Raw genomic sequence first — 144,179 nt, 5'->3', positions numbered from 1 at the left:
CTTAAACAGCTGAAGAGAAGGGGATAAACCTCAACTGAGCATCCAAGTATTAACATCCTGACGGTAAGGGCCTTACCCAACCCTAGTCACATGTAAACACCATTTTAAAGTATGGCTTGATGAGCTAAAAGATGAAGAGGAGTACCCATTCAGAAGCACATCATATTGGAAACAATGCAGTTCAGTACTAACACTCCAATATGCACCAGCTTTATTCCCAGTTCGTGATCCAGCAAGAGACAAACGTACTGGAGCTGATTTACATGTCTTGTTCTTCTCTGCTGGATTGGGGCATAAGCACTGAGCCCTATCTTTCTTCTTACCTTTATTCAAACGGGTCAAGGCTTCTTCAATGGAAAGTCGGTCATCTTCTGTCTCTTCTGGTTTGTTTACTACCAGTAGCCAGCAAAGCTTGTTCTGGCACCTTAGAATTCTCGTGTCTCTTCATTTTTTTCTTATTCCAGGAAAGAAACACAAGACAAGGTCAGCTTTTTCCCCCTTTTCTTTTGCTAGTATTTTCCTGTCCTCCGATAATCAAGTTTGGTGCAGAAAAGGAATGGAGAGCTTTGTTGTTGTTGTTTAGTCGTGTCCGACTCTTCGTGACCCCCTGGACCAGAGCACGCCAGGCCCTCCTGTCTTCCACTGCCTCCCGCAGTTTGGTCAAACTCATGTTAGTAGCTTCGAGAACACTGTCCTACCATCTCGTCCTCTGTCATCCCCTTCTCCTAGTGCCCTCCATCTTTCCCAGCATCAGGGTCTTTTATAATTCCTCATAGTAATCCCATCTGATCACTACATCTCTGGATATTTGCACTCCTACATAGGCTGAGCCTGTGACCTGGCTCAGGAACTAAGTCTTTGTCATTACAAAAGACTGGCCAGGCTCCCCAGGGAACCCAATCAAGTGAGCACTAGCAGGTAACCTGCCAGACAGGAGGTAAACAACGCACTCAGATGTCTGTTGTAGATCGCCCTTTCTGTGATGTAGGTACGATGTATCTGGGGGGTGGTCTTGAGCTACAGCCCTTTCTGTGATGTAGGTATGATGTTTCTGGGGGTGGTCTTGGACTCCAAGGCGGGCAATTTAAAATGTCTCTATAAGGGCAGGCACATCTTTGTTGTGGGTCCTCTTCCTCCTCCTGCCTGTGGGGGGAGCACCCTGTTGCAACAGTTCAATAAAGATCACGCTTACTAGCTGCTTTGCTTCTCAATCTTCTCTGCTTGGCCTCTGTTATTTTCTCCGACCGATGGAGAACCTACAAAGGACTCTAGAAGGGCTCTTGTGTTCCCCATAAGGGAATAAGGGCAGATTTTTGTTTATTACAATATGCAGGAGTGGGCTGCAGAAGACGGAGTTTGGACTCATTAGGTCCCCCTAGCATCAACTCCTTGGGTGGGCCACCCTGCGCCCGCCTCGGCATCGCGCCTCGCTATTCTGCAACTCGAGATAACACTGAACTGCTCTGCAGGGTTGTTTTTTATATATATAATTGTCAGAGCTGCCCAAGGTCCCAGCTCACAAAGGACCAACGCTGCTTCGTTGTTAGGTACAAAGTCTTTATTGAAGTTCAGTTTCACTTCCAGAGCCGCAGCGTGCAGCTCTACGTCTCAACTGTTAGACCGCCGATGCTCCGTCTGAGTCTCCTCCCCCCTGACACCAATTTAAGATTCTAGCCTTACTCCACCTCTTCCTCAGTTCCTTCCGCCTCTGATTCCGCCTGGCCGTTGGGGTCTCGCCCTTTCTAGCCTCTTCTGACGCTGAGTCCCCTGAGCCTTCCCCCTCCCTCCGGCGGGCTTTAGGAGCTGGTTCCCCATCCGGGTCTCCTGCTGTTCCCCGCGCCTGTACATTTGAACTCGGCGCGCGCGCCCAGCCGGTAACTTTTCTCCTGACCGTTTCACTGCTGCTGCTGTCACTAGTTCCCCCTCTGGGGGGGCTAGCTGCAACTGACCTCCCCTCCGTTGGAGGCGTGGTCAGCCCTGACTCACTCTCTCTCCCCGCTGGAGGAGACGCTGGCCCTGACACATGTGACTCTTCCCCCCCCCACTACGCTCTGGTGGGGAAACTGGTACCAATCCCCCACTGCTGCTTTGGGGTTCCCCTCTGTCTCCTTGTTTCTGGTGCGTCCCCCCTGGGACCCCCCTTGCCCTGACCGTCGGCGCCCCCTTCTGGGAATCTTCTGATTCGCTGGAGAAATCCACCTCCGTCATGTCGAACTGGCACTTCTCTAGTTTGGCGTAAAGTCTGTGCTCCCGTAGCCTCTGCAGGACCTCCTTGACGCCCCCCTCGTGAGCCTCCTGCGATTCCGAAAAGATCAGGATGTCGTCCAGGAAGCAGACGCACTTCTTGTAGAGGAGTCCCGCTAACACGTGATGCATGAAAGCTTGGAATGTATGGGAGCCATTTTGTAGACCAAACGGCATTACGCGATATTCATAGGTGCCTAAAGGTGTAAACATGGCCGTCTTCCACTCATCGCCCTCCCGCATGCGTATAAGGTTGTACGCCCCTCGTAGATCCAACTTGGTGAAGAGTCGTCCCTTCCTCAACGTCGCGAGCAGGTCGTCGATCTTGGGCATGGGGAATGCTGTGGGCTTCGTCCTGGAATTGATGATCCTATAATCAACTACAAGCCTGCGTTGGGGCGTGTCTTTCTTCTTCACGAAAAACACGGGACTGCCCCCCACTGCTCTTGGATGAATCCCCGCTTCAAGTTGTGATCTATGAACTCCCTGAGTTCTTGCAGTTCGTCCTCAGACATGGAATACAGTTTTCCAGTCGGCAGCGTCGCTCCCGGCAGGAGGTCAATCTTGCAGTCGTAGGGCCTGTGAGGCGGCAGCTTATCCGCTTCCCTCTCGCAGAAGACCTCCAAAAACTCCTTGTACTTGTTGGGTACCGCTTGCACCATGCCTAGGTGTAGCTGCGGTTCATCCTCTTGCCCCTCCTCTTCCTGGCCAGTCCGGATGCAGTGTTCTGCGCAGTAGGAAGAGCAGAAGGTTAATTGCCGCTGGTACCATGCTAATGCCGGGCTGTGCCTATCCAGCCAACTCATGCCCAACACTATGGGCGTGTCCGACAGGTGGGTGACGTTGAAGCTGATGACTTCGCGGTGGTTTCCAATTTGCATTACCATAGGCGGTGTTTGCTGTATCACCTCTCCCCCCAGTATCTTCCTGCCGTCAACCGTGACCACGTTTAGGGGCATCGTGGCTGGCAGGAGTGCTATGCGATGTTGCTTGATGAAGTCCACTCCTACAAAGTCTGCGTTGCTCCCAGAGTCGATGGTGATTGGGACTTCCAGGGTGAGCCCATTGGGCAGCTGGAGTGATGCGGTGAGTTGCACCACTGGTTTGGGTGGGAGGGGATCTGTGGGCTGTAAAATCTCTGGGGACTGCTTCACTGACTCACCTGGCTGGGCCCCAGTGGTTCTGTTTCCAACCAGGCTTCTTCTTCCCCCTGCAGTTGTTCTTGCTGCTGAAATGCTCCCTTTACTGTTGCTGAGGCTGCAGTGTGCTTCCGGATCCTCTGGGGACACTCTTTGGCCATGCGCTGTGCACTGTCGCAGATGTAACACTTCCTGCTCCCTCTAGGAGTCTTCGCCTTGACTGCTCCCGGTGTTTGGGCTCTGTTTGCTGTCTGAGCCCTAGCACCACCTATCTCCATCGGCTCTTCTCCCCTCCCCAGTGGAGGCGTGGATAAAGCCCGCCCTGTCTCTTTGGGTAGGAAGGGAGTTGTTCTGGCTGGAGTGTTCGCCCTGCGCCCCTCCTCTCTGCTCCAAGGGCGGTCTTCCAGGCACACTCCTATCGCAAGTGCTCTTTGAACGACCTCTGTAGTGCTTTTAGGTCTTTCTCCTCTTGCCAGCTCATCTTTCACGGCCCCATTCAGTCCCTCCCAGAACAGATCTCTGACGGCAATGGAGTCTTTCTCCCACCCGAGCACATTTACTAATGCAAAAAAGCGTGAGTGATATTGCCTCACCGTGGCTTTCCCTTGCTGCAGCCCATGCATTTCCCTCCTGGCCACATCCACATCTACCGTTGATTTAAAACAAGCGTCCATAGCTTTGATAAATGCGTCGGCATCTTGGAGGACTGGATCATTTTCGCGCCACAAATTCCGCAGCCACGCTTTAGCTTCCCCATGCAGATGAGTAATTATGAATCCCACTTTCTCTTCCTCATCTCTAAAGTCTTTTCGAAGCAAATTGAGCACGTAAACTATGTCGGCTCTGAAGTTAGGGTACTGCTGCAGGTTCCCGTCGAAGTGGGCTACTATGCTGCCCCCCCTCTTCCCGAGGCCAACTCCCTCCGGCTTGGGTCCTGGCAGCCCCCCCTTGTCCAAACGTTCCCACCTGGTCTGCAGATCCCGGCAGAGCGCTACTGCTTCGTCTTCTCTTTTTCTGGATGCCTCTACTTCTGCATACAGCCTCGTGACTGCGCTTTGCAGTTCTTTCACCTGGTCCTCTGTAGTCATCTTTGCTAATCTTCGTGAGCTCGCAAAACGCCAAGTCTTGCCCCTCGCTGCACCAACTCACGCTGCGAGGGTTAATTCAGTGTGGAGACGGAGCATACTGTTAGAGCTGCCCAAGGCCCCCTTCTGGGAATCTTCTGATTCGCTGGAGAAGCTCATGGAATCTCTCGGGCCACTGTCATACTCCCCTACGCTGCCCTCGGATTCTTCCCCTTCGCTCTCCATTTCCTCTCTCCCCAGTGCTCCTGCTCCTGAGTCCCTGACAATAATATTTTTATTCATTTTCAAATACAAGTTTCTATAACCCATATCAGAATTTATCACATAACCTTCTTTTTTTTAACTTCCCCCAGCTTCTCTGCCAATCTTCCATTTTGTTTATTTATTCACACATTTTCTAATTTTAATATTGCCTTTGAAATATAACCTCCCCAATCTTATTCCCTTTTTGACAATATTCCTCATATTTTCACAGAACATCTTGAAAACCTACAAGCGTTTTCTGTTCATCACATATACTTTTCAGATAATCTGTAAATTTTCCCCAGTCCTCGGTGAACTTCTGGTCTCGCAAATATCGAATCTTCCCCGTTAGTTTATCCAGTTCTGCAAAGTCCGTCAATTTCAATCTCCATTCTTCGACCGTCGGTAATTCTTCCTGTTTCCATTTTTGGGCCATGAGTATTCTCGCCACTGTTACTGCGTATTGGAAAAGTTTACAATCTTTTTTACATATTTCATTTCCTACAATTCCTAAAAGTAAGGCCTCCGGTTTCTTAACAAATGTATATTTCAACATCTTTTTCAATTCATTATAAATCATTTCCCAGAAGCCTTTCACCTTTTTACATTCCCACCACATATGGTAAAATGTCCCTTCTTTTTCTTTACACTTCCAACACTTATTACACGTTTTGTACATTTTTGCAAGTTTTACTGGTGTGATATACCATCTATATACCATTTTCATAACGTTTTCCTTTAACGCAGTACATGCCGTAAATCTTAATCTTTCATTCCATAATTTTGTCCAGTCATCAAATTGTATATTATATCCAAAATCTCTGGCCCAATGTACCATCACCGATTTAACTTCTTCGTCTTTTGTATACCATTCCAGCAGCATTTTATACATTTTTGATAAGATTTTATAATCATTACTTAGTATTTCTGCTTGGAATTTTGAATCTTTTTCCACATACCCACACTCTTTAATATCCTTTTTAAACATTTCATTAACCTGATAATAATGCAACCAATCATATACATACTCTTTTACCTCTTCATATGGTTTTATTTTCCATTTCCCTGCTTCTTTAATTATCAACTCTCCATATGTTATCCATCTCCCTCTCATATTGATCTTTTTAACACTCATCACCTCTAATGGAGATAGCCAGTGAGGAAGTTTTGGTTCTAATAGGTTTTTATACCTATCCCATATTTCTATAAGAGATCTACGGAAAATGTGGTTTTCAAAACCTTTATGTATTTTCTTCTTTTCACACCATAAGTATGCGTGCCAACCAAATCTGTTGTCAAAACCTTCCAAATCTAACAACTCTCCATTTTCTAATTTTATCCACTCTTTTAACCCAACAGAGGCATGATGCTTCATAATATAGTTTCAAATCTGGCAGAGCGAAGCCCCCTCTTTCTTTCGCATCCGTTAATAACTTAAATTGAATTCTTGGCTTCTTACCCTGCCAGATATACCTTGAGATTACTCTTTGCCATTCTTTAAGTATTTTTTTTTTTTAATAAAATTTTTATTGGTTTTTTAACACTTAATAATAGACAATACAAAACAATACAAAAACAAACAAACATATAAACACGTATAATTTCTTCACATTTTTTCTTAAACCTTCTTTCATCGACTTCCTCATACCTCCCCTTTCTGCATCCCTGTTTTAAAGTTTTCCAGCAAGCCCCAATGTCAACTTATAACACTTTTTTCCCTTTGAATCCTTTTTCTCATATCCAATTATTTTTCCCCGCAATTCTGTTTTACCTGACCCAAAACATTTTAGCACTCATTAATTTTGCAACAGTTCTTGAGATAAACTTTAAATTTCTTCCAATCTTCTTCCACCGTCTCTCTCCCTTGGTCACGGATTCTGCCAGTCATCTCCGCCAGTCCCATGTAGTCAATCACCTTGGTCTGCCATTCTTCCAGTGTGGGTAGTTCTTGTGTCTTCCAGTACTTTGCTAGAAGTACTCTTGCTGCTGTTGTAGCATACATAAAAAACATCCTATGTTTCCTTGATACCAATTGGCCCACCATGCCCAGGAGAAAGGCTTCCGGTTTCTTCACAAATGTGCATTTAAGCACCTTCTTCATTTCATTATAAATCATTTCCCAGAAGACCTTAATCCTTGGGCACGTCCACCAAAGGTGGTAAAAGGTACCTTCAGTTTCCTTACATTTCCAACATTTATTATTGGGCGTGTGGTAAATTTTTGCAAGCTTGACTGGAGTCATGTACCACCTATAGATCATTTTCATAATGTTTTCTCTTAAGGCATTACATGCCGTAAACTTTATACCGGTGGTCCATAGCTGTTCCCAGTCAGCAAACATAATGTCATGACCGATATCTTGTGCCCATTTAATCATAGCTGATTTAACCGTCTCATCCTGTGTATTCCATTTCAACAGCAAGTTATACATTCTTGACAAATTTTTAGTACTGGGTTCCAAAAGCTCTGTTTCTAATTTTGACCTCTCCACCTGGAAGCCAATTTTCCTGTCCTGTTTAAAAACTTCATTTATCTGATAGTAATGTAACCAATCTCTTACTTTTGACTTCAGTTTCTCGTAACTCTGCAATTTCACTTTTCCCTCCTCATATTCTATAATTTCCCAATATTTTGGCCATTTTGATTCCATATTAAGTTTTTTCACTTCCTTAGCTTCCATTGGTGACAACCACCTAGGGGTTTTGTTTTCTAACAAATCTTTATACCGGGTCCACACATTATATAATGCTTTCCTAACAATATGGTTTTTAAAACCTTGATGAGCTTTAACCTTGTCATACCATATATACGCATGCCAGCCGAATCTATTATTGAACCCTTCCAGATCCAAAATGTCTGTATTTTCAAGAAGCAGCCAGTTTTTCAGCCAGCAGAAAGCCGCTGATTCATAATAAAGCTTTAAGTCCGGCAGGGCAAACCCCCCTCTTTCTTTTGCATCTGTTAATATCTTAAATTTTATTCTGGGCTTTTTGCCCTGCCAGACAAATTTAGATATATCTTTCTGCCACCTCTTGAAACATTCCATTTTGTCCAAAATCTGCAATGTTTGAAACAAAAACAGCATTCTCGGCAAGACGTTCATCTTGATAACTGCAATTCTGCCCAACAAGGAAAGTCTCAAATTTGACCACGTTTATAGATCTTTCTTAACTTCTGACCAACATTTCTCATAATTGTCTTTAACTAAGTTCACATTCTTAGATGTCAAATTAATCCCTAGGTATTTCACCTTCTTTGCTACTGTCAGACCAGTTTCACTCTGGAACTTCTCTCTTTCAACAGCTGTTAAATTTTTATCCAGTACTTTCGTTTTCTGTTTGTTCAGCTTAAAACCTGCTACTTGACCAAATATTTGTATTAATTCTAAGACTCTTTTCGTACTAGTGTCTGGCTCTTGCAAGGTTAAAACTAGGTCATCTGCAAATGCTCTCAGTTTATACTGTTTAGCTCCGACCTGAATCCCTTTAACCAGCTGATCCTCTCTAATCATGTTTAATAAGACCTCCAGGACCGATATAAAAAGTAGTGGGGATATTGGGCATCCCTGTCGTGTCCCTTTCTCAATAGCAAGCTCTTCTGTAACCACATTATTTACAATCAATTTTGCTTTTTGTTCAGAATAAATTGCACTTATACCATTTTCAAAACCTTGGCCTACCCCCATCCCTTGAAGATTCTTTCTCATAAACTTCCAAGAAATGTTGTCAAAGGCCTTCTCCGCGTCCACAAATATTAAAACTGCCTTAGTGTTAATATTAACTTCCAATAACTCCATAATGTCTATTATGTTTCTCACATTGTCTGACAAATGTCTTCCTGGAAGAAAGCCCGCTTGGTCCTTATGAATCTCCCCCACCAAAACTCTTTTCAGTCTTTTTGCCAAAATGTCTGCAAAAATTTTGTAATCCACATTGAGTAGTGATATAGGGCGGTAGTTCTTAACCTGGTTTTTTTCAGTCTCTGTCTTTGGTATAAGTGTAATGTAAGCTTCTTTCCACGATTCAGGTGCCTTCTTCCCCTCTAAAATTTCGTTACAGACCTCCTTCAACGGTTGCATAAGCCATTCTTTCAAAGCTTTGTAATATCTGGAGGTCAGTCCATCAGGTCCTGGAGATTTTCCCAATTGCATATTTTGAATGGCTCCCTCAATTTCTTGGTCAGTTATCTTCTGGTTCAAAATCACTCTACTTTGTTCAGAAATTTTTTGTAATCCATATTTTTTAAGAAATTCTTCTATTTCTTTTTCATTCACCGGCCCTTGTGCATAAAGTCTCTTGAAATAACTCTGAAAACAGTTTCTAATCTCATTTGGTTTATAAATGTTCTTTCCCTCCACTTCTAAATTGGTAACCGTATTCTGTTTTTGTCTCTTCTTCAATTGCCATGCCAGAAATTTCCCACATTTATCTGCCGATTCAAATGTCCTTTGTCTCATTTGTTTTATTTTCCATTCTATCTCTTGGTTCATCAATTCCATATATTGTCTCTGGTAAAACTTAATTTCTCTCAAAATTTCATGTGACTTTGGTTTAGATCTCAGTCTTTTTTCTCCTTCTTTTATCTTTTCCAAAATCTTATCCTTTTGCTCATTCTGTCTCTTCCTTTTTATGGCATTCTGTTGTATTAAAAAACCTCGCATGACGGCTTTACTTGCGTCCCAAATTACTCTTTTTTCCACTTCTGTTCTCAGGTTTATCTCAAAGTAATCCTTTATTGCTTTCTGGGCCTTTTTGTACACCTCTTCATCTCTAAACAGGGAGTCATTCATCCTCCATCTAAAGGAACCAGCTGTTGTTGGGTTCATCTCCATCTTTACGGCGTTATGGTCGGAACAAGTCTTTGGGCAGATTTCCACTTTTTTAATCTTTGGTGCCATCCCACTAGATATCCATATTTGGTCGATTCTAGTCCAAGTCATTTTTGCCTCAGAGAAAAAAGTTCCCTCTCTCTCAAGAGGGTTTCTTGTTCTCCAAATGTCAATCAGGTTCATGTTGTCAGTCATTTCAAAAAAGGTCTTAGGTAGTCTCCCATCCTTGGAGACCACCTGTCTTTGTGCTTTATCCATATTTGTAGAGACCACTCCATTCATGTCTCCCATTAAAATTACATTATAGTCTAGATAGTCCATTAGTGTCTCGTGCAATTTCTTAAAGAATTCTGACTTCCCTTCATTCGGTGCATAAACTCCTATTACCAATAATTTTTCTCCTTGAACTTGAATTTCAATTGCCAAATATCTTCCTTGTTCATCTTTAAATTTTAGTTTAGGTGCCAATCTTTCCTTTGCATAAATTACCACTCCTCTTTTCTTCACTTTGTCAGATGAAATAAATTCTTGTCCTAATCTTTTATTAATGAGTAGTTTTCGATGTATTCTGGTCACATGAGTTTCTTGTAAGCAAATCAAGTCTAATTGTTCTTTTTTCAAAATATGAAACACCTCCCTCCTTTTTCTAGGATGGTTCAGTCCATTACAATTCCAGCTTAAAATTTGCAGAGACATCTTGTTTTTTTTTACTTAGATACTCCTCCAACTGCTCCAAGTAAACCTTCTTCTGTTAATGTTTTAGCTCCAAAAGATATGTTTGAAATATCCGGTATTTTTGCTGAGTCTGTAGTTTCCACCGTTTCCTTCTGAAGGTCCTCCTCGTTCCTTGCCAAAAATTGTTCTTTATCTAGCACTGTTTTTATCTTGATTTTCTTTCCTTTGTAATTGAAGGACAGGCCTTGCGGGAACTCCCATCTGAATGGTATGTTGTTCTTTCTCAGTAAAGTGACCAAATCCTTATAGTAGGTCCTGACTTCCAAGATATATTTAGGAATATCTTTAAAGATCTGAACACGAAAATCTCCAATCTCAAGAGCTCTTTGAAAATGTAAATTTAGTATCTTGTCCCTCTCCTCCTGAGATCTCAAAGTTATTAAACAATCTCTAGGGCTCTTTCTGTTTTGTTTCCTGCCCAGTCTGAAAGCAGTTGTTATCTTAAATTCCTCTTCTTTCAAGCTGTCCTGCCAAAATTCCAGAAATTCTTTTGTAAGATATTCTGTCAGATTGTCCTTTTCATTTTCTGGAATCAATCTTAATCTTAGATTTCTGTTTTTCCTCTGTAATTCCAATAAAGACAGGGCAGCATCATGTTCTTCTAGCTTTTTACAGACTGGCACCAACTTTTCCTGTGTATTTTCTGCAGAAACTTTCGCTTCTTCTGCAGAGGTTTTCGCTTCCTCTGCAATCTTTCTGGTTGCCTCACTTTCTTGAACTAATTTATTTATTGTCTCTGTATTTTTATCTATTTTTGTTGACAGTTCATTCAGCTGTTTAGAATTTTCAGTGCTCTGCTTCGTAAGCGCTTCCAGAGATTCGTTTATTCCAACTAATGCATTGGCCACAGCTGCAGCATCCATGGGAGAAGTCATAACAGGTGCAACTGGATTTGTTACTGAGGCCCTTCTCTTTTGTTCCACTTTTCCTTTAGCTCTCGTTACTCTTGCTTCTATTGGGCCACTCATGTCCCAAGGTCATTCCCACGGGAATAGCTTTCAAATGGGAAATTCCACAGGCCTGTTTCTCACAGTAAAAATTGCAACAATTGTAACAATTTTTCTGCGGCCTCTAGAGGGAGCCGCTCAAAGTTCCAAGTACCAAAAACAAAAAGTTCCCTTCAAAAGAAAGACAATAGTAACAGACTATTCCAATATTCTCCAAATATACTCAGATGTATCTTTCCAGAGTGCCCATTTGTATCCAATAAAGTGTTTACTTGTTGCAAAAGGTGTAAAAAGCCAACTTTGTTACCAGTCTCTAAATGACAGCTCTCTGTCCCGGTGACTCACTTTCCAGGCAGTCCTCCCCAAGGGTTCAGAACGGCAGAAGTCTCCCCTTCTATGCTTCTTCCGTGCAGGTATAACAGTTCACAATTTTTCCCCCCCCTGCCCCTGCCTGCTGCGGGGGGGAATTAAGTCCAATGTCTGAGTCCGTTAAGTTTAAAGCTGCTTCCTGTCAAATTGCAGCTTCCTATTTCATTGCTTTGTTTACATGCAGTCCGAGGAAGGCAGACTTCCTTATTTTTTGCCTTCTCCGTTTTCAGCCAAATTCTTGAAATTTCTTTTAATAATATCTTTCCGTCTTACTCACGGGTAATCCAATTCAGTCCAAATGTCAGGAAGGAATCGGCGCTCTCCGCTAATGGCGACGCGGCTTCGCTCCACGGGCTGGGTAGCGAATCTCAGCTCCGCGCTCGCCCGATGCCGCTCCGGAGCCTTTAAAAAGGCTCCTTTGCGGTAAAGAGGGGCGCTTAAGGTGCCCACCGAGTCTCCGTGTTCCCAGGCTTTTGCGCCTGTGATTTTAGGGGTCCCCGCTTCGCCGTAGCGGTCAGACCCGAACTCGTGGAGCAGTCTCCCTGAGCGGAGCTCAGCGGGAGACCGCCATTAAGCGCTGGCGCCAACCGGAAGTCCCTGCCATTCTTTAAGTATTGATGCCCCCTTGATTATAGGAATTGTCTGAAACAAAAATAACATCTTTGGCAGCACACTCATCTTTATCGTTGAAATTCTCCCCCAAAATGATATCTTCATCCTTCCCCACACCTCCAGATCTCTTTTTATTCCATTCCACACTGGTATATAATTATTCTGAAACAGATCAATACTCTTGGGGGTTAACCATATTCCCAAATATTTGATTTTCTTTACCACTTCTATCTCTATTTGTTGTTGCATTGTTTCTATCATCTCTTGATTCATATTTTTTGCGATTATTTTAGTCTTTTTCTTATTCAGTATAAACCCTGCCACTTGACTGAACTGCTCTATCTCTTCCAATATTTTTTTTTTTTACACTTTTCAATGGTTCTTCCACTGTTAGTACCAGATCATCGGCAAAAGCTTTAACCTTATATTCATTTTGACCTACTGTCACCCCTTTTATTTCTCCATTTTTCCTTATTGATTTCAGAAAGACCTCCAGTACCAAGATGAATAACAATGGGGAAAGAGGACATCCCTGCCTTGTACCCTTGGTTATTCTTATGTCTTCTGTAGTAATATTATTTACTATCAGCTTTGCTCTCTGTTCTGTATATATAGCCTTTATTCCATTAAAAAATTCTTTTCCCACATCCATCAATTCCAAATTTTTTAACATAAATTGCCATGATATATTATTGAAGGCCTTTTCTGCGTCCACAAATATTAACATAGCTTGTTTCTCATTCCTGGCAGTCAAATATTCTAAAATATCAATTATATTTCTTATATTGTCTTTCATCTGCCTGCCCGGAAGAAAACCCGCTTGATCTTTGTGTATAATTTCTTGTAATACCTTTTTCATCCTCATTGCCAATATACTTGCAAAGATTTTATAGTCTGTATTCAACAATGAAATAGGCCTATAATTTTTAACTTGTGTTAAATCGGAATCTTGTTTTGGAATAAATGTGATAAAGGCTTCTTTCCAGGTTTCCGGGATTTCTCTTTCTTTCATAATGTTATTCATAACTTCTTTCATTGGTACAAGTAGGATGTGTTTCATTTCTTTATACTAACTTGCCGTAAATCCATCTGGTCCTGGAGCTTTCCCTTTTTTCAATTCTTTTATTGCCTCTTTTATCTCTTCAGTTTCTATTGGGGCGTTCAGTCTGTCTTTTTTTTCTGTCGAGATCTTCTGCACCTCTTTTTCTTTTAAAAATCTTTCTATTTTCCTCATATTATTCTTTTCTCTACTTTTGTATAGATGTCTGTAAAAGTCCAAGAATCCCTTTCTAATCCCTTTCGGATCATCTATTTCTGTACCTTCAATGATGATTTTATTAACAGTATTCTGTTCCTTCCTTTTCTTAATCTGCCACGCCAGCCATTTTCCTGATTTATTAGTGAATTCAAAGTTCCTTTGTCTCATTTTTTTTATATTCCATTCCACTTCTTTATTTATTATCATTGCAAATTGTTTTTGCAAAACCTTTATACCCTGTCTTATTTTCAAATTGTTAGGTTTTTTTATTAATTTTTGTTCATTGTCCATTACAGTGGTGCCTCACAAGACGAAATTAATCCGTTCCGCGAGTCTCTTCGTCTTGCGGTTTTTTCGTCTTGCGAAGCACAGCTATTAGCGGCTTAGCGGCTTAGTGGCTATTAGCGGCTTAGCGCCTTAGTGGCTATTAACGGCTTAGCGGCTTAGCGGCTTTAAGAAAAAGGAAACAAACTCGCAAGAACTCGCAAGACGTTTCGTCTTGCGAAGCAAGCCCATAGGGAAAATCGTCTAGCGAAGCGACGCAAAAACCGAAAAACCCTTTCGTCTTGCGCGTTTTTCGTTTTGCGAGGCATTTGTCTTGTGGGGCACCACTGTATTTGCTTTAAAATTTCCTTTTTTCCTTTCTCTCTGCTTTTATTTTTCAATGAATTCTGCTGGATAAAAAATCCTCTCATCACAGCTTTGCTGGCATCCCATACTGTCTTCATTTTTGTGCCCTTGTTACAATAATTTACAAAATAATCTGTCAAATACTTTTGTGCCCTATTAATGATTTTTTGATCATCTAGAAGGTAATCATTAATTCTCCATCTGAAGGTTCTTTCCTCATATCCTTTTATTTCAAATTTTATTGCACTGTGATCCAAAATTACTCTTGGTTGAATTTCATTATCCAGTATTCTCGGAGTTAATTCATTGGATACCCATACTTGATCTATTCTTGACATTGATTGATTTGGCTCAGGATGAAATGTGAACTCCTTTCCCAACGGGTGTCTAAGTCTCCATATGTCTATTAAATTACAATTCTTTGTCATCGAAAAAAAAAGTCTTAGGTAATTTTCCATCCTTACTCTGTTGCTCTCAGTCTGTCCATTTCCATTGACAACACTCCATTCATATCTCTCATTATTACTATCTTTTGGTCCATATATTCAAACAATTTTTCTTCTAAATTTTTGTAAAAATCAGTCTTATTATGTGTTCCCCATAAGGGAATAAGGGCAGATTTTTGTTTATTACAATATGCAGGAGTGGGCTGCAAAAGACGGAGTTTGGCCTCATTAGGTCCCCCTACCATGAACTCCTTGGGTGGGCCACCCTGCGTCCGCCTCGGCATCGCGCCTCGCTATTCTGCTACTCGAGATAACACTGAACTGCTCTGCAGGGTTGTTGTAAGGATTGCAAGTCAAGGCATCCAAAGTGCCTTTGAACATTGAAAAGCCCCTAGTCAATGCTTTGAACTACTGTCGCTTTAAAAAGGAAACTCTGATTAGTAAAAGTTTGGGGAATTAAAAATTGGTTTGTTCTGGGGGCGCTGAAGCTGTGTTCTGGCTTGAAAACCCAGTGAGACCACTGGGCCATCTACTTCTGTATGGTCTGCCACAGCCAGCAGCTGCTCTCCAGGATTTCAGAGCTCTCTTTCCCATGAATGGGTTGAAACTGCCGCTTTTTGCATCATGTGCCTCTCCCAGTGGGCCACCCCGAGCCATTTCCTGTATAGCGTTCTACATCCCATGTAGTCCTGCTTCTTCCAGCTCAGTTCAGTTCATTCTGCAACTGTGCAAGTTAGGCCGCAACTGCTTTATGCATTCAAAGCACCATCATGCCCCTTGACATGCTAACAGTTGCATCTTTGTAGTCAATCCCTTCAGCACCTTGGACAGCAGTCTCTCAAGGCTCAGCCACAGGTACCTGGTGCCCCATGCTTCCTAGGCCCAGGTCCGTGCTTTAAAGGCACTGTGTCCGAGTGTTTTGTTGTCCCAGGGCTGTCTAATTCTTTTTTTTTATTTTAATTTATTTATTCAAAGTTATAACAAAACATATTTTCCAAAAACATATCCTTATTTCCCCACCCCCTGTTTTTCCTCCCTCCCCCTCCCCCCCACAAAACCCATCCTCCCACCCCACCCCCCGACTTCCCTCAGTTCCAGTCTTTGGTTTCTCCAATAACGCTATTTTCTGCATGTTACAGAATTGTGTAGATCTTCAAACTGTTTAGCGAATTATTATCAGTAAAAAAAAATGTGAATGTTTATTCAAAACCTGCCAAGGAGTCCAGTTCGCTTTGTTGCGTCTTCAAATACTTTGTAAAAGGTTCCCATTCATCCTTAAAGTCACAGTTCTCCTTGTCCCGTAACCTATATGTCAGTTTTGCCAGTTCTGCATAATCCATCAACTTTTCTTGCCGTGATTCTTTAGTTGGGGTTTCTTCAGTCTTCCATCCTTGTGCTACCAGAACTCTCGCGGCCGTTGTCGCATACATGAAAATGTTTTTCAACTTTTTTGGCAGATCTTTCCCTACAATCCTCAACAAAAAAGCCTCAGGTTTTTTAACAAATGTTAAATGGAACATTTTCTTCAATTCATTGTATATCATTTCCCAAAATTTTTAATTACTTTACAATCCCACCACATATGATAAAATGTTCCCTCCTTTTCCTTACACTTCCAACATATATTTGAACTAGTTTTGTACATTTCCCCTAACTGCACTGGTGTTGTGTACCATCTGTACATCATCTTCATGTAATTCTCCTTCAGTAGGGAACAATCTGTAAATTTTAAGTCAGTTTTCCATAATTTAACCCAATCTTCCATCATAATGTTGTGACCTACATCTTGTGCCCATTTAATCATAACTGATTTTACCTCTTCATCTTTCGTCTCCCATTCTAATAATATGCTATATGCGGCCTTCAGTAGTTTCACTTTCCCTTCAATCACTTCCGTTTGAAACCTAGATCTAGTATAACTAAATCCTTTCTTAATGTCTTCTTTATATGTTTCATGTAGTTGTCGATAATGCAACCAACTCTGAAAGTGGTCTTTGATCTCATCATAATCTCTTAATTTCCATTTCCCCTCATGTTCCTTTAATAAATCAACATATGTGAGCCATTTTCCTTTCTTTCCAAGTGGTTTGAGCAGTAATGCTTCATGTGGTGAAAGCCACCACAGAGTCTTTTGTTCCAATAAGTCTTTATATCTCTCCCATACTCTCATTAATGATTTCCTGATTATATGGTTGTAAAAGCTTCTATGAATCTTCCCTTTCCCGTACCATAAGTATGCGTGCCAGCCAAATCTGTTGTCATGTCCTTCTAGTTCTAATGCCTCTTGCTTGTCCAATCTCATCCAGTCCCTGATCCATACCAAACAAGCAGATTCGTAATACAATTTAAGGTCTGGGAGGGCAAACCCGCCTCTATCTTTTACATCTGTAAGTATTTTATGTTTTATCCTTGGCCTTTTGCCCCCCCCAGATAAATCTTAAAATCTCTTTCTGCCATTTTTTAAAGCATTCTTCTTTCAGGATGACTGGTATAGATTGAAAAAGAAATAACATTTTTGGCAACACATTCATTTTAATCGCTGATATTTTTCCTAACATTGAGAGATTCATTCTGCTCCATATTTCTAAATTTCTTTTTACCTCAAGCCAGATTTTTTCATAGTTATTTTTAAATAGGTTTATATTTCTTGATGTTAACCAAATCCCTAAATATTTAACCTTTCTATGGACTTCAATCTCAATGTTTTGTTCTAATTCGGTTCTTTCTTCTTCCTTCATGTTTTTAACTAATAATTTAGTTTTATTCCTATTTAGCTTAAATCCTGCCACTTCCCCAAAATTCTGAATTTTGTCTATTACTTTAGGGAGTGAAGTTTTAGGTTCTTCCACTGTTATCACTAGGTCATCTGCATACGCTTTTAACTTGAATTCACTTTTCCCAGTTTTTACACCTGTAATCTCTTTATTTGCTCTTATATTTTTGGCAAGTACTTCCAAGACCAGAATAAACAATAATGGTGATAATGGGCATCCTTCTCTTGTTCCTTTTTGGATCTTACAGTCATCCGTAATCACCTGATTTATAATTAGTTTAGCTTTTTGTTCTGAGTAGATTGCTGCTATTGCTTTTAAAAACTTAGGACCACTTCCGATTTGTTCTAACAGCTTTGTCATGAACTTCCAAGATACATTAGCAAAGGCTTTTTCAGCATCTATAAACATCATTGCCACTTTCTTTTCATTTTTAGCCTCCAAATATTCTATTATATTCAGAATATTCCTTATATTCTCCTTCATTTGTCTTCCTGGTAGGAACCCGACTTGATCTTGATGTATATATTCATTTAATATTTTTTTAAGTCTGTTAGCTAAGATATTTGCAAACAATTTGTAGTTATTATTTAACAAGGAAATAGGCCTATAGTTTTTAATTCGCAGCACATCTGCATCTTGTTTTGGAATTACTGTTATATAGGCCTGTTTCCATGTTTCTGGGATTTCGCCTGTGTTCAGTATTTCATTCATGACATCTTTCAATGGGTTCACTAATTGTTCATTTAATATCTTGTAATATTTTGCTGTAAAGCCATCTGGGCCTGGGGAATTGCCATTTTTAGAGCTTTTTATTGCGTCAAGTATTTCTTGCATTGTTATCTGGGAATTAAGGGTGTTCCTTTGTTCTTCTTTTAAATATGGCATATTGCTATTTCTGATGTACTCTTCTATCTTAAATGTTTTTTTTCTTTCCCTTGTCTATACAACTCAGAAAAATATTTAACAAACCCTTCTCGTATTTCCTTCAGCTTGTCTGTAATTCTGCCATTTATGTTAATTTTATTTATGGAGTTCCTTTGTTCACTTTTATTCAACTGCCAGGCTAACAACTCCCCCGGCTTATTTGCATGCTCAAAATATTTTTGTTTTATTCTTTTTATTTTCCAGCTGATTTCCTCGTTTATAATCATTGAGTATTGGGTTTGTAATGTTTTGATTGCCTGTTTTACTGCCTCTTTATTTGCTTTGTTTGGCAACTGTTTCTCCTTTTTCCTAATTTCCTCTAATATTTCTATTTTCTTTTTCTCTCTCAATTTCCTTTTAAATGAATTTTGTTGTATAAAGAGTCCTCTCATTACAGCCTTGCTTGCATCCCAGACCATCTGTAACTTTGTTAGCCCTTGACTGTTTATTTCAAAATAATCCATCAAGGTCTTTTTTGCTTTTTCCACAAATTTGTGATCGTCTAATAAATCATCATTTAGTCTCCATCTAAAAGAGATTTGGTTTTCTTTTTGTAATTCCATAGTCAGGGAGTTATGGTCTGAAAAGGTTCTGGGATTGATTTCAATTCTTTTGACTCTTGTTTCCAATTCTTTGGAGATCCATATGGAGTCTATTCTCGAACTGTTGTCATGTACATAGCTGTAAAAAGTATACTCTCTATCAAACATATGTCTCACTCTCCCGATATCTATCAGCTTTAGATTTTGAGTCATGTCAGCTGCTCTCCAGGATTTCAGAGCTCTGTTTCCCATGAATGGGTTGAAACTGCCGCTTTTTGCATCGTGTGCTTCTCCCAGTGGGCCACCCCGAGCCATTTCCTGTATAGCGTTCTACATCCCATGTAGTCCTGCTTCTTCTAGCTCAATTCAGTTCATTCTGCAACTGTGCAAGTTAGGCCGCAACTGCTTTATGCATTCAAAGCACCATCATGCCCCTTGACATGCTAACAGTTGCATCTTTGTATTCAGTCCCTTCAGCACCTTGGACAGCAGTCTCTCAAGGCTCAGCCACAGTTACCTTGTGCCCCATGCTTCCTAGGCACAGGTCCGTGCTTTAAAGGCACTGTGTCCGAGTGTTTTGTTGTCCCAGGGCTGTCTAATTGTGACTCATGTTCAGCATCCCTTTCCAGGGCAGCTTTATTTATTTCATGTCTTTAAGGAGTCCTCTGTGCGGGGCAAAGGCTTGTTGCTGGGACAATAGGAGGCTGCCTTATACTGAGTCCCACTATGGCTCTATCTAGCTCAGTCTTGTCCACAATGGATGGCAAAAACTCTCCAGGGTTTCAGAAAGAGGACATTCTAGCTGGAGATACAACACATTGAACCGGAGAGCTTCTGCATGTAAGCAGCTGCTCTACCACTAAGCTATGGCCCTTCTCCCATTGCTTCTGCCCTGAATGAACTGCAAGCCTGTCCTCCAGTCCTCCCAAAACTCTCTTTTGTGGCTACACGCTGCAGGAGGTCATTGGTTGCAGAAGTTGAGCTGTCTGCACAAGTGACTGAATCCATGAGAAGGCTGATCTGTAATGAAATGCTGACTTTCAGGCATCTCTTGAAGACCTTTTTTATGCCAACAGCTCTGTGCTATCATTTAAACATTTCTTGAGCACCCAGACATTTGAATTCTTTGGACTGATTTTAATGTCCACCCTCCACCCGCTTTTGTACATTGCTGTCTTTTATGACATGCCCTAGCTTCTGAGAAGCCTTTCGCTCAAACCAGTTAGACATGACATGAATTAGTCGTTTTATCCACCCGGCATGTATGGAACAGACCCTGACGAATCAAATGACAAGGCATAATTAATCCCTCAGCTGAACTGAACAGGGAGCAGCAGCTGGGGTAGAACATGCAAACAAGAAATTATTAGTTCAAGGTACAGAAGCCGCAGAACACCCCAGCCACATGGAGTTAAGAATAGCAATTCCAGATTAAAGGGCTTGCATCTGAGACATTTGTTCCTTCCTTTTTTCCAAGACAGGTGATGTTCCTACGAATACATGGGAAATTTTGAAAGGACCGTGGGCATTTCCCCTCCGCAGCTGAAGATCCAGAGCTATCTGAAGAGGGGGAAATACCAGGTCTTGCTCAGCTGGAGATGTCTTATTTCCTTTGAAGATATAAGCTGATTAGAATTTTAGGCTGCCGGGGCTGGGGCAAAATCTGAGGATGGGAAAAATGATATCACTGGCAGTCACATGGGAGGCTGCTGAAAATGCACATGGAGAAACAATGGGTCCTTGAACTGAGGGGACTGTTTGACCTGCAGGAGGAAGCCAGTTGTTGAAATGGAACATGGATCTGAGAAGGAGCTTAGAGGGAGATTTCAACATCCAGCTGGAGCCATCAATGGCAGTTCATCACTAGTTTGGAGTTGGGGACTCTTTTTCAGTCTTAAGGGCCATATTCTCCTCTGGGAAGCCTTCCAGGGGCCATGTACCTGTGGTGGGAGGGGCCACAGGTGAAAGTGGGTGGAGTGATGAATGTAAACTTCCTAAGGGAGGCTGGTTTCTACACACATTCAACTCTCCACTCTCTGTCCTTCATGACTCAAGGTTGCGAGGGGAGGGGTAGTACCTCTGGTGGGGGGCACGTTGTGCTCCCTCTGGGGTAGTTTGTCCACCTTTGGTCACTACAGCTCTCACCTGTGGCTCTTAGAAACTGTCAGCCTGAAGCAGCAGCCACACCCCAGGAATGGCTTCAACTGGCGGGCTAACCAGGTGAGGGGAGTTGATGGGTCTCAAATCCTCAGTGAGTTAGGGGCTATGGAGAGAGTCGGAACTTACAGGGTTAAGAAGTTCTGTGTGACGTCTCACATTCAGAAGCGTGTTTAGAACACTGACTGAAGTGGGAGTGTCTGACTACGCTGACACACAGTGTGAGTCTAGCCAGATCCGGGAGAGGATCAAGATGGGAGCCGTGTCTCCGGGAAAGATATGATTTGTTGTTTTTGTACGAGATTAAAGCCACTTGTAAGATAAGGAAAGACACCGAGCGTCTGACTGATTTATTGAGCACACAAGGCTATCATCGCTCTGCTTCAGTCGCTGTGCTAAGCTCTGCTAACTGCAGCTGGGGGCCCGGAGCAGAGACACGCGCGGCGGAAGCGTGTGGGCTCCGTGGGCAAGCGAAGCTGCCAATCAATTTCTCCAAAGGTTATGGCAAAGGTTATGGGGGTCAGCTGACGTTGTGAAGCAAGCCAAGTCCGTGCCGGTGTGTGTGTGATCTCCTGCCAGGGAGGGCAGTGGAGAAAAGCTGAAAGCCGAGACGCTGAGAAAAGCTGAAGCCAGCTGGAGCTGGGAGCTGTGCCTAGATCGTGAGGCAAGGAGCTCGCTGGAGGAGCTGTGCTGTACCGGGTGCTGGAGAAGCTACTACTGTTCGTAAGTAAGCTGGGCCCCGGGGGAGAAGATGGCAGACAGCCATGAGTCGTGTGCAGTCCCTTTTGAAGAGGTGGACGGGAAGGAGCCCTGGGTCGAGTGGCAGGCACTGAAGATAGTGGGAGCCAGACCAGAGGGGGCTAGAAGCCAGCCTGAGGGACGCCCAGAAGTGGGGGCCAGATGCTGCACAGAAGCTGAGAGTCCAGCAGGGGCTGAGGAATGCCCAGAGTGCCCAGGAAGCTGCTGCAATGCTTCGACACGCCAGAGAGATGGGCCGTGTGCTGGGAAGCTGCTGAAAGCTGGGAAGAGGAAAGCAGTGGCTAGCTGTTCCTCTGGAAGCTGTGCACCCAGGAGTGTTGGGGGTGCAGGCCAGAAAGGCCAGTCTAAGGGTCTTGAGTGCCAGGCTGTTTGGCAGGAGCTGGAGAAGGTTTGCAGAGAAACCACTGAGCTGGAAGCCAAAAGCCACGTCCCCAGATGCAAAGCCTCAAGGAGTGCTGCTGGCAAGAGTGGGGGGGCACAGAAGTCCAAAGGCCACTTTGTAAAGTTTTCCACTCGTCGCTGTTTTGTTTGCGGTTCCCCTGAACACCTGCGCCGCTGCTGTCCACAGAGAGAGAAAGGGCCGGAAAGTCCCAAGGACATTTCCCATGGGAACCAGCCCGGCAGAAGAGGCCAGCGTGGGAAGACGCAGGGACGGCCGGAAGGGGAAGGAGGTGCTTATCAGCTGTTTGCTTCAATGGCTGTTTTGAAAGACACCTGCAAAGGCCCCAAAGAGGGGGGCAGAAGGAACTCTGTTGCTAAGGCAACGAAGGACAGTGTGTTACGTTGGGTCATTGACTCTGCGGCTAACAGACATCTCGTGCCTGAGACACCTGGTGTCCAGATAAAGAACTGCAGAGCTGTTTCAGCTGGGAAATCAGTGTGTTTTGCTGATGGGTCACAGAGGCTTGTAACAAAAGCTGGGGATGTTTATGTTTCTTTCTTGCAGGCGCAGCTGGAAGGCTACGTGGCGCCGGGACTGAAACATTGTCTTTTATCTGTACCGTGTCTTTTACAGGAGGGGTATATGGTTTGTTTTGAGAACAATGTCTGTACAATTTCCAGAGGGGGGAAGCAACTGGTACGTGTTGAGAAAAATCAGAACAACCTCTTTGTTCTAGAAACACCTCTGGAGGAAAAGGGAGTGGGGAATGCTGGGAAAGCTGGGAAAGCAAACATTCACACTCATGTTTCATGTGCATGCGTGTGGCACAAGAGGATTGCACATGGGTCTTGTGATGACTTGCAGATGTTATCAGAATGCACCAAAGGGTGCAAGGTAAGAGAATGTGGTGAAACCCTAAATTGCAGGGCTTGCAGGAAAGCCAAGAACAAGGGATACAGCTATTCCAGGGTGGAGAGAGTAACCACAAAGCCTTTTGAGCTTGTGCACGCAGACCTGTTTGGGCCTATGCCTAAGCCAAGTCTGGGCGGAGCCAGGTTTTTGCTGATTTTGGCAGATGATTTCAGTCAGAACTCCTGGGCTTTTTCGCTGAGAACGCAGGAGGAAGCAACGCAACTGATCAGGGATTGGGTTGCGGAGGTGGAACAGAGGTTCTCCACCAAGGTGCAGGGATTCAAGTGTGACCGGGGTTCAGAGGTCACTGGGTCTGCTCTAAAGAGTTTCTTTCGCCAGAGGGGGATACGTCACAAGGTGACTTCGCCTCAGGAGAGTGGCGTGGCAGAGCTGAGGAATAAAGCTCTGGTCCAAGCTACAGAGATCCTATTGTGTGACTCTGGGTTGCCTCACAGTTTCTGGGGGGAGGCAGTAAAAACGGCCAATTTCACGATGAACAGGTGCTACAATTCAGTGGTAGGCGACACCCCGTATTTCTTGCTCAACGGACAGAAGCCGCAAGTGCATTTCTTCCGTTCGTTTGGTTGCAGAGCCATGGTGCCTGTACCAAAGTGGTTGCAGCAAGAGGGTGGTCCAAGGTACCAGGAAATGATCTTCTGTGGGTATGAGCCTGCGACAAAGGGGTGGAGATTTGCATACCCAGAAGGTGATCAGACCAAGCTTCTCGTCAGTAAACATGCTGAGTTCAATGAGCAACAGGGAAGTAGGTCAAGGCGCAAAGTCAGCCATGACATTGTCTCAGATTGTCTGTCTGAATCTGAGGAGGAGGGAGAGCCAGGAAATGGTGACCTGATTGACGATCAGGATCAGCACCAGGGGGAGGCGTCTCCACAGGTTGTGAAAGGAGTGTCCAAGAGTGAGCCCTCATCTCCTGTTAGAGTAATGGAGAAAGCTCACAGACGGGTCAAGTCAGAGGGGGAGTCGTCTGATGAAGAAGACGCACTTGCTGGCCCCAGTGGGTCAGAAGAAGAACCCCAGTTTGTGCCCAGGCGGTCTTCACGGGCAACAAAGGGAATTCCACCTGAGAGGTTTCGAGTCACAAATGCGTGGGTCGGTCTCGCACAGTGCGAACCAGAGATTTGTGAGGAGACTCAACAGGCAGGTGGGAAGGTGTGGGACACACAGAGGTCTGTAAAGGTGTGTTCACAAGTCCTCTCAGAATGTGATACGAGAGGGGGTATGGAGAGAGTCAGAACTTACAGGGTTAAGAAGTTCTGTGTGACGTCTCACATTCAGAAGCGTGTTTAGAACACTGACTGAAGTGGGAGTGTCTGACTACGCTGACACACAGTGTGAGTCTAGCCAGATCCGGGAGAGGATCAAGATGGGAGCCGTGTCTCCGGGAAAGATATGATTTGTTGTTTTTGTACGAGATTAAAGCCACTTGTAAGATAAGGAAAGACACCGAGCGTCTGACTGATTTATTGAGCACACAAGGCTATCATCGCTCTGCTTCAGTCGCTGTGCTAAGCTCTGCTAACTGCAGCTGGGGGCCCGGGGCAGAGACACGCGCGGCGGAAGCGTGTGGGCTCCGTGGGCAAGCGAAGCTGCCAATCAATTTCTCCAAATTCCCCTGCATGCAAAGCTAGTGTCAGGTACTGGCTAGAGGAGGAGGAATGGCAGGAGGCTACAGCCAGGGAACCCCCCAGGGAAGCATCAAAGTGGGAAGGCCCCAAGCCAGGAGACTGCTGGTGGGATGCAGGAGACAGGTCAGAAGAAGAAGAAGAAGGGGGAGCAGATGGCTTGGAGGCTAAACAAGCAACAGGTTTAAGGGAGACTGAGGCAGCTGAGGAGGAGCAGGAGAAGGAGGTGGAGGCTGAGGCTGCAACAGATCCCCAGGCACCTGCCATGTCCACTGTTCCCTTCTCCCCTCCTCCTCTGTCCCCAGGAACAAGGGAGGCATTACATGGAGCAGAACAAAAGGCACAGAGAGCCCCTCCATGACTGTTGGAAAGTCAGCCGACTGAGGAGGAGCCTTAGGATAGGGATGCCATATTTCTAAAAGTAGAAACCAAGACACCCCGAAAGCTGTGGAGCTATTTTTAGGAAGACCCCCAAATTGTTGAGCTTCTTAAAGGAAGACCCAGAAGCTGTTGATGTCTGATAGCCCTACCTTAGGAGGAGGCTAAGATCCTCCGTTCTGGCAACTGGGGCTAGTCCTGCCTGTGGAGTTTCTCTGTCGGGTTTTGTCTCTCTGAAGAAAGAGTCCACCTTACTGCTCATCTCTGAGTTTTGATGCTGAACTGCAGCTGAATCAGCCCTGACAGCCAGGCTCCGGACAATTGAGCAGATGAGACCACTAGGGGGTCCAACAGTCAAGAAGGTGGTTTCTGCCCGTGCTGTAGAGGGAAGTGACGAGCAGTGGGGCTCATCCACCTGGGAAGGTAGCTCATTTAAGAGAAGGAAGTCCCTGATCCTAAACCTGATTGATCCATTTAGCCCAGTATTGCCCACTTCCAGCCTGAGTGGCAGAAGCTCTCCAAGGTCTTGGGCAGAGAGAGGCTCCTACCTACATTGAGCTTCTAACTGCAGGTGCTAGGGACTGCACCTGGGACCTTCTGCATGCAATGCAGGTGCTGACACACTGAGGCTATGGCGCCTCCACAAAACCTTCAGGTATGGGCAGGAGGCACTACTCGGCATCCTTATATTCCACCCTTCCTCCCAGAGGAGTCCAGGGCAGCAAAGACACAACAGTTAAACAACCAAAACATCCAAAAACAGTTCCTACACAGAAGCAGACTAAGAAAAATCTCTCCTTAGAAGGCTTCTTGAAAGAGGAAGAGGAAGTAGGCATTGAAAAGATAGCAGAGAAGGGACCCCCGATAAGATGGTACCTGCAGGAAAATGTCACTACTCCTCTTTTGTCTCTTCCTACTGAAGGATCCCGGTGAACAAGCAAAAAGCCCTTCGAAAAACACACACACACACACACAAGAGGACAAGACAAGACAGGGCTGTGCACCACAAACCATCCCAAAATAAGCCTCCATTCTGCGGGATGTAAAACACAGGAGCAGTCAGTGACAACATTCCTAGAGTGTACATGTTAGAACATGGGGAGGGATGTCTGTCCAGCAAGCAGGTAAACTTCCTGGGACGGACTTCCTCTGCATGTGACCAGAGGTGGGTGTGGCCTCACCTGTGCAGGTAAATGATAAAAGCACAGGGCAGGCAGCCATCTCTCTCTCTTGCCTCTTGCCTCTCTCATCTTCATCTTTCGAAGAAGCAGGATGCCCTCTTGGCTCTCAGCCAAGAGAGGAGGAAAGGACTATCTTCGTATAAGATAGATTCTAAATGTATTTTACCTTTTTAAGCCTGTCTGCCTTCTGGGATCATATTGTGAACAGAACGTGAGTAAACTCTTTTATACTTTTATAAAGACTGTGTCGTGTCTTGTATTTTAAGAGGGATCAAAAGGGGGAAATTACCAGAGTAATTATTATAGAGGTTCTAGCGAACCTGTGCAGACGTTACCGTTGTGAACTTAAAAGGGGGAATGTTATAAACTCTGCTGATATTTTGGGAACTTGTTAGCACAAGTTGGATTAGGATAGAATCTCACAATATATCCTCTCCTGCACCCCAGAACATTCCCACACATTCCCCATCAATCAATATTGGGCTAAAAGCTATAGAACACAAAGCTACATGCACCTAAAAACTGGTTTTGAAATAGCCTTGGTCTTGCCCAGTCCCTCAGCCTTGTGAGCATTCCACTTTCTCTACACTATGCGTGTACCCCTGACCGTGTCCTCCCTTACTCATTTCCCCCCTAAACTAGAAAGCCCCAAATGTTTTAGCTTCTCATCTGGGAGTTGCTCCAGCCCCTTGATAATTTTGGTTGCCCTCTGCTGAACATTCCTGCCCCCGCCCCCCAAGCTCTGCCTTCAACTGCAAACGTGGCAGACAATGCCTTCCCTGCAGTTGCACTGCCAAAAAAGTTCAGTTTTACTTTTAAGGACAGGAAATTCTCCTGCAGGCCATATGTGCTAAAGAGAGGGTGCAGATATAACTCTCCTTGTTTTGGACCACCCAATTTGCATAACAATAAGACAAGATTAAAAGTGTTGAGTTTTCCCCACCCCATGGAAAAGGAGCAAATGAAAAATCCTCTCCTGAGCTGTGGCTGCTACTTCCTGAGCATGAGAGATGAAAAGGGCCTGTATGGATTTGGCAAAGTCAGCATTCACAGTTCGAGAATCACACTTGGCTCATGACCAAGGGTGTCCAAAAATAGCAAAAGCCAAACCTTTGGCTCAGAGTTGAAATGCTGACGTTCCTCTTCTCTATGGCCTGCTGGTCAGCGGATGCCTTGACCAAGACCTGGTTGTCTAACTTTAGACCTTTCGCCTACACCTGCTGTTCTGGGCTATGAAACAACAGCAGCAATTCAGCCCTTGGCTCACTGCAAATCATGTGTGCAAACACAGAACCTGGCTTGGGGCTGCTTTGCCTCTGACTTACTTTGCAACATCCTCTCCCTCCAGAGGAATCTTGCTTTGAACAAAAGTAACCCACAGTGGAACGGGACGCGGGTGGCGCTGTGGGTAAAACCTCAGCGCCTAGGACTTGCCGATCGCATGGTCGGCGGTTCAAATCCCCGCAGCGGGGTGAGCTCCCGTCGTTCGGTCCCAGCTCCTGCCCACCTAGCAGTTCGAAAGCACCCTTAAGTGCAAGTAGATAAATAGGTACCGTTTTATAGCGGGAAGGTAAACGGCATTCCGTGTGCTGCTCTGGTGCCGGCTCGCCAGAGCAGCTTCGTCACGCTGGCCACGTGACCCGGAAGTGTCTGCGGACAGCGCTGGCTCCCAGCCTCTAGAGTGAGATGAGCGCACAACCCTAGAGTCTGTCAAGACTGGCCCGTACGGGCAGGGGTACCTTTACCTTTATCTTTTTAACCCACAGTGGAGGATCAACTTCACTTTATAAGCCCTGCCCCCCCCCCACTCCACCCCACATACGGGGAAAATAATACTGTTATAACTGACCTCTCCTGAGGATCCCTTGCTGTTATTCTGTGAGGTCCAAAGCTTTTCGTGACTCCACCAAGCCCCAAACAATGTGGTCCTTAAAAATATATATGCCTGCACCCGCTTTTACACTTCAGTGGCACTTACTTTGACATGTTGACCATGAATCAGTGTGGCCCTCAGCCTGAAATGGGATCAGCTATCGCTGGTCTGCCCCTTAACTCAGAAGTTGCTGGATCCACATTTCAAAGCCTGCCTTAAGACAGTAAAGCATATTTTTCTACAGCTGAGGTGGGGAATCTGTGTCCCTCCAGATTTTGCTGGTCTCCAATGCCCATCACCATCATGACCAATGGTCTGGGGTTATAGGATCTGGAGTCCAGAAACACCTGGAGGGCCTGAGCTTGAAATTAGGAGTGTCAGTTTTTCACTCTGGGCCTGTGACATTCTGAACAAAGGGACAGTCTCTGCAAGAGCGCTCCAATGCTGAAATGAAAAATATGGCATGTCAAACAATGGCTTGGGATCACACATCCGCTCTGGAAGTCCTAAGGCCAGATGTGTGGGAGCTGTTTGGGCTTACTCACTGATCAGAGAAAGGAGTTCTGGGCACATCATTTTTTTTTTTAAAAAACATTCCCTTCTTTTCCTTTTTAAATTTATGCGAGTGGGTTCTGAAACAAAACATTGCAGCTTGGCGAGTACTTATTCCCAAGGCAAGCCTAAGACATTTTGCTGCCTGAGGGAAAGGACAAAATGCACTGAGGTCAGCTGGGTTGTTAAAAAGGTAGCGGGCAAGGCACGTGACAGCTCTCTTCTCCCACAGAAGCCGCCTAGTCAGGAGGAAGAGCTGAGGGGAATACTTTGCTGATAAATCTCATGGTAGTAATGTGCCTAGATAATTAACATTTTCTGTACAAGTATGAAATTGGTATTGTTTAAACAGTTGAACAAAAATATATATTTCCTAATAACACCAACTCTGATTTGGACCTATTTATAGTATATCCTGAGATTTTACCAAGACATCTATATTTTGCATTATTCTCCAGACATGCCTGGAGTTGTTCAGTGACCATCCGTTCAATCACCTTGCCCAGGAATGGTAAGTTTGAGACTGGACAATAATTGGACATAATGGCCAGGTCCAAATATGTCTTTTTAATAAGCAGTTGAACAATCACTTCTTCAGGTGGTAGGTTTCACTCGTTCAAGTCTGTCCACATCCTCAGAGGCAACAGGTTGTAATGGATCGCATCCAACTTGACTAGACCCAGTGGCGTAGTGGGCTGCGGGGGCACAGGGGCAGTCGCCCCAGGCACAAAATTGTTAGTGCTGCCTCAATACAGCTGCACGCTTCCATCACTGGGGTCCGATGACAACGGCTTGTCCATGCAATCAGGTAAGTGACCTCTCCAGACAATGGGATGGCTCTTCTTTTCTTATCTCTGTGGCTGTGATCCCCTGGGTGATGTGGATGCCATTAGGCAGTCGAATGCGCATGCATACTCCGTCTGTTTCCCTCCCTCCTACCCCCTCCTCCACGTGGCCCCGGGAACTGGCAAGCCATACTATGTCTCTGACTAGGCAGAGCTCTGGCACCCTCCTCCCTTGGTGGAGTCTACCTCTTTTTATCTGCAGAAAAACTCATGACAGGAGTCATTACAGGAGATCTTGGACTCTGTATCAGACCCTGATGGCAAAGGTGGTTCTGTTAGACTGTGAACCACCTGAAAGAGTCTCCTGGTACTGTTTTCACCAACAGATCCAGCAACAATGGTCCTCCTCACCGTCGCTATCGCCACTTGGTAGGCTCGACGTTGAGCTCTAACCCGTGTGTGGTCTCATTTGAAGTGGGTTTTTCACCACCAGCACTTTAGCTGTCTCAGGAATTGTTTCATCACCCTCAGCCCCAGGGGTAGAACCACAGGGTCATCCAAGTGCCATGCCATTGGAGAGGGTGCTTTTTAAGGTTTGTGGAGCAGCACCCTCTTATTCCCCACCACCAAATGTGCTTTCCATGTGTTTGGCCGCCGTCTATCGGGTCTCCCCAGATGAATTTGCTATTAGAAGGAGGCATGTGAAGCCATCATCCTGGAAAGAGATTCTGGAGAGAAGCACTCGACCCAATTTTAGCCTTTGGTTCTGTGAGAGGCGCCCAGTGCTTGGTCTTACTAGCTGCAGCTCAACTTTAACTATGTTTACAGCAGAGGAGCAAGTCCTGGAGGGCTGGCTTCCTATTCTGCCTCTATGGGTGAGTTGGCATTGATGAGGAAAATTCCGGGGTGTGAGGCTACTCAACAGCCCAGCTCGTCGGGCAGAGCCCGCGGGTACTTGCGGTCAGAAATGAAGGAGATTCCAGCCACAAATTGGAGCAAAACAGCGGTCAGGAGACCAAGATCTTCTTTTGTTGCGCAACAGGTTCCCACAGGAGTAAGAACCCCGAACATGGGGTGACATTGACTTTTAAAACTTCCCACGGTCACCCAGAATACATTGCATACAGACCCAATCGCCTTCTCAATCGCTGGTCCAGGAATCAGCGTGTTTTAACATGAGTAGAATGTATCCTCTTACTCAAAATGCATCTCTGGGTTATTTGTGGGGCATAGGAATCTGGGCTGGGACAAACTTCCTCTACATGTGACTAAAGGTGGGTGTGGCCTCACCTGTGCAGGTAACAACAAAAGCACAGGGCAGGGCAGCCATCTCTCTCTCTTTCACCACATGCATCGAAGAAGCAACATCTGCTTAGCCAAAGATGCCCTCTTGGCCTCCAGCCAAGAGAGGACAAAGGTACTGTCTTCTTATGGAATAGTTTTCAAGTGTATGTTACTTTTCTAAGCTAAGTCTGCCTTCTGGGATCCGATTGTGAACAGAATGTGAGTAAACTCTTTTTATACTTTTATGGAAGACTGTGTCGTGTCTTATCTTTTATGAGGGAATAAGGGGAAAATACCAGAACAGTTATTATAGAGGCTTTAGCGAGCCTGAGCAAACGCATCCGCTGCCAATTTTAGAAGAGGGGAATGTTACTCTGCTAAATTGTGGAACTTGTTAAGACAAGTTGGATAAGGATATAATCAGACAATATATCCTCTCCTGCATCCTGAACATTCCCACAGGTCTGAGGGACGGTGGACAGGCCATAGGCAAACATGTCCAGACTTCTCACTCAGTACAAGCTTAACACAGGCAAACATGTGAAGGCACCTCTTAAGTAAAGCTGAAGGTAAAGGGAGCCCTGACCATTAGGTCCAGTCGTGACCGACTCGGGGTTGCAGCGCTCATCTCACCTTATTGGCCGCCGAGGGAGCCGCCATAAAGCTTCCGGGTCATGTGGCCAGCATGACTAAGCCGCTTCTGGCGAACCAGAGCTGCGCACGGAAACGCCGTTTACCTTCCCGCCGGAGCGGCACCTATTGATCTACTTGCACTTGGACGTGCTTTCGAACTGCTAGGTTGGCAGGAGCTGGGACCGAGCAACAGGAGCTCAGCCCGTCGCGGGGATTCGAACCGCCGACCTTCCGATCTGCAAGCCCTAGGCTCTGTGGTTTAGACCACAGCGCCACCCGCGCCCCTCCTGCACATCCATACCCTGGTGCAAGTCTGGTGATGGGCTCTTGGTTTCTTTGGCCAACTAACTGCTCAGTAATTGTCACCTTTGGGCACTTCCCTGGGTGTACACGTGTCCTCACACTTGAGGGATTATGGCGGGAGATAGAGGGGGAAAGAGTCCTTTCCTTAAGGGCAAGAATGGCGTTGGAATGGAGGAAATTGATGCAGGGGGTGGATTTTCTGAAGTGAGGGGCTTTTCCTAAGCCGGCAGTCCATAAGGGAAGTGGCTTGACAGATTTCTTGCAACAAAGGATCACTTTTGGCAATAGAAACCAGTTAATGGGCTTTTGATGGACTGAGTCCATTGTTCTCTCAGCAGGCGGCCACTCAGGAGCTCAGTCACGCTGGCAAAGCTCCACTGCTCCGCAGAACGGAAACAGGCAGCGGCACAAGAAAGATTCTGTCCACTAGAGGCCGCTATCCGCTATTGGCTAGCTGTCCAAATCCGATGCTTTTGATTGGGCTATACGCAGCAGTATGTAAATACAGAGTTCATGCCCAAGTCCCCGTTCATATTGATACGGTTTCATACCAGAAAGAGGGAAGCAGGGTCTTTTCTTCATAAAAAAAGATGTGGTGCTTGGTGCGACAGGGGAAGGAAAGGGCTTTCTCGAGCTCATTGTCTCGCGCCCTAGGTATGTGGAGGGGTTTCTGGGGAAGGCGAGATCCCTAGCGAATTTCCCCCTCGGAAATTCCGTATAGCATATTCTTAAAAAAGGGGGGGAAAGGAAAAAGGAGGGGGGGGGAGAGAAAAGACTGAAAGGGAAGAAAGGTTTCCTCTGTTCCCCTCCACTCTTCCAAAAGAATTCCGAGCTGAGGTGCAGAGCTCTTTCCTCCCTTGTGACCTCCCCACCCTCCTCCTCCTCCCTTCCACATAACTGGCTGTGTCACCTTGCCTGCCAATCATACCTCCCTTTGAACTGAAGCAGAGTTCCATCCCTGTTTGTGCCAGTTCTGGAGTCTAAAAGCCGAGGACCTAAATCAGCCAAAGGAAAATGACACCCTTCCTACCCACGCAAAAATGCAACTTTCATTGGTCTGTTTGCTACTGGACGTGGTCGCCAAGCTTGGCAAAAGGGGTTTGTTTTTTTTATTTTGGTTTAAGAAGCGAAGCAATAGTTCATTTGCTTGCGAGTGTGGGAGTCTGCAATCCTTGGTGTTCCAGGGCTTTTTGCAAGTTGGAGTTGCCTCCAGTCCACCCCGGATGTAAGAACAGTCCTTCTGGATTAGACCAATGGATGATCTAGTCCAGCACCTTGTTCCCCATAGTTGCCCAGCAGAGGCTCACAACAAGCCCATAAGCAGGACCTGAGTGCAATGGCCCTCTCCCACTCATATTCCCAAGCAGGGCCGGACCTCTGATGAGCCAGAGTGAGGCAGCTGCCTCAGGCGGCCGATGCTGAGGTGAGGGGATTGAGCTGGGAGTGGCCTGTGGCCTGTCCTGTACCCCTACGTTAGCTGACTGCTCTCAAGTGCAGGGAAAGCTCCTGTCCTTTCCAAAGTACTTGGAAGAAGATTCAACAGTCAATCCAATTGGCTTCGGTACCGGAAAGATTTTGGGGTGTTTTACTGTTTTGGATGTTTCAATTTGCTGGGAGCGCCCAGAATGGCTGGGGCAACCCAGTCCGATGGACAGCATAGAAATCTCAACGTTGAATTTGTCTGATTTCCTTTCAGAGCCATTCAAGTTGGTACTTTTCAGCACCTATGGGTGTAGTGGCATCTGGACCATGGACCTCTCAGCTGGTGACTTGTGGGAGTCAGTCTGCAGCTCACCACACCTCAGCCAGTGGGATGTATCACCAGAGATTACAGAACCCCAGCCGAGTCTTCAGAGATGTCCTGCTCTCAGCAGAACAGCTTCTTCCAGAGCAGTGGCGGAGCAGGGTGGGGGCGGTCCGCACTGGGTGTCATCCTGCGGGGGGGGGACATTCACTGGTGGCTTGGGAAGCTGGGGGTCGTGGGTGGGCGCTCCCAGCTGGAGGAGGCAGGCAGGGGAGAGGACGGGAAGGAGGCAGGTGAGCAAAGAACGGAGGGGGGCAGGAAGGGGAGAGGAAGGAAGCGGGATCGGTGGGTGCGCCTTTCATTCTACCTGGAAGACCAGCGCCTACAGCTGGACTATCAAGTGGATTGAAAGGGTCACTTTGGGGGCAGCGCTGCAAATGCAGAAGGGATCTTGGCCGGTTTCTAAAAAGGGAAAGTGAGTTTCCCTCTGACGAACACTTTCTGCCTCCCCTCTGCAAAGCTCCACATGTTTTCGCCCCACCCTGTCCTCAGCCAACCCCCCACTTAGAAGCCACTCTTGGGTTATTGACTTCTGTGTGCTTGTGTATCTGTGTCTCCCGTGTGGGGTTCCTCTCTGCGTAAAGTCTTCAAGCTGTGCCTGTGTGCACCTGACAAATCTGCCCCATTGCCTTTCCCTCGTCAAAATTTATCTTTCCCCCCACCTCCAGTCTCCATTGTTGTGTGTCCTGGCTGAGAGAAAAAACAGAAGGCGGGGGGCCATCGGTCAGGGATAGTCTACTTGAGATTCCTGCATTGTCCCAGGGGGTTGGCTTGATGACCCTCAGGGGTCCCTTCCAGCTCCACTCTTCTCTGGTGCAGGCTTGTGCAGAGTTCTAGGTACAAGTTGGGTGCAAGGGGTGCAGCCCATCTTATGCACCGCCGGCTCGGGAAGAAGTCCCACTGATCATGATGAGACTCGCAGGCGAGTAGATTGCTGCTGTGCAGGCCTGCTGTTGAAATCAATGTTTTCCTTTTCAGAGCATGGTGAATTCCCCATGACTAAAACCTCCCCTTCCGTAGTTTCTGCCAGGAGTGTGGGATGTAAACACAGGAGCAGTCAATGGGGAGGGATGTCTGTCTAGCAAGCAGGTAAACTTCCTGGGGACGGACTTCCTCCGCATGTGACCAGAGGTGGGTGTGGCCTCACCTGTGCAGGTAAATGATAAAAGCACAGGGCAGGCAGCCATATCTCTCTCTCTGCCATCTTCCTTCGATGAGGAAACATCTAAGGATGCTCTCTTGGCTCCCAGCCAAGAGAGGAGGTAAGAACTATCTTCGTATAAGATAGATTCTAAGTGTATGTAACTTTTTAAAGTCTGTCTGCCTTCTGGGATCATATTGTGAACAGAACGTGAGTAAACTCTTTTATACTTTTATAAAGACTGTGTCGTGTCTTGTATTTTAAGAGGGAACAAAGGGGAAATTACCAGAGTAATTATTATAGAGGTTCTAGCGAACCTGTGCAAGCGTTACCTTTGCGAACTTAAAGTGGAATGTCTATAAACTCTGCTGATATTTTGGGAACTTGTTAGCAGAAATTGGATTAGGATATAATCTCACAATATATCCTCTCCTGCACCCCTGAACATTCCCACAAAGGGTTAGTGGCCCCAGTATTGCATATTTCTGCGTATTTTTGAAGGATTGCGTTGGATTGTGATTTTGAGTTGAGTAATATTTTTCTGAGTTAACTTCCTGGTAAGCACATGGTCCTTTGTTCCATAGTGCAGTGGGGATTAAGCAACCCCCCCCCCCTTCCCTCAGAGTTCACAGTGACCCAAGGCAGTGAAGAATTGTTTTGTATTTTGAGATTTTTGAGATTTTGATTTTGAAATTTTGAAGAATTTTCAAATTTTGGATTTTAAGATGGTTAGAGCAGCTTTTGATAGTGATGCAAAGCTAGGAATGCCTGTGCTGAATGAACACAATTTCATACACTGGAAGCAGCGCTTGATAGCATGTTTAGATTATAAGCACATTTTGGAAGCTTTAGACCCTCAACCTACAGGATTGTCTGAGGGAGATTTAGCCAAGATAAGTGCTTGGAAACGCATGAACAGCGAAGCTAGACACATAATTTTGAGTGGACTTCGTGATGAGCAGCTATCATTAATAAATAGTACAGAGGATGCGTCTCAAATCTTAAAAGATATTGAGCGCGTGTATGGAGAATCTAGCATAAACTGCTTCAGAAACTTGGTGTGTAAATTAACCAGAGTGAGGATGAATTCAAAAGAGGAATTCACAGAGCACATCAACAAGTTTACTGAGATTATTCAAAGAATTGATCTGACTCCCAAAGCTTTTGATGAAGATACAAAGATAGCATTTTTGTTATCATCGATTGGACCACGCTTTAGCGCTTTTATAAGTTTGATGGACCATAGACAAGGTCTGACTTTTAAAGACTTGATTGGTTATTTAAAAGAAGAATGCAGAGATAGAGCTGAATCTCCAGTGAGAAATGCTAGAAGCATGGACAGCAGTTATGCATCTAGGCAATGTACAAAGTCCAAAGAGATGCCTAAGAAAGTGATTTGTTTCAATTGTAACAAAGAAGGACATATTGCAAAGAATTGCAGGGCTCCTAAAGCAAAGTAACCCCACCCCTTTCAGCCAAAAGGGGAAAAGAAGGGGAAATGTGAATGCACATGGCTACTGCAAGAAAGGAATTTAACTGTCCAAAATCGTGAGAATAGACGTAATAAATGGATAATTGATTCAGGAGCGAGCTCGCATTTTTCATATAAAAAGGACTATTTTAATGAGATAAATGATGAAGAAGGATCTGAAATTGAAATTGCAGATGGCAACATTGTTAAAGCAAAAGGTGCAGGTTCCATGAGTCTGAAATGCAATATAAACAATGAATGCATTGAGAACACAATCTCTAGAGTTTTGTATGTTCCAGAGCTGAGCTGCAATTTAATCAGCGTGTCCACTTTGGACAAGAAAGGTTTCCAGATCACATTTGGAAATGGAGAATGCAAGGTGACTAAAAATGGCAAAGTGGTTGCTCAAGCAAAGCTAATCAATGGTGTATATGAGCTTGATCTTTCAGAGAACCAGTCTGCAAAAGTGGCACATTCCAGCCAGAAGGATGAAGCAGATCTGGACCTATGGCACAGAAGGCTTGGACATAGGGATACCAACGTCATTCTGGATCTACAGAAAAGAGAACTTGTAAGAGGTTTGCAGGTAAAGCAGAGCAACAAAGCTCCAGCAAAGTGCATAAGCTGTATTACTGAGAAGGCTGTAAAACCTTCATTTCCACATTGTGCAGAACAAAGAAGCAACAAAGTGCTTGACATAGTGCACACTGACATATGTGGACCCATGAATGTTCCCTTACTGGGAAAGAATGGATATATTTTAATATTTCTGGATGACTTTTCGAGATTTTGTGTTGTATATTTCCTCAAAGAGAAGAGTGAGACAGTGGACAAGCTCCAGGAATACATTGCCATGGTCAAGAATAAATTCCAGAGAGCTCCAGCTGTGTTAATGAGCGGCAATGGAGGTGAGTACTGCTCAAATGAAATGCAGGCTCTCCTGGCCAAGGAAGGAATTGCACACGTAACCACAATTCATAGAATCATAGAGTTGGAAGAGACCACAAGGGCCATCGAGTCCAACCCCCTGCCAAGCAGGAAACACCATCAGAGCACTCCTGACATATGGTTGTCAAGCCTCTGCTTAAAGACCTCCAAAGAAGGAGACTCCACCACACTCCTTGGCAGCAAATTCCACTGTCAAACAGCTCTTACTGTCAAGAAGTTCTTCCTTATGTTTAGGTGGAATCTTCTTTCTTGTAGTTTGGAACCATTGCTCCGTGTCCGCTTCTCTGGAGCAGCAGAAAACAACCTTTCTCCCTCCTCTATGTGACATCCTTTTATATCTTTGAACATGGCTATCATATCACCCCTTAACCTCCTCTTCTCCAGGCTAAACATGCCCAGCTCCCTTAGCCGTTCCTCATAAGGCATTGTTTCCAGGCCTTTGACCATTTTGGTTGCCCTCCTCTGGACACGTTCCAGTTTGTCAGTGTCCTTCTTGAACTGTGGTGCCCAGAACTGGACACAGTACTCCAGGTGAGGTCTGACCAGAGCAGAATACAGTGGCACTATTACTTCCCTTGATCTAGATGCTATACTCCTATTGATGCAGCCCAGAATTGCATTGGCTTTTTTAGCTGCCGCGTCACACTGTTGGCTCATGTCAAGTTTGTGGTCAACCAAGACTCCTAGATCCTTTTCACATGTACTGCTCTCAAGCCAGGTGTCACCCATCTTGTATTTGTGCCTCTCATTTTTTTTTGCCCAAGTGCAATACTTTACATTTCTCCCTGTTAAAATTCATCTTGTTTGTTTTGGCCCAGTTCTCTAATCTGTCAAGGTCGTTTTGAAGTGTGATCCTGTCCTCTGGGGTGTTAGCCACCCCTCCCAGTTTGGTGTCTTACACACCACAGCAGAATGCCATAGCTGAGAGAAAATTTAGGTCCATTATGGATATGACAAGGTGCATGCTAAAGGATGCATGTTTGCCACAGAAGCTGTGGGCCGAAGGAGTATACACGTCGGTCTATTTGCAGAATAGACTGCCAACTAAAGGTGCAGAGCGCACACCATTTGAACTTTGGCATGGGAAAGCTCCCAATCTGTCGCACATACGTGTGTTTGGAAGTCCGTGTTACTTCCACGTGCCCAAGGAACACAGACACAAGCTTGACTCCAGGGCAAAAGCAGGTATCCTTGTGGGATACGCCTCTGGAGGCAAAGGATACAGAATTATGGACTTACAAACTGGTAAGACAAATGCATACCATGCGGTTTATTTTGATGAATATGGAAAAGTAGACATTAAGAACACTGTTGTGGATTCTTCCGAGGAGTCAGAAAGGACTCAAGAATTTGTATATTTCCCTTTTGAGACCCCACAAAGTAATAATCTGCCTTCGAGTGTTACAGCGCCCCCTACAGGCAACGCACCAGAAGACGCAGAGGACCAGAACCCTGGCGGCACCAGAGACGAAGAGGAGGACTCAGATGGGGACATGCCTGCGTTGGAGGAGGATGAGGAAGCTGATGCGGTCGCAGAACCAGAGGTCAGGCGCTCGTCCAGAACCAACAGAGGTGTCCTACCATTACGGCTGTCCTACTTTGCAGGGTCGGCAAAGAAGAGATACAGGAGATACACTTGGGAAGAGATACAGGAGATGCCAGCTGCAGAAGCCAGTCTCTGGAGGAAGGCCGCGCAGGAGGAGATGGATGCACTGCATCAGAACAAGACCTGGACACTCACTGAGCTGCCTCCCGGTAAGAAGGCCATTGGCAGTAAATGGGTTTTCAAGGTTAAGAAGGGGTCAGAAGGAGAAGTGCAGCGCTACAAAGCTAGACTTGTAGCACAGGGATTTTCACAGCGTTTTGGTGAAGACTATGATGAAGTTTTTGCACCAACCGTGAGGTACAGCAGCGCAAGAATGCTTTTGAGCATTGCAGCCTCCAAGAAAATGAGGGTGAAACACATTGACATTGCTACCGCTTTTCTACATGGGCAGATTTCTGAGGAAATTTATATGAAACAGCCCAAAGGTTTTGTAAAACCACATGAGGCACATTTAGTGTGCAAACTCCAGAAAGGACTTTACGGACTCAAACAGGCTGCTAGAGCCTGGAACCAGAAGTTGCATAAAATGCTGACGCAACTTGGGTACAAGCAAGGCGACGCTGACAAGTGCTTGTACAGTAAGTCAAATAATGGACAATTCTCATATATCTTAGCTTTTGTCGATGACCTGATTATTGCCACAGCAAGTGAAAAAGACTATACACAGATAGTAAAACTCCTTAGCAAAGAGGTGGAGGTCAAGGAGCTAGGAGATGTCCAGTACTACCTCGGGATCCAGGTGGAAAGAGAAGAGGATGGCTCATTTCTTCTCAGCCAAAGACAGAAGATCCACGAGCTAGTTGAGCACATGCAGATGCAAGACGCACATCCAGTTGCTACACCGATGGCTACTGACTTCCTGAAGAATCAGCAGGATTCGAAGCAGTTGCCAGACAACAATGACTACAGGTCGGCGATTGGTAAACTTTTGTATTTAGTTACCACATGTAGACCTGACTTAGCTAATGCTGTGGGGATTCTTAGCAGAAAGGTGAATTCTCCCACTGAGCATGATTGGGCAGGTGTAAAGAGGGTGGTGCGATATTTGAAGGGTACCATGAATTGTAAATTAAGGTTACCATCCGTCAGAGACCCTAAGTTGGTTGGGTATACTGATGCGGATTGGGCTGGGGATAATGCTGACTATAAATCAACAAGTGGTCATGTTTTCATGTTTGGGGATGGACCTGTTGCATGGGGCAGTTATAAACAGAGCTGTGTAGCATTATCTTCCACAGAATCAGAATACGTTGCAGCAACAGAAGCCTGCAGAGAGATCGCCTGGCTTGATCAACTCATAAAGGACTTTGGGTTGGTGAGAAAAGGGCCTGTCAGCTTGCTAGAGGACAATCAAAGTTGCCTGAAGCTGACGCAGAGTGAGAAGTTCCTAGCCAGAACAAAACACATTGGGGTTAAATACCACTACATACGCCAGATGATCCAGGATGGACTTGTGGAACTATCCTACTGCAGCACCCAAGAGATGACTGCTGACATCCTGACGAAACCCCTACCAAGAGAGAGTTTGCAGAGTCTACGTGTCAAGCTGGGACGCTGGGTGGTTGAATAAAGTTGTTTATGTTTTGTATGTGTTGTATTGCCTGAGAAGGGGTATGTGGGATGTAAACACAGGAGCAGTCAATGACAACATTCCTAGAATGTACATGTTAGAACATGGGGAGGGATGTCTGTCCAGCAAGCAGGTAAACTTCCTGGGGACGGACTTCCTCCGCATGTGACCAGAGGTGGGTGTGGCCTCACCTGTGCAGGTAAATGATAAAAGCACAGGGCAGGCAGCCATATCTCTCTCTCTGCCATCTTCCTTCGATGAGGAAACATCTAAGGATGCTCTCTTGGCTCCCAGCCAAGAGAGGAGATAAGAACTATCTTCGTATAAGATAGATTCTAAGTGTATGTAACTTTTTTAAGTCTGTCTGCCTTCTGGGATCATATTGTGAACAGAACGTGAGTAAACTCTTTTATACTTTTATAAAGACTGTGTCGTGTCTTGTATTTTAAGAGAGAACAAAGGGGAAATTACCAGAGTAATTATTATATATATATATTTTTAAAATAATATTTATTAAAGTTTCAAAGAAGTTACAAAAATGAAAAGAAGAAAAAAAAAGAAAACAAAAAATACAAAATACAGAAAAATAAAAACAATTAAAAACAAATCACTCTTCCCATGCCTTATCTTTCATTTGCTTGTTTCCCTGACCTCCTGACGCCTCCCTTTTTTGTATTCTAGTTCAATAGTTGTTTCAGCAAGTCCTTACCATTTTTGCTTTTATCTTGATATTTTATCTTGATATATTGTAACTTTACATTTTTACCTGTTAACAATCCATTTTTACATACCACTTTATAACATTATTGCTAAAACCACATAACTTCATTCCAGCATCCTTCTAACATTCCTTAATTTTACAGTGTTTCTTTAGATAATCTTTAAATTTCTTCCAATCTTCTTCTACCGACTCTTCTCCCTGGTCTCGGATTCTGCCAGTCATTTCCGCCAGTTCCATGTAGTCCATCAACTTCATCTGCCATTCTTCCCGGGTGGGTAAATCTTGTGTCTTCCAATACTTTGCGATGAGTATTCTTGCTGCTGATGTTGCATACATAAAGAAAGTTCTATCCTTCTTTGGCACCAGTTGGCCGACCATGCCCAGGAGAAAGGCCTCTGGTTTCTTCAGGAAGGTATATTTAAATACCTTTTTCATTTCATTATAGATCATCTCCCAGAAAGCCTTAATCCTTAGGCACGTCCACCAAAGGTGAAAGAATGTACCTTCATTTTCTTTACATTTCCAACATTTATTATCGGGCAAATGATAGATTTGTGCAAACTTGACTGGTGTCATGTACCACCTGTATATCATAACATTATGTTGGCTGACTGGGAACAGTTATGGACCACAGGTATGAAATTTATGGCATGTAATGCCTTAAGAGAGAATACCAGAGTAATTATTATAGAGGTTCTAGCGAACCTGTGCAAGCGTTACCGTTGCGAACTGAAAGTGGAATGTCTATAAACTCTGCTGATATTTTGGGAACTTGTTAGCACAAGTTGGATTAGGATATAATCTCACAATATATCCTCTCCTGCACCCCTGAACATTCCCACAAGGAGTTCAGCCTACACTCGAGTAGCACCCTGGCAGAGACACGTGCCCGACTGGCATGTTCCCTCCCTCCTGGTCGATCGTTTGGGAGCTTCATAAGCTTTCTTCAGCCCGAACATCACAGCGACCGATGCCAAGCGACACCGGCACACTTAGGGATCCGCAGAGTTTGTGCATCATGCGTGACAGACCTCAGCAACTCAGCATTTTGGCTAATCGACTTTATTTACATATCAACACACACACGGAGCACTGCAACATGGCTCCCTCTCTCTCGAGCATCAGACAGCAAAGAGAAAAAGAACAAAGGACAATAGTCCCACTTCACGGAACACAGGAACACAAACATCCTGTCGCCGTCACTTCCCACTCTGTAGAGTCAAAACATAGACAACAATCCCATGACTGCAATCATGGAGCTGGAATTCTAACAGTTTCAAGCGCTACCACAGGTTCCGCAGAATATCTGTACTGCATGGTTTAGTGTGGCAGCACCTGCCCTTTGGAACTCCCCGCCTCTTGCAACAAAGCACGTGCCTTTGCTAGACACTTTTCAGGCACCTGCTAAAAGCATTCTTGTTTAGGCAAGCATACCTAGGAGCTTAGGAAGTTGAAGAAATTTTCATCTCTTTTAATATTTTAGCTTTTGTATGTTTTAAAGTAGGATTGTTGATTTTTCTTGATTTTACTGCTGTGGTGGTTTTTTGGTTTTTTGTTTTGGTAAACTACTTTGCAGGCTTTTTAAAATAAATTTTATTAAATAAAGAAGCAATACATAGAACTCAGAATAGAAATATATAGGAAAATATATACCCCCCCCATTTTCTTTATTTTTCCTTCTCCTCCTCCTGCTGCTGCTCCTCCTCCTCGTGTTCCTCACCTGAAGGAAAAGGCAAAGAACCACCATTAAAATTGGTGCCTGGTATGTGCAACCATATGCTGTATTTTTATTCTTTTTGGCAAGAAAATGGGCACACAAGGAGGCAGCAAACCTTTGTGCCCTTCCGAGGCACATGCGCAGTCTGCTACTGGCCTCTGGTCTCCTGCGCATGGGGTGGGGGTGGGGGGGAGGCCACCCCTTCCACGCAGCGAAGGCGACCTTGGCATGGGTACCAGCTGCCCACAAAGGCGCACTGAACTGGGCTCCAGACTGTGGTGGGACTCACCTAAGCCCCAGCCAACATGGCCAGCGCTCATCAGGGATGATGGGACTTGAAACCCATTGGGAGGGAGGGCCATGTGAAGACAGGATTCTCAAAAATACCTCTGGCTTGCGGCTGCTGGAGTGTTGCTGGCAACGCCTGGAGTTTCTCTTCAAGCTCCCAGAGCTTCAAACGGAATACTTCAGCTTCCTTAAATACTGTTTCAGCTGCATGCCACACCTCAGCCAAAAGAGCTGCTTTAACTCAGAAAAAGAAGGGAGCATCTGTGCATGTCATTCCGGTCAAGTTGCACCAAAGTGGGACTTGTTCATCTGAGCTCCCCAAGCTGGTTTTTCTAATTGTTTGACTGGGGTTGTTTGTTGGTTTTTCTTTAATTTGGAGCAAGGCCTCTTTATGTGCCCTTTCAATCCCCAAGAGCCAGCACTGTAAATCAGTTTTAAGGGAGTCTTAGAAGCACAGCTGCCGCCACCCCCCACCCCCCACACCTCAACATCACCAGCAGTTACACATACAGGCTTTTAAAACTTATTTAATATCTTTTTTAAAAAGTTAACCTTGTAATTCCTAAATCATTTTAAACACTTTGAAATACTTCCTAAAATTCTGCTTTTTAACATTTAGGTAAATGATGTAATAAAGGAACCCAAATGGCCAGATATTTCCCTGTTTCAGTTTTATCCCATAATGTATCCATTTTGCTACATGCCAACAATACGGTGTTGTTAGCACAAACATTCTGAGCGTCTGCACATGCGCGAGCAGTGAAACCTGGAAGTAACCCGTTCCGTTACTTCTGGGTCGCCGCGGGACGCAACCTGAAAAGACGTAACCTGAACCAAGCGGAAGAAGAGGTATGACTGTATTTGAGGATTTGCTTCTCTGATAGGAGTACCGGGTCTCATCAGATGACAGCCTCGGCCTTGAAGGCATCAAGATCTGCACAAGCAATTCTTAGCTTTACCAGAACTGAAAGCGGCAATGGGATTGCCCCTGCTCTGAGAAGATATACAGTGGTACCTCGGAAGTCAAACGGAATCCATGCCAGAAGTCCGTTTGACTTCCAAAACATTCGGAAACCAAGGCGCGGCTTCCGATTGGCTGCAGGAGCTTCCTGCACTCGATCCAAAGCCGCGGAAGCCCCGTCGGACATTTGGGCTCCAAAGAACATTCACAAACCGGAACACTCACTTCCGGGTTTGTGGCGTTCGGGAGCCAAAACATTCGAGTCGCAAGGCGTTTGGGATCCAAGGTACGACTGTATTGGTAAGGGGTCCCCACAGGTAACATGGGGGGGGGAGAATGATGGGGGGATCGGGAGAGACAGGGAAGCCCGGAGGGAACGCCCCACCTAGCCCAGCTCCCACCCCAAGCCAATATCACCAGTGGCTGGAGCAAAAGAGCAGAGGAACCATGCACCGGGGACCGGCTGGGGGCTAGAAGAACGCGGCGTGGACCCTCCCCTGCCAGTGCAGGGGGGCACAGCAAAAACCATGCTTTATCTTATTTAGTTTATTTTCAGTCCATTTCTTATCCGTATTTTAAAACCCTAGGAACCCAGGTAGGCGGCCTGAACCACTGGAGCTCATTTCCTGGAACTGCCACCTCAGCCCTGAACTAGGGACCCAACACCAAGCCCTGGGGGTCCCACGGGAGAATTCAAACTGCCCCTTTTTCTTGTTCCCTTCTCTCTCTCTCTCTCTCTCTCTCTCTCTCTCTCTCTCTCTCTCCCTCTCTCCTCCTTCTTCTTTAGTTATACAAACAACCCTCCCTTTTTTATTAATACATTATTACTCATTATTCATCCATTTCTATTCACTTCTTACTCATTTACTCATTTTCATTATTATTACTTTCTCTTTTTTTTAAAAAAAAGTTTTTTTTTTAAAATTTCTCATTAAAGAATTCTCTCTATATATCTACTTTTCCATCCCCACTCCCCCCTTTTTCTATTTACTTATTAAAATGGTTTTTTTCTTTTCCTTCTCTTTTCTGAACAAACAATTTTCAGTAGGATTTTTTATGTTTTCTTTTTCTTTCTTTCTTCTTTTTCTCTCTATCTCTTTTCTCTCTTTCTTATCTTTTCTTTTCCATCTTGTCTTTTGTCTCACACTATAACTTGAACCACCACAGCGACTTTTGATTTTTAAATAGAATTCCATTAGCCTTTACATTTTTAACTTTTGACTCTTATCTGCAAACCCGCAGCCCCACCTCCCCACCTTAACACTGGGAGGGCCATGTCCCCGGAATTTGTGAAGACAGGATTCTCAAAAATACCTCTGGCTTGCGGCTCCTGGAGTGTTGCTGGCAACAGCTGGAGTTTTTCTTCAAGCTCCTGGACCTTCATACGCAATGCTTCATCATCCTTAAGTACTGCTTCCGCCCCCATCTTAGGGCTATTGGGCGCCTTCTTCAGTATTTCAACATCCTGGAGAGGACAGACACTTCCTGCTAGACATTTACTCCAGACATTTACAGAAGGCACAGAGGCACTGGTTGAAGAAGTTGGGAATGAGCAGACAGTGCTATTGCTGAGAAGGAGCTCCACCCCAGGGTGCTAAAGAGCTCTTTCCCTAGCCTGCAGGTGCCAGAAGGCCAAGCACTCGTGTTGCAGTGGTGGTACTTCAGAGGAGAATGAGAAAAGGCTGCTCTGGATTCTGGGTATATAAATGGCCTTGCCTGAAGCTGTGGATTGTGCTCTGCATTAGCAGAGAGGCTCTACTTAGTTGCAAATGAAGCACATTTCAGTCATTATAGAAACCGGTGTTTCCATGCATGCTTGTTCAGGAACTATGTGAACTAGACAGCCGCTGTTTTAAACTAACCCTTTTTCTGGCAGGTTAAATGATTAAAGTTGACTTGATTCACTTCATCCGCCAACTACCCTTCTAAGCAACCAGAGCAATTGCAAATAAAAGGCTCTCCAACTGCTCGCTATCCCTATCTGCAAGCAAGCTCTCCCACAAAATGGGGGGGGGGACAGGGGATCCCCGCTGCTGTGCTTTGCCTCAACGCCCCAAAGACAAGCCGTCCAGCTGGAGAAAAGGGGGGAGGGGTGTACGCCACAGGAACGGCCAAGAAAGTTGTTTTTTGCTCAGCAATGAGACGTTAAAGCAGACATACCTTCGTCTGGGTCTCTTCTCTCTCGAGTCGGGCTCTCCCTCTACTCAGCGGCGGCGGCTGCAGCAAGGTCGGGGCACCCCCCCAGCCAGCGGATTGGCTGGCTGGAACTGGCTGGAATGTCCCCGGATTTAATTAATGTCCCCGGATGTAGTCGGGACCTCCGATGCTGCTTGCTGCCATGGCGTCAGCCATTTTGCAGCGCAGGAAGTCCCCAGGCGTAAATCCGGGGACATTCCGGGGACAAATTTCTGCCGGGGACAGATTGCTGAATCCGGGGACTCTCCCTGGCAACTGGGGATGCCTGGTAAGCCTCCTTCTGGCCTTACCTGAGCAGCAAGTGCAGCTTGTCCTGGATCACCGTGGATCCCTTCAGCTGCCATCAAGCTCCCAGGTGTGGATCTGTTGTCCTGACCTGATTTTTAAATAGAATTCCATTAGCCTTTACATTTTTAACTTTTAACTCTTTATCTGCAAACCCGCAACCCCACCTCCCCACCTTAACACTGGGAGGGCCATGTCCCCGGAATTTGTGAAGACAGGATTCTCAAAAATACCTCTGGCTTGCGGCTCCTGGAGTGTTGCTGGCAACGCCTGGAGTTTCTCTTCAAGCTCCCAGAGCTTCACAAGGAATCTTTGAGTTTCCTTAAATACTGTTTCAGCTCCTTGCCACACCCCAGCCAAAAGAGCTGCTATCACTGAGAAAAAGAAGGGAGCATCTGTGCATGTCATTCCGGTCAAGTTGCACCAAAGTGGGACTTGTTCATCTGAGCTCCCCAAGCTGGTTTTTCTAATTGTTTGACTGGGGTTGTTTGTTGGTTTTTCTTTAATTTGGAGCAAGGCCTCTTTATGTGCCCTTTCAATCCCCAAGAGCCAGCACTGTAAATCAGTTTTAAGGGAGTCTTAGAAGCACAGCTGCCGCCACCCCCCACCCCCCAACATCACCAGCAGTTACACATACAGGCTTTTAAAACTTATTTAATATCTTTTTTAAAAAGTTAACCTTGTAATTCCTAAATCATTTTAAACACTTTGAAATACTTCCTAAAATTCTGCTTTTTAACATTTATGTAAATGATGTAATAAAGGAACCCAAATGGCCAGATATTTCCCTCTTTCAGTTTTATCCCGTAATGTGTCCATTTTGCTACATGCCAACGATACGGTGTTGTTAGCACAAACGCAAGTGGGTATGAGGCGATTACTAAAGAACTTTGGGGGACTGTGTCGTAACAAAGATTTGAATACAAATTATTCCAAGACAAAAGCCGTAGTATTGGGGGCACAGCCCAGGAAGCAGAAATGGCTCCTAAATGGACAAGCCATTGAACAAGTCAGGCATTTCAACTACAGTGGTACCTCTGGTTGCGAACGGGATCCATTCCGGAGCCCCATTCGCATCATGAGCAGAACGCAACCCGCGTCTGCGCGTGTGTGGGTCGCGATTTGCAGCTTCTGCGCATGCGCGTGACATCATTCTGTGCGTCTGCACATGCGCGAGCAGCGAAACCTGGAAGTAACCCGTTCCATTACTTCCGGGTCGCCGCGGGACGCAACCTGAAAAGACGTAACCTGAACCGAGCGGAAGAGGAGGAATGACTGTATTTGAGGATTTGCTTCTCTGATAGGAGTACCGGGTCTCATCAGATGACAGCCTCGGCCTTGAAGGCATCAAGATCTGCACAAGCAATTCTTAGCTTTACCAGAACTGAAGGCGGCAATGGGATTGCCCCTGCTCCGAGAAGATATACAGTGGTACCTCGGAAGTCAAACGGAATCCATGCCAGAAGTCCGTTTGACTTCCAAAACATTCGGAAACCAAGGCGCGGCTTCCGATTGGCTGCAGGAGCTTCCTGCACTCGATCCAAAGCCGCGGAAGCCCCGTCGGACATTTGGGCTCCAAAGAACATTCACAAACCGGAACACTCACTTCCGGGTTTGTGGCGTTCGGGAGCCAAAACATTCGAGTCGCAAGGCGTTTGGGATCCAAGGTACGACTGTATTGGTAAGGGGTCCCCACAGGTAACATGGGGGGGAGGAGAATGATGGGGGGATCGGGAGAGACAGGGAAGCCCGGAGGGAACGCCCCACCTAGCCCAGCTCCCACCCCAGGCCAATATCACCAGCGGCTGGAGCAAAAGAGCAGAGGAACCATGCACCGGGGACCGGCTGGGGGCTAGAAGAACGCGGCGTGGACCCTCCCCTGCCAGTGCAAGGGGGGCACAGCAAAAACCATGCTTTATCTTATTTAGTTTATTTTCAGTCCATTTCTTATCCGTATTTTAAAACCCTATGAACCCAGGTAGGCGGCCTGAACCATTGGAGCTCATTTCCTGGAACCGCCGCCTCAGCCCTGAACTAGGGACCCGACACCAAGCCCTGGGGGTCCCACGGGAGAAAGCAAACTGCCCCTTTTTCTTGTTCCCTTCTCTCTCTCTCTCTCTCTCTCTCTCTCTCTCCTCCTTCTTCTTTAGTTATACACACAACCCTCCCTTTTTTATTAATACATTATTACTCATTATTCATCCATTTCTATTCACTTCTTACTCATTTACTCATTTTCATTATTATTACTCATTTTTCTCTTTTTTAAAAAAAGGTTTTTTTAATTTCTCATTAAAGAATTCTATATATATATCTACTTTTCCATCCCCACTCCCCACCCCCTTTCCTCAAAAATACCTCTTGCTTGCGGCTCCTGGAGTATTGCAGGCAATGGCTGGAGGTTTTCTACAAGCTCCTGGACCTTCATACACAATGCTTCATCATCCTTAAGTACTGTTTCCGCCCCCGTCTTAGGGCTATTGGGCGCCTTCTTCAGTATTTCAACATCCTGGAGAGGACAGACACTTCCTGCTAGACATTTACTCCAGACATTTACAGAAGGCACAGAGGCACTGCTTGAAGAAGTTGGGAATGAGCAGACAGTGCTATTGCTGAGAAGGAGCTCCACCCCAGGGTGCTAAAGAGCTCTTTCCCTAGCCTGCAGGTGCCAGAAGGCCAAGCACTGGTGTTCCAGTGGTGGTACTTCAGAGGAGTATGAGAAAAGGCTGCTCTGGATTCTGGGTATATAAATGGCCTTGCCTGAAGCTGTGGATTGTGCTCTGCATTAGCAGAGAGGCTCTACTTAGTTGCAAATGAAGCACATTTCAGTCATTATAGAAACCGGTGTTTCCATGCATGCTTGTTCAGGAACTCTGTGAACTAGACAGCCGCTGTTTTAAACTAACCCTTTTTCTGGCAGGTTAAACGATTAAAGTTGACTTGATTCACTTCATCCGCCAACTACCCTTCTAAGCAACCAGAGCAATTACAAATAAAAGGCTCTCCAACCGCACGCTATCCCTATCTGCAAGCAAGCTCTCCCACAAAGTGGGGGGGGGGACAGGGGATCCCCTCTGCTGTGCTTTGCCTCAACGCCCCAAAGACAAGCCGTCCAGCTGGAGAAAAGGGGGGAGGGGTGTACACCACAGGAACGGCAAAGAACACTGTCTTTTGCTCAGCAATGAGGCGTTAAAGCAGACATACCTTCCTCTGGGTGTGCTCTCTCGAGTCGGGCTCTCCCTCTACTTAGCGGCAGCGGCTGCAGCAAGGTCGGGGCACCCCCCCCAGCCAGCGGATTGGCTGGCTGGAACTGGCTGGAATGTCCCCGGATTTAATTAATGTCCCCGGATGTAGTCGGGACCTCCGTTGCTGCTTGCTGCCATGGCGTCAGCCATGTTGCAGCGCAGGAAGTCCCCAGGCGTAAATCCGGGGACATTCCGGGGACAAATTTCTGCCGGGGACAGATTGCTGAATCCGGGGACTCTCCCTGGCAACCAGGGACGCCTGGTAAGCCTCCTTCTGGCCTTACCTGAGCAGCAAGTGCAGCTTGTCCTGGATCACCGTGGATCCCTTCAGCTGCCATCAAGCTCCCAGGTGTGGATCTGTTGTCCTGACCTGATTTTTAAATAGAATTCCATTAGCCTTTACATTTTTAACTTTTGACTCTTATCTGCAAACCCGCAGCCCCACCTCCCCACCTTAACACTGGGAGGGCCATGTCCCCGGAATTTGTGAAGACAGGATTCTCAAAAATACCTCTGGCTTGAGGCTCCTGGAGTGTTGCTGGCAACGCCTGGAGTTTCTCTTCAAGCTCCTGGAGATTCACGCGGAATGTTTGAGTTTCCTTAAATACTGTTTCAGCTGCATGCCACACCTCAGCCAAAAGAGCTGCTATCACTCAAAAAAAGTTTAAAAAGTTTTTTTTAAAATTTCTCATTAGAGAATTCTATATATATATATAAGTACTTTTCCTTCCCCACTCCCCCAGTTTTTCTATTTATTTATTACAATGTTTTTTTTCTTTTCCTTCTCTTTTCTGAACAAACAAACAAACCATTTTCAGTAGGATTTTTTGTGTTTTCTTTTTCTCTCTATCTCTTTTCTCTCTTCCTTATCTTTTCTTTTCCATCTTGTCTTTTGTCTCACACTATAAGTTGAACCACCACAGCGACTTTTGATTTTTAAATAGAATTCCATTAGCCTTTACATTTTTAACTTTTGACTCTTATCTGCAAACTCCCAACCCCACCTCTCCACCTTAACACTGGGAGGGCCATGTCCCCGGAATTTGTGAAGACATGATTCTCAAAAATACCTCTTCCTTGTGGATCCTGGAGTATTTCTGGCAACAGCTGGAGTTTTTCTTCAAGCTCCTGGACCTTCATACGCAATGCTTGATCATCCTTAAGTACTGTTTCCGCCCCCGTCTTAGGGCTATTGGGCGCCTTCTTCAGTATTTCAACATCCTGGAGAGGACAGACACTTCCTGCTAGACATTTACTCCAGACATTTACAGAAGGCACAGAGGCACTGGTTGAAGAAGTTGGGAATGAGCAGACAGTGCTATTGCTGAGAAGGAGCTCCACCCCAGGGTGCTAAAGAGCTCTTTCCCTAGCCTGCAGGTGCCAGAAGGCCAAGCACTCGTGTTGCAGTGGTGGTACTTCAGAGGAGAATGAGAAAAGGCTGCTCTGGATTCTGGGTATATAAATGGCCTTGCCTGAAGCTGTGGATTGTGCTCTGCATTAGCAGAGAGGCTCTACTTAGTTGCAAATGAAGCACATTTCAGTTATTATAGAAACCGGTGTTTCCATACATGCTTGTTCAGGAACTCTGTGAACTAGGCAGCCTCTGTTTCAAACTGGCCCTTTTTCTGGCAGGTTAAACGATTAAAGTTGACTTGATTCACTTCAGCCGCCAACTACCCTTCTAAGCAACCAGAGCAATTACAAATAAAAGGCTCTCCAACCGTGCGCTATCCCTATCTGCAAGCAAGCTCTCCCACAAAGTGGGGGGGGGACAGGGGATCCCCGCTGCTGTGCTTTACCTCACAGCCCCAAATACAAGCCATCCAGCTGGAGAAAAGGGGGGAGGGGTGTACGCCACAGGAACGGCCAAGAACGCTGTTTTTTGCTCAGCAATGAGACGTTAAAGCAGACATACCTGTGAGGAGAACCTGAGCTTACAGGGTTAAACAGCTCAGAATGTACGCCCTGCCTACTATTGGGAGGGGGGAGATTCTGCGTCATATCCGAGAGTCTCCAGCCTTTGTTCTTTCTCTCTACTTTCGCTTTTGAGGAGAGTGCACATGTTTTCACGATGCTGTTCGACAATGGATAGTTTCTGCTTAAATAAAACTGCTTTTAGCTGCTAAGATCCTGAGTGGACTTTATTTAAGCACACTGAAGGAAAGCACTTGAGTTTGCAGCTTTCTCTGACCGCTGCTTAACTCTGCGTTTGCTCAGAGCTTCGGAATGTGGCCCTTTGAAGTGCGGAGGCCTGGGCGGTAGCTGCGCAGCCGAAGCGGGCTGGACGCCAGGACTTATCTGAGCAATAAATCTTCTTCAGGTTATGGGCGACAGTTACTGCAATTAGAGGAAGCTTCTTTGAAGCCTGCTTTGAAGTACTGTGTGCTTTAAAAGGCTGTGAAACTTGAGAAGCTGCTGTTTTTTGCTCCCCGTCACTGTGGCTCCCCCTCCCATCTTGTGAGAGAATGTCCAGTGGAGGCACAGGAACAGCCGAAGGCCGTCTCCCGTAGCAACCAGATAAAGGGCTCTTCTTCAAAGCGTGGGAAAGGCAAGCCGAAGGCAGCTGGCAGAGACACTGAACATAAACATTTGGCAGCCTCTATGGCTGCAGTCAAGAGTTGTCAACAGGATGCTGTGCTGGCTTTTGTGATTGACAGTGGAGCGTCCCATCACCTAGTGCCATCTGCAGGATTCCTGGAGAACTGCACCTCTGTATCTTCTGGGAAGACTGTCTGTTTAGCAGATGGGACTCGACACCCACTCACGCAGACTGGCTCACTGTTTTGTTCTTTCTTACAGGATTCAATCCAGGCTTTTGTTGTTCCAGGACTGTCCTGCACATTGCTGTCTGTCAGCGCCCTTCTTGCTGAGAACTACAGAGTGTGTTTTGAGAACAATAAGTGTTCTATTTCTAAGAATGGACAGCAACTAGTCAGTGTTGAATGTAAAGACAGGTTGTTTGTGATAGATGCTTCTTTTGCAGGTACAGGTGACACGGAGGTGGCTCAAGCACAGTGTGCCAACGTTCCAGTTCATGATGCGTGTGCTCACTTATGGCACCGACGCATGGCTCACGTGTCCTGCGGGTCAGTGAAGAAGATCCCAGAGTGTACGCAAGGGTGCAAAATGAAATCATGTGCTAAGTTTCTAGATTGCAGAGCGTGCAAGTCTGCAAAGGTAAAAATGTGCACATACCCTAGGTCTGAGAGGGTGACCACTAGGGCTTTTCAGTTAATTCATGCAGATTTTTGTGGTCCGATGTCTGTGACCAGTATGGGCGGAGCCAAATATGCGCTGGTTCTGATTGATGACCATACACGCAACTCCTGGATCTTCACGATCCAACACAAAAATGAAGCTGCGCCGCTAATCAAAGACTGGATTGCGGCTGTGGAACTGCAGTTTTCCACACGGGTGCAAAACTTTCAGAGCGATCGCGGTGGGGAGTTCACCGGGTCTGCACTGCAAAGTTTCTTCCGCAAAAAGGGGATTCAACACCGATTGTCCTCTCCACACAGTCCCCAACAAAACGGGATTGCGGAAAGACAGAACAGGACTCTAGGGGAGATGTCCGCAGCTCTTTTGTTTGATGCCGGGCTCCCACAGCGCTTTTGGGGGGAGGCTTGGCGAACGGCCAACTTTATTCTGAACAGGTCGTTCAATTCAGTGGTAGGTGACACACCCTACTTCTTGCTGCATGGAAAGAAGCCGAAAGTGCACTACTTCCGCGTTTTTGGCTGTGAGGCTTGGGTCCTCATACCAAAGGCCAAACGCAAGAAAGGTGAACCCAAGTCCCAAAAGATGATTTTCTGTGGGTATGAGCCAGGGACCAAGGGGTGGAGGTTTGCTTATCCGTCAGGGAATCAGTCCAGGATTCAGCTCAGCAACAGTGCTGAATTCTGTGAGCAGAGTGGCTGGGCAAGGATACATGGGAACCCTGACATCCTGTCAGAGAGTCTGCTTGACTCTGCCGATGAAGGAGAGGAAGAGGTTGAACCTGCTACTGAGGCCCAGAGTCCAGACCCAGTGCAGGCAGAGGGGAGAACTTCTCCCAAGGCTGTGAAGATTGAGCAACGCAGTGCTATATCTTCCCCCACAGGTTCGGCTGAGAAGTCCAGAAGGCGCAGTAAGTCAGAGGGGGAGCTCTCTGATGCCAAGGACGTTCTGGCTGGCCCCAGTGGGTCAGAGGGGGTTCCTGAAGTAGTGCTGCGCCGTTCAGCTCGGACGACCAAGGGGAAACCTCCTGAAAGGTTTGCCGTCACTAGCGTGTGGGTCGGAATGGCACAGTGTGAACCCGAGAGTTTTGAGGATGTTCAGAAACTGCCTCAGGAAGAAGCCAGAAAATGGCATGAGGCGATGCAGAAGGAAATGAGCTCAATGGAGTCTCTAGGTGTGTTCTCCCTCACGAAGTTGCCGGTGGGCAAACAGGCCGTGGGTAGCCGCTGGGTTTACCGTCTTAAGCCCACAGCGACAGGAGAACCGCAGTATAAGGCCAGATTAGTGGCGAGAGGATTCACGCAGCGCAGGGGGTTGCATTATACGGAAGTTTATGCTCCCACCTGTAGGAGTGAATCTCTACGTTTGCTCTTGGCCGTTGCTGCACAAAGAGGTTTGCTGGTGCATCATTTTGATGTGGATGTTGCTTACTTGAACTCAGACCTCCAGGAGGATTTGTACATGCTTCCTCCTCCAGGGTTTGAGGGCAATGAGCAAGGTACTGTGTGGAAACTTCACAAGTCAATTTACGGCCTGAAGCAGTCGGCCAGGAATTGGAACTTGTGCCTGAATGAAGCTTTGGAGAAGCTAGGTGTAATGGGAATTGGGGTTGCTTGTGCGTAAATTCCAAACTGCTCCCAGCTGTTGGGGTAGCTAAACCTTTCCCTGATTTGACAGCCCTTACAAGGCGACTGTCTCAGTCACTGGCAGAATCCGTCAGTGGGCGTTCCCTAAACTTCTTCCAACATAAAAGCTGTTTGACGCCAAGTCTCCTCCTAGCCTCCCTGCGCGGAAGTCTCCTGCGCAGAGTGGGCATGGCCAGCGGAGGTCCTGGGCTCTCCCCGCTGGACCCTGTGGAAGGGTCTTGGAGCCCTCTCTCCGAAGACCTTCCCTCCTCCCCTTCTTTCCTGGTGTCACGCCGATTTCCTTCCCCAAGGGAAGTGTTCTCCCTCTCCCTGCTGGTCCCTTCTCCTGCATCGTTGGAGAGCCCTACCTCCACTCTGGGCTCCGATGTCAGTTCCCTGACACTAGGTTTCAGGAAGAGTCTTGCTGACAGTTGCCTGTTCCTTAGAGGATCAGGAGACTCACAGGAACTGGTGTTATTTTACGTTGATGACATCATCCATATTGGAAAGGCAGACAAACAGGTGCAGAAGTTTGCCAAAGAGCTTGGGAAGCGGTTTCAGCTCAAGAACCTGGGTGCAGTAAAGATCTACCTAGGCGTCCAGATAGCGAGAACTGAGGATGGTAGCTTCTTGCTCAGTCAGAAAGGCAAGATTGAGCAGTTGCTTGAGAAGTGCAGAATGTCCGATTGTGCAGGAGTTCAGACACCCATGGAGACGAACTTCGTGAAAGAGAGCCAGCAAGCAGAAAGTGCCGAGTTTGAGAATGCTGAGCTCTTTCAGTCAGCTCTAGGTAGTCTGTTGTATCTGTCCCAATGGAGCAGACCAGACATTGCCTTTGCTACCAACCTGCTAAGTAGGGAAGCGTCAAAGCCCAGTGTGAGTGCTTGGCACGGTATCAAGCGGGTACTGCGCTACCTGCAGCATACCAAAGACTTCTGTCTTAAGCTGCCAGCTGAAGGTGAGCCGAAGCTCACATGCTATGCGGACAGTGACTGGGCAAATTCGCAGGACCGCAAGTCTGTGTCTGGGTTGGTGGTAAAGTTTGGGAAGTCACTAGTTGGGTGGAAGTCCCGGAAGCAAAGTCTCATTGTGCTGTCTTCTACTGAGGCTGAATTCAGCGCACTGTCAGATTTGTGACGGGAACTAGAGTTCTATAGATGCTTGGTGCAAGAGATCAATGGGGATTGTAGCTTGCCCATCACGGTTTGGGAAGACAATCAACCTTGTTTGAAATTGGCTGAATCTGCGCAATTTAAGGCCAGAACCAAGCATCTGGACATACGTTTCCAAAATGTGTGTCAGAGTGTTCAGTCAGGTTTGATTCGGCTGAAGTCTTGTGCCAGTCACAGTAACTTGGCCGATGGATTTACCAAGCCTTTAAGCTTCCAGCGTCATGGGGAGTTTTGTGGTGGTTTGGAGTTGGGGGTAAGTTCTGTACATACTTTCCCCACAGTAGCGCAGGGCGAGAGGGGGTGTGAGGAGAACCTGAGCTTAGAGGGTTAAACAGCTCAGAGTGTACGCCCTGCCTACTATTGGGAGGGGGGAGATTCTGCGTCATATCCGAGAGTCTCCAGCCTTTGTTCTTTCTCTCTACTTTCGCTTTTGAGGAGAGTGCACGTGTTTTCACGATGCTGTTCGACAATGGATAGTTTCTGCTTAAATAAAACTGCTTTTAGCTGCTAAGATCCTGAGTGGACTTTATTTAAGCACACTGAAGGAAAGCACTTGAGTTTGCAGCTTTCTCTGACCACTGCTTAACTCTGCATTTGCTCAGAGCTTCGGAATGTGGCCCTTTGAAGTGCAGAGGCCTGGCCGGTAGCTGCGCAGCCAAAGCTGGCTGGACGCCAGGACTTATCTGAGCAATAAATCTTCTTCAATACCTTCCTCTGGGTCTCTTCTCTCTCGGGTCAGGCTCTCCCTCTCCTCAGCGGCAGCGGCTGCAGCAAGGTCGGGGCACCCCCCCCCAGCCAGCGGATTGGCTGGCTGGAACTGGCTGGAATGTCCCCGGATTTAATTAATGTCCCCGGATGTAGTCGGGACCTCCGATGCTGCTTGCTGCCATGGCGTCAGCCATGTTGCAGCGCAGGAAGTCCCCAGGCGTAAATCCGGGGACATTCCGGGGACAAATTTCTGCCGGGGAGAGATTGCTGAATCCGGGGACTCTCCCTGGCAACCGGGGACGCCTGGTAAGCCTCCTTCTGGTCTTACCTGAGCAGCAAGTGCAGCTTGTTCTGGATCACCGTGGATCCCTTCAGCTGCCATCAAGCTCCCAGGTGTGGATCTGTTGTCCTGACCTGATTTTTAAATAGAATTCCATTAGCCTTTACATTTTTAACTTTTGACTCTTATCTGCAAACCCGCAGCCCCACCTCCCCACCTTAACACTGGGAGGGCCATGTCCCCGGAATTTGTGAAGACAGGATTCTCAAAAATACCTCTGGCTTGCGGCTCCTGGAGTGTTGCTGGCAATGCCTGGAGTTTCTCTTCAAGCTCCTGGACCTTCATAGGCAATGCTTGAGTTTCCTTAAATACTGTTTCAGCTGCATGCCACACCTCAGCCAAAAGAGCTGCTATCATTCAAAAAAAGTTTTAAAAGTTTTTTTTTTTAATTTCTCATTAAAGAATTCTATATATATATAACTACTTTCCCCTTTTTCTATTTACTTATTACAATGGTTTTTTTCTTTTCCTTCTCTTTTCTGAACAAACAAACAAACCATTTTCAGTAGGATTTTTTGTGTTTTCTTTTTCTTTCTTTCTTCTTTTTCTCTCTATCTCTTTTCTCTGTTCCTTATCTGTAATGGTTCTAGGGGTTGGTCGTGCGTAAATCGACGCCACACCTGGCTGGGTTACCTGGGTGAAACCTTTCAGTCCGGACAGCCACTCACCCGTGGCTGTCTCAATCGCTGGCAGAATCCGTCAGTGGGCGTTTCTTGAACTTCTTCCAGCAAAGAAGCTCTTTGACGCCTAGTTGCCGCCTACTCTCCCTGCGCGGAAGCCTTCTGCGCAGGGAGGGTGTGGGCAGCGAAGGACCCGTGCTCCCCACTGGTCTCCAGCGAGGAGTCATGGAGCCACCTTGCCGATTCCCCCATCTGCCCCCCTTCTCCACTGGTGCTACGCTGAATTCCTTCCCCAGAAGATGGGCTGATTCTCTCCCTCCCGAGACGCTCTCCGGAACCCCTCTGGAGCCTTCCCTCTCCCTCTGGCTCCGATGGCAATTCCCTGACATTATCTTTTCTATTCCATCTTGTCTCTTGTCTGACACTATAACTTGAACCACCACAGCGACTTTTGATTTTTAAATAGAATTCCATTAGCCTTTACATTTTTAACTTTTGACTCTTATCTGCAAACTCCCAACCCCACCTCCCCACCTTAACACTGGGAGGGCCATGTCCCCGGAATTTGTGAAGACAGGATTCTCAAAAATACCTCTTCCTTGCGGATCCTGGAGTATTTTTGGCAACAGCTGGAGTTTTTCTTCAAGCTCCTGGACCTTCATACACAATGCTTCATCATCCTTAAGTACTGTTTCCGCCCCCGTCTTAGGGCTATTGGGCGCCTTCTTCAGTATTTCAACATCCTGGAGAGGACAGACACTTCCTGCTAGACATTTACTCCAGACATTTACAGAAGGCACAGAGGCACTGCTTGAAGAAGTTGGGAATGAGCAGACAGTGCTATTGCTGAGAAGGAGCTCCACCCCAGGGTGCTAAAGAGCTCTTTCCCTAGCCTGCAGGTGCCAGAAGGCCAAGCGCTGGTGTTGCAGTGGTGGTACTTCAGAGGAGTATGAGAAAAGGCTGCTCTGGATTCTGGGTATATAAATGGCCTTGCCTGAAGCTGTGGATTGTGCTCTGCATTAGCAGAGAGGCTCTACTTAGTTGCAAATGAAGCACATTTCAGTCATTATAGAAACCGGTGTTTCCATGCATGCTTGTTCAGGAACTCTGTGAACTAGACAGCCGCTGTTTTAAACTAACCCTTTTTCTGGCAGGTTAAACGATTAAAGTTGACTTGATTCACTTCATCCGCCAACTACCCTTCTAAGCAACCAGAGCAATTACAAATAAAAGGATCTCCAACCGTGCACTATCCCTTTCTGCAAGCGAGCTCTCCCACAAAGTGGGGGGGGACAGGGGATCCCCACTGCTGTGCTTTGCCTCAACGCCCCAAAGACAAGCCGTCCAGCTGGAGAAAAGGGGGGAGGGGTGTACACCACAGGAACGGCCAAGAACGCTGTTTTTTGCTCAGCAATGAGGCGTTAAAGTAGACATACCTTCCTCTGGGTGTGCTCTCTCGAGTTGGGCTCTCCCTCTACTCAGCGGCGGCGGCTGCAGCAAGGTCGGGGCACCCCCCCCCCAGCCAGCGGATTGGCTGGCTGGAACTGGCTGGAATGTCCCCGGATTTAATTAATGTCCCTGGATGTAGTCGGGACCTCCGATGCTGCTTGCTGCCATGGCGTCAGCCATGTTGCAGAGCAGGAAGTCCACAGGCGTAAATTCGGAGACATTCCGGGGACAAATTTCTGCCGGGAAAAATTGCTGAATCCGGGGACTCTCCCTGGCAACCGGGGACGCCTGCTAAGCCTCCTTCTGGCCTTACCTGAGCAGCAAGTGCAGCTTGTCCTGGATCACCGTGGATCCCTTCAGCTGCCATCAAGCTCCCAGGTGTGGATCTGTTGTCCTGACCTGATTTTTAAATAGAATTCCATTAGCCTTTACATTTTTAACTTTTGACTCTTATCTGCAAACCCGCAGCCCCACCTCCCCACCTTAACACTGGGAGGGCCATGTCCCCGGAATTTGTGAAGACAGGATTCTCAAAAATACCTCTGGCTTGCGGCTCCTGGAGTGTTGCTGGCAACGCCTGGAGTTTCTCTTCAAGCTCCTGGACCTTCATAGGCAATGCTTGAGTTTCCTTAAATATTGTTTCAGCTGCATGCCACACCTCAGCCAAAAGAGCTGCTATCACTCAAAAAAAGTTTTAAAAGTTTTTTTTTTAAATTCTCATTAAAGAATTCTATATATATATAACTACTATTCCATCCCCACTCCCCCCCTTTTTCTATTTACTTATTACAATGGTTTTTTTCTTTTCCTTCTCTTTTCTGAACAAACAAACAAACCGTTTTCAGTAGGATTTTTTGTGTTTTCTTTTTCTTTCTTTCTTCTTTTTCTCTCTATCTCTTTTCTCTGTTCCTTATCTTTTCTTTTCCATCTTGTCTTTTGTCTGACACTATAACTTGAACCACCACAGCGACTTTTGATTTTTAAACAGAATTCCATTAGCCTTTACATTTTTAACTTTTGACTCTTATCTGCAAACCCGCAGCCCCACCTCCCCACCTTAACACTGGGAGGGCCATGTTCCCGGAATTTGTGAAGACAGGATTCTCAAAAATACCTCTGGCTTGCGGCTCCTGGAGTGTTGCTGGCAACGCCTGGAGTTTCTCTTCAAGCTCCTGGACCTTCATAGGCAATGCTTGAGTTTCCTTAAATACTGTTTCAGCTGCATGCCACACCTCAGCCAAAAGAGCTGCTATCACTCAAAAAAAGTTTTAAAAGTTTTTTAAAAAAAATTCTCATTAAAGAATTCTATATATATATAACTACTATTCCATCCCCACTCCCCCCCTTTTTCTATTTACTTATTACAATGGTTTTTTTCTTTTCCTTCTCTTTTCTGAACAAACAAACAAACCATTTTCAGTAGGATTTTTTGTGTTTTCTTTTTCTTTCTTTCTTCTTTTTCTCTCTATCTCTTTTCTCTCTTCCTTATCTTTCCTTTTCCATCTTGTCTTTTGTCTGACACTATAACTTGAACCACCATAGCGACTTTTGATTTTTAAATAGAATTCCATTCGCCTTTATATTTTAAACTTTTGACTTTTACATTTTTAACTTTTAACTTTTGACAAGCTCCCAGGTGTGGATCTGTTGTCCTGACCTGAATACAAAAGAAGTGATTTTACATCTCCATTCCAACACGAAACGAAAGCCCAGAGCCTGGCTTCATGCTCCCCCTCATCTGGAATATGGTCACTTCCAGCCCCCTCCCAGCCCAAGGATCTCCTTGTAGAGGACTGCTTGTATGACAGAGAGGTTTTCTGTGGAGTGCTGCCTCCCTCTGCTGGTGCAAGCTGTTTCTCCAGCAGAAAAATGCTTCCTGGTAGATTGGAAGTGGCCACCCCTCTTTCCTGAACCCATTCCATATGCATCCCGACCCCAACTATCAGGATTTGCCATCTGGCCTGACTCTACAGTGCTGCTGATACACAAGATAGGCAATAGCCTGCCACTCACTAACCTAACTGCAGCCTTGCAGGAAAAGAATATAAGAGCAGCCAGAGATTTTGTAGTCCAGCCTATTCACATAAGCAGACCAGTCCCCTGCAGCGCACACCCTCCTACTCAAAACCAAGTCAGCTCACCGCCATAAACTGGGCCTCTTTCTCCTGCTTCACTTCTGAGATATTTCAGGGCAGGCTGGATTAAAGTCGGCTCACATTCCTGGCAAGGCTGTTTTCGTCCACGGAGTTTGTTCTATGAGACACATGAGCCAAATAGCCGAGGAGACAGTTTTTTAGCTGCCTGTCATTCATACACTTTATACTGAAAGGATTTCAGGGGCAGATGCTCTTTTTCTGCATGGAGGGTGGGGGTTTCCAAAGGGGCACTATTCAGACCTGCATTCATGGCTTATGAGTCGTCGCCATGTGACAACTGCACATCATGCTGATGTGTTGAAGGGCTGATGTTGCACTTCCAGGTAGAAGAGCTCGTTGGCATTATTTTAGGCTCTCTGTCAATTGACTTTGTGACATGATGGGGGGGGGAGTTCTTATTTTTAGAGTATTTACCTGCAACCTATTATGTGGGAATCTCAAGGTACTTTACAACTAGGTCTGAAAATAGGCAAACATTGAAATGCAGCAGAATAAACAGGCCTACAGTAAAAAAATATCTTTCAAAGCCCATATTGGCTGGCAGCAGCATCCCCCCAAATCCATGATGGATAAACACTTTCCCCACATGGAGCAGAATTGCACCCATGTTGGCAAAGGCCTCCTTTCTAGAAGGGGGAGCAGAGGCTGCCCCCACCCACTGCTCTCTTCTCCCAGGCATCTGAAGAGACAAACAGCTCCCCTTCTCTACCTGGCTCCATCTCTCACCAGGCCCAAGCAGTATGGCCAGGGGTCAGGGATGGGGGCAGTTGTCCAAACCAGCTGGAGAGACTCAAGGAGGCATTACAGCCTCAAAGCCCTTTCCCTACCTCTCAATCTGGACTTACCTGGCCTTGCCCCTGGCCGCCTTTAGCCAGATCAGCTGTGCTCGGAGCTGGGACAGACCCCTCTGGAGACTTAGAGGTAGAGGAAACAGCCTGGGTCCCCGCAAAGGTGATCACACTTTTCCTACTCCCAGACTGCAGGCTAGAGAATGTCGCTGCACGCTGGTGACCCGTTCCCTGGGTGGTGCACTGGGAAGAAGAAACCTCATCCAGTGATGGGAGGGAAGCACTTTGGCCAGTGCCATGGGGCCTTTCTTCGGAAAGCTGCTCGGGGACCTGCAATGGAGCACTGCCCAAGGAGGAGGAAATGTGGGAGGCCTGCTGGGAAGGCTGCTGGGACCCCGACTCTTCCTGGCTAAGGGAAGCAGCTCTTCCAGTGGTATCTCTGGGAACAGAGGGCATCAAAGTGAGCTGGCAATGAGAAGGCTCAGCCAGGTGGGAGCCGGAGGTCTCTGGGGTCGCACCCAGGGATTCGTTGGGCGAACTTTTCTTCTCCATTCTGTGGACACGAAGGCAAGTCTTCTGACCACTGTACCAGCTGGTTTCAAAGGCTATTTTTTATGAAAGCTTGAAAAACAAAGAAAACACAGTGTCAGATAGCAAGCATTTTGAAAACATAAAAATGAAAAGAAACAGAAGACGAAAAGCTTTCTTCTTTGTTGCAAAGTAATGCCCAAGAATAAGCCCAGAGTAGGTAGGCCTTTTTACTCCTGGGGAAATCACCGGCAATTTCATGCCAAATGCAGCAGAGGGAAGGGGCACAGGAGCTGCTATGAAACAGACGATCCTCAAATCACAGCTGTTTGATGCAGGGATGGAATCAATCCTTTTGCTTCAGTAAAAACCTCAAGGGTCGTAGGTTGTGCTTAAATGAAGTGGATGGTGTTACAAAGGATCTCAAAATGAAAGACCGTTTTTCGATTTGAAAACTGTTGAATGATCTTTACCTATCCTGGGAACAGTACATGAAGAACTACATGAAGATGATGTACAGATGGTATACAACACCAGTGCAGTTAGGGAAAATGTTCAAAACTAGTTCAAATATATGTTGGAAGTGTAAGGAAAAGGAGGGAATATTTTATCATATGTGGTGGGAGTGTAAGGTAATTAAAACATTTTGGGAAATGATATACAATGAATTGAAGAAAATACCCCATTTAACATTTGTTTAAAAACCCGAGGCATTTTTGTTGGGGATTGTAGGGAAAGATCTGCCAAAAAAGTTGAAAAACATCTTCATGTATGCGACAACGGCCGCGAGAGTTCTGGTTGCACAAGGATGGAAGACTGAAGAAACCCCAACTAAAGAATCATGACGAGAAAAGTTGATGGACTATGCAGAAGTGGCAAAATTGACATATAAGCTACAGGACAAGGATAACTGTGACTTTAAGGATGAATGGGAACCTTTTACAAAGTCTCTGAAGACGCAACAAAGTGAATTGGACTCCTTGGCAGGTTTTGAATAAACATCCACAATTTTTTTTTACTGATAATAATCAGCTCTACAGTTTGAGGATCTATACAACTTTGTAACATGCAGAAAACAGCAATATTAGAGAAATCAAAGACTGGAACTGAGGGAAGTTGGGAGGTGGAGTGGGGGGGTGGGTTCTGGGGGGGAGGGGGAAGGGGGAGGGAGGAAAAATGGGGGGGGACTAAGGATATGTTTTTGGATAATATGTCTTGTTATAACTTTGAATATATATATATATTTAATATCCTGGGAACAGTACACCGCAGTGGTGGGCAGTTCCACAGACCCTCCTCCTCTGCTCAAAATGCATACAGACCCATCTTTGCGCGGGGAAGATCCAGACAAAAGGAGTCTTGCCTCCCCCGCCCCCCGATCACTGTTTCACTCCGGAAGGCGTCTCAGACCTGGGTGGAGCAGCCACAAATGACAGGCAAAGAGACAAGGTCCTGCCCAGATTCAGGCTTCCTCATGATCGTGTGGAATCTGTACACGTTTCTGTTGGCGCTTCCACTAGTGATTTATCTGTACAATATCGGACTTCATTTCAGCCAACCACATCCTTCCTCTTCCCCCGACAGCATACTAGAGTTCATACGGATTTCAAAGCATGCTTTGGGAACTTGTATGCTTAGCTTTAAACTCCACAAAATTAGCCTATGGCTAGGATGCTATTTATCAAAGTCTGTGTCCATTAAGATATGGTCAGATACAAGTATGCTTTCCCCCTTGTTATACAATTATTATTTTTAAAATTGCATTCAACCATTTACTATTTAAACAGCTTATACACCACTTGACTATAATCATCTCTGAAGTGACACACGAGAAATACATTGCCAAAAAAGTTAACATTGAAGACATCAGACTTCCGTTACAAAGACCTGCTGGCATAAAAAAAGGATTCGGTAGGTGCTGGGTGCTCTGCCTGATGCTCTCAACTGACAAGATGTAGGTGTGGTTGAATCAAATGGGAACAGTGACCACAGTGCTATCAAATTCAACATACACAGTATGGAAGTGGACAATTGCTAAGGAAATCCAGAACAGACACATTTGACTTCAAAAGAGGAGACTTCCTCAAAATGAGGGATTGGGTAAAAAGGCAGTTGAAGGGGGAAAGTCAAGGATGGTGAGCCCTTCTGTGCTCCAGAGGGCCTGGGTGGCCTCATTCCCCTCTTGTTCTGAGCACTGCAGAGGGAGGCAAACATGTCCTTCCTGGGGGCTGGTCCCTCCCCGCCCTGTTCCTGGAGGGCAGCAGGAGGAGGGGGCTGCTGCAGCTGCCTCCTTTGGGGGCATGGCTCACCTTGCCTGCTCCTGCCCTCCTCCAACACACACAACCTTACCTGCCTCAGCCATCCATGGGGGCTTGAGAGTGTGTGAGCAGACTTTGTCATGGGAGGAGGCAGGCCTTGCAGAGGAGGAATGCTGGGGGCAGGCATTCAAACTCAGCCCTGAAGCTCACTGGGTGACCCTGGGCCAGGCACTCACGCTCAGCCTAACCTACCTCAAAGGGTTGTTGTGAGGATAAAATGGGGGGGGGGGGAGGGAGAACTCTGCACACCAACTGGACCTCCTTGCAGGAAATGGGGGCTATAAATGTAATTGTGTTATTTGTACCCCACCCACCTCACTGGGTTTCCCCAGCCTCTCTGGGCGGCTTCCAACACATATTAAAACAACAAACATTCAAAGCCCCCCTATAAAGGGCTGCCTTCCAGAGGTTTGATAGTTGCTCATCTCCTTGTCACCTGTAGGGAGGGCGTTCCACAGAGAGGCTGCCACCACCGAGAAGGCCCTCCCTCTGCCTGGTTCCCTGCAACCTCGCTTCTCGCGGGGAGGGAACCACCAGAAGACCCTCGGAGGAGGACCTCCGGGCTGAAGGATGGGGGTGGAGATGCTCCTTCAGGTATACTGCGCTGAGCTTCCTGACCTAACATTTGCCTCGCTTAACATAATTAATTAGTAAGTGAAGTTTTCCTCTTCCATTCAAGCAGTACAGGAAGTAAGAACGTGCAAAAAGGAGTACTACTTCTAGAATTCCCAGCTCCTGACATAAAACAGCACAAAGGTTGCCTTTTCTTGACCATCAATCACCTGCGCAAAGTCCCTACACCACCCCCTATTGTGCTTCATTACAGCCCCATCGGTCAGGCCGGACACTGAGGTCCAGCGCTGAGGGCCTTCTGGTGGTTCCCTCATTGCGAGAAGCGAAGTTACAGGGAACCAGGCAGAGGGCTTCTCGGTAGTGGCGCCCGCCCTGTGGAATGCCCTCCCACCAGATGCCAAAGAAATAAACAAGTATACGACATTTAGAAGACACCTGAAGGCTGCCCTGTTTCGGGAAGCTTTTAATGACTGATGTTTTAATGTATTTTTAATCTTTTGCTGGAAGCCGCCCAGAGTGGCTAGGGAAACCCAGCCAGATGGGCCGGGTAGAAATAATTAAAAAATATAATTATTAAATTATTATACGCGTTAGAAACAGAATTTGAAGGGGCAGTCTTTTCTGGCATTGCCAAATGAAGCTGCTGACCCATTTCTAAGTCCTAAAATCCACAATTTCTCTGAATGCCTGAAAAACCCAGTGGTGCAGGACCTCCTAGCATGCCATCTGCTGGGGAACATTTCCTAGCACTTGGCTGGGAGCTGCTGCAGCGCTATAGTCAGGAAAGGCTTTCTGTATATCGGTAAGTCCCAACAGTTGAATAGGAACCTTCAAAAACAATGTATGTATTTGTATCTCATATGTTTTAAGCTATTTCACATGTCCACCAAGCACGAGAAACTGTCCCTTCATCTTCTTGACATTTCCAACAAATATTTGGTATGTTTACATGTATTCTAAATAACTTCTCGGGAGTTAGATGCCAACAATACTGAAATATATATATATTTAAAAGTCTATTTTAAGTCATAACTCAATTATTATTTTAACTCTTTAGTCCACATATGTTACCACTATTCCAACGGTACAATATAACCAAAAAAAGAGAAAATCTTGCCCCTTTAATCATGCACTTTTTAATCTGTTCCTCTTCCATTTAGGATTTCAACAAAAGTTTGTACATTTTTGATATCACATGATGTGCACAATTGTATCTCAAAACCCGTCTTCCACTCTTCCGTACCCCAAGTCTTCATTTCCAACTAGAATCTCTCAATCAATCAATCAATCATTTATTTGTATGTTGCCTTTCCAAATTTCAAACCATGTGCAAGGCAGCTTACAAAAAAATTAAAATATTACATAACTGCAAACATAACAAAACTAGTCGTAAACAATGAACAAAATATCAAAAAGTACACAACGAAATTGAAAAAAAATCCACATAAATAATAAGATTCCATGGAAATCATATAATCCAAACTAAAGAGATAAAAAATTATCATCAGCAACAGCAAACCCCCCCCCCCGGAAAAAGAACCCATAAACAACACCCCAACCCTCTTTTATTAAGTGTAAAAGAGAAACCCCTTGTTTAAATTTTACAATCTCCCCGTTTCCACTTTAAGAACTCTCAGTAGATTAACCATTTCTCTTTATCCGTCACCCTTTTGTCTATAAAAAGGGTCTTCTGGTGAAACAGAGCCTTTGTGTATAAACTAACTTTATATCTATTTTCAGATTCTTAATACGCCACACACGTCTAATACAGTGGTTCTCAAGGTGCGCATTTACTCTGACTTGATCTACCACAAATATCCAAGCCATCTAACCCTGAAATCCTAACCTTCTAATTCCAAGTCTCTTCTTTCTCAATATCCCCCATTCCGTTAACCGCACCAAGCAACAAGCTGTAAAATGCAAGTTTAAAACGCAAGCGTTCCTTTGCATCTCGCAGAACTTTAAATGTAATTCGTGGTTTTTTCACCTGTCCTCCAAACTTCGGTCTTTTTGCCATCCTTTAAATGGGAAATCAGTAGTCGAGCCATACTTTTTGGTAAAATGTTCGTCTGGATCCCGGAAGTCCTACCTGAGAAGAACAATAGGAGTGTCCGCTAGCGCCAGCCACTTCTCCTTCTGCAAGCAGCGCCACCCGAATTCCCGCCTGGGATGAGCCGCTAAACTCAGCCGCCGGAGAACGACTGGGGCGGGCGGCAAGTGGGAGGGGGAAGTTGTGTGCTTCTGTCCCGTCAGAAAAGTGCTGGTCCTCCCCGGAGGCAGCCTGCTTGCAGAAAAGGGGGCTGGGCTGCCTCAAAGCCCGTCAAGGCCACAGGCTGCTAGCATGACTCATCCCGGCTTTATCATCTGAGGGGAAAGGGTGCGTGGTCTTAAATGCTGGCCTTGGCAACTTGGCTGGGCCAGCTTAGCCTCCCTCACAGAAGGTTGTTCTGAAGATACACTCAGGAAAACACCCGAGGCATGAAGAAGAAGAACGAGGAGAGTCTGGAAAGGGGGGTGGGGAGCGCTCCCACCCCAGCCGCTCCAGGATGGGAAGTGCGTCCCAGGGGAAGCGGGATTCAGGCGGAGGAGGACGTCGGGTTGGGTGGGGGTTGCCAGGAGCAGCACAATGTCCTTCGAACCCCCGGCTTCCACTCTCCAGGCAGGCACCCAATGTGGCCAGCTGGCACTCCAGCCTTGGCGTGCAGATCCCGGGTTCAGCCCCAGATCTCTGGAGCGGAAAGGCTCTTGGGCGTGAATATGAAAGGCAGCATCTGTCAGAATAGGTCATACTGAGCCAGTACAGATGAACGTGACTATTGGTTCGCTTCCTCTGCTATCTGCCTTTTTGGGCACCTCAGAGGTGGCAGAGAGAGGCAGGGGAGAGACTCCGGCCTCTACAGAAGGCTGCACCCCTTTCCTCCATGTCCCCACCCCAACTCTTAGGACCAGAAGCAAGAGACAGCTTTGCTGAGCACGTGCCCCTTCCCAGGGAGATGCAACTCTGCACTACTGTTCCCTGAATTGCTTGCGAAGCCATACTCCAGGCTCCAGGCTCTTATTGTCACAGCCCTGCAGGATCAGACCAAGGCCCATCTAGTCCAGCTCTCAGCAGCCCAGCAGATGTCCAAGGGAAGCCCCAAGCAGACTCCAAATGCAGCCCCACTCTCCCCACTGGGGACACCCGCAACTGGTAAGCAGAGGTAGAGTGCCTCTGCGGCTGGAGGTGCAACATGGTCTAACCCTCCATGAATTTGACGAATCCTTTCTTAAAGCCATCCCCGTCAGTGCCTCTGGAAGGAGGAAATTTCAGTGTCACTAGGCACTCTGTGTCTGGCCTGAATCTGCCATCATTCCGCTTTCTTAAAGAGATCCAGGTTCTGATATTATGAGGAGGAAACATCGCTCTGCACCTTTCCCACATCATGCATACTTCTATGATGTCCCCACTTCCCCCCCCCCTCGCAAAGCCCCAAAGCCTCCTACATTGTAAGCCTTCCTTACAGGGGAATCATCAGAACCACCTGTGCTGCAGAGCTTCTGGCTGCAGGCGACTCATGGAGATTTGCATTGACTGCTGCAATGCACCCCTAATGATTCAGATTGTATCATTATAGTGTCATTGTGTTGATTTGTTATTGATATATTAAAGGGGCCTGGGACTTGCCTGTCCATTCCCAACAGCAAGGGCCCCTCGCCAGTTGGCTTGCTTCCTCTGAGGCCGCCTCAGCTCCTGGCAGCCCACACCCCCTGGCCAGCCCCAGAGGCACCATTCTCTGGGGGAGAACAGCTGGGCAAGCCTTGGGGAGGCAGAGATGGCATCCGAGGAGGGAGGGAAGGAAAGAGGGACAGAGGCCAGTGTCTCCCGCGGCACCCCGACCATCATTCAAGGCACCCCAGCTGCCACAGCACACTGCTTGAAAACCACTGCAGAACTGGGATGGGAAAGGTTTCTAGTCCAACTAACTGGTCTGGAGAAGAGGAAAGGCAGCCATGCTTGCTCCTTTGTCTTCTCCGAGGAGACTTCCAGCCTGACTTCTCATCTTGAGGCCCCAGCGAGAAGTGGGAAGAGGAGGAGGAGGAGGAGAAGGAAGCATCCCCAGAAGAAGTGTGCTCCCCACCAGTAGGTGCTTCCACCCCCCACTCCTAAATCTGCTTCCAACAGATACTGGGGGGGGGGGGGCATCCTGCACCATCTGGTCAATTCCTGGTGTTAGGAGAATTAGAAGGTCTAAGATATAAACACATACATAAATACCGTAAGTAGTTCTCATCACAAAAGAATATGCAGGTAAACCCATGAACAGACAGGTAAACCCATCAACAGGTTTCCTGCCAGACAGGAGTCTGCTGTAGGCCGCCCCTTCTGTGATTTATGTATCGTTTTTCGCTGTATCGAATCGTATCCTTTTTGCTGTATCTTTCTCATTGACTTTAAGAATGGATCTGAATGTATTTTTCCTCAAAATGCTGTACTTTTTCTTGGTCAAATTTGAAGCTTTCCTTGTTGGGTCGAATTGCAGCTATAAAGATGAATGTATTGCCTAGAATGCTGTTTTTGTTTCAAACACTGCAAATTGTGGACAAGATGGATTGTTTCAAGAAGTGGCAGAAAGATATCTCTAGATTTGTCTGGCAGGGCAAGAAGCCCAGAATAAAATTTAAGATATTAACTGATGCAAAGGAAAGGGGTGGATTTGCCCTGCCAGACTTTAAACTTTACTATGAATCAGCAGCATTCTGCTGGTTGAAAGACTGGCTGCTTCTTGAGAACACAGACATTTTGGATTTAGAAGGTTTTAACAATGTTTTCGGGTGGCATGCATATTTGTGGTATGACAAGGTTAAAGCACATAAAGCATTTAAGAACCATATTGTCAGGAAAGCTTTGTTCAATGTTTGGATAAGATATAAGGATCTATTGGAAAACAAAACACCAAGGTGGCTGTCACCAATGGAAGCAAAAGCCCAGAAAAAGCTCAGTATGGAGGCCAAATGGCCGAAATATTGGGAAATTTTGGAACAAGAGGGAGATAGACTAAAACTGCAGAGTTTTGAGAAACTAAAAAACAAAGTGCGAGATTGGCTTCATTACTATCAGATAATGGAGGCATATCATTTGGACAAGAAAACTGAAAACTGTATATCATGAAAATGATATACAGGTGGTACATGACCCCAGTCAAGCTTGCAAAAATATATCACTTGCCCGATAATAAATGTTGGAAATGTAAAGAAAATGAAGGTACATTCTTTCACCTTTGGTGGACGTGCCCAAGAATCAAGGCTTTCTGGGAGATGATATATAATGAAATGAAAAAGGTATTTAAATATACCTTCCTGAAGAAACCAGAGGCCTTTCTTCTGGGCATTGTCGGCCAATTGGTGCCAAAGAAGGACAGAACTTTTTTTACGTACGCTACAAGAGCAGCAAGAATACTTATTGCAAAGTATTGGAAGACACAAGATTTACCCACTTTGGAAGAATGGAAGATGAAGATGATGGACTATATGGGATTGGCAGAAATGACTGGCAGAATCCGGGACCAGGGAGAAGAGGCGGTGGAAGAAGATTGGAAGAAATTTAAAGACTATCTACAGAAATATTGCAAAATTAATGAATGTTAGAAGGTTGTTGGATAGAAATTAAGTGGTTTCCAGCTGTAATGCTTTAAGAATATGGAAGAAGGGTATGGTGTTGGATTGGAAATAAGTGGTATTAGTAACAAAGTTAATAAGAATATGCAAAAATGAATTGATAATGGATGAAAATACTGAGTTATAAAATGTCAAGATATAGAGATAAGATAAATGAAAGAGGGTAAGGATTTGCTGATTTGATTATTTAAATGGGAATACAAGAAGGGGAGGTGTGAGGAAGTCAAAGAAACAAGCAAATGAGTTTTAAATTATGAAAAAGAATTGTTTTTAATTTTTTGTATCTTTTTTGTGTGTGTTTATTCTTATTTTTTTCTTGTTTTTTTATTATGTGTTTCTGCATATCTGTTTTTTGTAAAATCTTAATAAATATTTCTTTTTAAAAAAATGCTGTTCTTTTCTAAATGTATCCAAATGTATCCGCATGGGTTTTTGTATTTCCCCCCAATCTCATCGCCTAGAGAATGTTCCTTAAATGTAACAATCACTTGTTCCAAATGTATTTGATTCAAATGTATTTAAGGCCCCACTTTTCACATGGTGTCCTGTTGTGTGTTCGGAAAGTACTCTTTATTGTTTGATTTGGGTTAATGTCAGAATAAAAGCGAGTTCCTTCAAAATAACACATTCCTTTTTATCTTACCAATTTCTCATATTGTAAGAAGCGGAAGAAGAAACCATAGAGAGCATTCATATTTTCCTTCTGATCAATGAAGTCAAACGTTACAATTATCCATTTTAGAATGAGCACCTATAGGGAGAAGACAGATCTCAGTAAGCCAAAGCAAGGCCAAGACAACAAACCCCTTCTGGAATATGCTCAGCGTGTACAACATCTAGCTGAATCATCACCAGGATAACTAAGTCAGACTGGGGAAAATATCATTCTTCAGAACCAAGACATCATTACCATGCTTTCCAAGTTACCTGAAAGTCACTAGAACACTTGCGAGCACAGAGCCAAGACACAGCTGAAATAAGAGAATCCTGCAAACTTCGGGGTTTGTAGATGGTTGTAAAGGTTGCTGAAAGGTTTCTAGTTCACTAGTTGGAAACAGCTTCCAGGCTAGGCAGGACCAAGGTTGCTTTGTAACTGTTGCTGTCTGCCTGCTTGCCATCGTGCATATTTGTAAACCATTTCTGCCAAAATATATCCATCTGCAATAGTAGTTTCTGGAAGCAGACCCTGCAAGAGTGCACACTCCATGAAGTCCATTTGAAGAGTGTTACGGAATGGAGGGGGGGCATATGAACGAAGTCTTACTCCCGAGTAAGAGACGTAGAGCCCGAGGCGATGACCTCAAGGGAACCCTGCCACACTAGGACTCCCCTCGCCCCGTCACAACGTTGCACCAAGCACCGCACAAAAGTCCAAAACCCCGAGAAGAAAGCGCCATTTCTGACCCCGTATCCCGATGCTATACACGATCGATGTATTTGATGAATGAACAATGTATTTGCATGAGGATGCGCTCTAGCCAATCAGATGGCATTGAATGTAGCCCTTCAGCCAATCGCAGCAATGCCATGGCTCTGCAGAGGCAGCTCAGCTCCAGCTGTTTTGCACGCTCCACTGAGCGCTGACAAGGTGATGACAGCTCCCGCTGCGAGAACAACGGACTGAGTCAATCGAAACCTCCTTACCCTGTTAATCCAATCAAAACTAGATGTTGTTCAGTCGTTTAGTCGTGTCCGACTCTGCGTGACCCCCTGGACCAGAGAAGAAGAAGAAGAAGAAGAAGAAGAAGAAGAAGAAGAAGAAGAAGAAGAAGAGGAGGAGGAGGAGGAGGAGGAGGAGGAGGAGTTTGGATTTCATATCCCGCCTTTCACTCCCCTTCAGGAGTCTCAAAGCGGCTAACAATCTCCTTTCCCTTCCTCCCCCACAACAAACACTCTGTGAGGTGAGTGGGGCTGAGAGACTACAAAGAAGTGTGACTGGCCCAAGGTCACCCAGCAGCTGCATGTGGAGGAGCGGAGACTCGAACCCGGGTCCCCAGATTACGTGACTACCGCTCTTAACCACTACACCACGCCAGGCCCTCCTGTCTTCCACTGCCTCCCGCACTTTGCTCAAACTCATGCTGGTAGCTTCGAGAACACTGTCCCACCATCTCGTCCTCTGCCGTCCCCTTCTCCTAGTGCCCCCCATCTTTCCCAACATCAGGGCCTTTTCCAGGGAGTCTTCTCTTCTCCTGAGGTGGCCAAAGTCTTGGAGCCTCAGCTTCAGTATCTGTCCTTCCAGTGAGCACTCAGGGCTGATTTCCTTCAGAATGGATAGGTGTGATCTTCTTGCAGTCCATGGGACTCTCAAGAGTCTCCTCCAGCAGCAGAATTCAAAAGCATCAATTCTTCGGCGAATGTGAGCGGTATTGGCTTAGGCATTGATTGGACCTGACTATATCTGACTCCTGCCCATTGTGCAGGAAGTCCCAGTAAGGGTAAGCCACCGGTAGGGAGAGCCCTGTCGATGCGAACCAACTCAAGCTCCCCCTGGTGCTCCCGTCGGGGTCGTGTCAAGGCCTTAGTCCCCCAGCCGGGCTTCAGACTAGATCAACACCCCCGGATTCCTTTAACGGAATACCCTTAAGCATGGAGGGGCAGGTGATGGCCACACCTCCCCTCCCCCACACAAGGTCAAACAATGCCTAACCGCAACCCTAACAAAGTTGTGACGATTGCTACGAGGTAGGCGAAAACCAAGTGTCCAGTGCCAATTTGCCAAGTGGTAAAATTCCTACCAGGCCCCTCGGACAACCAAGGCGAACAACCAAAGTCCACAGCAAGGCCATTGCCTAACCTGCAAAATAGGGAGGGAGGGCGGGTGATTGAGGAAGCGAGCCAAAGAGGAAGTCCTCTGGGGGCTGGCTGGCCCGGCTCTGACGTGGCCGGGATCCCATAGGCAACGGGGGACAGAGTCCCCCGCCCCTGGTGGGGAGTGGGTGGCCACGTGGTCCACCACAACTCCTCCCCACCGGGAAGTGGAGCGGATTTCCCAAGACATATCCTGTATTTGCATGTTACCCCAACACATTCCCCCTATGTTAACCATGTATAACCCTCCCCTTTTCTGGTGGAGTGCTGATGTTTAGTGAACTGTCTGCTGGGATAAGATAGGAACTTTTAAAAGTCCTTGTCACCCCGTTCTCGGGGTTCAATTCCTCTCTGAACCTGTTGCGCGATAAACTTTGGTCTCCGCTATTTGCTCCGGTTGGTGGCTGGACTCCTTCTTTGTTCCGCAGGGACCCACGGGCTCTGAGCAGCCTCCCATCTCGATTTTTCCGTAACAACAGAAACTCGACTAACCCTCTTGAGAGAAGAAAGGTGGCTTTTGCTCCCGCTGCAATGTTGTAATCTAAATAAGCACATCTTCCTACAAGTGAATAGTAGCCACCTATCTGGGGGGAAATAAAGTGGTATGCTGAGAGACATGGTTACGGTGGAGAGCAAATCTGTGTTCCACAATCCGAACATCCCGAGAGAAACCAGGTGGCAGCTTTTTTTTACTGTGTCCACAGAACTCAATGAAAGCCTGTGGGATGTAAACACAGGAGCAGTCAGTGACAACATTCCTAGAGTGTACATGTTAGAACATGGGGAGGGATGTTTTTCCAGCAAGCAGGTAAACTTCCTGGGGACGGACTTCCTCCGCATGTGACCAGAGGTGGGTGTGGCCTCACCTGTGCAGGTAAATGATAAAAGCACAGGGCAGGCAGCCATCTCTCTCTCTTGCCTCTTGCCTCTCTCATCTTCATCTTTCAAAGAAGCAGGATGCCCTCTTGGCTCTCAGCCAAGAGAGGAGGATAGGATTATCTTCCTGTAAGATAGATTCTAAATGTATTTTACCTTTTTAAGCCTGTCTGCCTTCTGGGATCATATTGTGAACAGAACGTGAGTAAACTCTTTTATACTTTTATAAAGACTGTGTCGTGTCTTGTATTTTAAGAGGGATCAAAAGGGGGAAATTACCAGAGTAATTATTATAGAGGTTCTAGCGAACCTGTGCAGACGTTACCGTTGCGAACTTAAAAGGGGGAATGTTATAAACTCTGCTGATATTTTGGGAACTTGTTAGCACAAGTTGGACTAGGATATAATCTCACAATATATCCTCTCCTGCATCCCTGAACATTCCCACAAAGCCAACCAGTGGTTTTGCAGTTGCTTTCCATGGACATTTTGCAACCAAGCACAGAATTCCTTGAACCTCGGAAACGCTTCTGATTTCTGCTTGAGCATGAACACATGAATGTACCTGGAAAAAGCATCAATCAATACCATGAAGTACTTTGCTCCACCTAGAGAGGTTGCAAGTGGACCAACAAGGTCTGCGTGGACAGTCTGGTAGGCTTTAGATGCCCACCTGCCAGAAACCTTGCCCTATTGAACTGTGTGTCATCATGATGGCCTTGGCCGGTTGTGAGTTGTGAAGGCCGCTTCCTGCAAGGCCCTTTCCACCTGGCCTGGGGGGCAGGGCCCAGACACCAGCTCTACTAAAGAGGCTCCTGGTGAGACCAGAGGGACATCGCTCGGCCTGACAAGAAGCCCAAACTATTGGATTCTTTTGCCCCATCTTTTTGTGCCTGCTAAACAGCCGTGTCATGCTTATGATCATATTTTATTCTCTTGGGAATTCTGCTGTTTTAAATGTGCATTTTATATTTGACTTTACTTAGCAATGTTGTTGTTTTTTTGGGGGGGGTGCTTAAGTTTTTTGTTTTGTTTTTGTTAACTTTGTGTTAAATATGTATTCTGTAGTTGACTTCCTTTGTAATGTTTTATTTTGAAATCTTTAATATTTCAGTTTTTGGTTAACTATGTTGCTTTAACTGTATACTCTATATTTGACATTCTTCAGATTGTTTTATTTATGTTTTAATATGCTGTAAACTGCTTTGAATTTTTTCTTGAAAATATAAAGCGCTATAGAAATGAAATAAATAATAATAATAATAATAATAATAATAATAATAATAATAATAACGTTCATTGAAATGTTGTGTCCAAAGACTGCAGCCGATGGAGAGATCACCCCTCCCTCAATTTTCTATCAGATTATTTAGATTTGGTAAATAATTCTTAATGCTATTCTTATTGTATTGATTATTATAATTGATTTATGTAGTTCTGACGGTTTAGCTGCCTTGAGCATGAAAATAGAAAGGCAGGATACAAACCTAATCTAATAAAGAGCCCTCCTCCTCCTCCTCCTCCTGAGCCTGGGGCAGGACCGTAGCCTGAGAGAGAGAGGGTTGCACAGTTCCCCAATTATTTTGGAGGAATTCCACACCACACATTTAAAGCTCTTACACCACTTGAAAGAGTCCAGGCTTTCCCTCAAGAATCCTGGGAACTGCAGTTTGCCAAGGGTGCTGAGAGATGTTAGATCTGTAGCAAACAGAGGTTCCCAGGATGTGTTGGGTGAATCTGTGACTCTTAGTGCAATGCTTCTTGAAATGTGTGGTTGTGACCATTGTCCTCATAACAGCACTGGGGTTCGGAGTGCAGTGTGTGTGTGTGTGTGTGTGTGTGTGTTGCAGAATGGTTTAATTAGCTCATTCTCCTCCTAGCACATCGTCTTCATTCAACTCTGGCTGTTGACTGAATGCTTTCTTATAATTATTCTTATGTTTAAGTGGGCTTTGGCCTCCTTCCAGACAGCAGCTTGAAAGGGAAGCAGAGGAAAGCTCAAATGATGACAGAAGGCAGGGGCATCCAACAAGCAAGAGTTTTGGTTTGGATGTGACACTTTTAGACTTCCCCAGGCCATCCCGAAGCCCCAATTTCACTCGGCCCCATTTCACTCTGGTCCATCTGAGTATCTCCTTTCCACCTATGCCTCCCCTCCCCCCCAAATATTCACAATTAAGAAATCAGAAAACAACCCCCACCTCTCTTTCGACAGAACTAGATGGAATGATCAGGCATAGCAACTCCTGCAGAGAGGATAAAACCAAAATGTTTCCAAGGGACACATTTATCAAACAAGCTATCTGCCCATAGCTCAGTCAGTAGAGTGTGAGACTCTTCATCTCAGGGTCGTGGGTTGGAGCCCCACGTTGGGCAAAATATTCCTGCATTGCAGGGGGTGGACTAGATGACTCTTGTGGTCCCTTCCAACTCTACAATTCCATGATATCCTGTGAGGAGTAGTCTGAAGTGAAGGCACAAGACAGGAGTTGATCATCATGTGAGCTGCGCACAGGTGGGCTGAAGCGAGCTGCTGACCAGTCCTGTGGAGCCTCCTTTTATTGAGACAAATATGCAAGCTAGGCAGATACATTTTGGGCTGTGACCTTTACACACCTTTGGTCCCAAGATCGTGGGGTGGTACAAAGTTATTTTGGCACCTGTTTCCACCGCGTCATTTTCCCCTTGCACAGTGTATGACGAAGGAGACAAAAGGTCTCAGGGACAAAGGTTACAGACAGGACACCGCAGACTGCTGGGACCGCAAAAGGTCAGACAGAGGGAACGATGTTCCAGACAGCCATGACTTTGTCTGTGAGGGGGAGTATGCTACGCACCCCAGGGTGACGCGTGCAGGCAGACTGTGGCTGCCTGCTGGTGGGGAGTGTGCTCCCTCTGGACCCCACTGCCCACTCCGCGATTATCCCTACAGTAGTCAACTGAGTTTTACTCAGAAGAGATGCGTCAAAATCAACACAGCCATGTAATTTGTGCCCATCAATTTAAATAGGTCTGCTGTGGAAAGGACTGATGTTGACTACAACCCTGATGTTTTCTGATTATTTTATAGAGCGTTTCCCTCAATACCAAAAAATGGAGGCAGAGACAATTTACTGAATTTCAAAACCACCGAAGCTTTATTGAATGAACAAATCAATTTATTACAGCCACAAACCAGAATATGGACTTATACAGAGATAGAGAACATGTAGAAGAAGAAGAAGAGTTTGGATTTGATATCCCGCTTTATCACTACCCTAAGGAGTCTCAAAGCGGCTAACATTCTCCTTTCCCTACCCCCCCCCCCCAACAAACACTCTGTGAGGTGAGTGGGGCTGAGAGACTTCAGAGAAATGTGACTGCCCCAAGGTCACCCAGCAGCTGCATGTGGAGGAGCGGAGACGCGAACCCGGTTCCCCAGATTACGAGACTACCGCTCTTAACCACTACACCACACTGGCTCTCATATATATGTAGGTTAAAATTAAAATCTATAAGCTAGAACACAGTAAAGAATACAGATGTGAAACTATTAAAATGTGTAGTTTAAGACCTTAACCGCTAATTTTAAATATGCATGTCAATGCTTTATTATAAGTAAGGCAGGTAAAATAATTATTACTCTTAATAGTGTTCATTGCTATGAGGCTTCTTGAAGCAATTCAGAATACAATCAACATTAGCAGAACACTTTCCTTTACAAGGACAATTTAAAAAGCAACAATTTAAAAGCAATAAAAAAGTAATATTGCATAGGAAAGAATTCTAAAACAACAGCAATGATCACAATTAGCAACAACACACAATGAAACAGCAAGCAAAAATTGCCACTCCATCATCGCTGAGTCTTGAAACTTGTGTCTTCTCCCCATAATCGAAACTGACATCAAGTCTTATGTCATCTGGAAGAGAATGAAGGAGAAGAGAGATGAATTTCTGCCACATTTACTGATTCACCAAATTGACCTGGCCCCCATTCCACCCTATTTACAAGGAGGCTTTATGGATCCTGTCTTTGGTGGCAACGACTCCTTCCAAGCCTGCAGTTTGGCCATCTTTGTGCTGTGGCAGGATTTCACAGCCACATGACCCAGGAGGTCTGCATCAAGCAAGGATGCTGCAGCTACTGAGTGGGCTCTCCTTAGTCTGGAAAGTACGACTGAGGGAATTGGCTGGCTCAGGGGGCGTGACCAGCCCTATTTATCGCTGGCACGGCCGGGGATCTCCCTCTTTTGCCGGACTTGGTTTTTCGCCTACCTGGGGGGGGGGGGGTTGCGAGTTGATGTGCATCAGCAGGACTCCCTCTACTGGTGGTTAACCCTTCCCGGGCTTCAAGCGGACAGGCTGAAGCCGGATAGTCAGTTAGGACCAATGCCTAAGCCAATACCACTCATCACCTGTAACCAATAAAGTTGTGGCCATATTTAGCCCATTAACCTGAAATAATTGTGTCATGTGTCTTTATTTCCACTTTGGAACTCGCCACGCAATAGGGCTCTTTTTGTTTTTTTATGCACCCACAGACCCCAAACGGCTCTCCACAGGAACACAGTGGTGCATCTCATGTATGGGGGGGGGGGGATTCCAACACTCCCCCCACCCCCAGCAAAGGAAAGATAAGAGAAGCATTTCCAGCATTTAAAAGAGCCCTCAGCATAATGCTTTTAGGACAGCAGCCCTGCCTGGAGAGCGAAGGGGGCTGCTAGGAAGGTCGTCAAAGCATCAAGGCATAGATGAGCCAAAGAATGCAATGAAAACTCTCTTAGAGTCAGAGTGACTGACAGGAAGACTGACAGAACCCCTGTCTGTTGCAGTTGATGGCTGAAGAGTTGAGAAACGGAGAAGGGGTAGAGAGAGGGGGGTGTATAGTGGCTAGAATTCTGGACTAGGAGGACCTGGGAGATCCGAGTGCAAATCCCCACTCAGTCATGAAGTGCACTGTTTGATGTTGGGTCCAGTCACTCTCATCCTAGCCTGCCTAACAGGTTTGTTGTGAGGGGGCAAACAGGGGGAAAGGCAAGCCATAAATGCCACCTTGAACTGCTTGGATGAAAAGTGGGCTACGAATGTAATAAAAAGCATCCCAAAATAATGATCATGGAAGGTACCCTGGGGATCATCTAGTCCAACCCCCTGCAATGCAGGAATATGCAGCTGTACCTTATGGGAATCGAACCTGCAACCTTGGTGCTATCTGCAGCTCCCTCTAACCAGCTGAGCTGCAATGAGATTTGAGGGAGAATGGGAAGGCGGGTGGGAAGAGAAGTTAAGCTGTTCAGGAAGGGGTTGAATTCCATGGGGATGCTGGCCGTGTGGGGGACCCCAAACCCTCGCCCCAGAAGATTACAAAAAAGAAGCAGTCGAAATCCTACTTACAGATTCACGATGCTGGCCATCTCTTCAGGTGAAATCCCCTCCTGTTTAAACTCAACTGCTTTAAAATGCTCACACAACACTAACTCTGACCCTTGCCTCTAACCCTATTGCTACTCCTCTCTGTCTAAAACATACAGGAAAATATGTGCACAAAATATACAGATGAAAATGAAATGATAAAGTGAAAGCATTTGTTGAAATACAGTAGAGAACTCACGCCTCCCGAGTTGAGGGAGGCCTTGCTTTGCATGCAGGAGATCCCAGGTTCAGTCCAGGATCTCCACCAGACAGGGCTGGGACTGCCCCCTGTTTGAAAACCCTGCAGCGCTGCTGCCAGTCAGTGTAGGCAGTGCTAGGCTAGATTGACTCTGTCAAGTGCAACTTCCTATGAATGCTCCTCTTATACGATTTCTCGAAACACAAGCAAGCTACCTTATCAACGAGTTGTGAGAGTTCATTCATGGCTTTTAACAAACAGCAGAAACCATTTTATTATTTCTATGTGAGTACAGAAATCCTGAATATGAAAGGAAGGAAACTTCCTGCCTCTGCAATAAAGGCAGCTGCACTGCTAGGTGAGCTGTCCCGATGCCAACTGAAACAGACCCTCCAAAGATTCAAAGGTGAAAAGGGAATTTTGAGCATCTGAGCACAACTGGGCCGTCTTCTGCGTTAACGTGAAGTGCAGGAAGTGATTGCCTTGAGCAGGGGTAGGCAACCGAAGGCCCGGGGGCCGGATGCGGCCCAATCGTCTTCTCAATCCGGCCCACGGACAGTCCGGGAATCAATGTGTTTTTCCATGAGTAGAATGGGTCCTTTCATTTAAAATGCACCTCTGGGTTCTTGGTGGGGCATAGGAATTCGTTCATTTTCTCTCTCCAAATTATAGTCCGGCCCCCCACATGCTGTGAGGGACGGTGGACCAGCCCACGGCTGAAAAAGGTTGCTGACCCCTGGCCTTGAGCCTCCTCAGGACTGGCGCAGGGGCCGTGCATTTCAGGGTGCCAGCCAAGGCCCCTGCCCCAGTACTGATTGCTGATTCTACTGAGTCCATCAGTATATTGTTGTGAAGTGACCTGGCATTTTTAATGAAGTGCAATATAGGCTTGTCTTACATCTTTAACAACAACAACAACACAGTAAATTGCACAGAAGAATTCCATGTTGCCTGTGGGAGCGGCTGGGTAGACCTCTTTGCAGCTGCATGATCCAGGCATTTGATCTATAAGCAACTGGTCAATCTTCATAATTGGCTCTGACTTCGTGTAGGAGATGGAACGCATTCTTCTATTTCTCACCCCCGTATTCCACCCCCACCCCCCTCCTCCTATACTCGGACGGTGCCGACTACTCATCTCTACAGAGTGAAATGTTTATGAGTCCTGCAGATCTAGTCTCAGACGTCAAACCTCTACCCCAAAGACGGGGGAGCCTGTGACCTTCTAGAGCATACATTTCTTTGGACTGCTATATGCTGAAGTGAACAAATGTTTTGTCTGAAACCCTTGAGAGCTTCTGTGGGCCGCCCGAGAGAGCACTGGGCTAGAGGGATCATGGGGATGACTTGTTCCACAACAGCAGATGGCATGCAGAAATTTAAACTGTAGCAAAGGGAGGTAAACTGTCTAGCTAGCTAGCTAGCTATGTCTTGCTGAAAGTGCATGCACTCCTCTTAGCCAAAGCCCCAATAACTGCAAGCGTGAAGCCACACAAACACGCCTGATCTCAACACTGTCTTGGGGGAAACTCCCGATGCTGGAAAATTCATGTGCTCAATTTCTGCACATTGAGACAGGAGCCAAAGAAAGCACACGCAGAGTAGGGGGGCTCATAAAAAAGGTTTCTTTGGGAGGGGGTGGGTTGAGGTTTGCTCCGATGTGAAAGCTAAAGAGCAGGCTTTCACAGAGAAAGGAGCAGAGTGAGGCGGAAACTACCGGGACCCGTGCTTTCCAGGCACGCTGACGGGAGGGATGAGTCCAGCATTGCATTGTTGGGTCGTATTTTCAGTGACAACTATTTATGACAGAGGTTTACAGAAAATTGATCTAAAACCTCTGCTTGTAAGAGGCTATGGGCATTTGAAGAAGCCCATCATAATCTTTACATGAAATGTATCTTTAGAACACCGGTGGCGTCATGTCCCCATTTGTTGCCTTAGTTTCTCCATCAATGCACCACCCACAATTTGCCATCATATTGGCATCAGGTGTTTTCCAGGCCAGTGAATGTCAGCAACCCCTTCTTCTAAAGCTGCTTCCCCAGTTTCATCCAAAATAGAAAGAAATGCCATTTGGTAGCCCATTGAGAAGCTTTGGGAAGTAATGAAATACATTTCTGAAAGTTATTTATGGATGCACAAGGTCACCACATCTTTGCTTAAGGTGAATGGAAAGGAACATTTCCCCAGGCGGCACACCACTGTCCCCGAATCTTGTCCGCTGCTTGGTCATTTCAACAGATTGTGTGTCTTAGTAAGATTTTGTACATTTCAGAAAGCTTTCCCTTGCCTACAAATGAAGTGCATGATTTTTCAAAAACTTATTAATGCCCCGTGCTTTTACTTCTGGTGTGGTAAAAAATTGCAGAATCTGGCTATCATTTAAAGCAGTGTAAGACGCTGGTTTACGTTTCCCCTCACATTTGGTGACTAGGTAGGGATATGCAGTTTTGTGTTTTGTTTTTTGAAGAGTTCCTAAGGAGTCCTGCTGCTTCCGAGTTTTATTTTGGGGGTTGTTGTTGTTTTTGTTTACAAAAAGGTAATCCAGTTGTAACCTTTTTCTAGGTACAATTCTGTACATTCTGGTACTACCTGTTCACTCATGGTCCCTCCAAATCCCTTTGTTTCTTTTAGCAATGTGTCCTTGTGTATCTGCTACCTTTGCTTACAGAATTTCTCCTGAGGGGCGCTTTGAACATGTCCCGTAATACATGTGGATAAAAGGAATCGCCTTTGTTAATTTCAAAAGCCATTTTATTTCTTCCATGATTTTCTTCTGTTGTTAATTTATTTTGCAAACGCAAGTGGGGTTTAGTCACCAGAGAGGTGGAGTCTGTGGTTTTGCTCAATAGGTCATGGTCATTTCAAGAGCCATAGGGCCTGAGATGGTTCCAGCTCTAATTTACGTGTAAGATTAGGAGTCCAAGAATGTGGAATCAGTACTGCAGAAGGTCAGTTCTGACATACTTCCCCCCTAAATAGTGGGTGAAGTCCTTTTGGAAAGGACTCAAAGGTTTCAAAGTGTCAAGTTTTGCTGTACTGAAGGACTGTCCATATCTAATCTATTAGAACATTGAACCCTCCTCCCCACTCCAGGAATTTTGCTATCCAAAGTGGGTTTGAATTTGGATAATAAAAGTTTCCAGTCGAGTAGATTTATATATTTTAGTGAAGGTAAGCAACTTAAAATGACCACAGACCCAGTAAAACTCATTACAAAGAGAAGAGAAACAACATTTAAAAGCAGATACAAATAATGAGGCATTATTCTTTTCTCAAGAAACCAGCAAAATTTCACTTTTCCTGTTTTATTTTAAGCATGCTTTTTATTCAAGTTTTTAACAAACAACAAGGGGGTAAGCTGCTGACTATAGGCAGACTATCCTTTCTCAAGGGCCATTCCAAATGTGTACAATTGATGGCTCCAAAGTAAGCTGCACTCTGTGAGTCCAGAGGGCAACTGGTGCCATTGTCCCTGTTAGCATTTTGTAAGAAAGGGCACCAAGATTTCATCAAGCTGTCTGCCTTGATGAGACTTGCAGTGAGGATCCCTTTGATAAGCCATCGGCAATGCATAAAGGAGGGCAGGTGGCTTGGTGAGCAGGGAAAGTCTTTCAAAGATTTGGACCAGCGATGTGCCTTTGCTTCGGGCAAAGGGTGATGGTGGATGGATCATAGCTACCTAACTCAGCACTGTCTGTACTGATTGGCAGTGGCTCTACAAGGTTCCAGGCAGGTGATGTTTTCAGTTTCACCTGGAGATGCTGGAGACTGTTCTGGGACCTGCATCACCAGTGAGCTCTGGTCCTCCCTTAAGGAGTTCGGCGGCTCAATGGTCTGACTCTGTGGAAGGCACCATGCTATTCCCCTTTAAATTAGCCATTTCGACAGAAAACATGAGAACTGGAATTTTGCTCTTGAATTGATTTTTGGATCGCCTGCATGCCAAGCACATACTTCTACCACTGGGCCAGCACCCTTCCTCAGTGACTGAGGTCTCATTGCACACAGCCATCCAGCAAGCAAAAAAATGGTATTGTTAGAAGGGCAGAGTGGGGAGCAAGAGATTCAGGGGCCGGTTTTAGACCCACAGTGCTCGGGTTTATTCTGCTGCCTGCTTGACATTGTGCCTCCTTTCCCCCTACCTTTTATTCCTATGAAAGTTTCACAGTGTCGCTGCTTGGGATTCTGGATAATCTATGGTGTTTTTCTTTTCAGTTTTTTTAATTAATTTTCCAAAAAAATTTTAAGACAAACAAACAAACAAACAAACTGAAATATACTCAGAGTCGCAAAGTGATTTCATGCTCTTTATTCAGCTCATAGTGGTGAGGAGGAATGAATGAATGTCTCCTCAAAGTATCTGCTTTATATACATTATTTACACAATGGGCTGCACATGATTGGCTAATTCCGGAATTCTACTGTAAGCCAATCAGGTTGTGGATTCACTTCTATCTGGAGCATGATTGGGTGGTTCCTGCCAACCAATCATACTGCTGCATTGTTCTAGGACCAATCAGACTGCTGCATTCTGAATCCTATTGTTCTAGGACCAATCAGACTGCTGCCTTTTGGATCCTATTGTTCTAGGACCAATCAGACTGCTGCAGTTTGGATCCTATTGAACTCAGTACATAACACAAACAAACATACATCCTAATTGTAATTAAACCAATCTTGATAACATTGTTAAGTGACTTCCTCAAATCCCCCTGGTTGAATTTCATTGTATTTCATTTTAACAGTTTTCCAAAATCAATCTTCTTTAAAAAAAAAATATAACTTGATCACTTCACATCTTTCATTCTTTCTAATCTAGCTTGAAACATCTTAATTCCTATCCTTACATATTTAAACCCTAAGCCTATCTCATATTTGCAAGCTTTTCCAGTTAGGTTATCTTGACATATTTAGCTAAATAATCTTTGACTTTTGTCCATTCTTCCTGGTACTCCTCCTCCTTCTGGTCGCGGACTCTTCCCGTCAGGTGGGCTAGGCCCGGGATTCTGGAGAATCTATGTGACTAGATGCTTGTAACGTATGCCAGGCAATCTGGCACAAGTGGGTAGGGTTGCCATCCGCCGGGATTTGGCCGTTGGAAACAAGTGTCCATGCGGGAAACGCTTGAATGTCCAGGAAAATCCCAAGGTATAGCAATTCTACACGTGGGGAGTAGGGACGCAAGCGCAAATCAGAATAAAGCAAAGGCTGGGAAAGTTCAGACAGAAACACACACACACACACTATTCCTCAAGACACAGGATCATAGAATTGTGGAGTTGGAAGGGACACCGAGGACCATCTAGTTCCGTTATTCCCAATCAGGGGTCCGTGGCCCCATCCCTTGCCTCCCTCCAACTAATTTTCTCTCATATTGGCATGGCAATAGCATACATTTTATGGGTGGTCTTGTTGTTTTTAGTATACCTAAAATCCTTTGCTTATTACCCCACATTTTGTTCAAAAAATTGCTTTGCAGAGGTAACTACCATAGAGTTATCAATTTTTTCAAAAGTAGGGGGTCTGCGGCTTGGCTTTTGAAAAATAAGGGGTCCTCAGTAATTAGCCAATTAGGAACCACTGATCTAGTTCAATCCCCTACAATGCAGGAATAATGCAGTTGGCCTATACAGGGATCAAACTTAGGACCTTGGCATTATCAGCACCCCGCTCTGAACATCTGCGTCACCTTCAGAGTTGTTGTTGTGGGAGCTGTAGTTCACCAAAGTAAATATTGAAAGGATCCTCTTTTCACATCAAGGACAGACCATGCCAAACATCTACCTTATGCACAAAATTGACTCCCCAAGCTCTTCTTGTGTTTTAAGACGCTGGGATGTGGGGAGCCGGAAATTCCACTGGGCTGGCAGAAGCCCCTTTTGTGACTCAATCGAGCTCTGTCTTCAACCCCCATTTTAGTTTGGAAAACTCCTCCCTTTTCCTTTAACACACTCCCCTCCCCCCACTTTCCTGCATTCCACTCTTTTTCATATCGAAAGCAATTTCTAATGTCCACTGCCAGGACCAGCTGAGGATGTTCTTGCTTGAGGCAGAAACACCCTGAGCCTTGCCTCTGCTTCTCCTTTAGGAAAGGAGGCTGGAGAGGAGCAGGTTGTGTTGGCGAAACCCTCACAAGGGCCTGACCGTGGTCACAATAGTGGCATGGCTGCAAGCATGGTGCTCTATGGACCTTGATCTGCCCCCCCTTGAGCCAATGGCCTCGCAACGCCTCATGCGCAGGTTGGCCCTGCCAATTCCTAGGGTGCCCAGTTGGATTATTTCAGTGGGGAAGGGGGAAGTTCCCAATCCCGTTCCACTGCTCAGCACCTGCTTCCCCCCCCTCAAAGTGATCCATCTAGCCTCCACTCCATCCCACTTCAAATGAAAATAAGTAATAAAAGAGCTCCCATCCAGACTCTGCAGTCTCCATAGCTGCTCTCAGAGCTCCAGTCTCCTTTGGTCATTTTTGGGACTCCCTTGAGAAGAACAAGTGGACATCTAGGAGTTGCTGTTGGTGGTGGTGGCGGGAGCAGGGCTCAGCTCCTCCTGCTCTTAAGTGTGCTCTGCTCAGTTCTGCAGCCTTATCCCTTGGCACCAGGTGCACATATGCTCTCATAACCCCCTCAAGCCAAGCCCAGTTCTTTTTCTTCCTCTGCTCTCCCTCCTACCACTGAGCCCTGGAGACAAAGCTTAATGGGGAGAGGGGAGGGCAGACCTCCCCTCAAGAGTCTATTCAATAATTCGCAGCCAGCTGCTGCTGGGCTGAAACTTGCAAGCTGCAAGCAGTATGAGGAAGGAAAGCAATTGAGAAACACCTTGGGGAAGCAATGTAGCCCTCTTTCTGCACCTGCAAGCCTTGTTGTGAAGAGCGAAGTCAGATTCCATGGTATCTGCACGACCTGATGCCCCATGCAGCACCCCCTCTCCACAGCCTCTCCCTCATGTGTGCTGCGAGGGCCCAAGGCGGCTACATTTGGAAAGTCTGGCTGAGCTTCAGAGCAGTGGAGAAACCAGCCAAGGCAAGTGTAGCTCCCCTCCAAACACCAGAACAATCTCTGCACAACGGATCTTTCATTTTGAAACAACCGCTTCCCAATAAATTAAGAGTGTGTGTGCACCAAGTACAGGAACCCAGGACAGAAAAGCAGAAAGACAAAGTTGCAGAACTTGGGGTCGGGTGGGGAGCCCAACCCAACCCAGCTGTACCCACTGCCTCAGCTCCCCTCCTGCTTCCCAGCCTGCGCCCCCTCCTCCTCCCTGGTCCCTTTAGGCAGTGCTTAGTGTCTCATGAAGAATGAACACCCTAGAACTCTACTTGGCAGAATGGGGACAGATAGCTGAACTATAGAGAGCAGGCTAAGGCGTACGTGGGCCACAGTGGCTGCCCTGCCCCTTCTTGATGAGCATCAAGGCTGGGGGGACAGAGAAAGAGGTCCTGCAATCCCAGGACAGGCCAGGAATCCTTATGCCTGGTACCCACCAAGAGTAGCACATGCTCAGCTGCAGCAGAAGGGGAGAGCGTGGACTACTGCGCAGGGACTGAGAGCAGCAGTGGTGGTAGTAGGATGGGCAGGGGAATGACTGTCCTCCAACAGGGTCCCTCCCCAAGCACCCTGAACCTGCTGCCAATGCCCTGGAACCATGTGGAAAGCCAAGTGTGCAACCGTGTCAGGAGTCAAGAGGAAAAGGTGGAAAGGGCAAAGCACAGGGAAGGGAGCTGGCACATGGCAAGATGGCACAAGGGGAAGGGCAGGCACCAGAGAACAGAGGCTGGGCCTTGCCTCTTCCCTCCCCACTTCGTCTCCAGTCACGCTTGGCACCTTTCGCAGTCATCCACCCCCAGCAGGAAGCCCAGGAGGAAGCCGATGGCACTCGGCAGAACGTTGGGCAGAGGCCGTAGCAGGAGGCTGGCGAAGAGGGTGGCTGCAGGGAAGCGAAAACATTTGCATGAGAGGAGGCGGGAGCAGGAGGAAGGCCAGCTCCCAGCCAGGACAGGCAGGCCTTACCTAGCATGTTGCCACTGACATTGTTGCTCTCAGAGTATTTCAGCAGCTCCCGCAGGAAAGCCACCACGAAGCGGAACACGTTCTGGTGCGACCGCGGCAACTGGCAGATCACCTGCAAGACAGGGAGGGGCGGTTTGGAGTTTCAGTGCAGAGCTTTGCTAGAGGAGGGGCATGGATCACTAGCACGGTGTACTTGTTATGTTTGCAGGTTTAGACCTGGCATAAAAAAAAAAAAAGAATGTTTAAAATGGTAACCGGACTACAACTCTGCTGGGAACTTTGGGGAATAATGCAACTGCAGAGTCGGAAGGGACCACAAGGGTTAACTAATCGAACCCCCTGCAATGCCTAAGGTGGGACTTGAACTCAGGACACTGAGATGAAGAGTCTTATGCTCTACCAACTGAGATATCTTGGGGGAAGGGCCATAGCTCTGCAGTAAACCACCTGCTTTTCATGCAGAAAGTCTCAGGCTCCACCCCCAGCATCTCCCAGGAGGGTAGGGAACATCCCTTGTCTGAAATCCTGGAGAGCCACTGCTTGTCAATTTCAACAATACTGAGCTAGATGGCCCAGTATATGGCCGCTTCCTGGGTTGGAAATTCAAGCGAGGTTCACTGAAACAGGTGGGCTATTGTTACAAGTCCTGGTCAGAAAGCAAAAAGGCAACATGTGCGCACCCCACCCCCCTCCACAACGGAGAGGGATGGTTATCAAAGGAGACATCAGCAACCTCTGCAGTTAACAAGGCTTCCCAGACCAGACTAGCCCTCCTGCCAGTGTGCCGGTTTACTGGCTTTCAGGGATGTTTTAGTGGATTTCCTGTTACTCGCGGCAACATTTGGACTAGATGACTTTGGAAATCCCTTCTGATTCTATGCTTCTGTACACACCACAGACCAGCCAGGAAGAGATGGGGCTCTGGGGCCGACCTGGCAACAGAGGTGGCTGTCATGTGAGCACTCAAGGCAGCGCTGATACAGTTCATAGCAAAGGACTGGTTCTGGCACTGCCTCCAGGAAGATGAGCAGAGCTTCGGCCACCGAGTGGTCACTGCCAGCTATTGACAGCCTGGCAAGGGAAATGTTCTGTCCTGTTACCTGCAGCCTGCCTCCTTCCCAGGCTGGTCCAAAGCAAGAAGCTTGGTCCTTATACATCTGGGCCCACCTTGCAAGTTTCCCCTTTTGGCGCAAGGTGGACCTTGAACCCGCAGCCCTGAGATTAAGAGTGTCACGCTCTACCAACTGAGCCACCCCACTGTAATTATCCCACACCTCCCCTCTTGACGAAGCTGCCTGCAAAGCTGATCTGCCGAGGAAATGTCCTTCTGCAGGCATGGTTTCAATCCAAACAGCAAATACTAGTGGTCAACTCCAAAAGTGCGGTCAACAAACCCTGCTTGCCAAAGAACAATTGAACGCACCCTTGAAGCTCCTTTGCAGCCATGTCTTTACCTTGACACCACGTATGATGCTAGATGTGGGGCCTGCGGGCCTGTCAAGATTCCCCACCTCTGCTCTATCTAGCCAGGCTGATGTTTTCAAATGGGGGTTAAAGCTGTGAAGCTGTTTGGATGCATGACTGGACTTGACTGTGGGCATTTCATTGTGCTGTGTCCCAGAGCCTTAAGGATGGGCTGGCCTAGGAACCTAAGCCACCAGGTATATAAAAGTGAGGTCCACTCCAGCCAAGAGCGAAAGAAAACCACCAAGCAGCCCTGCTCCCCAACAATGTCCCCCAGAGAGGATACGGATCGTCTCGGAAATGCTGGTGTCCAGGCACTCAGTTATCTCCTGCAGCTCGTCCTGCGTCCCCGGGGTCTGGAAGAGGTCCTCCTGAAGCAGAGTATCACCCATGCGTTCGGAAGGGATGAGGTACATCCTGGATAGCATGAAGAACAATCCAGCCCTGGGGTGCATAATGTGAGGTCGAGGAATGCCACAGTGGAGAGAAGCCCATCACCAAGAGAGCTGGCGCAAGGGCTGAGAATTGTATCCCGCCTGCTTTCCACAGTAGCATTCCTACTACCCTTCTCCTGATTTGGGGCAATGGGAGAGTGAAATCATTCCCCGCTTCTTCTAGTGGCCAGTCTCAGAGAGCCGCTTTGCTAGGGAGAGACAGACAATGGTTGGGAACACTTGGGTTCTTCTGAGCCGCTCTAAGGAAGACCGTATGCTGGATGTCCCACCCGCTGCCGCTCCACCAAGGTGCCACTATACTCACAGCAGGAGTTTGTAAGAGCGAGTCGGTAGCTAAGATATAAATCAATTGGGACGTTTGGAACCTGCACACCCCAAAACTGGTACTGGATTCCAGCCCACACCCATCCTTTCAATGGTACCGTCCCCCTCAGCTCACCTGGTGGCAGGCATTCTTGAAGAGGTGGTCCACCAAAAGGCAGATCTCCTTGGCCGCTCAGTGGAGTCATCACCATCCTGGGGTACGATATCCAGAAACTGCTTCTCCTGGAGGTCCAATGACAAGGGGGACTGGCATGAGAGCCTGACAGAATGTGTGCCTGTATGCATTCTTTCCTTGCTCCAGCTGGGTGGACAAGTCTTGCCCTCTGAGGCCACAACTAGGGCTGGGTGATAGCTGGCTTTCAACACAGTGATATATCACTAGCTAAACATTGCAATACACCAATATATCACGATGTCTGAAATAAGATGGAGCTATGTAGAGGCATTCGCTGGCTTCACGGTTTCCCCCGCATTGTGATTTCTGCTGCCCCCTGCAGGAGGGCAGGGGAAAGCTGAACCGGCAGAGTCCACAGGGGCTGCAGGAATCTAGAGAAGCATCGTCTGGCTTCACAGTTTCCCCCCACATGGTGTTTTTTGCATAGTACACACACACATCATGATTTGCAATATATTGCCAGGTCAGAAATTATGAAACCAGTCTCACTATCTAGACTTCAAGCTGATTTGAAAATATATCTATATTGACGTATTGCCCGGCCCTAGCCACAGCAAGCATCTCAAGGGGGAAAACAAAAAACAAATTGCTCGCACCCCAAATCCAAGCTCCCCCTCCCCCTATTAATATGCAGCTCGTAATCCTCCCACTCCGGATGTGCAGTTCACCCAAAAGCTTACTGAATATGCAGCTGTGGACATGAGGTTTGGCTAACATTTTATTCAAATTGCTGGAATCTGCCCTGGGACCTTAGGGTGAAGGGCAGGAAATAAGTAACAAAAACAGCAACAGAACATGGATGGGCCTTCATAGGTTGATGGGCTGCAGCCCCAGCCAGCATGATGAGATGATGGGGTCACATGTTCACCACCCCTTGTCTAGAGCACGTTGCAGAGGCAGTGGTAGAAACTGAGCAACAGCTGGAGCCCCAGCCCACGACTTTGTCTGGGCAATGCAGCACACAGCAGCTGGTGAACCATGCCTCCTGCCTCCTTCCCATCTTCCTCTCCAGAAATGTTCAGGGTGGTTAGTTCTATCTCAAGCTACCACATTCAAGAGAAAGAGAAAGAGAGGAGGGGGGAGCAAGAGAGCTTTAGGAGCACAGCAGTGGCAAGCAGCCCATCACTAAAAGGAGTTGACAAGGATGGAGAATTTGATCCCCTCATCCCCAGGGCAGCTGTTGATTAGGACCCAGTTCATCCCGCCACCAATACTCCCCGCCCCTGTCTTGAGAGAGAGAGAGAGAGAGTGTATTGATGTGGGGAATGACACATACTGTATCAGAGTCTTAGTGCAAGAGTAGCTGGTGCATGCTAAAGAACACAGGAGCCTTGCTGGGTTAGATCAGCATTTTGTTCCCAGAATGGCCAACCACATGCCCTTGGGAGTCCATAGGGACACGGGGACAAGAGCACTCTGTCCATCATGTTCCCCAGAAACTGGTAATCAAAAGCATGTGGTTTGTGATAATAGTGGCAAGAAATAGCCCTGACCGGTAGCCACTGATAAACATATCCTCCATGATTCTCAATGTCTACAGCTGTCCAAATTGACAGTCACCACTGTCTCCTTGTGGCTAGGATAATACACCCAAGTATATCTGATTTCGAGAGGAGTGACATTTCCCTGAGCCACCCCAAAGCAGCCACTACCGCTTCCCAAATGCCAGTGCTCAGGTGGTAAGAGTAAGCCAGAGTGGCATAGCCTGTGCAGCAGTGGCTGAGCACAGAAACAAGGAGAAAACTGGCTCTTGGGGCCAGAGGGGGCTGGCGCCTGCATCATGAGACTGGGCTTTCTGCCTCCCGTGCTGCCAATCGCAAGCGGACCCAGAGTCAAGCAGCGCAAAATCAGTTACAAGCAGTGCTGGCAAATTCTGGTTTCGTCTCCGTTCTCCTCTGCCGAGTTCTACAAGGGCCACGTTGAGACTAGGGAAGAGAAAAACGCAGAGAGCTAGAGTCACCACCTGGACTGGATTTGAGTCAGAAGGCAGGCAGGTGAGGTTGGTGGGGTAGTGCCTGGTTTGCCCTAAGGGACCAGCTGCCACTGCATGGAGCAGCTGCTGATCGTTGACAAGGGCAACTCCATTTACGTGCCTTCGAGGCACATGCACACTGCCGCAAAGCTGGAAGGGGCACTTGAAGGGGCAAAAATGTCCCCCCCCCCCAAGAGCACAAAAGCGGCAAAGTGGCATGGAAACAGCATCTCGACTCCCTCCCAGGAGCTTTGGCACCGACCTCTCAGGCCTGTGGAGAGTTGGAGCAAGGAGTTTTGCAGGGAGGCTGCTGGTTTTCAAAAGGCCTTTCCAAAGGGCTTCCGGAAGTTTAGAGGGTGTTTGCAGGCTTTTCCAATGCTGTCCCCAATATACGCAATTTCATTTAAACGCACGGTACCTCGGAACGCAACCCCCGTGTAAACGGGGCGTTGCCTGTACCTGATTTGAGCCCGCTACAAGAACATCTAGAGGATAGCAAACCAACTGTTACCTTTTCTAGGAAGCTGTCTTCTCCCTGAGATCAGAGGAGGAAGGCAAGAGCAAAAGACAACCAAGGGTGTTAATGGCACAGGCCCTGAGAAGAGAAAGAAACAGCCCGTTGGCTGAACAGTATCTGGGCAGATGGCAGGGAAATGCACACGGTTCAGTGGCCCTGCGAAAGGGCAGGTGGGAGGACCAGAACCTGGGATGACTCAGTCAAGGCAAACAAAGGGCATGAACAGCACACAGGAAGCGGACGCACAGCTACAGAAGCTGAAGCTGAATGCAGCGGAGGACCCCCAGCCCCCACATTTCTGAGTGGAAGAGCAGCTGTTTTTCAAGCAGGCAAGCAGAGTGGGAAGGGTAGACATCCAGCACAAGGCTTCCAAGGAGGTCCCGAAGCAGCTTGGTAGGTAGCTCCCACTGATGGTGAGGAAATAGTCCTTGCCACGGTCAAGGTGAAGGACAAAGATAGCCTCAATCTTCTCTTCCTTGCTGACGTACACATCCAGGGAAATGTCCACCGTCTCACCTAAAATGGGAGGAGGTCAGGTAGATACACTCTTTGGCACAGCCAGGTTTGCTTGTCTGTAAATTAAAAGTGAAGACAGTGAAGAATTGAACAGAAGGACACAATGCGAGCCTGCTGGATCAGGCCAATGGCCCATCTAGTACAGCATCCTGTTCTCACAGGTGTATGGGGGAAACCTTAACTTCAAGAATTAGGAGAAGAAGCGACTCAGTCCCCCCCCCCCCACTTTCCTCTCTAGTCCTCCAAAGCAGCAGCTGCACAGAAGATGGTGACAGGATACTGGAGGGTAAGAGAAAGTGATCCTAACAAAAGAATATAAAAAGGGAAAGGATTTTTGCGCCCCCAATGTAACTTTCTTTTTTAGTTTACATTTCATTGAGTTTTTAAAAGTTTGGCTAGTTGTATATGTTCCCCAAGATATTTTTGTGCCTCCACAACATAAAAATATGCATTGTTTTAAAAAAGTAATTTTTGGACGGACTGCTCTCACTGGTTCCCTGCGATGCCAAAAGGTGTTTGGGGACCCTCCAGCATTGTTTGGCTTCAATTCATTTGTGTGTGTGTGTTTGTTTAAAGCTGGCCACACACACTTTTACACTTTGGGCTCCACTGCTTTGACGTGTGGCCCTTGGAGGCTTGAGCATGGGGCAATGCAGCCCACAAATGTTAAGCCTCCCCTGCTCTACCAAACTCCCAAGGTTTGAGGGAGGAGGGTTGGGAAGAGGAGGAGAAAAGGAAGGCCTTCCCTAGATGACCCTTGGGGTCCCTTTCCAACTCTACAGTTCTCTGATTCCAGAGAGAGACGCGCTGGGCTCCAAGTATCCCTCGCAGGGCTCAGCGCAAAGCCATGGCTTCCAATACTGGCTGTCACTGAGCTTGGGGATAAAGGAGAAGTGGAGGGTGACCTGCCCGTTGTTTGTGATCTGGAACCTCTCCTTCTGCAGCTGCCGGAACTTCACATTCTCAAACGGAAACTGCAGAGCAAAAGGGGGGGGGGGGAGGAAAGAGAGTGCTTGCCTTCAGCAGAGGCAAGGAAACGTGCTCCAGGGGGAAGTTTGTCCTTGGCCCCGGGCTCTCATTTAGGGGACTGCACATGCAACAGGTCCACGTGGGGCTCTCCAGATATTGCTGCACTTGCCACTGGCCATGTTGGCTGGGGATGATGGGAGTTGTAGTCCAGCATCTGGAGGGCACCACGCTGGCTACCCCTGGAGTCTTTGCCTGCGAGGAAGAGGAAGAGGCTGCCGCTCAGTGGAAGGGCATCGGCCTTGCATGCAAAGGTCCCAGGTTCTATCCCCAGCATCTCCAGGTAGGGCTGGGAGAGATCACCCGGAAATCCTGGGGAACCGCTCAAGACTGAGCTAGATGGGCCAAGGGCTTCTTTCCCCCCTGGTCTTTTTGCAGCAAACCCTCTTTAAGGGGTTGGAGAGGATCCTATTAGTCTTTACCTCCCTCCAGGGAGGGAAGGAATTCGTTCTCCATCCTGTCCATCAACTGAACAATATCCTCAAACACTTTCCGGTACCGTCGGTCAGCCACAACCTTCACCTATGGGGGGGGGGGCAGAGCACATTTGTTGGAGCTATGGACTGAAAGGGGGGGGCATGAGTTAAGAGCAGAAAGGCCTGATGCACCCCCCTGTTCCCAGCCCTGAAAGAGGCAAGTACTGTAACTCTGAGAGCTTCCCCAGGATGGCAGCGGCTGTGACTTCCAGAGCCAATGGGCTGAAGCCAAATGCTCCAAGCCAAGTACCACAGAAGCTCCATTGCATGAATGGAGCCAACGGTTAAGGTATACAGTTCATCCCATGTGGTCTGCCATGCCTGCAGGAGCAGCGTGTACTCAGAAGAGTGGAGAATGGAAGCCTAGGGATTTAACAGAGCCAAAACCTGCCCACTCCTTGCACCGGAAGTCATTGGCCAAGGAGGAGCTCTGTGGAAAGGGGCCTGGTTGTTGGTCAGGACCTGCCCAGATTCGAGGAGGTGCCACATAGCAGGCAACTAAAAACCCTGAATAGACGATAGCCCTGGCCAGGGCAGGTCTTACCCCTGTGAGGAAGAGGGAGCTGACGGGCTTGTGGTCGCTCCTTTTTAATTCCATGTGGCTTCGGTAGCTGAGCTGATTCACGCTGCCTCCTCTCCAGAGGATTGGCTCACACCATGCTGGCACACGGCACTTCCCACTGCAAGGAGACAGTTGGACTGGCTGAGGCAACACACAAGGCTCACACAGTCCAACTTTGGCTCCACACACGGCCTGTGATCTTGACCACGGTTAAGAGCTGGAGATGATGGGGCTTGGGAGTCCAACTTCTGAAGGGGCGGACCTTGCAGGTGTGCAGGCATTTTGCCTCATGGAGAGAGTTGTCAGGAAATCAAAAGCTGCCATCTACCAGGTCAGAATGAATTTCTGACCTCCCCCAGTTTGGATTCCTACATTGCAGGGGGTTGGACTAGATGACCCTCGTGATCCCTTCCAACCCCACAATTCATTAATTAAGTCTCCTCTGGCTGGCAGCAGCTCTCTGTGGCCCAATCCTTTTTCAGGTGGAGGTGCCTTTCAACTTGAGACTCTGCATACAAAGCATATGGCACACCACCAAATGATGATCCTTCCCCAAAGCAAGGGGCCCCGTTATTCTTGTTCAGACACTATTTTTTCAGTGATCCAAAAGACCCTTTCTGGCACCTGAAATGCTGCCCAAAGGAGCCTGCCCTTTTCCGGCTTCGTCACTACATGTTCCGCCTGTCCTTTTGATTTCCCCATTACCACAGCAAGAGCAATGAAACTAGCAGGCCTAGGTGGCTTCTGACAGTTGTCAAGAACCACAAGAATATGCCAAATCATGGATGGTGAGGCTCAATGGCTACTAGCCATAATGGCCACAGAACATACTCCACCAAGAGAAGCAGTATGGCTTGGAGGAGGGGAGCGTGCTGTTGCACCCAGGTCCTGTTTGTGGGCTCCCCAAGAGGCATCTCATTGGCCAATGTGAGAACAGGACGCTGGGCCAGATGGACCAATGGCCTGATCCAGCAGGGCTGCTCTCATGCTCTTATGAGAGAGCACCAAGTCTAATTCCCAGACTTCCTTGACACAAAGAGGATTCTCATTCAGCCTGCTGCACCTTTCAAGGAACTGCAACACCGCTTATACACACCACGAAACAGAGGATGCTGGTTATCAGGACAAATGTGGGGGAAAGGAGCCAAAACATTTCCAGAGCAGGGATGGCTTGAGGAAGACAACATATCACAGCCTTGCATTTCACAACTCGCCTAGCAGCCTTTGGCAACCCGGAATTCCATGCAAGCAAAGTGAGCAGGTGAAGGAGAGCTGGATCTCTCTCTTCCTCTGTGGCTTGGTGTCCATTCTGGCTGCAGAGGAAAGGAAGTCCGTCCAGCCCTCAACTCTAGCCCTCCTCCAACAGCTTGCTTAGCAGAAAGCCATGTTTAAAATATATGTTTTACTAGCCTGCTCAGGAGGATGGAAAGGCAGGACACTACTAGCATCTCAGCAGACTAGGAAAAACAAACAAGCCTTGCAGAAGAATGTTTGAGAGGACTTACTTACAAAGGCTCAACTATCAAGCAGGATCTGTTTTAGAGTCAAATTTGTACGTCGGGATGAACTTGATCTCTCCCTCTGTGAAATCAGCAAAAGCTGTCTTTTGGGTACGCTGAATGTTTAGCTAAAGCCAAAAAGAAATTGCTTATCAACAGAGAAGCAAAAGACCCCCTGTTGCCTGACAATGGAATCTATTAACAGCCACTGTTGTGCTGGAAGACCAAGGTGAAGTACTAGTAGGTTAAAGGTAAAGGGACCCCAGGTTGGACAGTGTTCTCGAAGCTACAAACATGAGTCTGACCAAACTGCGGGAGGCAGTGGAAGACAGGAGTGCCTGGCGTGCTCTGGTCCATGGGGTCACGAAGAGGCGGACACGACTAAACGACTAAACAACAACAACAACAACAAAGGGACCCCTGACCATTAGGTTCAGTTGTGACCGACTCTAGGGTTGCGGCGCTCATCTCGCTTTATTGGCCAAGGGAGCCGGCATACAGCTTCCGGGTCATGTGGCCAGCATGACTAAGCCGCTTCTGGTGAACCAGAGCAGCACACAGAAACGGTGTTTACCTTCCCGCCAGAGCGGTACCTATTTATCTACTTGCACTTAGACGTGCTTTCGAACTGCTAGGTTGGCAGGAACAGGGACCGAGCAAGGGAAGCTCACCCCGTCGCGGGGATTCGAACTGCCGACCTTCTGATCGTCAAGCCCTAGGCTCTGTGGTTTAACCCACAGCGCCACCCGCGTCCCTACTAGTAGGTTAGCCAAGTGCAAAAAAAGGGGTATACCTGCTGAAATCCTATCTTATACACAATTATTAAAGGTACAGGATGCTTGTGCATTTTTGCCCCATGTCATCTTAAATTACTTTGCTGCATCACACAACAGGAAAATCCTCTAACTCAGGAGCAGCAGACACGTGGCCCTCACAATGCTGCAGAACTACAATTCCCATCATCCCTGATTACTGGCCATGATGGCTGGAGCCAACAGGAACTGCAGCTCAGTAACATCTGGCAGACCACAGGTTAGCCATACCTACAATATGCAATGTTATATGTACCAATAATCCATACAAACTGTTAACAACCACCAGAATACACCCCGACACTATGAGCAACTGCAAAACCATCCTTTCGCATCCTACGTTGGCTCCCAGGACGTTTCTGAGCACAATTCTGAGTGTTGGTGCCAACCTTTAAAGCCCTAAATGGCCTCAGCCCTGAAAGAGTGTCTCCATCCCCATTGTTCAGCCCAGGCATCAGGGTCCAGCACCGAGGGCCTTCTGGCGGTTTCCTCACTGTGAGAAGCAAAGTTACAGGGAAGCAGGCAGAGGGCCTTCTGAGTAGTGGCACCTGCCCTGTGGGACACCCTCCCGTCAGATGTCAAGGAGATAAGTAACTATACAGCCTTTAGGGAAGTTTTTAATGTTTTATGATGGTTTTGCGTATGTTGGAAGTCTGAGGCTGCCCCCCCTTGCCTTCCTTGCAGCATCCTTCTCAAAGGGCTAAGGCATGACTACGCTCACAGAGTTTAAATCCACCATAAGGTGCAGCAATCAGGCCTCTGTTTCAACACAAAATACCAATGATCCTTATGCCAAGTGGGAGAAAGGTCGTCAACATGATGAACACACAAACCTTGGAGAGAAAAATGTAAAACAAAAAGCACCAGCAATTTAATTGGACTTAATGGAAGTATCTGCTGATAAGAACATGTGAGCAACGCAGATTTTCCAGACAGATGCAAAACCTAGAGCAGGAAACCTTAGACCTTTCGATATTGCTGGACAGCAGCTATGCTGGGGCTGATGGGAGTCCAACAACATCTGGAGCGTGTGCTGAGCTAGGAAAGCCCTCTAACTGGGAAACTGCAGAGCAGTCCTACTTATTCCAAGGCAACCCTCCAACTTAATTGGGACTTGCTTCTAATTCAGGTTGCACAAACCTGCAACCTTAAAAAGCATTTGTAGAAGTCGCAGTCATCCTATGTTCTTTGCTCCTAACTGCCTGAAAGTGGCTTCTCTAGCCTAGGCTGGGGTATCCCAGACAAAGGAAATAAACAGGGCAATATCCTAAACCACCACATATAACACAAAGATGTCTCTCACCTGGTCGTAGGTCAGAAGTCTCTGAAGCTCATTTTTAGTGATCAGATGACAATGCTGGAAAAAAGCAAAGCAACCACAGCTACAGGCTAGCTCACGGGGTCGGGGGGCGGGGGGGCAGCCTGCTGCCACTTCCTGCAATATGTAGTAAGACTGATAACTAGGATTGGGCAGTATGATCATATTAGGCTAGTGCTCTGTGAACTAGACTGGCTCTTGAACTGCTTCCAGGCCCAATTCAGAGCATCCCATTTGGCCTTTCAAGTGTTTCAAGGTTTGGGAAAAGGGTACCAGAAGAAGGCCCACTTATGTTTGCACTGCCTCTCCACTGACTAGAATCCCTTTCCCAGGGAACTCCTGCTCTTTCAAGCATGGCAGGGCCTTTTCAGTCATGGCACCCGACCTTTCAGAATAATCTCCCAAAGAGGTTCACCTGGCCCCTGCTTTGATGTCCTTTCAGCAAAGACTTTTCGAATTTCCCCTGGTACGTTAATTCATGGGCAGGGCGCTTGTGGCCCTCCAAACCCTGCTGTAGTACACAGGAACATAGGAAGCTACCTTATATTGAGGCAGACCATTGACCCATCAAGCTCAGGACTGACTACATGGACTGGCAGCAGCTTTCAGGCAGAGATCATGCCCAGCCCGATCTGCACACACTGGTGACTGAGCCTGGAACCTTCTCCATGCAAAATGGCCGCTCTGCTTTCGCCTTACTGCCCTTAACAAACTGCAACTCCCACCCCGATCACTGGAGAAGTTGCCCACATTTGCTATAATCTAATCTAATACATCTCTGCCACTCGCTTTATGTTGCTCTCTACTGGCTGCTCTAGTAGAAACCTTAGTGGTGCAGCTGCAGCAGCAGGGATCGCCGACACTGCACCCTCCTGGTGTTGCTGAAGTGGAACTCTCATGAGCCCCAGTCAGCAAGGCCAATTCTTAGCAATTATGGGAATTTTGGTCTATCAACATTTGGAGAGCACTATGCTGCCTGCCATAAAGAAGGCTGATCACCGAAGAATGGATGCTTTTGAATTCTGGTGCCGGAGGAGACTCTTGAGAGTCCCATGGACTGCAAGAAGATCAAACCTCTCCATTCTGAAGGAAATCAGCCCTGAGTGCTCACTGGAAGGACAGATCGTGAAGCTGAGGCTCCAAGACTTTGGCCACCTCATGAGAAGAGAAGACTCCCTGGAAAAGACCTTGATGTTGGGAAAGATGGAGGGCACAAGGAGAAGGGGACGACAGAGGACAAGATGGTTGGACCGTGTTCTCGAAGCTACTAGCATGAGTTTGACCAAACTGCGGGAGGCAGTGGAAGATAGGAGGGCCTGGCGTTCTCTGGTCCAGGGGGTCACGAAGAGGCGGACACGACTAAACAACTAAACAACAACAAATGCTGCCTACCCTGAGCTACACACAGGCAGGAAAGTTACAGAAACATGACTCAGTTTGCTTCTCCAGATAGCGGAGACCAACAAGTTACATCAGCCAAGGCTCTCTCCCTCCAAGCCCTCAAAACGCACTCGTTTTCATGATTGTCAGCTGCGGCAGACCCTGGTCAGGGGGCAGGAAGCTCATCTGGGCACAGATATCCTTGTAATCCTGGTTTCGGCGCTCAAAGTCTTCCACGTGGGCAGCAAGGTGGGAATTGACCATGCAGAAGCTGGTATTGTTGCAGACAAACCTCGCGTCCACACACCCCTTGTTACCCTGCAGGGGCGGAGCAAAGATGGCTGTTAGTGAGCAAGCAGGAAAGAGGGGGGAACTGGTTGGCAGAGATTAGAAAAACAGATAGACAGACAGAAAGATAGACGTGGGGAATTCCGCTGTCAGGGTCTACTCCCCATCTTCCCCATGATGCCTGTGCCCACTGTCTCCCTCATCACTTCCTTGATGCGGCTGAGCTGGTCCTTCCTGACAAAGATGAGCACCAGCTGCACCTAGAAGATGCAAGGTACTGGGATGTCTATCAGCTCTGTTCATTGCTTGCTGTCCTGGGCCGGCTGGATGCAGATAGGAGTGGCAGGTGGCACCAACTGGGGATCCCCCAAGGGAAGAAGGCTCAGAGCCAGGGAACTGGTGGGGGGTCGTCAGAGGGAGAAGAGGGAGCAGACTGTGAGCAAGAGGAGGTGTTGGAAACTGAAGAGGCAGGAGGGCAGGAAGATTCTACGGCAAACAGCAGTCCAGAATCCGAGGCAGAAGTGGAGGCTTGAGGCGGGGGTCAAGAGGCAGAGATCAGGCAGGCTGCTGAAGAAGCCAGGGGGTCTCCCCATCCTGCTGCGATCAGCTCCCCTCCCTGCTGGTCTCCCAGAACACAGAGAAATTAAGAGGATGGAGCAAAGACAGGCAAGGTGTCAGAGTCTCAGGTTGCTTGGGAAGGACCAGGGGGAGGAGGAGACTTCAGAGAGTGGTGGGAGGGTAGCAACCTTCAGCCTTCACAACTACCTCACTGGGGCAAGACCTGTTGGGAAAGGTTTCTGTGATCACTAGGCCTGCACGGTTTGGGTTTCTTTGAATAAAGAATGTTGGCTTCTTTTGAATAAAACACCACTGACACCAGGAGTTTTTTCTTGCTGACCTCCTCCTCCTCCTCCTCACTCCAGCTCCTGACAGCTGTCTGGCTGCTGAAGAAATGGGTGGGGTTGGACTTACTTTCTTGTACTTGGATTTGGAACGCAAAGCCTTTCCCACAGCTGTCAGCCACTCTTGCTCCTTTGTCGAGTCCAAGTAGAAGAAAGCCTCTGTGCTCAGGTCCAGCTCCTGGAACCGAATGCCCAAGTGCCAAAGAGAAGGATGTGGAACTGCAGGAATAGGACTCCCATCGGAACAGACGTGCTGGTTAAATATGCAAAGACAACAGGAGTGTGCAAGGGCAGGCAAGATCAGGACCAAGAACAAACAAGTAATACCAGCCACTTCCTCCTCAGCTTAGCTATTCGGGGCCCCAAAGGAGCTTTGCTAATGAAAGAAAAAAAGCCTTTTCCTTGTATTTTTTAAGATGTGTCAGCCAGCCTGATATCTAAGCACTATCCCAGTAGCCACAGGCAACCAGAAATTCTTTGAAGGCAAGTGAGTTGGTTGATCTTTCCATTCTTCCTTCACCTGGCAACCTGGTTTCCAGGCTGGCTTTCCGGGAGCAGAAACCCACCTCTCAGATCTGCTGTGCCAAGCTTGTTTGCTAGAAGATTACCCCGTAACACCCTTGTCCTCTTTGCAAACCTCCTAAATGGCTAGCCTTCTGTGTTTCCATTTATTTTTTTTAAAGATATTTATTGGAGTTTTACAAAGATATAAATTTAAAAGATCATATAAAAAGAAAAAAATACAATAAAAGAAACATAGAAAAATACATAAAGTAAGAAAAGGAAAATAAAAACAAATCCATTTTTGTAACCCTAACTCGTTATCTTATTTCCTTGGCCTCCTCACACCTCCCCTTTTTGTATTCCCATTTAAATAATCAAGTCAGCAAATCCTTACCCTCTTTCGTTTATCCTAACTCTATATCTTAACATATTATAACTCTATATTTTCATCCATTTATCAATTCATTTTTGCATATTCTTATTAACTTTGTTGCTAATGCCACTTATTTTCAGTCCAACATCATTTTAAGATTCATTAATTTTACAATGTTTCTGAAGATAGTCTTTAAATTTCTTCCAGTCTTCTTCCACCAACTCTTCTCCCAGGTCACGGATTCTGCCAGTCATTTCCGCCAATTCCATATAATCCATCACCTTCATCTGCCACTCTTCCAGGGTGGGTAGCTCTTGTGTCTTCCAATACTTTGCAATAAGTATTCTTGCTGCTGTTGTTGCATACATAAAGAAAGTTCTATCCTTAGAAGATCTACCCACCGTGGAAGAATGGCAGATGAAGCTTATAGACTATATGGGACTGGCAGAAATGACCGGCAGAATCCGAGACCAGGGAAAAGAGACGGCGGAAGAAGATTGGAAGAAATTTAAGGACTATCTTAGGAAACATTGTAAAATTATTGAAGGTTAGAACGATGTTGATTCAGAAATTAAGTGGTTATAAGCTGTAATGATTATGTGATTAAGAAAAGAAAGGTTAAAAATTATATAGAAATTAGGGGAAGGATTTGCTGAATTGAATTAATTAGAGATTGGAATACAGAAAGGGGAGGTATGAGGAGGTCGGGAAAGTAAGTTTTATGAATATAAGGGATTGGAATTATACTTGTTGTTGTATGTGTTTTGTATGTTTTGTATGTATTTTTACTGTTTTTGTTTTTTGTTTTGTTTTTTCTATTTTATATAAACTTTTAAAACCTTAATAAATATTTTATATATAAAAAAAAAGAAAGTTCTATCCTTCTTTGGCACCAATTGGCCGACTATGCCCAGGAGAAAGGCCTCTGGTTTCTTCAGGAAGGTATATTTAAATACCTTTTTCATTTCATTATATATCATCTCCCAGAAAGCCTTAATCTTTGGGCACGTCCACCAAAGGTGAAAGAATGTACCTTCATTTTCTTTACATTTCCAACATTTATTATCGGGCAAATGATAAATTTTCGCAAGCTTGACTGGGGTCATGTACCACCTGTAAATCATTTTCATAATATTCTCTCTTAAGGCATTACATGCCGTAAATTTCATACCGGTGGTCCACAACTGTTCCCAGTCATAGAATCATAGAATCATAGAATCATAGAGTTGGAAGAGACCACAAGGGCCATCGAGTCCAACCCCCTGCCAAGCAGGAAACACCATCAGAGCACTCCTGACATATGGTTGTCAAGCCTCTGCTTAAAGACCTCCAAAGAAGGAGACTCCACCACACTCCTTGGCAGCAAATTCCACTGTCGAACAGCTCTTACTGTCAGGAAGTTCTTCCTAATGTTTAGGTGGAATCTTCTTTCTTGTAGTTTGGATCCATTGCTCCGTGTCCGCTTCTCTGGAGCAGCAGAAAACAACCTTTCTCCCTCCTCTATGTGACATCCTTTTATATATTTGAACATGGCTATCATATCACCCCTTAATCTCCTCTTCTCCAGGCTAAACATGCCCAGCTCCCTTAGCCGTTCCTCATAAGGCATCGTTTCCAGGCCTTTGACCATTTTGGTTGCCCTCCTCTGGACACGTTCCAGTTTGTCAATGTCCTTCTTGAACTGTGGTGCCCAGAACTGGACACAGTACTCCAGGTGAGGTCTGACCAGAGCAGAATACAGTGGCACTATTACTTCCCTTGATCTAGATGCTATACTCCTATTGATGCAGCCCAGAATTGCATTGGCTTTTTTAGCTGCCGCGTCACACTGTTGGCTCATGTCAAGTTTGTGGTCAACCAAGACTCCTAGATCCTTTTCACATGTAGTGCTCTCAAGCCAGGTGTCACCCATCTTGTATTTGTGCCTCTCATTTTTTTTGCCCAAGTGCAATACTTTACATTTCTCCCTGTTAAAATTCATCTTGTTTGTTTTGGCCCAGTTCTCTAATCTGTCAAGGTCGTTTTGAAGTATGATCCTGTCCTCTGGGGTGTTAGCCACCCCTCCCAGTTTGGTGTCATCTGCAAATTTGATCAGGATGCCCTTGAGTCCATCATCCAAGTCGTTGATAAAGATGTTGAATAAGACCGGGCCCAAGACAGAACCCTGTGGCACTCCACTAGTCACTCTTCTCCAGGATGAAGAGGAACCATTGATGAGCACCCTTTGGGTTCGGTCAGTCAGCCAGTTACAAATCCACTGAGTGGTAGCATAGTCAAGACCGCATTTTACCAGCTTCTTTACAAGAATATCATGGGGCACCTTGTCAAATGCCTTGCTGAAATCAAGGTAGGCTACATCCACTGTGTTCCCTTCATCTACCAGGCTTGTAATTCTGTCAAAAAACGAGATCAGGTTAGTCTGACATGACTTATTTTTCAGAAATCCATGCTGACTATTGGTGATCACAGCATTCCTTTCTAGGTGCTCACAGACTGTTTGCTTAATGATCTGCTCCAGAATCTTCCCTGGTATTGATGTCAGACTGACTGGGCGGTAATTATTTGGGTCCTCTCTTTTCCCCTTTTTGAAAATAGGGACAACATTTGCCCTCCTCCAGTCTGCCGGGACTTCGCCTGTTCTCCAGGAATTCTCAAAGATGACTGCCAGTGGTTCTGAGATCACATCTGCCAGTTCTTTTAATACTCTTGGATGCAGTTCATCTGGCCCTGGAGACTTGAATACATCTAGACTAGCCAAGTATTCTTGTACTATCTCCTTAGTTATTCTGGGCTGCGTTTCCTCTGCTGAATCATTTGCTCCAAATTCTTCAGGTCGGGCATTGTTTTCTTTATCGGAGAAGACTGAGGCAAAGAAGGCATTGAGGAGTTCAGCCCTTTCTGTGTCCCCTGTTTGCATTTCACCATCTTCTCCTCTGAGTGACCCCACTGTTTCTTTGTTCTTCCTTTTGCTACGAACATACCCATAAAAGCCTTTTTTGTTGCTTTTAACCTCTCTAGCAAGCCTGAGTTCATTCTGTGCTTTAGCTTTTCTGACTTTGTGTCTACACGTGCTGGCTATTTGTTTGAATTCCTCTTTGGTGGTTTCCCCCCTTTTCCATTTTTTGTACACATCCTTTTTTAATCTTAACTCAGTTAAAAGTTCTTTAGATAGCCACCCTGGCTTCTTTAGGCACCTTCCATGTTTCCGTCTCATTGGTATTGCCTGAAGTTGTGCTTTTACTATCTCCCTCTTAACAAACTCCCAGCCATCATGAACTCCCTTTCCTTTTAGTATTACTGTCCATGGGATCTCACCAAGCACTTCCCTAAGTTTTATGAAGTCGGCTTTCTTAAAGTCGAGAAATTGAGTCCTAGTATGCTTGGCTGCTCCTTTCCGCTGTATAGTAAACTTCAGAAGAGCATGATCACTCGCGCCTAATGATCCTTCCACTTCTACCCCACTAACCAGGTCATCAACATTGGTTAGGACCAGATCTAAAATGGCTGTTCCTCTTGTTGCTTCTCCCACTTTCTGGACAATGAAGTTGTCTGCAAGGCCAGCGAGGAATCTGTTTGACCTTATGCTCTTGGCTGAGTTTGACATCCAACAAATATCCGGGTAATTGAAGTCCCCCATTACTACTATCTCCCTTCCTTTTGCATGCTTGGCCATCTGTTCCAGGAAGGCATCATCTATGTCCTCCGTTTGGCTTGGGGATCTATAGTAAACTCCCACAATGAGGTCACTGTTATTCTTCTCTCCCTTAATTTTGACCCAAATGCTCTCACTTTGGCTTTGAGGTTCTAAACCTTGGATCTCTTCACAGGTATACACCTAAGGTGTGAAACCTAAGACGCTGGCAAGTTAGCAATGTCATGTGACTTTAAGTAGTCAAGCTCGTTAAGTTGTTAAGTTGCTCAGTATATAAAGAGTGTTTGTTTTCTCTGCCTGTGGGGCGTGAAGCAAAAATGTCTGAAAGCTCCGGAGGTGTTTCTGTTATCTTTCTGCAATAAACCTGTCTTTGGAAAGACAGGCTTCCCTGTGTCGTTATTTCTTTGCTGCTGAGACTTTGAAGCTTGTACTGCAACAAGAATCTCTGCACTGGACTTAGTTAATGCTCTGCAAAGAGAACTGTTGCTGGTGGCGCAGCGGAAGCGTTTACTGGACCAGTACACAGACTCTCTTAGGTTATGGCTCCTTCTACGTTTCTACAGCTGTATTGTGTGCAGAGAAAGTGAAAGCAGCTTTCGGATGAGAGAAGACCAGCTTGGTCGTAAATCCAGCTCTTAAAGGAACTGAGAGGCTGCAGAAAGTTGAGAGAGCTGCGTAAGTGAAGATTTACAGCTTCATTAGCTGCAAAAGGCTAGCTTGACCTCCCGTTGTGTTTTTGTTTTGTTAATAAAAACAGAGAACGGTGGTAGGTTGCTAGTGAAGAGACGGAGGGAAAAAAGTTTAAAAGGCGTCAGAGGAGGCTGGAGGTGTCTGAAAAGTGAGTAAAACAAATCCCAAGGGGAAAGAGAAGCAAGGGCACACAGAGGGAGTAGCAGCAAACCCCAAGAATGGCAGTGGAAAATTTCCAGGTTCCCTTTACAAAGTTGAACTCTGCTAATTACGTGCAGTGGTCTAAGAGGGCTCAAGTCTGGTTGGAAGCCAAAGAAGTGTGGGCTGACTATGTCCAGAGGCGAAAGCCGTTTATGGCTGTTGCAGCAGATGCCACAGCAGAGCAACAGGCTGCTGCACATGCTCAGAACAGGGAACATGATAAAATGGACACTAAAGCTAGGTGCATGTTGATGGTATCGATAGACGATTCCCAATTACCTCATGTGGAAAATTTAAGGTCTGCATTTGAAATTTGGGAAGCTCTTAGGCGAATTCACCATAGAGCCACGCCCGGAGAGAAGGTGAACATTATACATGCTTTGTATGAGTTGAAACTGAAGCCAGGGGATAGTGTGGTTGAACACACGTCACAGATGACTGAGTATTTCAACCGACTGTCATCTCTAGGTGTGAATTTTCCTGAAAATATTAAAGTTTATACTCTGCTTAGCAGCCTGCATGCAGGGTTTGAAAACTTAGTACTAACTTTACAAGTTTTGCCAGAGGACCAGCTGAATATGAATTATGTGACTGGTAGATTGTGTGAGCAAGAATATCAACATCATCGAAAACGTATTGATAATTCAAATACCCCAAGGGTTGGATGTTCAGATAATTCCCAGTGTGGGGGAACTAGCAGGCAGAGCTGTAAGGAAGCCTCACAAGTGTCTGCTATGGCCAGCAAGTCATGTTTTCGATGTGGCAGCAGGTTTCATTTGATAGCAAAGTGTCCAGAAAAGCAACAGGAATTTCAACAGTCCAAGGCCAGTTTCCGGAGCTACAGGGGAAGACGACGTGAGAACTACAAGAATCAACGATCCAGAGGGGGAGCAGGTGCTGATAAGGGACTATCTGCAATGGCAGCACAACAGAGTCCTAAAAGGAGCCAACAAACCTTGAAGTGGATAATTGACAGTGGAGCAAGTCACAGTTTAGTTCCAGCGACATCTAGTGGCAGCTTGATGAACTGCAAGACATTGCCAGTTGCAAAAACTGTGACTATAGCAGACAATAGTAAACGAGAAATGAACCTTAAAGGCACAATTTATGTTAATTGTTTGCAAACTAACCTTCCTGTTTTTGTTCTTCCAGGAATGAAGAATGGACTTTTGAGTGTGTCATGCCTGGTAAAAAGTGGTTTTAAGGTCGAGTTTGAAAATGATGTGTGCACCATTTCGAAACAGGGGAAGGAGCTAGTTAAAATTCCCTGTGAGGATGGGCTTTTTGTTTTGGATGAAGAGCAGTTAGCAGCAGGTAGATGTTCAACAGGTGAAGCGCAAGCTAAGTGTGTAAATAAGGCTCCTCATACAGGTTGTGCACATCTACTACACAGAAGGTTAGCTCATATATGCTTTAAGTATGTAAGCAAGATGCCAGATTTAGCTGAGGAGTGTAACATTAAACCCTGTCCAAATTTTCTGGATTGTTGTGCTTGTAAACATGCTAAGGTTAAGACATGTAACTATCCTAGATCTGATAGAGTAAGCAAAAAACCCTTTGAACTTGTGCACACAGACGTGTGTGGCCCTATGCCAGTCAAATCGCTTGGAGGTGCGAGATTTATGCAAATTTTGGTGGATGATTTTTCAAGGGCTAGTTGGGTTTTCTTTCTGAAAGAAAAATCACAAGCAGCTTCCATCCTGATGGATTGGATTGAAGAAGTCGAATGTAAATTTGACACCAGGGTACGTAAAATACAATCAGATCATGGTGGGGAATATGTGAACCACACGCTGGAGACGTGGTTAAAAAGGAAAGGTATAGTTCATAGACTTACCAATCCCTATTCACCACAGGAGAATGCAGTTGCCGAAAGAAAATTTCGTACATTACAGGAAGCCATTGCTGCTTTGCTGTTTGATTCTGGACTTCCACAGCGTATTTGGGCTGAGGCTGCACTGTATGCGAATTATACTTTTAACAGAGTATACAATAGCACAGTAGGCAACACTCCTTACTTCATGCTATTTGGGAAAAAACCAAAAATTGATCATCTAAGAGTTTTTGGATGTCGTGCTTATGTGCTGGTGCCTAGGGCACAACGTAGGAAAGGCGATCCTAGATCTAAAGAAATGTTTTTCTGTGGTTATCAAGCAAACACAAAAGGTTGGAGATTTGTCAATGTAGAAGGCAATCAAACGAAAATCACAATCAGCAGAAGTGCAGAATTTTGTGAACAGGATGGTTGGAATAAAATTCATGGAAATCCTGACATACTATTTGATGTGGTGAACAGTAACAATGAAACTCAGGCCCCTGGGCAGGTATTAGTTCCAGAACAGGCTGAGGAATTTGAGTCTAAGGACGAGGGTGAGAAATCGTCTAGTTCACCCAAGTCTGTAAAGTCAGAATCTTCTAGCTCTAAAAGTTCACCTGCACAGCAAGAGAGACGTGTAAAGTCAGAATCAGAAAGTTCTTCAACTACTAGTGACAAACAGGTGACGACTAGTGATTCTGGGTCAGAGGGAGAAACTGAAGGAACATCGCAGGAACTGTTAAGGCGTTCCAAGCGTACCAACAAAGGTAAACCTCCTGAAAGGTACCAAGCTATTAGTGTTTGGGCTGGTTTGGCAAATTGCGAACCTGAAAGTTTTGAGGAGGTTGAGCAATTACCCCAGGAGGAGGCCAGTAGGTGGCGTGAGGCCATGCAAAAAGAGTTGAATTCTATGAAAGAACTAGGTGTGTTTTCCATCACCAAACTGCCAGAAGGTACCAAGGCAGTAAGTTGTAGGTGGGTGTACAGGATAAAGACAACAGCGATGGGGAAACCAGAGTACAAAGCAAGGCTTGTAGCTCGAGGTTTTACGCAAAGAAAGGGGTTACATTATTCCGAAGTCTATGCACCCACTTCAAGGAGTGAAACCCTACGGGCACTATTAGCAGTTGCTGCTCAGAAAGGGTTCAAAGTGAATCAATTTGATGTCTCTACAGCTTATCTTCATTCAGACTTGGCTGAAGAACTCTATATGGAGCTACCGCCAGGATTGAAAGTTGGTAAATCAAATCAGGTATGGAAACTACATAAATCTATTTATGGACTCAAGCAATCTGCTCATAATTGGAATGAGTGTTTGAATGACGTTTTGGTAGGCATTGGTTTTAGCAGGAGCAAGGCTGACAATTGCTTATATTTCAGAGGTTCAGGAGATGCTCAAGAATCTTTGCTTGTTTATGTAGATGACCTGATTTATACTTCAAAGACACAAGAACAAGTAAAAAAACTAGCCAAAGAGTTAAATAAACACTTCAAAGTTAAGAATCTTGGTGATGTGAAGGTCTATCTTGGTGTTCAGATAGATAGGACCAAAAATGGCAGTTTTCTACTGAATCAAAAAGGCAAGATATTGCAAATGTTGAAAAAATTTGGCATGACGGAGTGTGCAGGTGTTAGAACACCAATGGAAATGGGTTTTGTAAAAGACAATGAGTTCAAGGATAGTGCTGAATTCAAGCGTGCTGAAATCTTTCAGTCAGCACTGGGAAGCTTACTTCATCTTTCGCAATGGAGTAGACCAGATATTGCTTACGCTGTTAACTTACTCAGCAGAGAAGCTTCAAAACCTAGTGTAAATGCATGGAAAGGAATTCAAAGAGTGTTAAGATATTTACAATACACCAAAGATTTTTGCCTTGAATTATCTTCTGAAGGACAAGCACAGATTACTTGTTGGGCAGATAGTGATTGGGCAAATTTAAAAGATAGAAAATCAGTGTCTGGCTGTGTAATAAAATTTGGTAACTCTCTGATTGGGTGGAGATCCAAGAAACAGAACCTGATTGCTTTGTCGTCAACAGAAGCTGAGTTCTGTGCCTTATCTGAGTTATGTAGAGATCTAGAATTTTACAAATGCTTGGCACAAGAGATGTATGAAAAGGCCATCACTCCAATCACTGTATGGGGTGATAATCAACCGTGTCTTAAGTTAGCACAAAATGGGCAGTTTAAAGGTCGTACAAAACATTTGGATATCCGCTTTCAAAATGTTTGTCAAACGGTAAAAGCAGGAATTGTTAAATTAAATTACTGTCCCAGTCATGAAAATCAAGCTGATGGTTTTACGAAACCGCTTGGGTTTCAGCGGCATGAAAACTTTTGTGAAGAAATGGGTCTGAAGTAATTTTGTTTTTGCATTGCCAGCGAGAGGGGGTGTTAAGGTGTGAAACCTAAGACGCTGGCAAGTTAGCAATGTCATGTGACTTTAAGTAGTCAAGCTCGTTAAGTTGTTAAGTTGCTCAGTATATAAAGAGTGTTTGTTTTCTCTGCCTGTGGGGCGTGAAGCAAAAATGTCTGAAAGCTCCAGAGGTGTTTCTGTTATCTTTCTGCAATAAACCTGTCTTTGGAAAGACAGGCTTCCCTGTGTCGTTATTTCTTTGCTGCTGAGACTTTGAAGCTTGTACTGCAACAAGAATCTCTGCACTGGACTTAGTTAATGCTCTGCAAAGAGAACTGTTGCTGGTGGCGCAGCGGAAGCGTTTACTGGACCAGTACACAGACTCTCTTATCCCTGACATATAACGCCACTCCTCCTCCTTTCTTGTCTGGTCTGTTTCTCTGAAATAGATTGTATCCCTCCATTATTACATTCCAATCGTGGGACTTATCCCACCAGGTTTCAGTGATTCCTATTATGTCATATTTAGTTTGCTGTACCAAGAGCTCAAGCTCATCTTGTTTATTTCCCATGCTTTGCGCATTAGTGTACAGACATTGAAGTCCATTAATCATTCCCCCGTGTCTCTTATTTAAGGATTTTTTCCTCCCACCACTAGGTCTGCGTGCTGTTTGCTCCATTCGGTCTATGACATTTGGATGATCATCTTCATCAATTGATAGACTCCTACCTTCAGGAGCACTGTCTCCCTCCCCCACATTAGTCAGTTTAAAGCCCTCCTGATGAGGTTTCTGAGATTTTTTGCAAAAACATTCTTCCCAACCGTTGTGAGGTGCAGCCCATCGCTTGCCAGAAGTCCATCTTCAAGAAACTGCATTCCGTGATCTAAGAATCCAAACCGTTCCTGTTTACACCATTTGCGAAGCCAGTTGTTCACTTCCACTATTTTTCCCTCTCTCCCTGGGCCACGTCGTTCAACTGGGAGGACAGATGAGATGACAATTTGTGCATTTAATTGCTTCAATTTCCTGCCCAGAGCCTCGTAATCTCTTTTGATCTTCTGGAGGCTATTGCTTGCAGTGTCATTGGTTCCCACATGAACCAAGAGGAAGGGGTATTTGTCAGTGGGTTTTATGATTCCTTGCAGTCGTTCAGTTACATCTTGGATCTTAGCCCCGGGGAGACAGCACACTTCCCGAGACATCTTGTCAGGCCCACAGATCACTGCTTCTGTTCCCCTCAGTAGGGAATCCCCTATCACCACTACACGCCTCCTCTTAGGTCTGGTCGGGGTTCTTCCGTGAGCTGTCCGTTCCAAGGTCGCCTGCACATTCCCTGAGGACTGCCTTTGCTGCTCGTCTTCATATACCTGATCAACTGTAATGAGGGAGAGATCCTCAAATGGAGTCTGCTCTTCGTCTTCCATGCTAGGGGAAAGGACCTCAAAGCGATTGCGTATTTCTAAACAATCAGAGCGAACCCTGGGCCTCCTACTTCTTTGAGTCACGTTTCTCCATATATCTGGCTCCTGTGTTGGTGAACTAGCCTCCTTCTCAGGGGAGTCCCCTGTCTCCTCCTTGGTGGAGACGGTGTGCTCTGTTGCTTCCAAGAAGAGCTCCAGCTCTCTAATTCTTTGGAGCGTAGCTACACGTTCCTCCAGTTGCTGGACTTTGTCTTTTAAGAGGGCAATCAACATGCAATTGCTGCAGGTAAAGCTGCCTGCAACCTTTGGCAAGATGGCAAACATTGCGCAGGAACCACAGGCGACTGCAGCTGTTCCCTCACCCTCCATCTTGAGAAGGTGTCGTTGGGGGTGACTACAGCGGTCCTCCACCATAAAAAGCGTGAAGACAGGACAAATAAATCCCCCCAAATAAACCTATATCTCCCCCAACAAACGTTTGAGACTAGCTCCCCTAAATCTAAAAGATGGATCAAACTGCGCGCGCCACTAGGCGCGCACCGCTGCCCTACAAGCTCTGACAAGCTCCTCCAACAGCTTATCACCTACCTCAACAGAAGCCCTGCCCCCTCTGACCTTTGCACAGAGAAAGCAGCTAATCAGCCACAAGAAACTCACACAAGAAAACCCTTTTTGTTCCTTCTTCAGCTGCTGCCCTACAAGCTCTGACAAGCTCCTCCAACAGCTTATCACCTACCTCAACAGAAGCCCTGCCCCCTCTGACCTTTGCACAGAGAAAGCAGCTAATCAGCCACAAGAAACTCACACAAGAAAACCCTTTTTGTTCCTTCTTCAGCTGCTGCCCTACAAGCTCTGACAAGCTCCTCCCACAGCTAATCACCTACCTCAACAGAAGCCCTGCCCCCTCTGACCTTTGCACAGAGAAAGCAGCTAATCAGCCACAAGAAACTCACACAAGAAAACCCTTTTTGTTCCTTCTTCAGCTGCTGCCCTACAAGCTCTGACAAGCTCCTCCCACAGCTTATCACCTACCTCAACAGAAGCCCTGCCCCCTCTGACCTTTGCACAGAGAAAGCAGCTAATCAGCCACAAGAAAATCACACAAGAGAACCCTTTTTGTTCCTTCTTCAGCTGCTGCCCTACAAGCTATCAAACATAATGTTGTGACCAATATCTTGTGCCTATTCAATCATAGCAGATTTAACCATTTCATCCTGCGTATTCCATTTCAACAGCAAGTTATACATTCTTGAAAGTATCTTAGTTTTGGGGTCTAACAATTCTGTTTCCAATTTTGATTTTTCCACCTGGAAGCCAATTTTTTTGTCCAAATTATAGGCCTCTCTTATTTGATAATAATGAAGCCAGTCTCGCACTTTATCTTTTAATTTCTCAAAACTCTGCAATTTCAATTTATCTCCTTCTTGTTCCAAAATTTCCCATTATTTCGGCCATTTGGCCTCCATATTGAGCTTTTTCTGAGCCTTCGCTTCCATTGGTGACAACCACCTTGGGGTTTTATTTTCCAATAAGTCTTTATATCTTATCCAGACATTGAACAATGCTTTCCTGACAATATGGTTTTTAAATGCTTTATGTGCTTTAACCTTGTCATACCACAAATATGCATGCCACCCAAAAACATTATTAAAACCTTCTAAGTCCAAAATGTCTGTGTTCTCAAGAAGCAGCCAATCTTTTAACCAGCAGAATGCTGCTGATTCATAGTACAATTTAAAGTCCGGCAGGGCAAATCCACCTCTTTCCTTTGCGTCAGTTAGTATTTTAAATTTTATTCTGGGCTTCTTGCCCTGCCAGACAAATCTAGAAATATCTTTCTGCCACTTCTTGAAACAGTCCATCTTGTCCAAAATTTGCAATGACTGAAACAGAAATAACATTTTTGGCAATACATTCATCTTTATAGCTGCAATTCGACCCAACAAGGAAAGCTTCAAATTTGACCATATTTCTAAATCTTTTTTCACTTCTGTCCAGCATTTCTCATAGTTATCTTTAAATAAGTTTAAGTTCTTAGCAGTCATATTAACCCCCAAGTATTTTACTTTCTTAGCTAATGTCAAACCAGTCTCCTTCTGAAACCTCTCTTTCTCAATCGGTGTTAAGTTTTTCTCAAGAACTTTAGTTTTTGACTTGTTCAGTTTAAATCCTGCCACATGACCAAATTCTTGAATCAGTTCTAATACTCTTTTCGTACTAGATTCGGGCTCCTGTAACGTCAAAACTAAGTCATCTGCAAAAGCCTTCAGTTTGTATTGTTTGGCTCCAACCTGAATACCTTTAATCAGACGGTCCCTTCTAATCATATTTAACAAAACCTCCAGGACCGAAATAAAAAGCAATGGGGAAATTGGGCAGCCTTGTCGTGTCCCTTTCTCTATCTTAAATTCCTCTGTCATCACATTATTGACTATTAGCTTAGCTTTTTGCTCTGAATAAATTGCACTTATACCATTTTCAAACCCTTGGCCCACCCCCATTCCCTGAAGATTTTTCTTCATAAAATTCCAAGAAATATTGTCAAAAGCTTTTTCCGCATCTATAAAAATTAAAACTGCTTTGGTATTGATATTCACTTGCAGCTTCTCCAAAATATTAATTATGTTCCTCGTATTGTCAGACAAATGTCTACCTGGAAGAAAGCCGGCTTGATCTTTATGTATCTCTTCAGTTAATACCTTTTTTAATCTGTTAGCCAAAATATCAGCAAAAATTTTGTAATGCACATTAAGCAGGGATATGGGACAGTAGTTCTTAAGTTGTGTCTTTTCAGACTCAGTTTTCGGTATGAGTGTAATGTCAGCTTCCTTCCACGACTCTGGCGCCTTTTTCCCCTCCAGAATTTCATTACAAACCTCCTTTAGTGGCTGAATTAACCAATCTTTCAGAGATCTATAGTATTTGGAGGTAAGACCATCCGGCCCTGGAGATTTGCCCAACTGCATATTCTGAATGGCACCTTCAACCTCCTGTTCTGTAATTTTGTGATTCAACATTATCTTATTTTCTTTTTTTTTCAATAAATATTTATTAGATTTTCCAATTTTATATAAACACAAAAAGAAAAAGAAAAAGAAAAATATTAAAAACAAGTCAATTTCCATAACAATTTTTCAATAACATGTTTCTTTGACTTCCTCGTACCTCCCCTTCTTGTTTTCTAGTTCAACTTGTTAATCCAGCAAATCCTAATCTCTTAACATTCCTTTTAAAATAACACCTTATTTTCCACTCAACTTTTTAAAATTTAGTGACTTAAACAATTTTAATCCCTATTATCTTTATCATAACAGCTAGAGACCACAAAAATTCAATCCAACATCTTTTCAGAGTTCATTAATTTTGTAGTATTTCTGTAAATAGTCCTTAAATTTCTTCCAATCTTCTTCTGCTGACTCTTCTCCCTGGTCGCGGATTCTGCCGGTCATTTCTGCCAGTCCCATACAGTCAATCAACTTCATCTGCCATTCTTCCAGAGTGGGTAGATCTTGAGTCTTCCAGTACTTTGCTATAAGTATTCTTGCTGTCGTTGTAGCATACATAAAAAAAGTTCTGTCCTTCTTTGGCACCAAATGGCCGACTATGCCCAAGAGAAAAGCCTCTGGTTTTTTCAGGAAGGTATACTTAAATACCTTTTTCATTTCATTATAAATCATTTCCCAGAAAGCCTTAATCTTTGGGCACGTCCACCAAAGGTGAAAGAATGTACCTTCAACCTTCTTACATTTCCAGCATTTATTATCGGGAAAATGATATATTTTTGCAAGCTTGACTGGGGTCATGTACCACCTGTATATCATTTTCATAATATTCTCTCTCAAGGCATTACATGCCGTAAATTTCATACCTGTGGTCCATAACTGTTCCCAGTCAGCAAACATGATGTTGTGTCCAAGATCTTGTGCCCATTTAATCATAGCTGACTTAACCGTTTCATCCTGTGTGTTCCATTTCAGCAGCAAGTTATACATTTTTGACATAATTTTATTTTTAGGTTCTAGCACTTCTGTTTCTAATTTAGATTTTTCCACCTGGAAGCCAATTTTCCTGTCCAAATTGTAAGCCTCCATTATCTGAAAATAATGAAGCCAGTCTCGGACTTTATTTTTTAGTTTCTCAAAGCTCTGCAGTTTCAGTTTATCTCCTTCTTGTTCCAAAATTTCCCAATATTTTGGCCAATTGGCCTCCATATTGAGCTTTTTCTGAGCTTTCGCTTCCATTGGTGACAACCACCTTGGGGTCTTATTTTCCAATAAATCCTTGTATCTGATCCAAACATTAAACAGAGATCTCCTAACAATATGATTTTTAAATGCTTTGTGAGCTTTAACCTTATCATACCACAAATATGCATGCCATCCAAAAACATTGTTAAAACCTTCTAAATCCAAAATGTCCGTGTTTTCAAGAAGCAGCCAGTCTTTCAACCAGCAGAATGCTGCTGATTCATAGTACAGTCTGAAGTCTGGCAGGGCAAAGCCACCCCTTTCTTTTGCGTCAGTTAAAATCTTATATTTTATCCTGGGCTTCTTGCCCTGCCAGACAAATTTAGAGATATCTTTCTGCCACTTCTTAAAACAGTCCATCTTGTCCACAATTTGTAATGTTTGAAACAAAAATAACATTTTAGGCAATACATTCATCTTTATAGCTGCTATTCGACCCATCAAGGAAAGCTTCAAATTTGACCATGTTTCGAGATCTTTTTTCACTTCTGACCAGCATTTCTCATAATTATTTTTAAATAAGTTCCCATTTTTAGAAGTCATGTTGATCCCCAGATATTTCACCTTCTTCACCACAGACAGACCTGTTTCATTCTGAAATTTCTCTTTTTCAAACAATGTCATATTTTTCTCTAAAACCTTAGTTTTGGTCTTGTTCAATTTAAATCCTGCCACCTGACCAAATTCTTGAATTAATTCTAAAACTCTTTTGGTACTAGATTCAGGCTCCTGTAACGTCAAGACTAGATCATCTGCAAATGCTCTCAATTTATACTGTTTAGCTCCGACCTGTATGCCTTTAACCAACCGGTCCCTTCTAATCATATTCAGCAAAACCTCCAGGACCGATATAAAAAGTAAAGGGGAGATTGGGCACCCTTGTCGTGTCCCTTTTTCAATCTTAAATTGTTCCGTAACCACATTATTTACAATTAATTTAGCCTTTTGTTCAGAGTATATTGCACTTATACCATTTTCAAAACCTTGGCCTACCCCCATACCCTGTAAGTTCTTTTTCATAAAACTCCAAGAAATGTTGTCAAAGGCTTTCTCCGCGTCCACAAATATCAAAACAGCTTTAGTATTTATGTTCACATCTAACTTTTCCAAGATGTCAATTACATTCCTCAAGTTATCAGATATGTGTCTTCCCGGCAGAAAGCCCGCTTGGTCCTTACATTATCTTATTTTCTTGAGAGATTTTTTGTAATCCATTTGTTCTTAAAAATTGGTCTATATCAGTCTCTTTCTGTGGCCCTTGTGTATATAGTTGTTTAAAATATCTCTGGAAACACTTTCTAATCTCCAATGGATTCTGTATATTCTTTCCTTCCACATCCAGATTTGTAATAGTATTTAATTTTTGTCTTTTTTTCATCTGCCAAGCTAGCAGTTTCCCACATTTATTAGCTGATTCAAATGTCTTTTGTCTCATCTGCTTAATTTTCCATTCAACTTCCTGATTTATCATTTTCATGTATTGTACTTGATATAATTTTATTTCTCTCAGAATCTCTTGCGACTTTGGTTTCGCTCTTAATTTCTTCTCTCCTTCTTTTATTTTTTCCAAGATTTTATCTTTTTTCTCATTTTGTATTCTCTTCTTTAATGCATTCTGTTGAATCAGAAACCCTCTCATAACCACTTTGCTTGCGTCCCAGATTACTCTTTTTTCAACCGTAGTCTTCAAATTTATCTCAAAATAGTCTCTCAGGATTTTTTGGGCCTTCTTAGTGACCTCTTGATCTCTAAATAAGGTGTCATTCATCCTCCATCTGAAGGAACCGATTGGTGTTAATTTCATCTCCATCTTCACTGCATTGTGGTCGGAGCAGGTTTTTGGGCAAATTTCCGCTTTTCGAATCTTAGGTGCCAGTCCTCTAGTTATCCATATTTGGTCAATTCTTGTCCATGTCATGTTGGCTTCAGAGAAGAATGTTCCCTCTCTTCCAAGGGGGTTCTTGGATCTCCAAATGTCAATCAAGTCCATATTGTCAGTCAGTTCAAAAAAGGTTTTTGGTAGTCTGCCATCTTTAGTTACAACTTGTCTCTGCGACTTATCCATATTTGTAGATACCACTCCATTCATATCTCCCATCAGGATAATATTATAGTCCATGTAGTCAAGCAATGTCTCTTGCAATTTCCTAAAAAAATCAGATTTCCCCTCATTTGGTGCACAATCAAAAATTTTTCTCCTTGTGATTGAATTTCAATTGCCCCCCATCTTCCTTGTTCATCTTTAAAAACAAATTTCGGTGATAGGCTCTCTTTAGCATAAATAACAACTCCTCTCTTTTTAACCTTGTCCGATGAAATAAACTCTTGACCCAATCTTTTATTAATCAGTACTTTCCTGTGAAGCCTTATCACATGAGTTTCCTGTAAACAAATTAAGTCCAATTGTTCCTGTCAGAGCTACCCTAGGTCCCAGCTCACAAAGGACCAACGCTGCTTCGTTGTTAAGTACAAAAGTCTTTATTGAAGTTCAGTTTCACTTCCAGAGCCGCAGCGCGCAGCTCTACGTCTCAACTGTCAGACCGCTGATGCTCCGTCTGAGTCTCCTCCCCCTTGACACCAATTTAAGATTCTAGCCTTGCTCCACCTTTTTCGCTGCTCTTTCCTCCTCTGGGTCCGCCTGCCCGCCCGGGTCTCACCCCTTCTAGCCTCCTCTGAGGCTGATTCCCCAGAGCCGTCTCCCTCCCTCCGGCGGGCTTTAGGAGCTGGTTCCCCATCCGGGTCTCCTGCTGTCCCGCGCGCCTGCACATTTGAACTTGGCGCGCGCGCCCAGCCAGCAGCTTTCCTCCTGACCGTTTCACTGCTGCTGTCACTGCTTCCCCCTTTGGGGGGGCTAGCTGCAACTGACCTCCCTTCCGTTCCTCCACTCTCCGATGGAGGCGTGGTCAGCCCTGACTCCCTCTCTGGAGGAGACGCTGGCCCTGACACATGTGACTCTTCCCCCCCACTACGCTCTGGTGGGGAAACTGGTCCCGATCCTCCACTGCTGTTTTGGGGTTCCCCTCTGGCTCCTTGTTTCTGGTGAGTCCCCCCTGGGACCCCCCTTGCCCTGACCATCGGCGCCCCCTTCTGGGAATCTTCTGATTCACTGGAGAAGCTCATGGAATCTCTCGGGCCACTGTCATACTCCCCTACGTTGCCCTCGGATTCTTCCCCTTCGCTCTCCCATTCCTCTCTCCCCATTGCTCCTGCTCCTGATTCCCTGACATCCATCCCCCCCTCGAAGCCCCCCCTTCCCCCCCTCCCCCTCTTCGGGTGTGGGTTCCGGGTGCTCCAGTGCTGTGGGTGTGAGTGCGGGATACCATTCTTCCCCCCTGGTGTGTAGCCGGTCCGCTGGATCCGGCCCAACCGCAACGGGCTCGTCGACGTCGATTTCCTCTGCTTCCATCTCTCTGCTGATGTGCTCGAATCCAGGATCCTCCCGCAACACGTCCATGTCCTCCCCTCCCCCGGGTACCTCTGGTGAGACTGCTTGCAAAGGTCCCCGCAGCAGCTCCCTGCGCCACCCCACCTCCGGTTGAGTGTCCCACCAATAGGAGCGGTCTGTGGCAAACCCCGAGAGTGACCCCTCCGGGGAGCTAGTTTCCGGCGTCGTCTCTTCAGCTGATGAAAAACCCTGGAACGTACTGGCTGACAGTGTGGGTGTGAAGAGCCAGTCGTCGAAATACTCTGCCGGCATAGGTCTGTGTGGGAAGAGTGCATGGAACTCATCTTTAAGATAGTGCTCCTCCACGGCATAGCACGGTACCCACCTGTTGGCGCTGGCTGGGGTACCTTCCCTGGCGAGGAGGTATTCCACCCCCTCTTCCGCCCACCTCGAGTCCAAAATCTCCATGACCTCGTTGAGTGGCGTCGCCCTCCGTGACCCCTCCCTCTTCGGAGATTCGTTAAGCGGGTCTGGCGCGTTCCCTGGCGCCTGAAACCTGTGGGGTGCCCTGTAGGGTGTGAGCACTGACCTATGAAAGACTGGGTGCATTCTGGAGCCCTCCGGGAGCGTCAACCGGAAGGCCACTGGATTGATTTGCGCCACGACCTGGTAAGGCCCCAGCTGCTTGTGTTTGAGCTTCCTCTTGGCTAGCGTTCTGGCCGGCACTGCCTGGGCAGCTAACCAGACCCAGTCCCCCACCTGGATGTCCTCCCCGACCCTCCTGTGCTTGTCTGCCTGCACTTTGTAGGCGTGTTTCGCCAGTTCCAATTGCCTTCGGAGTTGCTTGTGGACCTCCTGTAACTCTGCTGCTAAGTGCTCTGCTCCCCTTGGCTCCCCCTCCCCCTTCGTCTCTAACCCCGGGAAAGTTCTGGGATGCCGCCCATTATTGGCGAAGAACGGTGTCACTCCTGTAGACCCGTGCTTCGTGTTGTTGTAGGCAAACTCGGCCAGCGGTAGGTAGTCCACCCAGGTCGAGGGTTGTTGATTGGCATAGCATCGCAGGTACTGCTGCATGATGGTGTTGACCCTCTCCGCTTGCCCATTGGTCTGCGGGTGTCGTGCCGACGCTAAGTTGATCTTGACGTTCAGGATGCCCAGCAGCTTCTGCCAGAAGCTCGAGACGAATTGGCGACCCCGGTCGGACAGGATGGACCGCGGCAAGCCGTGAGCTTTGAACACGTGGTCTATGAACAGCTTGGCGGTCTGTTCCGCTGTGGCCACCTTCGCACACGGAATAAAGTGCGCCATCTTGGTGAACATGTCTACGACCACGAGTACCGCTGTTTTGCCTCGCGAACTGGGCAGATCTGTGACAAAGTCCAGGGCCACTCTCTCCCACGGTTCGAGCGGCGTCTGTAGGGGTTCTAGTAGACCCGCCGGCTTCCTGTGTACCGGCTTGGCCCTTTGGCAGGTGTCACACCTGGAGACGTAATCCGCGACTTCTCCCCTCACCTTGGGCCACCAAAAGTCTCTGGTTACTAATTCCGCCGTCTTGTCCTTGCCGAAGTGCCCAGCGCTGGGCGCGTCGTGTAACTGCTGCAAGACTTTCGCGCGGAGGTCGTCTCCGGGTACGTAGAGAGCCCCTTTGCGGATGAGCAGTCCGTCTCGTATTTGGAACTCGTCGTCCTTCGCTGCGCCTTTTCGCACCTCCTCCATCTTGGATTGCGTGAACGAATCCGTCTGCAGCGCTCGACGCACCGTGTCCAGGTCCACGGCAGCTGAAGCGCACGCCCACGCTTTCGGTGCGAAAATGTGCTTGGCCGCCACCGGCGACGCTTCCTCGAGATACTGCGGCTTCCTGGATAGTGCATCCGCCATGACGTTGTTGTCTCCCGGGATGTATTCTATCCAGAAATCGAAATCCGCAAAGAACTCCACCCAGCGAATGTGTCTCTGGTTCAGGAACCGCGCCGTGCGCCAGTACTCCAGGTTCTTATGGTCCGTGCGGACTTGCACTGTGTGCCTGGCTCCAACGAGGAAGTGCCGACCCGCCTTGAAAGCTGCATGAATGGCCAGCAACTCCCTGTCCCAGATGGTGTACTTCTGTTCCGCCTTGCTGAGTTTCCTGGAGTATAATGCGCACGGTCTCCATTCCCCTTGCGGATCTTGCTGCAACAGGACGGCCCCCACCGCTCTGTCCGAGGCGTCCGTCTCAACCCTCATTGGTCTGCTGGGGTTTACATGTAGCAGCTGTTCTTCAGACGCGAAGAGACGCTTGAGTCTCCGAAAGGACTGCTCCGCCTGGTCCGTCCAGGTGAACTTCTTCTTCTTGGAGCTGAGGGTGTCCGTGATGGCCGCCGTCTCCTTCGCGAACCCCTTGATGAACTTGCGATAAAAGTTGGCGAAGCCGACGAACTTCTGGACCTCCTTCCGATTGCCCGGGCTCTTCCAGTCCAACACCGCGCGGACCTTGGTGCTGTCCATGGCGAGTCCCTTGTCGGACAGCTTGTAGCCCAGGAAATCCACCTCCGTCATGTCGAACTGGCACTTCTCTAATTTGGCGTAAAGTCTGTGCTCCCGTAGCCTCTGCAGGACCTCCTTGACGTCCCTCTCGTGAGCCTCCTGCGATACCGAGAAGACCAGGATGTCGTCCAGGAAGCAGACGCACTTCTTGTAGAGGAGTCCCGCTAACACGTGATGCATGAAAGCTTGGAAGGTATGGGAGCCATTTTGCAGACCAAAAGGCATTACGCCATATTCATAGGTGCCTAAAGGTGTAAACATGGCTGTTTTCCACTCATCGCCCTCCCGCATGCGTATAAGGTTGTACGCCCCTCGTAGATCCAACTTGGTGAAGATCCGTCCCTTCCTCACCGTCGCGAGCAGGTCGTCGATCTTGGGCATGGGGAATGCTGCGGGCTTTGTTTTGGAATTTATGATCCTATAATCAACTATGAGCCTGCGTTGGGGCGTGTCCTTCTTCTTCACGAAAAACACGGGACTGCCCCCCACTGCTTTAGATTCTTGGATGAACCCCCGCTTCAAGTTGTGATCTATGAACTCCCTGAGTTCTTGCAGTTCGTCTTCAGACATGGAATACAGTTTCCCAGTCGGCAGCGTCGCTCCCGGCAGGAGGTCAATCTTGCAGTCGTAAGGCCTGTGGGGAGGCAGGTTATCCGCTTCCCTCTCGCAGAAGACCTCCAAAAACTCCTTGTACTTGTTGGGTACCGCTTGCACCATGCCTAGGTGTAACTGCGGTTCATCCTCTTGCCCCTCCTCCTCCTGGCGGGTCTGGATGCAGTGTTCTGCGCAGTAGGAGGAGCAGAAGGTCAATTGCCGCTGGTACCATGCTAATGCCGGGCTGTGCTTATCCAGCCAACTCATACCCAACACTATGGGCGTGTCTGACAGGTGGGTGACGTTGAAGCTGATGACTTCGCGGTGGTTTCCAATTTGCATCACCATCGGTGGTGTTTGCTGTACCACCTCTCCTCCCAGTAGCTTCCTGCCATCGACCGTGACGACATTTAGGGGCATGGTGGCTGGCAGGAGTGCTATGCGATGTTGCTTGATAAAGTCCACTCCTACAAAGTCTGCGTTGCTCCCAGAGTCAATGGTTATTGGTACTTGCAGGGTGTGCCCATTGGGCAACTGGAGCGATGCGGTGAGTTGCACCACTGGTTTGGGTGGGAGGGGGTCTGTGGGCTGTAAAATCTCTGGGGACTGCTTCACTGACTCGCCTGGTTGGGCCCCAGTCCTTCCCCTTCCAACCAGGCTTCTTCTTCCCCCTGCAGCTGTTTCGGCTGCTGACCTGTTCCCTTTACTGTTGCTGAGGCTGCAGTGTGCTTCTGGAGCCTCTGGGGACACTCTTTGGCCATGTGCTGTGCACTGTCGCAGATGTAGCACTTCCTGGTCCCTCTAGGGTTTTTAGTTGCCTGCTATGTGGCACCTCCTTGAATCTGGGCAGGCCCTGACCAACAACCAGGCCCCTTTCCACAGAGCTCCTCCTTGGCCAATGACTTCCGGTGCAAGGAGTGGGCAGGTTTTGGCTCTGTTAAATCCCTAGGCTTCCATTCTCCACTCTTCTGAGTACACGCTGCTCCTGCAGGCATGGCAGACCACATGGGATGAACTGTATACCTTAACCGTTGGCTCCATTCATGCAATGGAGCTTCTGTGGTACTTGGCTTGGAGCATTTGGCTTCAGCCCATTGGCTCTGGAAGTCACAGCCGCTGCCATCCTGGGGAAGCTCTCAGAGTTACAGTACTTGCCTCTTTCAGGGCTGGGAACAGGGGGGTGCATCAGGCCTTTCTGCTCTTAACTCATGCCCCCCCTTTCAGTCCATAGCTCCAACAAATGTGCTCTGCCCCCCCCCCCAATAGGTGAAGGTTGTGGCTGACCGACGGTACCGGAAAGTGTTTGAGGATATTGTTCAGTTGATGGACAGGATGGAGAACGAATTCCTTCCCTCCCTGGAGGGAGGTAAAGACAAATAGGATCCTCTCCAACCCCTTAAAGAGGGTTTGCTGCAAAAAGACCAGGGGGGAAAGAAGCCCTTGGCCCATCTAGCTCAGTCTTGAGCGGTTCCCCAGGATTTCCGGGGGATCTCTCCCAGCCCTACCTGGAGATGCTGGGGATAGAACCTGGGACCTTTGCATGCAAGGCTGATGCCCTTCCACTGAGCGGCAGCCTCTTCCTCTTCCTCGCAGGCAAAGACTCCAGGGGTAGCCAGCGTGGTGCCCTCCAGATGCTGGACTACAACTCCCATCATCCCCAGCCAACATGGCAAGTGGCAAGTGCAGCAATATCTGGAGAGCCCCACGTGGACCTGTTGCATGTGCAGTCCCCTAAATGAGAGCCCGGGGCCAAGGACAAACTTCCCCCTGGAGCACGTTTCCTTGCCTCTGCTGAAGGCAAGCACTCTCTTTCCTCCCCCCCCCCTTTTGCTCTGCAGTTTCCGTTTGAGAATGTGAAGTTCCGGCAGCTGCAGAAGGAGAAGTTCCAGATCACAAACAACGGGCAGGTCACCCTCCACTTCTCCTTTATCCCCAAGCTCAGTGACAGCCAGTATTGGAAGCCATGGCTTTGCGCTGAGCCCTGCGAGGGATACTTGGAGCCCAGCGCGTCTCTCTCTGGAATCAGAGAACTGTAGAGTTGGAAAGGGACCCCAAGGGTCATCTAGGGAAGGCCTTCCTTTTCTCCTCCTCTTCCCAACCCTCCTCCCTCAAACCTTGGGAGTTTGGTAGAGCAGGGGAGGCTTAACATTTGTGGGCTGCATTGCCCCATGCTCAAGCCTCCAAGGGCCACACGTCAAAGCAGCGGAGCCCAAAGTGTAAAAGTGTGTGTGGCCAGCTTTAAACAAACACACACACACAAATGTATTGAAGCCAAACAATGCTGGAGGGTCCCCAAACACCTTTTGGCATCGCAGGGAACCAGTGAGAGCAGTCCGTCCAAAAATTACTTTTTTAAAACAATGCATATTTTTATGTTGTGGAGGCACAAAAATATCTTGGGGAACATATACAACTAGCCAAACTTTTAAAAACTCAATGAAATGTAAACTAAAAAAGAAAGTTACATTGGGGGCGCAAAAATCCTTTCCCTTTTTATATTCTTTTGTTAGGATCACTTTCTCTTACCCTCCAGTATCCTGTCACCATCTTCTGTGCAGCTGCTGCTTTGGAGGACTAGAGAGGAAAGTGGGGGGGGGGGACTGAGTCGCTTCTTCTCCTAATTCTTGAAGTTAAGGTTTCCCCCATACACCTGTGAGAACAGGATGCTGTACTAGATGGGCCATTGGCCTGATCCAGCAGGCTCGCATTGTGTCCTTCTGTTCAATTCTTCACTGTCTTCACTTTTAATTTACAGACAAGCAAACCTGGCTGTGCCAAAGAGTGTATCTACCTGACCTCCTCCCGTTTTAGGTGAGACGGTGGACATTTCCCTGGATGTGTACGTCAGCAAGGAAGAGAAGATTGAGGCTATCTTTGTCCTTCACCTTGACCCTGGCAAGGACTATTTCCTCACCATCAGTGGGAGCTACCTACCAAGCTGCTTCGGGACCTCCTTGGAAGCCTTGTGCTGGATGTCTACCCTTCCCACTCTGCTTCCCTGCTTGAAAAACAGCTGCTCTTCCACTCAGAAATGTGGGGGCTGGGGGTCCTCCGCTGCATTCCGCTTCAGCTTCTGTAGCTGTGCATCCGCTTCCTGTGTGCTGTTCATGCCCTTTGTTTGCCTTGACTGAGTCATCCCAGGTTCTGGTCCTCCCACCTGCCCTTTCGCAGGGCCACTGAACCGTGTGCATTTCCCTGCCATCTGCCCAGATACTGTTCAGCCAACGGGCTGTTTCTTTCTCTTCTCAGGGCCTGTGCCATTAACACCCTTGGTTGTCTTTTGCTCTTGCCTTCCTCCTCTGATCTCAGGGAGAAGACAGCTTCCTAGAAAAGGTAACAGTTGGTTTGCTATCCTCTAGATGTTCTTGTAGCGGGCTCAAATCAGGTACAGGCAACGCCCCGTTTACACGGGGGTTGCGTTCCGAGGTACCGTGCGTTTAAATGAAATTGCGTATATTGGGGACAGCATTGGAAAAGCCTGCAAACACCCTCTAAACTTCCGGAAGCCCTTTGGAAAGGCCTTTTGAAAACCAGCAGCCTCCCTGCAAAACTCCTTGCTCCAACTCTCCACAGGCCTGAGAGGTCGGTGCCAAAGCTCCTGGGAGGGAGTCGAGATGCTGTTTCCATGCCACTTTGCCGCTTTTGTGCTCTTGGGGGGGACATTTTTGCCCCTTCAAGTGCCCCTTCCAGCTTTGCGGCAGTGTGCATGTGCCTCGAAGGCACGTAAATGGAGTTGCCCTTGTCAACGATCAGCAGCTGCTCCATGCAGTGGCAGCTGGTCCCTTAGGGCAAACCAGGCACTACCCCACCAACCTCACCTGCCTGCCTTCTGACTCAAATCCAGTCCAGGTGGTGACTCTAGCTCTCTGCGTTTTTCTCTTCCCTAGTCTCAACGTGGCCCTTGTAGAACTCGGCAGAGGAGAACGGAGACGAAACCAGAATTTGCCAGCACTGCTTGTAACTGATTTTGCGCTGCTTGACTCTGGGTCCGCTTGCGATTGGCAGCACGGGAGGCAGAAAGCCCAGTCTCATGATGCAGGCGCCAGCCCCCTCTGGCCCCAAGAGCCAGTTTTCTCCTTGTTTCTGTGCTCAGCCACTGCTGCACAGGCTATGCCACTCTGGCTTACTCTTACCACCTGAGCACTGGCATTTGGGAAGCGGTAGTGGCTGCTTTGGGGTGGCTCAGGGAAATGTCACTCCTCTCGAAATCAGATATACTTGGGTGTATTATCCTAGCCACAAGGAGACAGTGGTGACTGTCAATTTGGACAGCTGTAGACATTGAGAATCATGGAGGATATGTTTATCAGTGGCTATTTCTTGCCACTATTATCACAAACCACATGCTTTTGATTACCAGTTTCTGGGGAACATGATGGACAGAGTGCTCTTGTCCCCGTGTCCCTATGGACTCCCAAGGGCATGTGGTTGGCCATTCTGGGAACAAAATGCTGATCTAACCCAGCAAGGCTCCTGTGTTCTTTAGCATGCACCAGCTACTCTTGCACTAAGACTCTGATACAGTATGTGTCATTCCCCACATCAATACTCTCTCTCTCTCTCTCTCTCTCTCTCTCTCTCTCTCTCTCAAGACAGGGGCGGGGAGTATTGGTGGCGGGGGGGGGAGGGGAGGGGGGATGAACTGGGTCCTAATCAACAGCTGCCCTGGGGATGAGGGGATCAAATTCTCCATCCTTGTCAACTCCTTTTAGTGATGGGCTGCTTGCCACTGCTGTGCTCCTAAAGCTCTCTTGCTCCCCCCTCCTCTCTTTTTCTTTCTCTTGAATGTGGTAGCTTGAGATAGAACTAACCACCCTGAACATTTCTGGAGAGGAAGATGGGAAGGAGGCAGGAGGCATGGTTCACCAGCTGCTGTGTGCTGCATTGCCCAGACAAAGTCGTGGGCTGGGGCTCCAGCTGTTGCTCAGTTTCTACCACTGCCTCTGCAACGTGCTCTAGACAAGGGGTGGTGAACATGTGACCCCATCATCTCATCATGCTGGCTGGGGCTGCAGCCCATCAACCTATGAAGGCCCATCCATGTTCTGTTGCTGTTTTTGTTACTTATTTCCTGCCCTTCACCCTAAGGTCCCAGGGCAGGTTCCAGCAATTTAAATAAAATGTTAGCCAAACCTCATGTCCACAGCTGCATATTCAGTAAGCTTTTGGGTGAACTCCACATCCGGAGTGGGAGGATTACGAGCTGCATATTAATAGGGGGAGGGGGACGGCGACGGAGGTAGCAGCCTAATTAGAGCCTCCGACTTCAACTAAGCGTTTTTATTAGTTTTTATTAGTTTTTATTAGTTTTAGCCTCTTCCAGACCTCAAAACTGCACCTTAAGGACTTTAAAGACTATTGGCTGTCTGTCTCGTCGCCTCGTTTTAATTAGTTTAGTCTTTTATTGTTTTATTGTTTATTTATTGTTTTACCGTCGCACTGTTTACTGATACTGCTACACTGACTTACAACCTTGGAGCTCCCGGACGACGGATTGGCTTGAAATACAGCTAAAGAAGCAGAGGAAACCGCTGAACTCCATTGAGCCTAACTTCGATAAGATAAGTCCAAGAACTCCCCCATGAATACCCTCCCGCCCCAAGTTAAGGCTTAAAGAAGGAAAGGTAGGGAGGCTCCCTGATCCAACAGCCTGGATACCGGTTTTCCAAACTTTACCTCTACCTTTATTTCTACAATAAAGTGCCCAATAAGGGAAGCTTCCAACTTAGAGAATGGTGTTCACAAGACAGAGCTATAAAGAGCTGGGAATCCCCCTCACCAAAGCGGCTGAACCCTCTACAAGAGGAAGGCAGGTGAAAATCTCACAATATTTTAAACCGAAAACAGACAAAATAAATAATGCTGACAAACGATACCCCCACGAATGGTCCATAGACCGCACCAGGTACGGGGAGCCTATGGAAACAGACGAAGAAGGGGTGGGAGTCAATCTGGCAACGGAAATAAAACAAGCTGCCATAGAAGATGAAACCTCAGTGAATCAACCGGGGCTGGAGCAGGAACAAGAGCCACAAGAGGAAAACCCAGTAACTAAGACAGATGACCCCTCCCAAAGACCCAGGCCCGGGGAGAAGATGGGGTTTCACACGAATGAGGACCTGGAGGACACAAGAGCCCAATATCTGGACTTGGAATGCCTCCCCTACACACTAACAGGGCTATATAATGATCTGTTAAATGAACAGAAGTTGCAGATAGGCAGAGAACTGGGACACATCAAAGACTTCCTCTCAGAATGCTTGGGCCTACTTACCACCCTGACTGAAATAACTAGGAGAATAGACATCTTGCATTCATATAAAGTTCTCTCTAGCACACCAAACGATAACAGCATTAAGGAAAATAAAACCCGACATGAGGTGGAAAAAAGGAAAACATCTAGGATCAAAGCAAACCAGAAGGGAAACTTAATAGACCCTAAGAAACCCCTCTTAAAGGGGAAGTGTCCCAGGAATAAAGAGAAGAAGCCCAAGAACGTAAAAATGGGAAGGAAGACAAAGCTCCCATCTCGAACAAAGAAAACGAACTTCACAAGACTATTTAAGCTACTAGAGAATTCAAATTCAACGAGCCCAGCTAACCCAGTTCTGCCACCCCTTGATAAAAGTCGAAGCCCAAGCCCAAATAAAAACCTCCATAAGGCTGGGCTTTTCAATTCAACAGAGGAACTCCATAAGGCTAGGCTTCATAATTCAACAGAGCAATTAGCGCTCCCAAATGGAACCGCGGGAAAATCAAGGGAAAACCCGAGCCCTAAGCAAGAAACTACTCCTAAAACAACATACTCTCGCAGAAATCTAATTCTTAATAAACAAAAACTTATCATCCTACCTGTATACATGCACAAAGATCTCCTTTCCCCAGCACAACAGAGAATCTATATTCTCAAGAAAACTGAATTAGCCGTTAGAGGGCTCGTCCCAGCAGAAAACATCATTAACGTTAAATTTCTGCCATCAGACAAGGACCTAAACAGAGTTGTGGTAACATTCAGAGACTGGCACACAACCAAACTAGTTTCAGACAATAAGGACACGCTACAAAGGGTTGGATTGCAGGTGACTCGCCTATTCGAAGTGTCCGGTACTCCCACTCCTCTCATCGAAACAATCAAGACTGATAAGATAAAAATAAAGCCGACAATGTCTATGATGGACAAGAACTGTAAGATGCTTCAACTAGAGGCAGATAAAGCCCCAAACCAGCTGGCTAAAAGACCAAAAACCCTATCCCCAAACCACGTACCAGATGAAAGCTCCAGCATAGAGAAGGAAAACCGTTTCATAGCAACTATTGAACAAATACATAAAGCTCAGGACGCACTAATTGAAAGATTAGCATCCATAAGGAAATCTATTACACTCCTAGCCACACCCGTCACCAGGGAATTTAACTATGCAACTTATACCACAAAACCTTTATCCAACAGTGAGTGGACACTAAGGCGATTCCTATCGCCAGAGGAACTCGGACCTACGGAACCACCTATAGCAAAGAAAACAATAACACATCAAGCTGAAATAGCGGTACCACCAGGCAAGAACGGTTCAATCTTTGTGGACAACCTAGGAGCCCTAGACACCATTCACACGGATGACTGAAATAAGGTCACGAGGAAAGAACGCCCCTCCGGGACACTAAAATATGTCCAAGCACACACCGTGCCAAAATGTCCCACTATACACCCCAAAAGGGACATAATGAATGATAAATTCCAAATTGGCCAGAAGCCTAAGTTTGATTGTCCCTTGAGATGTCTGACAATCAAAAATCACAAGCTGACCACCTGTACGTGGAACATCGCAGGGTGGGGAGCTAAAAGCAAAGATCCCAATCTAATGGACTTCCTCACTAAATTTGACATCCTATTCATCCAGGAAACCTGGTCGATAGACGAGCTCTACCTGGATAATTACCACTCGTGTATAAAAAGAGCAACACCTAGTCAAAGAGGGGGCAGACCCAAAGGAGGCTTAGCCTTACTGTTCTCAACGCAGATACAAGCTAATATTACCCAATTACCCTCCAATGATGAATGGTCTGTAGCAGCAGTTTTAGATTTTGGACAAAGCAAACTGCTATGCATAAACTTATACTTACCTACATGTCGACGGCAGGCACAAGTAGAACAACTATGGAAAGAAGTGGAAGCCCACTTGGTGCAATGGAGGAGACAACACCCGTCAGCCATGATACTACTAGCTGGTGACCTAAACGCAAGAGTGGGCCCCAACGACAATGCCCTATACGCACATTTTCACCAATGGCCTCCAGAAATGGAAACTATCCCACCCCTAATGACAAGATCATCCTACGATAAGACATGCAACATTGGAGGACTACATTTAGCACAGATGGCCTACAGACAGAATCTACACTTACTGAATGGGGCTATACAAGGAGATTATCCTGGTCAATATACATATTGGTCAGGACACAAACTGTCAACGATAGATTATTGCATTGCTTCCCAGGACCTGATCCCTAGGATATCAAAATTCAACATTACAGCAAGAGCTGAAAGTGATCACCTACCTTTATCCCTCGTGTGCGATTTACCCTTTGATCTGCCCAAACCACAACACAGATATCAACCAGATCTAACACCTGGAACAGGCCTCAAGAAAATCAGATGGAATGGACAAGTGAGCGAGCGGATATCTAATTGGTACAAATCTGAGGAGAGCTACCGTCTCTCAAAAGCAATTATGAAAGGGTGCCTAGAAACAGAGGAGAGCGCCCTGAACATGATGACAACATATGAAATGCTTATACAAAAAATTCAAGAGTTTGTTGTAAAACCGAATTCCAAGTCTCCCCATCATAGGAAAGCTTCCAGGGAGTGGTTCGATCACGAGTGTATAACCTCCAAGAAATCATTGATCCACTCCTTCATCTGCCATAAGGATAATCCAACAGAGGATAACAGACAAAAGATGCTTGAAGCCAAAAGAAGCTACAAAAAACTCCTGACACAAAAGAAAAGATACGCAATGAAGTTATTATGGCAGCAACTGATAGAGGCCTCCAAATCAAGTAACCCATCATTATTCTGGAGAATCGTAGCTGTACAGCCGGATAGGGGCCTATCACAACTATCCTGCTGCATATCAATGAAAGCTTGGGAAACACACTTCCATAATCTTTACGAGGAATCTAGCGATGAGTCCTATGCATTAGACATACCGGAAGATCAGATACAGCCATGGCCAGCAGTCTCAATAACAGAGACTCATCTGCTGATTGACCAACTAAAGAACGGGAAAGCCCCCGGAATTGACTGTATACCAGCGGAACTTTTTAAAACCAATGCGAACTGGTGGGCCCCCTTGCTAGCCTCTCTGTTCACATATATAGATAGAACTGCACAGATTCCACACGACTGGGGGACTTCCATCATTATTCCCATTTACAAGAAAGGCTCGAGGGACGATCCCTTCAACTATAGACCTATAAGCCTCCTGAATATAATAAGTAAATTATACGCTAAACACCTCAGCGAGAAACTGTGCGAATGGATAGAAAGAGCGAAGATTCTTGATGATGCACAGGCAGGATTTAGACAGGGGAGATCCACAATGGATCACTGCCTGATCCTACAGCACCTAGCTGAGAAATACACGTCGCACCACAATCACCACCTATTCGCAGCATTTGTAGATTTTAAAGCAGCCTTTGACTCCATCCCAAGAACCCGACTCTGGGACAAACTTAACAAATCATCCATAGACCGACGTCTGCTGCTACTAATATACAAATTGTACAACAACACACGACTTCGTATAAGATGCAGCCAAAGAAGGTCAACTCTCTAATTTCATTAGAACAACAAAGGGAGTTAAACAAGGATGCATTTTGGCCCCCTTTTTGTTCAACATCTATATAAACTCCCTAATAGACCACCTACAAGGAGCGGATACACACGCCCCAAAATTAGCAGACAAAAAACTGCCTATCCTACTCTATGCAGACGATGCGGTTATATTGTCCCAGACTCAGATGGGCCTCAAAAGAGCTCTTAACAGCTTATCCCAATACTGTAGAGAAGAGAAATTAACAGTGAACTACCAAAAAACAAAAATCATGGTTTTCTCTAACAAAAGAAAAATATACAGATGGAATTTAGACAATCAGGAGATTGAACAAGTGACATGCTTTAAATATCTAGGAGTTATATTCCAAGCATCAAGGAAGAAGACTGCCCACATAAATTACAGCTCCTCTACAGCACAAAAAAGTACAACAGCAATCCTAAGATTCCATCGTACAACGGGAGGAAATTTCATTCCTGCTACAATTAAACTATTCGTTGCAAAACCAACAGCACAAATACTATACGGCGCACCACTCGTCTCCCTCTCTAATCTAGACCCATATGAAAAGATACAATCAGGTTTCCTTAGATCACTCCTGCAAACACCTAAATGTGTCCCAAACGCCGCCCTACGACTGGAAGCGGGCTTATACAGCATTAAAGCCAAAGTATGGATAAGAACCTTATGCACTTGGCTAAGACTTAACAACTCGCCGGCTGGACTACTTTCCCTGATGCTTCTTGACAAATTCCAATCTAGTTGGTTGAAGGGCACTCTCAGAAAACTGGCCACATATGGTCTCTCCCCAGAGTATCTATTAAGTTTAGAAAGGGGAAGGGCCAAGAACATAATCAAAGAAAGACTCAGGGACATTGAAGCCCAAAATGACTTTAATCAACTTCCGATAACTTACAAACTTCTATACATCCCCCAAAGGCCCCATCTAGCAAACTATCTCAAAGTTCTAGACAACGCTAAACACCGATGGGCATTTTCCAGGGCCCGCTTTAACGCTCTCCCTTCAGCTCTTCTAGAGGGAAGATACAATAAAATACCGATCGAACAAAGATTATGTCCCTGTAAAAGCAATGAAATCGAAACCATTGGGCATGTCATCTTATACTGCCCATTATATCGAGACTCAAGAAAAGAGCTGATCGAACCAATTCTGAGGAAAATACCTCGCAGTACAGACGACACCTATATCAGACACCTCTTAGCTGACAAAGAGCCCGAAATTAACAGGTCCGTGGCAAAGTACTGTTACATTGCAACAAGAATAAGATGAGCAATGATGTCAACAACGGAGTTCAAATTGTAAACATCGAAGGAACGATAATAAACAGTAGCGACACCTGAATTGAATTTTTAAAACTTTAAAAGTCAAAACCTGGTTATAAATATAAGCACCAATTCTGTGAATTGGCCATATTACTACTGTATTTGTAGCACAATACTACTTTTAATGTCATATTTTTATAAATTGCTTCCTGGTCACTGACCGTATTAAAGATATTTGATTTGATTTGCCCACAGTCAAGTCCAGTCATGCATCCAAACAGCTTCACAGCTTTAACCCCCATTTGAAAACATCAGCCTGGCTAGATAGAGCAGAGGTGGGGAATCTTGACAGGCCCGCAGGCCCCACATCTAGCATCATACGTGGTGTCAAGGTAAAGACATGGCTGCAAAGGAGCTTCAAGGGTGCGTTCAATTGTTCTTTGGCAAGCAGGGTTTGTTGACCGCACTTTTGGAGTTGACCACTAGTATTTGCTGTTTGGATTGAAACCATGCCTGCAGAAGGACATTTCCTCGGCAGATCAGCTTTGCAGGCAGCTTCGTCAAGAGGGGAGGTGTGGGATAATTACAGTGGGGTGGCTCAGTTGGTAGAGCGTGACACTCTTAATCTCAGGGCTGCGGGTTCAAGGTCCACCTTGCGCCAAAAGGGGAAACTTGCAAGGTGGGCCCAGATGTATAAGGACCAAGCTTCTTGCTTTGGACCAGCCTGGGAAGGAGGCAGGCTGCAGGTAACAGGACAGAACATTTCCCTTGCCAGGCTGTCAATAGCTGGCAGTGACCACTCGGTGGCCGAAGCTCTGCTCATCTTCCTGGAGGCAGTGCCAGAACCAGTCCTTTGCTATGAACTGTATCAGCGCTGCCTTGAGTGCTCACATGACAGCCACCTCTGTTGCCAGGTCGGCCCCAGAGCCCCATCTCTTCCTGGCTGGTCTGTGGTGTGTACAGAAGCATAGAATCAGAAGGGATTTCCAAAGTCATCTAGTCCAAATGTTGCCGCGAGTAACAGGAAATCCACTAAAACATCCCTGAAAGCCAGTAAACCGGCACACTGGCAGGAGGGCTAGTCTGGTCTGGGAAGCCTTGTTAACTGCAGAGGTTGCTGATGTCTCCTTTGATAACCATCCCTCTCCGTTGTGGAGGGGGGTGGGGTGCGCACATGTTGCCTTTTTGCTTTCTGACCAGGACTTGTAACAATAGCCCACCTGTTTCAGTGAACCTCGCTTGAATTTCCAACCCAGGAAGCGGCCATATACTGGGCCATCTAGCTCAGTATTGTTGAAATTGACAAGCAGTGGCTCTCCAGGATTTCAGACAAGGGATGTTCCCTACCCTCCTGGGAGATGCTGGGGGTGGAGCCTGAGACTTTCTGCATGAAAAGCAGGTGGTTTACTGCAGAGCTATGGCCCTTCCCCCAAGATATCTCAGTTGGTAGAGCATAAGACTCTTCATCTCAGTGTCCTGAGTTCAAGTCCCACCTTAGGCATTGCAGGGGGTTCGATTAGTTAACCCTTGTGGTCCCTTCCGACTCTGCAGTTGCATTATTCCCCAAAGTTCCCAGCAGAGTTCTAGTCCGGTTACCATTTTAAACATTCTTTTTTTTTTTTATGCCAGGTCTAAACCTGCAAACATAACAAGTACACCGTGCTAGTGATCCATGCCCCTCCTCTAGCAAAGCTCTGCACTGAAACTCCAAACCGCCCCTCCCTGTCTTGCAGGTGATCTGCCAGTTGCCGCGGTCGCACCAGAACGTGTTCCGCTTCGTGGTGGCTTTCCTGCGGGAGCTGCTGAAATACTCTGAGAGCAACAATGTCAGTGGCAACATGCTAGGTAAGGCCTGCCTGTCCTGGCTGGGAGCTGGCCTTCCTCCTGCTCCCGCCTCCTCTCATGCAAATGTTTTCGCTTCCCTGCAGCCACCCTCTTCGCCAGCCTCCTGCTACGGCCTCTGCCCAACGTTCTGCCGAGTGCCATCGGCTTCCTCCTGGGCTTCCTGCTGGGGGTGGATGACTGCGAAAGGTGCCAAGCGTGACTGGAGACGAAGTGGGGAGGGAAGAGGCAAGGCCCAGCCTCTGTTCTCTGGTGCCTGCCCTTCCCCTTGTGCCATCTTGCCATGTGCCAGCTCCCTTCCCTGTGCTTTGCCCTTTCCACCTTTTCCTCTTGACTCCTGACACGGTTGCACACTTGGCTTTCCACATGGTTCCAGGGCATTGGCAGCAGGTTCAGGGTGCTTGGGGAGGGACCCTGTTGGAGGACAGTCATTCCCCTGCCCATCCTACTACCACCACTGCTGCTCTCAGTCCCTGCGCAGTAGTCCACGCTCTCCCCTTCTGCTGCAGCTGAGCATGTGCTACTCTTGGTGGGTACCAGGCATAAGGATTCCTGGCCTGTCCTGGGATTGCAGGACCTCTTTCTCTGTCCCCCCAGCCTTGATGCTCATCAAGAAGGGGCAGGGCAGCCACTGTGGCCCACGTACGCCTTAGCCTGCTCTCTATAGTTCAGCTATCTGTCCCCATTCTGCCAAGTAGAGTTCTAGGGTGTTCATTCTTCATGAGACACTAAGCACTGCCTAAAGGGACCAGGGAGGAGGAGGGGGCGCAGGCTGGGAAGCAGGAGGGGAGCTGAGGCAGTGGGTACAGCTGGGTTGGGTTGGGCTCCCCACCCGACCCCAAGTTCTGCAACTTTGTCTTTCTGCTTTTCTGTCCTGGGTTCCTGTACTTGGTGCACACACACTCTTAATTTATTGGGAAGCGGTTGTTTCAAAATGAAAGATCCGTTGTGCAGAGATTGTTCTGGTGTTTGGAGGGGAGCTACACTTGCCTTGGCTGGTTTCTCCACTGCTCTGAAGCTCAGCCAGACTTTCCAAATGTAGCCGCCTTGGGCCCTCGCAGCACACATGAGGGAGAGGCTGTGGAGAGGGGGTGCTGCATGGGGCATCAGGTTGTGCAGATACCATGGAATCTGACTTCGCTCTTCACAACAAGGCTTGCAGGTGCAGAAAGAGGGCTACATTGCTTCCCCAAGGTGTTTCTCAATTGCTTTCCTTCCTCATACTGCTTGCAGCTTGCAAGTTTCAGCCCAGCAGCAGCTGGCTGCGAATTATTGAATAGACTCTTGAGGGGAGGTCTGCCCTCCCCTCTCCCCATTAAGCTTTGTCTCCAGGGCTCAGTGGTAGGAGGGAGAGCAGAGGAAGAAAAAGAACTGGGCTTGGCTTGAGGGGGTTATGAGAGCATATGTGCACCTGGTGCCAAGGGATAAGGCTGCAGAACTGAGCAGAGCACACTTAAGAGCAGGAGGAGCTGAGCCCTGCTCCCGCCACCACCACCAACAGCAACTCCTAGATGTCCACTTGTTCTTCTCAAGGGAGTCCCAAAAATGACCAAAGGAGACTGGAGCTCTGAGAGCAGCTATGGAGACTGCAGAGTCTGGATGGGAGCTCTTTTATTACTTATTTTCATTTGAAGTGGGATGGAGTGGAGGCTAGATGGATCACTTTGAGGGGGGGGAAGCAGGTGCTGAGCAGTGGAACGGGATTGGGAACTTCCCCCTTCCCCACTGAAATAATCCAACTGGGCACCCTAGGAATTGGCAGGGCCAACCTGCGCATGAGGCGTTGCGAGGCCATTGGCTCAAGGGGGGGCAGATCAAGGTCCATAGAGCACCATGCTTGCAGCCATGCCACTATTGTGACCACGGTCAGGCCCTTGTGAGGGTTTCGCCAACACAACCTGCTCCTCTCCAGCCTCCTTTCCTAAAGGAGAAGCAGAGGCAAGGCTCAGGGTGTTTCTGCCTCAAGCAAGAACATCCTCAGCTGGTCCTGGCAGTGGACATTAGAAATTGCTTTCGATATGAAAAAGAGTGGAATGCAGGAAAGTGGGGGGAGGGGAGTGTGTTAAAGGAAAAGGGAGGAGTTTTCCAAACTAAAATGGGGGTTGAAGACAGAGCTCGATTGAGTCACAAAAGGGGCTTCTGCCAGCCCAGTGGAATTTCCGGCTCCCCACATCCCAGCGTCTTAAAACACAAGAAGAGCTTGGGAAGTCAATTTTGTGCATAAGGTAGATGTTTGGCATGGTCTGTCCTTGATGTGAAAAGAGGATCCTTTCAATATTTACTTTGGTGAACTACAGCTCCCACAACAACAACTCTGAAGGTGACGCAGATGTTCAGAGCGGGGTGCTGATAATGCCAAGGTAATAAGTTTGATCCCTGTATAGGCCAACTGCATTATTCCTGCATTGTAGGGGATTGAACTAGATCAGTGGTTCCTAATTGGCTAATTACTGAGGACCCCTTATTTTTCAAAAGCCAAGCCGCAGACCCCCTACTTTTGAAAAAATTGATAACTCTATGGTAGTTACCTCTGCAAAGCAATTTTTTGAACAAAATGTGGGGTAATAAGCAAAGGATTTTAGGTATACTAAAAACAACAAGACCACCCATAAAATGTATGCTATTGCCATGCCAATATGAGAGAAAATTAGTTGGAGGGAGGCAAGGGATGGGGCCACGGACCCCTGATTGGGAATAACGGAACTAGATGGTCCTCGGTGTCCCTTCCAACTCCACAATTCTATGATCCTGTGTCTTAAACACAAATCTTGAGGAATAGTGTGTGTGTGTGTGTGTGTGTGTGTGTGTGTGTGTTTCTGTCTGAACTTTCCCAGCCTTTGCTTTATTCTGATTTGCGCTTGCGTCCCTACTCCCCACGTGTAGAATTGCTATACCTTGGGATTTTCCTGGACATTCAAGCGTTTCCCGCATGGACACTTGTTTCCAACAGCCAAATCCCGGCGGATGGCAACCCTACCCACTTGTGCCAGATTGCCTGGCATACGTTACAAGCATCTAGTCACATAGATTCTCCAGAATCCCGGGGCTAGCCCACCTGACGGGAAGAGTCCGCGACCAGAAGGAGGAGGAGTACCAGGAAGAATGGACAAAAGTCAAAGATTATTTAGCTAAATATGTCAAGATAACCTAACTGGAAAAGCTTGCAAATATGAGATAGGCTTAGGGTTTAAATATGTAAGGATAGGAATTAAGATGTTTCAAGCTAGATTAGAAAGAATGAAAGATGTGAAGTGATCAAGTTATATTTTTTTTTTAAAGAAGATTGATTTTGGAAAACTGTTAAAATGAAATACAATGAAATTCAACCAGGGGGATTTGAGGAAGTCACTTAACAATGTTATCAAGATTGGTTTAATTACAATTAGGATGTATGTTTGTTTGTGTTATGTACTGAGTTCAATAGGATCCAAACTGCAGCAGTCTGATTGGTCCTAGAACAATAGGATCCAAAAGGCAGCAGTCTGATTGGTCCTAGAACAATAGGATTCAGAATGCAGCAGTCTGATTGGTCCTAGAACAATGCAGCAGTATGATTGGTTGGCAGGAACCACCCAATCATGCTCCAGATAGAAGTGAATCCACAACCTGATTGGCTTACAGTAGAATTCCGGAATTAGCCAATCATGTGCAGCCCATTGTGTAAATAATGTATATAAAGCAGATACTTTGAGGAGACATTCATTCATTCCTCCTCACCACTATGAGCTGAATAAAGAGCATGAAATCACTTTGCGACTCTGAGTATATTTCAGTTTGTTTGTTTGTTTGTTTGTCTTAAAATTTTTTTGGAAAATTAATTAAAAAAACTGAAAAGAAAAACACCATAGATTATCCAGAATCCCAAGCAGCGACACTGTGAAACTTTCATAGGAATAAAAGGTAGGGGGAAAGGAGGCACAATGTCAAGCAGGCAGCAGAATAAACCCGAGCACTGTGGGTCTAAAACCGGCCCCTGAATCTCTTGCTCCCCACTCTGCCCTTCTAACAATACCATTTTTTTGCTTGCTGGATGGCTGTGTGCAATGAGACCTCAGTCACTGAGGAAGGGTGCTGGCCCAGTGGTAGAAGTATGTGCTTGGCATGCAGGCGATCCAAAAATCAATTCAAGAGCAAAATTCCAGTTCTCATGTTTTCTGTCGAAATGGCTAATTTAAAGGGGAATAGCATGGTGCCTTCCACAGAGTCAGACCATTGAGCCGCCGAACTCCTTAAGGGAGGACCAGAGCTCACTGGTGATGCAGGTCCCAGAACAGTCTCCAGCATCTCCAGGTGAAACTGAAAACATCACCTGCCTGGAACCTTGTAGAGCCACTGCCAATCAGTACAGACAGTGCTGAGTTAGGTAGCTATGATCCATCCACCATCACCCTTTGCCCGAAGCAAAGGCACATCGCTGGTCCAAATCTTTGAAAGACTTTCCCTGCTCACCAAGCCACCTGCCCTCCTTTATGCATTGCCGATGGCTTATCAAAGGGATCCTCACTGCAAGTCTCATCAAGGCAGACAGCTTGATGAAATCTTGGTGCCCTTTCTTACAAAATGCTAACAGGGACAATGGCACCAGTTGCCCTCTGGACTCACAGAGTGCAGCTTACTTTGGAGCCATCAATTGTACACATTTGGAATGGCCCTTGAGAAAGGATAGTCTGCCTATAGTCAGCAGCTTACCCCCTTGTTGTTTGTTAAAAACTTGAATAAAAAGCATGCTTAAAATAAAACAGGAAAAGTGAAATTTTGCTGGTTTCTTGAGAAAAGAATAATGCCTCATTATTTGTATCTGCTTTTAAATGTTGTTTCTCTTCTCTTTGTAATGAGTTTTACTGGGTCTGTGGTCATTTTAAGTTGCTTACCTTCACTAAAATATATAAATCTACTCGACTGGAAACTTTTATTATCCAAATTCAAACCCACTTTGGATAGCAAAATTCCTGGAGTGGGGAGGAGGGTTCAATGTTCTAATAGATTAGATATGGACAGTCCTTCAGTACAGCAAAACTTGACACTTTGAAACCTTTGAGTCCTTTCCAAAAGGACTTCACCCACTATTTAGGGGGGAAGTATGTCAGAACTGACCTTCTGCAGTACTGATTCCACATTCTTGGACTCCTAATCTTACACGTAAATTAGAGCTGGAACCATCTCAGGCGCTATGGCTCTTGAAATGACCATGACCTATTGAGCAAAACCACAGACTCCACCTCTCTGGTGACTAAACCCCACTTGCGTTTGCAAAATAAATTAACAACAGAAGAAAATCATGGAAGAAATAAAATGGCTTTTGAAATTAACAAAGGCGATTCCTTTTATCCACATGTATTACGGGACATGTTCAAAGCGCCCCTCAGGAGAAATTCTGTAAGCAAAGGTAGCAGATACACAAGGACACATTGCTAAAAGAAACAAAGGGATTTGGAGGGACCATGAGTGAACAGGTAGTACCAGAATGTACAGAATTGTACCTAGAAAAAGGTTACAACTGGATTACCTTTTTGTAAACAAAAACAACAACAACCCCCAAAATAAAACTCGGAAGCAGCAGGACTCCTTAGGAACTCTTCAAAAAACAAAACACAAAACTGCATATCCCTACCTAGTCACCAAATGTGAGGGGAAACGTAAACCAGCATCTTACACTGCTTTAAATGATAGCCAGATTCTGCAATTTTTTACCACACCAGAAGTAAAAGCACGGGGCATTAATAAGTTTTTGAAAAATCATGCACTTCATTTGTAGGCAAGGGAAAGCTTTCTGAAATGTACAAAATCTTACTAAGACACACAATCTGTTGAAATGACCAAGCAGCGGACAAGATTCGGGGACAGTGGTGTGCCGCCTGGGGAAATGTTCCTTTCCATTCACCTTAAGCAAAGATGTGGTGACCTTGTGCATCCATAAATAACTTTCAGAAATGTATTTCATTACTTCCCAAAGCTTCTCAATGGGCTACCAAATGGCATTTCTTTCTATTTTGGATGAAACTGGGGAAGCAGCTTTAGAAGAAGGGGTTGCTGACATTCACTGGCCTGGAAAACACCTGATGCCAATATGATGGCAAATTGTGGGTGGTGCATTGATGGAGAAACTAAGGCAACAAATGGGGACATGACGCCACCGGTGTTCTAAAGATACATTTCATGTAAAGATTATGATGGGCTTCTTCAAATGCCCATAGCCTCTTACAAGCAGAGGTTTTAGATCAATTTTCTGTAAACCTCTGTCATAAATAGTTGTCACTGAAAATACGACCCAACAATGCAATGCTGGACTCATCCCTCCCGTCAGCGTGCCTGGAAAGCACGGGTCCCGGTAGTTTCCGCCTCACTCTGCTCCTTTCTCTGTGAAAGCCTGCTCTTTAGCTTTCACATCGGAGCAAACCTCAACCCACCCCCTCCCAAAGAAACCTTTTTTATGAGCCCCCCTACTCTGCGTGTGCTTTCTTTGGCTCCTGTCTCAATGTGCAGAAATTGAGCACATGAATTTTCCAGCATCGGGAGTTTCCCCCAAGACAGTGTTGAGATCAGGCGTGTTTGTGTGGCTCCACGCTTGCAGTTATTGGGGCTTTGGCTAAGAGGAGTGCATGCACTTTCAGCAAGACATAGCTAGCTAGCTAGCTAGACAGTTTACCTCCCTTTGCTACAGTTTAAATTTCTGCATGCCATCTGCTGTTGTGGAACAAGTCATCCCCATGATCCCTCTAGCCCAGTGCTCTCTCGGGCGGCCCACAGAAGCTCTCAAGGGTTTCAGACAAAACATTTGTTCACTTCAGCATATAGCAGTCCAAAGAAATGTATGCTCTAGAAGGTCACAGGCTCCCCCGTCTTTGGGGTAGAGGTTTGACGTCTGAGACTAGATCTGCAGGACTCATAAACATTTCACTCTGTAGAGATGAGTAGTCGGCACCGTCCGAGTATAGGAGGAGGGGGGTGGGGGTGGAATACGGGGGTGAGAAATAGAAGAATGCGTTCCATCTCCTACACGAAGTCAGAGCCAATTATGAAGATTGACCAGTTGCTTATAGATCAAATGCCTGGATCATGCAGCTGCAAAGAGGTCTACCCAGCCGCTCCCACAGGCAACATGGAATTCTTCTGTGCAATTTACTGTGTTGTTGTTGTTGTTAAAGATGTAAGACAAGCCTATATTGCACTTCATTAAAAATGCCAGGTCACTTCACAACAATATACTGATGGACTCAGTAGAATCAGCAATCAGTACTGGGGCAGGGGCCTTGGCTGGCACCCTGAAATGCACGGCCCCTGCGCCAGTCCTGAGGAGGCTCAAGGCCAGGGGTCAGCAACCTTTTTCAGCCGTGGGCTGGTCCACCGTCCCTCACAGCATGTGGGGGGCCGGACTATAATTTGGAGAGAGAAAATGAACGAATTCCTATGCCCCACCAAGAACCCAGAGGTGCATTTTAAATGAAAGGACCCATTCTACTCATGGAAAAACACATTGATTCCCGGACTGTCCGTGGGCCGGATTGAGAAGACGATTGGGCCGCATCCGGCCCCCGGGCCTTCGGTTGCCTACCCCTGCTCAAGGCAATCACTTCCTGCACTTCACGTTAACGCAGAAGACGGCCCAGTTGTGCTCAGATGCTCAAAATTCCCTTTTCACCTTTGAATCTTTGGAGGGTCTGTTTCAGTTGGCATCGGGACAGCTCACCTAGCAGTGCAGCTGCCTTTATTGCAGAGGCAGGAAGTTTCCTTCCTTTCATATTCAGGATTTCTGTACTCACAT

The 144,179-nt window shown here is 46.5% G+C and overlaps 1 protein-coding gene across 1 annotated transcript; it reads right to left on the bottom strand.

The window, feature by feature from the left end:
• Nucleotides 1-58,873: 58,873 nt before the first annotated feature.
• LOC310753816 (inositol polyphosphate 5-phosphatase OCRL-like) lies at nt 58,874-132,686 on the bottom strand (the record flags this gene model as incomplete). The annotated part of the gene is given in 13 exon segments (XM_083595150.1): nt 58,874-58,937; nt 87,823-87,925; nt 88,009-88,120; nt 88,941-89,068; nt 89,759-89,837; nt 93,280-93,431; nt 94,240-94,405; nt 94,880-94,886; nt 94,888-94,979; nt 95,478-95,632; nt 97,029-97,122; nt 99,110-99,163; nt 132,666-132,686. Coding segments are annotated over 13 exon segments (1,227 nt in total).
• Between the last annotated feature and the right edge of the window lie 11,493 nt (nt 132,687-144,179).

The sequence above is a fragment of the Podarcis filfolensis genome (assembly GCF_964270895.1).
Source record: "Podarcis filfolensis genome assembly, chromosome: W".
NCBI lineage: Eukaryota > Metazoa > Chordata > Lepidosauria > Squamata > Lacertidae > Podarcis > Podarcis filfolensis.
The sequence above is the reverse complement of the archived record's forward strand: the minus strand, read 5'-3'. Positions and strand labels throughout refer to the sequence as shown.